Here is a 125,168-nt window from a genome sequence, read left to right on the forward strand (position 1 = left end):
TAAAACACTCAGATGAAAATAAACATGCGGATTTGTGGGCACTGAAATTAGCCTCAGATGGGCTTTGAGAGGCCCTCGTCACAGATCTGGGGTCAAGCCAGGCCCACTGCTTACTGGAAGGCTGATCTTGAGTGAGCCTCTATAAACCTTAGTTTCTTTGACTATGAAATAGGGATAAATTCTCTCTCCCTCAGAGCTGCCAAGAGCAGTCACCTCCTCCCACTGTCCCTTGATAAATGTAAAGGTGTCCTCCAGGGGACTCAGAGGCTGGGGTCCTCACCCACGGCACCAGGTGATGCTGTTGTATACTCCAAGGACTCGACTGCATGCTGTTCATGCATCCTCGAGCTCGGCAAACATTTCAGAGTCTCTTTTATGCATCAGCCTCTAAGCAAGACACTGACCAAGACAGACACGGGCCTGCCCCGTGAGGAGAACACCAGACAGGGGAGGCAAACACAGAAGGATAAGCAAGGAATTGCAATTGTGGTCAGAGTTGCGGTGTCCCTGAGTCGAAAGACTGAGTATTTCCTTCCGCAGGGTGGGAACCAGACTCCATGGAGGGTAGGAACCAGCTTCCCAAAGCTGCAGGGAAGTAGAAATCCAGACCCAAAAGGCCCCAGGGAGAGGAATCAGCAGCCTGGTCTGGGAGAAAGAATGGAAGGAGACGTGGGTCCAGGCATGTAATGACAACGTCAACGATGATGTTGAAGGTCATAGTAGCTGCCATTCTCAGGGCACCTATGCAGTGACAAGCTCCATGCTTCACTTTCATTGTTGTGAATCCTCACCACACCCTGTAACTTACAGATGAGGCATCAAGGTTCAGAAGGGTGAACTGTCACACATCTTGGAAGCAGAAGGGCCCGAATGCAAGCCCAGGACTTTCGACGTTCAGATAAGATAACAGCAGACCCCTGTCCTCAGTCTGAAACAGAGGGGTCATCTCTGGACACTGAGCAAAGTGGCATCACTCAGCAGTGTGTGGTCTGTGGGACTCGAGAAGGACCCCGCTGCTCTCCCAAAGACGGTCTTCTCAAACACCAGAGGCCTGAATTTCCACCCGTAGTGCCTGTCCCAAATCAGGGGCCTGTCCTCAGTGGGGGCCAGGTCACCCGTTCCCCACCATCATACCTGCCCATTTCCACCTCCAGGCTATTGGCTGTTTCTTCCCCCTAAATTCTCCTTCCTACTTTTTTCTATTGGAACCCTATGTTTTCTTCAAGGCCCAGCTCAAGCTCCACTTTTTCCCAGAACTTTTGGGGATTCCTCATCTCTGGGAAGGTGTCATGGGAGGAGAGAAAAAGCCTACGTTTTCATCTTAGGAAACCGCCAGCTCTGGAGTGGGGGGCTGGGGAGGGGCAGGGAGAAAGAATGGGTGAGAGGAATAATTTCCCTAAAGCAAAATCAGATTGTTGTTACCACAAGAAAAGGGGAAAGCATGCTGATAGCAAAAAAGAATAAGTGCCCCACACTGTCCACCCCCTTTGATGGACTGATATCTATATACATCCTTATTCACATACAAAATAATGCCCTCCCATCTCCTCTGCTCTTCCAAAGGGAAGACAAATCAAAGGCTTATATCATTCCTGAGTTCAGACTGGGTGACTATGCCTCTCCTTCTGTTTGGTGTGTTCCGAAGGCCCTGCAGTCTGTGGCCTGAATGATAGCCATCCCCATAGGCCTTCACCCTATCACAGCTGACGGAGAATAGAGGAACTGCAACAACAACCATACCTGCAAGAGAAAAGAAGAGAGACAACCACGGGCTTTCAGTGCACAGCACTGACCAGGTCCTGACGGACAGGAATGGCAAGGGCTCCAGATCCTGATGGAGGAACCAGTTACTTGAATGTGGCAATGAGCAGAAGAATGCTCTCCCAAAGAGGTTCATCGTCCGACCTTCAGGACTTGCAAATGTATTATACGGCAAAAGGAATTGAGATTGTAGATGAAATTAGGGTTGCTAATCAGCTGACTTTGGAATAGGGTGGTTACTGTAGATTAGCTGGATGCGTCCCCTGGAATCACAGGGCCCTTGAAAGCGGAAGAAGGAGGCTGAAAAAGAACCAGCGTCAGAGTGATGGGATGCAAGGAGGACTTTCGGCCACTGCTGGCTTTGAAGAGAGAAGAGGCCATGAGCCAAGGCAGGCAGGCAGATTCCAGACGCTGGAAACGGCAAGGCAATGCATTCTCCCCAGAGCCTCCAGAAAGGAATGCAGCCCAGCTGGGACCTTGGTTTTAGCCCAGTGAAACCTATTTTGGACGCTCAGCCTACAAAACTGTACGATAATAAATTTGTGTTGTTCTAAGCCATGATATTTGTGGTAGTTTGTTACAGCAGCCATAAAAAATGAACACAGATAGCAAAATAACAAACGCCGCTGCCGCACTGCTCCTTCTGATCCTACTGTTTGTGCCTCTGGCCATCTCGGCAGAAGGGTGTGATCATCCTGTTGTCACAGCTAGAGAAACTGAGACTCAGGTAACTGCCAGCTTGTCCAAAGCCAAGCAGCCTGTGGAAGAGGAGACCAAAGTCCGATCTCTCACCTGTCAGACCTTGCACCAGGCTCGGTTCCCCATGTGACTTCTGGCCTAGTGGCCTCTTATCTCTGTGCCTGAACTGTCCAGTGATGAGTGGCTCACCCCCTGCAAAGATGCCGTCCTGTCCCAGGCTGCCCCCTCCTTCCTGGCTTCACTCCCTGTGTGGCCCTGATGTATGAGACAGCCCAATGGATGGCAGCTAAAAGGCCAGGCTCTGGGCCAGCCCGTGGGCAGTAGATCGAGGATAAAGTTGCCTGGATAGTGGGCTGAGGATAGTGGGCTTTTCCATGGCCAGTGCAGCAGTTCTTTTCATCAAAATCTTGACCTCTGCTCTCTCCTCCTGTCTCCAGCCTCAGAGCTCCCCTACACTGAACCGAGAAGGGACCGGAATGCACCACTTGATAGTGGAGTATCAAATGGAGGAAGTGCGGAGCTTCGTCTTTCAGGATTTATTCTTCTCTCTGTTGTCACCTCTACTCTCATCTGATCCAGGAATGTCCCAGGGGTGGCCGAGGTGAGGAAGGGCAACTCCAGCTCCTCCAATTTCTCCTGACAAATGTGAAATGGGTTGGGGGCCGCAGGGGAGGTAAAAAGATTCCTAACCGTGCCTGGTGTGCAATCCGGGGCTGAGAGTAAGTTCATGAACAGATAGAGCTCCGCGGGTGCATCCCCAGGGGCTGGCGCGGCCGGCGGGGAGCCAGAAACCAGCTGCCTTTCCCCCCAACACGCCCCCTCTGGACTGTGTGGGCACAATCAAGGGCCCCACACCTCAGACCACAGAACCAAAACACAGACTCCAAACGGTCAGATGAGACCCAGGAGAGCATCTACTTTGACTTCTTCTTCATTGGCCCAGAGAAGGGAGGTGACATTCTTAAGGTCACAAAGCAAGGCCAGGGCTACTGCCTCATCAAGCCTCCGTTTCCCCAGGAGTAAAGTACAGGCCTGTGGAGAAGCTCAAATGAGGCAGAAATTGCTGAGCACCTGAATGTGAGAGAGAAATAACAGCCCACGACGGACCAGGCACACACTGGGCATCGTGCTAGAAGGGTCAATGAGCTTCGTCTCCTTTTACTATCACAGCACTCTGCAGTTGTTCACCCCTTTTTGCAGATGAGGAAACTGAGACTCAACAAGGGAATTTTCTAGGGGGATGAAAATCTGTGTCTTAATTCAGGGAGTGGTTACATACAGAAAAAGTAATTGAGATACACACTTAAGGCAGATGTACTTTATTCCGTTGGTTACACTTCGGTATTTTTTAAAATATTTTTTATTTATTGATTTTAGAGAGAGAAACAGCAATTTGTTGTTCCACTTATTCACACAGTCATTGGTTGATTCTTGCCTGTGCCCTGACTGGAGATTGAACCCACAACCTTGGCACACTGGGCCAATGTTTGAACCAACCCAGCTACCCTGCTGGGGCCACACTACAATATTTTTAAATGATGTGTTAGGGAAAAAATAGACTGAGGCTCAGGGAGGTTGAGTGGTGCTATCAAGGACGCGGAGCTGGCAAGTGACAGAGCTGGGCCTTGAACTGGCTCCATTTGACCTCGGAGCCCACAGTCACTACCCTCACTACCCAACACAGAGACCCAACCCGCACCTCAGGCCTGCGGTCCTGACTGGACTCCAGGGAATGAACGGGCAATAGTCAAAATCAGAACAAGGCGGGGCAGGGCTGCAGCTGGCCAGAAGGTGCGTCGGTGCACACCAGGACAATGTGCCCGTGGCCGGCCTGCAGCCTCACACCCAGGCCCGGGAGCATGGTAAGGACGGCAGCCCCAGGCCCCCACTGGCCCTGCACACAGTACACAACCTGGGCTCCTACACACAGCCCCAGCCAGGGTGCCTTGGGGAGGCAGAGGGGATGTCACACACAGTATGGGCTTTGGGAAGGGGGAGTCACCTTCCTGACCCACTGTCCTGTCCTTCCCGGGCATTTCTGATGACCCTCCATCTGTTTTGAGCTTGAGGGTCTCTGCTTCAGGTTCAGGCCCTAACAGGGTGCTCAGCTGCGGGGCACACATGGGGGGTGGGGAGGGTCACTCAGTCACTCAGCAAATGCTTAGAAAGGGGCCTTTCTCTGCTGGGCTCTGGGGACAGAGATAATCAGTCCCTGTCAAGTGCAGGAGATGCAGGAAGAGACAGATGACAGGAAGCAGGGAGCTGGCACCTTTGCCTCTCTCTCTGCAGCCCACACCGTCTCCTGTGCCTGCTTCTCCCCACCTGGGCTGGCAGTTTCCCACCGGGCCTCTCTGCCTCCAGTGTATAGGTAGGGGCTAGGTGAGGGGTCCCCGAGGACCCCGCCTGCCTGGGATGGTGTGGGTTCTCTGTGTGGGAGTGCGTGCAGATCTAGCCCCTGAGCCGGGGCAATGGTCCTTGAAGCTCGCAAGAGCATTCCTTTCCAATGTGACGTGACCACAGGGCTCACTTAGAGAAGGCAGGAGAAATGGGTCATGGGAGACAGCACCTTAATGGGAACCCCTTCCCTCTGCACAGTGGTTTACCCTGTGCAAAGCCTGTTTCCACACCTTGGTTCACTCAATCTGCAGAAGAATAGGGGGGGGCAAGAGAGGGTCAGAGCCCTCAGAGACTTGCCCAGGGTCGCACAGCCACGACGCAGCCCAGCTGAGCTGGAAATGCCAGCCGCCTCTTCGTCCCAGGCCTCCTTCCCATCGCCTGCCCTTCTCCGCCTCACGCGGGTGGGCTCGGGGAGGCAGGGGCTGAACGCTGGGCTGGGTCCCGCCAAGCGCACTGAGGCGTTTTAGCTCCCAGTGATGATGACGGAGCTGCCGTCTGCTGGGAGGGGGTCACGGTCTGCAGATGCCACGCTCTGTTGGCTTTGTGAGCAGGATGGACTGGGGCCCACCTGGGGCTAGACAGGCCTGGCCCAGGGCTTTTACCTTGGCTAGGTTGGGGGGCTCTCCACAGACAGGGGAGACAGCAGCGCTGCCCAGGCCCTCCTGCTTCTCTCCTGTTGAAGTTGAGGCGGCGGGGGGGGGGGGGGTTGCAAATAGCCCATGAAAGCCTCCTTTGCTGTGGCAGATGGATGGGTAGTGAGCTGAAGAAAGGTAGAGGGAGGTGGGCTGGTGACCAGGGGGACTTCAGGCCAACAGCAGCATTCCCCAGTCCCTTTGGAATACAGCACGCAAACCCAGAGTCGGTTCCAACCAGCAAGGACAGAGAAGCTAAGCTACTCTGGGCCTTCGAAGCCACACTCTTAGGTTCAAATCCCAGCTACCTTTGTATGTGACCTTGGGCCAGCCACTTCACTTTTCTGCATCTCAGCAGACATACAATGTCTTGATAGCTCAGCAGACACACAATATCTTGATAGCTGATATCAATGTTTTCCTCATAAAATTGTTATAACAATTAATGACCAACCCTTGTAATTGGGAGAGTCAAGGCCAGGGCTGGATGAGGACCTAGGTGTCCCTTCAACAAAGGAACAATGTTTACATAAGAAGGGCCACCCTAGCATTACTCCCAACACCCCTTCCCTTCTCTGAGCCACAGACCTTCCATCTGCAAAGTACGTGGGTCAGCCTAGTAAGTCTCCAAGTCCCTGCTGTTTAGCCACACCAGGCCTGTGTCCCCCTTGAGCTCTGCTGGGGAGGCAGTGGCAGCTAGAGCATGCAGGTGACCAACAGGTCCAGGGCTGAGGACAGCGGACCCTCCCTAGAGGAAAGGAAGGAAGGACAACCTCTGTAAGACCACTGGAAGTGATGGCAGTGATGGAAGGGGTATTCTTGTGGGTGAGTGGGGGTCATTTCCACCATGTCACCTGCCAAGTTGACTGAGACCAAGCCCTTCCTGCCAGGGAACAGAACAGGATTGGGGCACCCCATGCTGCTCCCTAAATCTTTCCTTTCAAAAACAAACACATGGCAGTCTTCCTCTCTGGGTGCGACGGACAAGGATTGCAATATAGTTTGGGCCAGACACATGGGGGTTCCTACCACCTCTTCCACTAAATGCTGTGTGAACTGGGACGAGACACTCAAACTCTCTGTGCCTCCATTTCCCCATGTGTAAAATGGGAATAGTGACCCCTCTCTCACAGGCAGGCATACACAGGAGCACTCCCCAACCAGGACTGGTGTTAGGAAGACAGTGGTTCTTTCTCCTCCTCTCATGATTCAATCCACCACCTTAACGCCACCTAAAATGAGCTGGACCCACACAGACCAGCCTTGGGCCCTGTGTTCTGTGAGCTCGAGGGTCCTCAAAGTCGACGCTGCGGCCAATTTATTGAGGTGAGCGAAGGCTTCGTGCTGGGGGTGGAGGTGACTGGATGTTTATTCATGTTGTTGAAGCTGTGGAGTTTATTATACTACATAATTTTGTGTATGTTTTAAATTTTCCACCATTAAAGTTTAAAATTTTTTTATGAACTGCCTAAAATGCTGTCAACCATGAGCTATATGCAACAACCTTCACGAAAAGCCAGCCAAGTGCACCGAGGCGTTTAGCTCCCGTGATGAAGGTGATCTCTCTTCCCCTATTCACTGCTATTACCCTTCCATCCTGAGGTTGCTGGTCTACAGCCCTGAGCCAAATCCTGCCTGCTGCCTGTTTTTGTAAATAAAGTTTTATTGGGACACAGCCAGACCCGTTCATTTACAAGTTGAGGGTGGCTGCTCTTGCCCTACCAGAAGAGTATTGTAGTTGCAATCCAGACCTTAAGGACCACAAACTCTGAAACGTTTCCTCTTCGCCCTGTAGAGAGACATTTGCTGACCCTGCACTAATCCCCGAACCGTCCTCCATCACTTGCCAGCAGCTTTGCTGTGACGACTGCAGTCCTCCTCTCGAGCCCGAGCCCCGGGGGACCCGGGTGAGGTCTGGACCACGTGGATGACTCCCCATCAGCATTCACTCCCACCGTCTCATCTCAGACCCTGCCCCACCCAGAAGGCTCCACCGTCAAAATCACTGATTCCCACCCCAGCTCTGCCTGCAAACACTTCCTTCCAGTTGGTCTGGAGGACTAGTCCCACTGGTCAATGGTTCTCTGGCTTCAGTAGGACTTTCTTTCCACCTTCTCCCAGTCTGTGAGTTTTCTTCTCTTACTGTCTCCCTCCTTATCCATAGTCGATCATTTCCATTACACTCTTGCTGATTTTTTTCTTTGTACCAAATCTTAAAAAAGATATATATCCCACACTGGATGAACCTAACTATGCACTTTTCAATGCCTAGACCCAAGCAGACAAGCTCTGTTGAAGAAAGCAAGCCACAGAGCAGGACAGACTGTTCCACTCCAGCCTCACACCACAAAGGGATAGTCAGCATTAACCACAACTTCAAATACACTGACCTAATTACTCATTTCCCTTCTCGCCACAGCAGCTACTTCAAACTTTCTCCAGTCTCTGGTGATGGGATTTCGACAGGCTGAGATGAAGTAGAAAAGGCGTTGCAAGTGAAGGGAGCAAGGAGAGCGAGGACCAGAAGAAGGACCCTATGAAGAAGGAGCTGTACGTGGCCGGAGAGCTGTGGGACTGAGGCTAGAAACAGAGGCCAGGCCCTGGAGACAGCTGCGTCCTATAGATTTAAAAGAATGCTGTGGGCCCTGGGGAGCCACAGAAGGCTTTGGCTCCTGCTCTTTGCTTCAGCAGGAGCAGCACTGGGGAATCAGAGAAGGGGTGTGGGGAAGGTGTGCTCCTCTATCTCCCGCCCTGTATCCACCTGACAGGTTAAAGCTTCCTTCCCAGGACAGAGTGCACCTGGAGGCACCCCCAGGCCCGACACCATGCCCATTCCCAGAGAGGCCCAGCCCATCTGCAGCACACAGCTTCCAGGTCCTTCCCTGGGGGAGCACCGAGAACAGATCGCCAAGCCTCTCTGAGTGTTGAAAAGCAGAAACAATAACATCTTCATGCATCCAGCTTTGCTGTGGGGTGAAGGAGAACTGACATTTCCAGAGCACCTACTGTGTGCTGAGCCCAATCTCATCTGCTGCCCTACAGTGTTGGAAGTAAGCAAGAATGTGACTGAGTTACAATCAGGAAACAGGTCCCATAGGGCAGGGGATCTATGTCAGATCCCACAGCCAGAGATGGCGCCAGCCCTGGAGCCCATCTGTCACACTCCCCGCCCAGAGCCCTTTCCTGACACCCAGCTGCCCCCTGGGACTCAGCAACCATGGAGATTCTATGCCCTGAGGCAGGAATTTACATTCGTGGCCTTGCATACCTTCCATGGAGGGAGCTCACCCTTCCAGGGCAGCCCCGTTCCTGCTGTGGGCCGGCTGTAGCTGGGAGAGAGTTGTTTCTCACGGTTCATCCCGAGACACCTGGCAGTGGAGGCCTTCCAACTTCCTACCCTCACCTTGAAGTCTGCCCTTCCCCAGGCAGGCGCCCCACTGCTCAGCCAGACTTCACAGGATGCACTTGAGGACCTATCCCACTTTGCTTGTCTCCTCCAGACCAGTGTCTGCTTGTCTGTGGAGCCCTGAGGGGACAGTTCTCCAAAGCAGGACATCCCCTCCGTGGTCCTGGCCCCTGCCCCTCTCAGTGATGAACCAGAGATGACATTGGCATCCTCTGTAGTCTCTTGCCCTTGGATCAAGACCACTCTCCCTCTGCTCCTGTCCTGGGTGGCCTGCAGGTGGGCTGAACCCCAGGTGGCAAATATTTGCTGACCAAGGGAATGCATTGTCACCGAAGACCACTCAGCAGGTGTCTGCACACTCAGAGGTGAAAAAGGGGGCAGTGGCTGGGGAAGGAATTGCCTGAAGCTTCACACCTGCGGGGAGGCCCAGACTGTGGGTGACCCAGCGGCAACCCTAGTCAAGTACAAAGGCTGAGGGTAAAGACCGGAGCCAGATGGGACACCTAAATACAATGAGGCACAAGTGAAGTTGTCGTCAAAGGCCAAAATGACAGCTCGCAGCTGCGTCGTAGTGGGAATGGGCGGGACATGAGAAGACAGCTCGAGAACAAGGCGAGAGAAGGGTGCCAGCAGCTTCCAGGAAAGCCTGTGTATCCTGAGAGACCCCAGGGGGTAGTGGTGAGCCTGAGGGGCTGCAGGGAGTGGGGGATACCAGGGTCATCCTGGGGAAGGGGTGTGGCTCTCCCCCCATCTGTGCAGCCACAGCTGGACATGCCCCCACTCTGAAGTCCCCCTCCTGCTCCTGCAAACAGGAAACCGTGCCAATCCCACGAGTGTAGAGCAGAGGTGATGAGGGACGGATATGCAAGGGGTCCTCAGTGAGAGGAACTCACCCCTGTCTCTAAATCAGGCGAGATCCCAGAGCCCTGACAGAGCGTCAGGGTGGCCCAGAGACTAGGTGCCTGACCCTCTGGGCGGGGCCTTGCTGACCCAGGGCCTCCCGCCACAGGGCAGCAATGGGGAGGGGGACCAGTGTTCAGTAGCCTAGGCACGTGCGGCCCACTGCAGCCTTGGGGGTGCAGTCCGCAGTCTAGGAGAGCCCGAGTGGGCGGGGCCTGGGGCAGAATAGCCACCACCACCCTGAGTGGGCAGCATGCAACCTCTCTCAGCCAGAGGCTTCTTGTCTCCCCGACACTGGGCTGAGGGCTTCTGCCTCAGCTGGAGGCCGACACGCCCATCTCCCCTCTGACAGCCAGTAAACGCTGTTTCTCCTGCCCCGAAGCTCCTGCCCACCAGCGCGCCTCCTCCCCGAGCTCCTGTGTGCTCCTCTCTGTGCTTCAGGACCCCGTCCATGCCACCTCTCCCAGGCGGCCTCCCTCACGCCTTCCCCACACACAGTTCCTGGGCCCCTAGCTCCGATCATGCTGTACTGGCAACATCTGAGTCTGGGCCCTTCACCCTGTGCTCCTGGAGTCACCTGAGGTCTGGGACCCCTGGGTGGGGCCAGATCAGGGTGTGTGTCCCCCACATGCACAGTGACTACAGCAATCCATGCCGCAGAGCGCAGTTTCTCAGTGTGTAAGCAGTGAGATGGTCAGCACCGGGCCTGTCCCACAGGTTGCCAGGGCCCTGCAGTGCCAGTAGGGGTGGGATATTGGGGGGGTCCTAAACATCCTGCATAAAGAGGGCACCCACAGGGCCCGGGAGAACAGAGGCTGCTCCTTGTCTGTGGTTACATCTGCACCACCTGTACCCCGAAGGCTTCGCCCAGCCCCAGCCCTGCCCTGCCTGTTCCAAAAGCCCCTTCCCAGGCTCTCAGAGCCCTTCCTCCTGGGACCACCTCCCAGCCTGGAGCTGTGGAGACAATGAGCATTCCAAGGATTCCGAAGCTCTCAGCCTCTTACAAGGAAGCCACGGGGACCCGGGGTCCTCCCTGCTCTACCAGCTGAGCACCTCTGAAGTTCTTCCAGTTCGCCCAGAGGTGGAGGGGACAGCTAGGGAGGCCTGACCAGAGCGGTTGGAGCTCAACCGAGGCCTGAGGCCAGAAACTTCCTCAAAAATGCTGGGCGGCCCCAGTCAAGCCACCCAGGGTGGCTTGTCTTCTTGGGAACCTCTAAAAAGTGGGGCAGAGACAGCAGCAGGGTGTGATGGTCATGAGCCTGGAGTCAGACTCCTGGGCCCTGATCCCTGGCATTGACCTTCGAAGCTCATCAGGCCTCTACATGCCTCAGTTTTCTCCTCTGTCAGAGGGGGATGGTACGAGCACCTGCCTCAGAGGGAGCTGTGTGGTCTGGGTGAGCTATGGAGATGACACCCCAAGCTCAGTGCCCGGCTGTGGTGACCTCAAAGGGGAAGAGCCATTTCTAAGGGGTCTTCCAAATGTACCCCTCCTCCAAATGGGTCACCTCCTGTGTTCGCACCCCATAACTGTCCATCCATGCAGTCCTGTGCCCTGCTATTCCCCTTGCTGTCCCCCTGCTTAGCCCACCTCCCCACTCTCTGTCATAGCATTTGCCTCCCAGGAGACTGGCTGGGCCAGCGCAGCCCACACTGACCTTTTTCACCTACCTCTGAGCACCCTAGCGTCTCACTTTCCTGTCTACCAGCCAGTCTCCCTGCCCCATACCAGGTCTGGGGCTCCACCTCCAAGCCCCCCACTCCCAGCGGGGCCCTCAGTTGGGTGGATGGAAGGATGGATGAATGGAGAGAGTGAAGGAACACTCCGCTCTCCGAGTGGCCTCCAGCCAGTCCTCCAGCCCCTGTGACGCCCCTGCTCCAGCCTCCCAGGGGGGACAGCAGTGGGCCTCGCCCTCCCCTTGCTGGCCCTGATTTGTGGGGTCCTAGAGGTGCTGAAAGGAATCTGGGCCCCCTTCCCCTCCCAGCTCGGCCCACGTGTGCTTCTTCCAGTGGAGCCAAGTCTCCACAGTGGAAAATCCCCTCTGGTGAGACATCTCTCAACAGTGTCAGAAAGGGACAGGCCAGCTCATTTGTCAGTCTGATGGCCAAGGCCAGCCCGCCCTTTGGGGGGAGGAGCTGGCTCTGGCCTCAGCCCCCCACCTTACCCCACTCCATCCCATGGCTCATTTCCCCTGGAGCCATCTCCCAGAGCTATCTGCTCCCAATGAGCGCTCATTGCCTTCTGAAAATATAGACCACTTCGTGGCTTTGAAGAGGACTGGGGGGCAGGGGAATGGGCGGTGGTCTCCATAAAGTCTGTGCACCCACTTCTACCACCCTCTCCTCCAACCCCTCCTCCCACTTGCACACCACGCTGCAGGCACACGCACTCAGCTCATCCACGGGCTTGATCCCTGTCCGGACCGTCCCACGCAGAGAACTAGGGCAGGTGCGTGATGTTCTCTTATCCAGTTGGCTTCCACCAGGCATCTTCTCCTGCTGGGGCCTGAGCTGGGCCCCGGTGAGCACGCCCTGGCCCTACCCTAAGATTTTGCCAGTCTGGATGGAGAAAAGCCAGATCCTGTAACCCCCAACCTGGCCTGGCATCCCAGCTTGGCCACTCGCAGGCCTGTGTGGCCCTGGGCAAACCCCCTGTACAGGCCTCAATTAATAAGCAGGCAAAAAATATTCAGTGCTAAGTGAACAGTTCACTCTGGGAAGGGCCAGAGGGGGTGGCATTGCCCAGAGCCCCCAGAGGCAGGAGCCTGGAGGCCTGCCTCTCACTACCTCCATGAGGTCCTCCAGCCCAGGTATCCCATTGTACAGAAGGTGACACTGAGACCAGAGAGGGGCAGGACCTTGTCCTGGGGCCTACGCTGAGTCAGAGTGGCGCAAGGTGGCTGGGCCAGAATGGGGTACAAAACCTAGGTTCACTGTGAGTATCCACATAACTGAGATGAAGAGGAAGGGGAAGACAAGGAAGGAGGGAGAAACGCAGGGATCAGGTCACGGGGGGGGGGGGCACCGCTGTGGAGTCTGGGTATTGATAAAGCATCTAACCCTTCTCTCTGCCGCCACCAAGTGCACTCTCCCACCATCTGCACCGTCCACAGTGTCCCCCTAACCTCCGGAAGCCCCGACAGAGCCCGGACGCTCCCCAACCATGCCCCCTCTCCTCCCTGCCCCCCATGAACCTGTCCGCAGGGCGGCAACCCCACCTCATGAAAACCGCCCCATGGAGAAGAGGCAGAGCGTCTGTGCCCCCACACACTGCAGGAGGGGGGCCAGCTGGCACTGGCACTTTGGAAAACCATGGGCAGCTGAAGCTGACTGTGTCCTGTGATCCAGCATCCACTCCAAGGGGTACAGCCCGTGGTGGGCTGGTAGGCGTTGACGGAGCATTTCTAAAAAACAAGCATTGGCAGTTTCTGTGCCGTAAATAACCCCACCGTGGAGCAGACCTACCGACGCGATGTCACTGAACGCAGAGCAGGGAGGAGAGGTGTGCACACTCACTCCTCTATCACCAACGCAGGCTGTGTCCTCCACACCGCTGGGTGTGTCCTGCACAGATGGGCCGGAATGGCCATAGGTGCACTATGCCTCATTGCCCCAAACCGGGTGCCACTCAAAGGCCCACTAGCAGAAGGAAGTCGGCAAGCTCCGCCCATCCACACAGCAGACTACCACTCGGTGAAGGCGGGAGCGGGCCACGGCTGCTGCAGGAAACGCCTCAAATGACGCGTGCGTGTTGTGTGCTAAACCAAAGAAGCTGGACACAGAGGGGCACACACTGCCAAAAACAGCAGGCAAACCAGTCTGCAGTGACAGAAGCAGGTCATGGCTGGGTAGAACACAAGGCGCTGTTCTGTCCCTGACCTACGGGGTGGCTATTCCAGCAAGTCTACTTTCAACCATTTATTGAGCTGTGTATTTATGGCGTGGGCGCTTTTCTGTGTCCTGTAACACTGCAGTTAACACATTTTCATTAAGGGAAACAGAACAAAACGCCGAAGCCCCTTGGCTGCCCCAAACCTCTCGTTCTCCAGCTACGTCACACCCGTTCCTTCCCACAGCGTATCCCCAGTCACAGCTTGTATTCATTTCCTTATACTGAGATACAATTGACATAGAACGTTACATTAGTTTCAGGCATATGATTCAATATCTGTGTATATTGTGAAGTGATCACACAATAGGTCCATTTTACATCCATCACCGCACATAGTTATAGTTTTTTTTTTCTTGTGGTGAGAACTTGAAAGATCGACTTTCTTAGCAACTTTCAAATATACGATACAGTATTATTAACAACAGTAAGGCCAAACTTCTTGACATTCCTTTACTTATTCATTCATTCAAAAGATACTCCCTGAGTGTTTACTATACACCATATGTTACCCTCTAAAAGGACTGTCATTTTGCATGTGCTATTATTCCCTCTGCCTTAGGGGCCTTCCCACAGCCCAGCTGCCGATAACCTCATCCTCAAAAGTCAGGGCAGGCCTCACCTCTCCCTCCTCCCAGGGACCTCCCTGACCCTCTTGACCCGAGGCTGTGTTAGGGACCCCTGCTCAGGGTTTCCACAGCCCCTGAGCTTCCCTTTGCCCCGGTACCGAGCATAGCGGTTTGTCATTGTCATTGCCTGTGTCCACACCTGTCTCCCCACCAGACTGTGATCTCATTCTGGACAAAGGCCAGGTCTGATTCATCTCGGGGTCCCCGGCCTCAGCTCGGGGCCCGAAGGGGAGATGGCATCACAAATGGTGTGTGGAGGGAGTGGAGGAGTCAGGTAATAAATGAGCAAAGAGAGAGGAACCCAGGAGTTTTCTAGGCTGTTCTGATTTCACACTCTCTCTCCTGTTGCTCCCATAAGAACCCAGCTATTCTCAGACCACGTGTCTCAACTGGTGGATTGAAAAGCACCCTCCCCAGGGCACAGGGCCTGCCTGGGCCAGTGGTGGTGGTGCACCGTGGGCTGTGTGGTTGGGGTGAGGGTTGGAGCGCTGGCTCTGCCTCAGTGGGCCCCTGTTCCTTCCCTTCCCCAGGCCTCAGCCCCCAGTCTGTGAATGGAATCTGCAAGTGTCCCAGGGCCTTGCCGTGCGGTCACTTCAGCCCTGGTTGTGTCTTCTGCAAGCTGCCCTTGGGCCTCACGCTCCGGCGCCTGCAGCTCTGGGAGGCGAGACTGACAGCAGCAGAGGTGGAACCCCCAGTGCATTAATGGGGCTCGTGTTTACTCAGGCCGGGCCCATAAAATGCCTCAAGCGAAACTGAGCTGGCTTGGAGCAATCTGGCATTGTCCGTTCCGGCTCCTGAACCTTGGAATGGACCACCTGCGTGGGCCTCTCATTCTCTAGACACCTTGGGAAACCCCAGAGGGGAGCTTGGCTCAAAAGCAAAGGAGAGAACGAGAATGAGTTTGCAGGGTGTGGGGGCCTGAGAGGTCAACTTGTCCAGCCCCCAGCCCCATGCAAGGATCCCCTGTGGGCTGCATTGTGGCCTGAAGGGAGAGAGACTCGGACTTTCTTGAGCGCTGTCTCTCAGCGGAACCCTGCACAGGTTCCCAGTGGGCACAGCTCTCTGACAATCACCTCTGCCCACTCTGTGGTTTTTTCCACATACTGTTGCTGAGCTCCTGACAGCAGGGACTTGAGCCAACTCATCCCTCTGTCCCCATCCAAGCCCTTTTCTAAGTTCACCCTCTGGGCCCTGTCCTACACTGAGTTCTAAAGACAAGGGAAGCACCAGACTCAATCTTGACTTTGGGGAGTTTATGTCTAGCAGGGAAAACATCTGGGTATTGAGTGTGTCAGATGATATGGAAGGAATCCATCCATCCTTCCATCCATCCATCCTGCCCTCCCTCCCTCCCTCCACCCCTTCCCTCCATCCATTTCTTGACAACAGTCCTATGAGCTTCGGGAGAGCAAAGTTATCAGAGCAGGCTCTGGAGTCATGTGGTTCCAGGTTCAAGATTGTCCACCATTGCAGAAACTTTGGCTTCTCTCTCCATTTCTCTGGGCCTCAGTTTCCTCACCACACACACACATACACACACACACACACACACACACACACTCCTTCACATGGTAGTTATGAGATTCCCTGAGATAAGACATATGCAGACTGAGGAAAACATTGTCAGCACCAAGGCGAATTCACCTGGAAGAAAGTGTGCGTCTCTGAGCCCTCTGTCTCCACACTAGTCCCATCTCCGAGAAATACTCCCAAAGCGTGTCCCGGCGGCCCTGTATTTTTGTAAAACCCTGTAGAAAACAAGATATTTTAGCCACAAAGGGTTGATAGCTCTGTTTCTTTCCACCCTGAAAAGCCTGCCTTCTTCCTGTCCTGTCAAGCGGTGTTGAGTGGCTGAGGCATTCTGGGGATCTAACTGCAGGGCAGCTGAGTGGAGGGAACATTTATAGTGACTTGGGATGAGTGCTGTATATGCATGTGCTTTGCCATCACTGATGGGGGTGGTTATTGCTAGCCCCCCTGGGGCAGGAACAACTTCCAGAATAAAGACCCCTGCTGCCTGCCGTGCCGACCCCCGTGGCTTCAGCACTGGAAGCGGCCCCCGGAGTTCGAGGCTGGCTAGTGGACGAGAAACAAGGCTGAAATGCCTGGAGCTGGAAGTGCGTCTGTGAAATATCCTTTCAAGCATCCATGTGCCAGCGTGTGGGCAAAGAACTGGCCCTGATCGGAACGGGGGCTCTCCCCTGTGGGTACTGTCACTGATAATGAAGTCACTATAATTCACAATTATGAATACATCTTTTTTTTCTGGATGAGAATGATGTGAAATAGAACTTACCACAAGGTCTGTATTTGTGGGGCACAGTCTTAGCAGTACTACAAACAGAAAGTACATTTCTGTCGAAAGTTGCATATTCTACGTATCTCAACTATCAGTAATGATAATAAACTGGTTTCAGTCCATCATATAAGAGGAAAGACTGAATTATCTTTCTATTCTTTCCACAGAAAGTGTTACAAAAGTTACTGTAATATGAGGAGGCAAGTAAAGAGTATGTAGTCCAAAATTATAAGAAAAATTTGTTATATAATTATTTCTGCCACTTAAAAAATACATTATTCTCCTGATTTTGGTGATGTTTATGATATTACTCTGCTTTAACATTTTTTCAGTGATTGTGATCAATTTTCTCATTCTAAATAAATATTCACTTTTGTACTTAATTTTGTATTTCTTTGTATTTTTCTTTCTTAAAGAAATTATACAAGTTTCGGGGCCTGCCCCCTAACTGGATCGGACCTTCCCTGGCATGTGGTCAGTGCTCGGGCATTGGACATTCCTGCCTTGTCCTCTGGCTCTGGCCAGGGCTCCAGTCAGGGTCTCCCCGCTCCCTCCATGGAAGTCAGTGTTTCCACCCATTTTACACTTACAAACAGGGACATGGAGGCAGACCCGGGGTAGATGCAAGGTCCATGCTGGCTCAGCCCCCCAGTGTCCCTGTCACACATCTGTCCCTCCCACTAGAGGGGAGGCACCCGGGCCAGGATGCGTCTGACGCATGTGCATCCCGGTTCCCAGCATGAGCCTGGCATGGAGGAAGGGCTTCCAACCCACAAGAGCAATCTGTCTTGGGCTCAGTGCCAGCCCCAGCTGGGTCCCCCTAGCTACCTTCGCTTTTCATATGACAGACAAAGAGGGGCGTAGCTTGATGGTGTTAACTGAGCCCCCTGGATCCTGAGAGGGGCCCCACGAGGGGCCAAGAGGGTCGAGGGAAGGCTGAGCCATTAAGCTTCCAAGTTCCCCTCACCTCCCTTCAACCAGCACACTTTCCCTTTTATTGGAGACATTCACTGGGGTTCTGCACGAGAGTTGTCTGGAAAATGTCATGTAACGCGAAAAGCGAGGTGAGAAACCACTGGAACCGTGGGTGTGTTTGCTGCCTTGTACGCATCCTAGGACGCCCAGAGCTCCTCTGACACTCGTGTTTGGTGAGTAGAGAGACCCTCCCAGGGGCCAGCTTGTGGTTGACCTCATCCTTTGCATCCTTGTATTTTTTTCTGCCCTTATTGTCCCTTCTTTCTTTAAACACTGGTGAACTCCATACGTATCTGCAGGCCACCTCCCTTTGGGAATGAAGTGGGCTAGAAACAAATTAACCTAAAGGTTTAACAAAAGTGTGTTGAATGAAGGATCCTCCAAACACATGTCCTCTAACCTAGCCCAGTCCTCCACATGCTCCGCCCTCCCCCATGGAATATTGACCAGCTGCCTGCTTTTCCCACTGGATGAGGAACTCCTCCAGGGCAGGGGCCTTAGGGACCCACCCAGTCCCCTTCCCAGACAGCACAGTTCTCACTGCATGATGACAGCCGGAGGGAGCCAGGGAGGGAAGGACATCCTCATGCTGGTACAGTGTTAGGAGCAAGCTCGCGTTCTGGAATCACACAACCAGCTTCGAATCCTGACTCTGCAGCCTGCCAACTCTGTAACCTTGGGCAAGTCCCTTCCCTCCACTGAGCCTTGTCTCTATAATAAGAAAAAACAAAACTATATCTTGTAGGTTAGTGACAAATCAGTGAGAGAACATGTGCGAAGCCCCCACCAGGGCCAGACACATATTAGGGGCTTGGGAAAGGGCTAAAGAATGAACTGAACGGCTTGGAAAGGGAGGGGTGCTCCATGTGAAGCACCTGTCCCAAGCTGGGGCCTCCCCTCTCCCACGAACTCCTCAGCCCGGGGGGCTCCAAGTCCAGTGGGACAGAACCTCTTAACTGGGCCAAGCCTGGAGGGTGGGTGGAGGCAGTCAAGCCTGTCCGCCCTTGGCGATTGGTCTGGGTCCCCTGAGCCTGCCTGTGTGGGTGCCAGGCTTCCAACAACTGGGCGTCACAAGGCCTGTCTCCCACCACCGGCCAGCCGCTGGCCGCACAGCCTACTTGGCCCCACCCTGTGGAGACTCTGAGGCTTGCTGTGCACGGGTAGGAGCCCGAAGTGACAGAGGGGGCACGGAGTGGGTCCCCAGCCAATGCCGGGTGAGGTGAACAATCACATTCTATGGGCTATGGGCATGTCCTCATAGAATACACCACGCCTTTGTAAAATGTAAAAACCTCTGGGGCTGCAGAGGGAAAATGAAATACAACACCAACCACTTTTCCAGTGCCTATAATAATGAGACAGTTTTATTCTCTCTTTCTCTCCCCCTCTCCCATTTCACAGGTGGAGAAATGGAGGTTCAGGGAGGGTAAAACTTGCTCAGGGCCACAGAGAGAAGGCCTGTGCTGTGTGGTCAGGGTTCTAGCACTACCACCCAGCACAGGAGCGTGGTCTGTCACCCTACCCAGGGCCACCAGCTCCCAGTTCACCCTCATGTGAGCTGAAGTCTTCTCTGCCCCGCCTGACGGTGGGGCTGGGGGTGCAGGTGAACTGCCGGGCCTGCCAGGGCAGGTTAGAGCAGAGGGAATGGCAGACACGGGCTCTGCCCAGGCTGGGTTCGAAAACATTTGCTGAAGAATGAATGAATGAATGAATGAATGAGGTCTCAATGGGCAAAGCCAATAGAAAGTTGGCTCAGGGAGATAAACATTTGAACCAGCGCCTGCAAGAACCTTCTCCCAAGCAGAACAGCCCCACGCAAAGGTGCTGCCCTGGGAGGCGTGAGCTTCCCATCGGGGTAGTGGGGGGAAGGGCACTTTCTGCAGGACACTGTCCAGCACTGCAGACTTCCCTCCTGAGGACCTGGTGTCTCTGGTCCTGAGACTCTTTCCCCAGAGCTGCTGGGGACACAACCTGTTCCCATCTGGGGGAGGAAAGTGGTTGCTGGCCAGAGATCCAGCCAGAGAAAAGGGGACCCCTCATGTGGTCCAGGGGAGGCGGGGCCTGCCGAGGGCTCAAGGCCTCCACACCAGAGGCCTCGTTGCCTGAACTGCCCAGGCCAGCCTTCCAGCTGCTCACCAGGTGGCCTCTTGTAGGGCCTGTCCCCTCAGTGCCCTCACGGGCCCATCTGCCTGACTCTGCAGCCTGAAATCATGTTTACATTATTCCTTGTATATCCGGTGGAGGAAAAGCCCACCTCGGCTTTGGCTATAGTCCCTTAGGTACAAGCATCTCCCCTATAGTTGGAGGTGGGGTGACCCCCCAGAACAAGCTCATTCTCATCCTCATCTTCCTCAGGGCCACCTTGTCCTTCAAGTCCTCTTCCTTCTCTGAGCGTTGATTTCATCTATTACAAAATGAGAGTGTAAGGCTGTTTTACAAAACCAAAACAAATAAAAAAACGTTCTTAAAAAACAGGTGGCCCACCTGCCAGGGGACTTGAGAACTGATAAGATGCCTGGAAGGCGCCTGCACTGGACCCGGCTCCCGTGGACGCCCGGCCCGCGCCCTGGGGCAGGCGCCAGTGTGGGGAGCTGCCTCACCAAGTGCGGCTTCCTGAGTCTTTTCGCTCCCCTCACTTTGGCCCTGGGCCGGGGAGACATGGAAACTCTGAGGGTTTCAGACTTAAGATGTGTTTTATGGGCCCTGCGAACACGGCCGCCCCGTAAAGTCAGTACACACAGCCTACAAGCCCTGAGACCGCCCAGCATCCTCTGACCTGGGACCCCTGAGCTCACCAAGGAGCAACCAGGCCCAAAACCAAAGGACAAGCTGCCAGGTTCCCAAAACCAATGGAACTAGGCCACTGAGCTAAATCCCCCAGCCTGCCTTGCTGCCTCGGGGCCTGAGAGACTCAAGGACTGGCTTTCATCCCAGGCAGGTCCAACCAGAAGGCACTGTGAGACTGGTGACCTGCGTGCTGAGTGAGCTGAAGGGTCTCACCCCCGGACCCAGCTGACTCCTGTGTGGTTCTCAGAGAGGAGTAATGGGGGGTCCAGAAGCCCTCCCTCTGCTTCCCCCTGTGGGGGAGCTGCAGTCAGAGGCGCAGGCCTTGCCGTCAGCCCGGGTTCCATGCTGCTTCTGTCACTAGCCCTGCGACCTTCAGCAAGGCGGTTCAGCAGCCAGCTCCCAGTGTCCTCATTTCTATACTGAGAGTAATCACAGCAGCTGGTTCTCCCTCACGTGGTGGTTATGAGGATCAAGCAAGACCAAGGTGCCCGGCAGGTGCTACTCTTCTATCCCCGCTGGCCCGCTGGGCAAGACGGTGCCAACCACTGACCCAATGGATGGCACATCCTGCTGTCCCCAAGGCCACTTCTCTCTGGGGCTGACTCCAGTCCTGCTGACGGTCTCCTTGCTCCAGTGGAAATCTCGGCTCCTTGTCCTCTGCCCACACACAGCAGCCCCCCTCACTCTCCCTCACCTGATTTCCAAGGCCCTCCTCCACCTGGCCCATGTAGACCAGGGCCCAGTGTGTTTCACTACGTGCACAACACCACCACCACTGTGAATATGAACAATAACAATAAGAACAACCTGCATATCACCAAGTTCCGTATACCAGCTCAGCTCCACATGCCGTCTCAAGTCACAGGCACCAGCCCTCTCTGGTCGGTGCCCAGGTCAGCCCATGTTACAGATGGGCACACTGAGGCATGGGGAGAAGAAACTTGCCCACAGGTCACACAACTAAGAAGCAGCAGAACTGGGCTTCCAGCTTGTGCAGTCTGGCTGCAGAGCCCCAAGTGACCATTTGTGGCACGTGCTCTCTGGACCACCTCCCTGAACCAGAAGATACCAGGTGCTGAGAAAATGTGGAGTCCTGGGCCCCCATTCCTGACCAGAATCTCTGGGGATTGAGCTTAAAGGCAAGAAGAGATGTGGGACTAGAAAGTTCTGCCCAGGCCCTTTCTGCCCGAAGCTCAGTGGATTGCAAACCAGAGGATGGCAGTTTGATCCCCAGTCAGGGCACATGCCTGGGTTGCAGGCCAGTTCCCAGCAGGGGACGCACGAGAGGCAACCATACATCGATATTTCTCTCCCTCTCTCCTTCCCTTCCTCTCTAAAAATAAATTTTAAAAATCTTAAAAAAAGAAAGTGCTGCCCAGACCTTGGAATCCATTCAAGCCTGAACCAAGGACCCCTGGGCCAGTCATTGGATATCTCTGAATGTCCATTTTCTCACCTGTAATTTGGAAATGATAAAACTGACCCTTGCAAATGGCTGAGAGTCAATGACACAATTGACTGTATGTATGTATACTGTATGTATGTATGTATGTATACTGTATGACTGTATGTATGTGTATGTATGACTGTCATGTGGGACAGCTGGATTCTGTGGTGCACATGCAAAAACATTTAAATTTTTCTCTACGTCTGTCAAACCTGCTCCGTTGGCCCTTCCTCTCCAGGCCGGAAAGGGACCCAGAGTAGACCTCAGTCTTCCCACTCTGCAGGGGTCTGGCACAAAGAACGCCCCTTTTTATTACAAAATCTTTCATTACAAAGTCATAAGCATGTAAGTGTGTAACAGAACAATATCATATTCGAGCACACCATATGACATTTTAGGTGAAAAGTTCAGATAAAACTAGAGATGATCACACCCATGTTCTTACCCCCCAACCACACTCAAGCAGGCGTTACTTCTGCCAGACCCCGCACATTCGCTGTTAAGGGACAGTCTCATTTTCAGGAAGTACCCACTGCACCTGAGTAGGTCACTTCCACACACGATTCAAAGTTCCTCCTCCCTCAGCTTGGGCCCATTTCCAGAGTTAGCCCCCGGGAAGAGGAAGGGTGTTCGTGGGTTTCCTCCACTGGGGCAGCCTTGCCTTCAGAATTGCATCCGGAATGGACAGAGGGGGAAGAGGAGACATAAAATGAGGACATCAGGACTCACCCGGGACTGCCAGAATCTGGCACGGGGTGCTCTCACCATGGCAATGTCTAAAACCCCGCTTTCTCTCTATGGGGGCGCTGCGGATTTTTCAGTGATCCTCTCTCCTGGCAAAGAAACAATTTGCGGACACGGATGATGCCCCCTCTTCCAGCTGCCTTCTCCCACTCCCCCTCAACCCCTGGCAGACATTGTTGGGGTCACCCGACCACGGCAGGCAGCAGCCCTCGCACTAGCGCTGGCTGAGTGATCGGCCCCATTCCGTCCAGAGCACCCACGCGGGCGGGCGCACGGGAAGCTCGGTTCTCCCTCTGCCTGCCGCACTCGGGCAGGGCAGCGTGGACCCTCGCTCCAGACCCCAGGCTTCAGGCAGTGTTTCAGGGGAGAATCCGACACACCTCCTTCTGCCCCCAAACTCTGGGACTGGCCACAAAGTGGGAGCACAGTCCTTGCACCCCAAGCCTGTCCTGCCACCCCTCTTTCCTGTGCTGCTTGGATGGCTTCCAACGTGGAGGACTGGGCATCTGTGGTAGGCCATAGGAGCCTCCCCACCTGACTCAGAGAATAGTCAGGCTCAGAGTCTGTAAAGAATGCCAGACACTTCTCTTTCTAAAACCAGGGGAGCTGGGGATTCCAGGGAGGACACGGAGAGCAGAGAGCTGGGCCAGCACCAGCAGAGCGGAACCTCTGCAGGCTCCCAGAGACGCACGTAAACCCGGGGACTGGGAGGGATTCGTTTTTAATTAAAAAGCAATCAAGGCCCAGATATAAAGTATTATGACACTAATGGTCCAGGAAATCTGGACCCTTAAATCACATCAATTTCTCCCTGGAGGGCAGGCCTAGGACCCAAGCATTAGACGGGGGGCTTGGCGTGTGCCTAGGCAGGAAATGCTGCAGGTGAGGGCAGATTCCCCCTGTAAAAGCACGCAGATGAACGGCAGGTGAGGGCTCAGAGGCCTCGAGTCCAGTTCGGCACCGTCATTTCTCAGAGAGGAAAACTGAGGCTCAGCAGAGGGGATGGGACCTGCTTAGGGTCACAGGGAACAGGGGCAAAGCCCAACCTGGAAGTTGAACTGGAGGCCTTCCCCCCGCACCGGGCTTGTGATCCAACCCAGCACAGGCTTTCCCATGGTCCCCTGCCAGTGAGGTCTGAGGTCTGGGACTCTGCCAGGGTCTCTGAACTCAGAGACTTTTGGGGTTTCTGCAGGGCTTGTGGGTATTGGTGGAAGGGGTTAACCGGGAGACCTTGCAAATAGGGTGAGCAAGCTGTGCCACCAGGACCAGGGGCCATCCATACTTACGTCATCCAACATGTTCCTCACTACCTGCCTGCATTGCCTTCCATCCCGGACTCCCTGGGTGACTCTGGGAAACTTTGCTGGCCTTTCTCTACTCTGGCCTTAGTTGAACTGGACCTCTGTAGAGACCCCTCAGTGCTGACAGCCTGCAATTCTATGAGTCTATTCCACCCTCCACAGAGGTGTACTGTGAAGACAGAAAGCAGCCAGCAGGGTGGGGTGATGATGAATGGGGAGACAGGAAGTATTCTGAGCTCCCTAGGAAAAACTGCAACACAGCCCCCAGCTGTGAAGATCCCTTTGCGCCCTCTAATTCTCCGGATTTCCATTCTCAGGGTTGGCCTGAGCCAAAAGTCAGACACTTCATTCATTTACTCTACAAGGATTTATTGTTTTTTTTCTGGAATGCTCTGTGCTAAAAATCTTGAGATGTCTGAGAACATTTAGCCAAGTGGGTGGGTCTCCCTGCTGCAGCGAAATGGAAGGCGGGCAGCCAAACAACCACTGACATCTTTGGTCACATCAATAGAGATATTGTGCCCAAATCAAGGGAGGTGATTTTCTCAGTCTACTTCATATTGACTAGATTCCTAGGGAGTGGTGACCAGTGTGGGAGTGAAACTTTGAGGCCAGAGGAAGTGACCAGGAAGGTGAGAGTTCTGACACCCAGCACGTTTGGAGAAGGTAGAAGTTTCTGGGCCGGGCCAGCCTGGAGCAGAAAAAACTCAGGGGACAAGGATGCTAGTTTCAAACCTCTACAAGGATGGCTTGGGACAGATGGCCATATGTGCTTGGTGGAATTATAACCGGAGAGCTAGAAGATCTCAGAGGTTTCTGGTTCAAACTCTCCCCCTATAGCTACCCTGACTGATAAAGCTAATCCATCCAGCTTGCACACCTCCTGCGATAGGGAACTTACTCCCCACCTAGGAGTTGCTTCTATAGTAAGATTCTGGCTGATAGGAAAGTCTGCTGATTTGTAGTGGCCCCCACTGGTTACACCTGCTGACCTCTGCCAGACGCTGGGCTGGGTGCTGTGCCCACCTTCTTTTATCTAATTCTCACAACCCAGGGAGTAAAAATTTTATCACATTTTCTACAAACTCAGAGAAGTCAAACAACTTCCACGAAGTCCCACAGCCAGGAAGAGCAGAGCTGGGACAGATATCGGGTCTCTCTGGTTCCAAAGCCATTCACTCCAGGAAGCATTCACCACTCCCCCTCCTCCACCACAGGTAAGGTCATGTCCCTCTCCGAAGCCGAGATGCTCTTTCAAGAGCCACCTCCTTCCCTAGTGCTCCTTCTGCTTGGAATGCCTTCCCTCCAGGTCCGATGTCTTTCTTCCTTCTTGTTTCACACGTGTGACACCCCCAACATCCAGTACATTTTCTGACACATAGTAGGCTCCGGTGTTTGTCCAATCAATACAGGAATGTGCCAGTAATTCCAGTTCTCAGTCCAGTCTCACCCTTGCGGGCGGTCTTCCTGCTTCAGCAGAAGTGAGCTCATGCTGGGTTTCCTGGATTTCACCCTCTGGCCCCCACCCTCCCCACCACCACCCACACCCACTCACCCCCACACACCAGCAGGTCCCTGGCATCTCTCTTGACCCTGGCATTGGCACAGAGGAGGGGCCCAGAAAAGAATATGGAATTCAGTAGAACATTAGACCCCCAGTGAAACTTAAAGATAACATTAATGCCCTGCTGTTACAAAAGAGGAAACTGAGGCCCAAAGAAGGCAGAACTGGGAGAATGGGATTCCCGGCTCTAAGCCCCCACCCATTAGATGTCTTGACCAAAGAAAGATGAACGCGGGGTCTGTGGTGGGGCGGGGCCTGAGCGGCCCAGGATCCCCCCGCAAGGCAGCCATTTCCACAGCTCAGCTAGCAAGGCCTGTCTCTGGGGCCCAGAGGGGTGAGCTGGGGGTCAGGGGGAGTTACCCAGGTCTTGCCCCGACTCCATGAAGGCCTTTCATTTTCTGGCCATGGGCCTGCTCCTCCGGCTGGCTGGAGGAAAGGCCCTGGGTGGGTGCTGAGTGTGAGGCTGAGGTTCAAAGGCTGCCTGCAGCAGACGCCAGCCCTCAGCTTCCGCAATAAATTTACAACCCCAAAAAGGCCCTGCCTCCTCAAGGATGGGGTGCATGGTGGGGAGGTTTTTCCACAGTTGGCCCCACACTGCCCTACAGAGTCAACGACTTGTTGGAAAGTCTGAGGGAGACAAAGTGGTTCTTCCACGCAGGGAAAGAGATGGGCCTGCCCCGGGGATGCCGGGGCAGCGTGGAGGCGTCTCAGGACAGGCTTACTGCCTGCAGCCCTGTCCGACCAGGCCATTCCTGCTTTGCCTGGACCCCCACGTTTCTTGGTGGAGTTCAAGCCCCTTAATCTGGATTCAAAGCACAGGTGGGGGTTGGGGGTCAGAGGAGAACGGAGGTTGACTCCTAACCCCCAGGACCCTTGAGGGGTTCTCTGGGGCTCAGAGCCATGCAGGCCTGGCAGACGTCCCCAGTCCTGCAGATGGCAGCTGGAACCCCAAAGTAGAGTATCTTGGGCAGAAGTGGAGTTGGGGCCTGAGCACACTGAGCACTTGATGAACATCAGTGGGATGAGCCCCACCCACCCAGGAGAAGGCAGCTCCAGGGAAATCCCTGCTGTAGCCTGCAGGCTGGCCCTCAACTCAGAGAGCCCGCCTCTGCCATCCCCAGCTCAGGGCCTCGGCGCTGGCCTCTGCTGGAATCCCGAGCACCAGATGCGGGACCGCAAGCCCCACTTTTTGCAGAATGGAAAACTGAAACTGAAGGAAAGGAAGTCACTTGTCACAGGCCACTGGCCGAGCCACACAAATGAGGCACCATGCTCTTCACCCAGTGCAACCCACACAGCAGGGCCATCAGCCTGAACTGGGCTAGAGACCATAACAGGGTCACAGCATTAGCGCTGCAGGTGACCCTCCAGATTATCTAACCTCTCCCGATGCAGCCCCTGTGCCAGGCCCTCTGGTCCCCGGGCAACAAGGGTGATCAGATCTGCCCTCCAGAAGACCATTTCTGGGCAAGACAGGCCCTGAGACAGCCCGCCACATTGGAACGTTAAGGGTGGGGATAGAGAAAGGTTAGCGCTCTCTAGAGAAAGCAGGGGAAATGGACGTCCCGGGCCAGGAAACAGCCAGGGCAAAGGCCCAGGAAGGTGGGCAGGGGCAGCAAAGCACACCAGCCAAGAAACCGCAGGGTGGGATTCAGGTGGAAGGAAGGAAGAGGGCCAGGAGATGAGGCAGACAAGGCCAGCAGGGGCTGGGTCATGAGGGCTTTCTGAGCCTAGGAGGGAGGGCTTCATCCTAAACCCAGACGGGTTCAAGTACATCCTTCACCCAGCAAGATGCTGGCAGAGCCTAGTCTGTAGCCCAGGTGCCCAGCCTCCTGCCCACCCACTCACCACAGAGCTACGTGTCCCCTCACCTCAGGGAGTGAGGGGCAGAGGTCTGGGCACGGGAGGAGGACCCCCCAAATGACCTCTTCCGGGTCTCTTCCTAGGACCTTGGGCGTCTGTCCTCAGCCAGACCCGCCAGCCCTCACCTTGTCTAACCAGGAATTCACTTCCTGCAGTCTGTTTAATTAGGGTAATTTTCTCTAACCTGCACATCAGACTGAAAAAAATTAAAAAAACAAAACAGCAATCCTGGCCTCTCCCTCCATAGTGGCACCCATACCATCTCCCCCAGCGCTTTCCAGAACTGTCAGCGTGGGCTGGGCCCAGGGGCCGGGGAGCGGTGGGTCAGGCCTGCCCCACCACCAAGGGAGGGGCCCAGATCATAGAGTCCATATAAATTAATTTAATTGGGCCCTATTATCACTTTGCTTGAAGCCTGCAAGTCTAATCTAGCGTTGAAGTAATTCATTGGGTGTGAATGTTCTGGAGCCAAGACTTCCCTCTGCTCTCGGAACAAACCTCTCCATGCTTGGCCCCAGCCCCGGGCCACTGCAGCCTGGCTCAGCAGAGGGGCTGTGTGGGGAGCAGGGCGGGCAGGGGAGGGCTTAAAATAGCTCTTTGCCTTGGCTGCTTCCCCTGACTTTCCCAGAATGAGGCCGCAGTCCACACCCCCAATACATACACACTCAGCTGTACAGTCTCATGTGGGGGTGACCCTCAGACCCTCACAGACCCAGAATGGCTGGAGAGTTCCAGGGCAGCTCGGTGAACCCCAAATTACTATGAAGCATTGGACAGATCTTTTAAAAAAAAAAAAAAAAAAAACTTTCTGTGCCTCAGTTTCTCTTCCTGCAGAATTTCCCAACTTCTCACTTCAGTAGCTGTGTGATGTAAGGCAAGTTATTAAACCTCTCTGAGACTCTCTTCCCTCATCTGTGAAGCAGAGGAGCCAGTAACGGTTCTCTCACAGGGTTATTGGGAGAATTCGGCGACTTAACACAGGTAGAATGACCAGAGCGATGCCTGGCGTACTGTGAGGAGTCCACAGCTGTTCCCTCATTACTACTGTGAGACTCGGGTGGAGGCAGGAAGGAGCCGTGCGTGCAACTGTAATCGCTGAGGCCATGGTACACGCAGCAGTTAGAATTTCCGAAAGACACAGGGGGCTGGGCTGCAGTTCCCACAAAAGCTTTGTCCCTGGATCAGGGCACCTGAGAGCTGAGAGAATGCAAGTTGCCCAGCATAGTGCTGTTGTGATTATATTTACATACTTTATGGTGCAGTTATTCACACCCTGGTGCCAAGCTCATTAAGCAATCAGGCACCATGAACAGAAAAGCCGGGGTTGAGCCCTCATCTGAAGGAAAGGCATGGTCTTGCGGCCCGTGGGGACCCTGGTCCAAGGGCAGAAGCAGCACGAGCATGCATGGATGCAAGTGTGCATACCACACACCCACAGCAGCACCCACATGCTGCTGAGGACCTTGTCAGGAAGAGGCAAGGGGTGCAGGTGCTAAAGGAGGCAGGGAGGCTGAGGATTCAGTGGTCCGCCTGCCCCTTCCCTTTGCCATCCTGAAATACCAACCAATCTTGGCAGGGCCCCTCCTGGGCTCCAGGCCCTGGGCGTGCTCTAACAACATGTGAGCCATACCATATCCTGCCAGGCAGACTGTCTTTATTAGCACTACTCCTGGTACTAATACCCATTCCATGAATGGGGAAAGTGAGGGCTAGTGGGCCAACCAAAATCTCTCTCTCAAAAAACACAATCTCTTCAAAAAGCATGAAAGCCGAACCAGAGGCTCTCGCCCACTGACACTTGCTCCCTGGCTCAGAGATTGTAAGAGAGGGACGTTATCTTTTGGAGAAGGAGCTAGGAAAATGCCAGAGAACCCTGGATTGGGAGCTAGCAGATCAGAGTGAGTCCCTTCGCCTCTCTGCACTTTGATCCCCCCATCAGATCAATGAGAGTGACCATTTCTCTCCCCCTGGGCTGCTGTGCTGATTGGATGAGCCCATCGATGCACCAGCTCCCACGGGGGCCAGCACACAGTAGGTGCACCTGAGATAAAACAGCATCTGAACTCAGTCCTGGAGCTGCCAAGCCAGGACCACACCCACACTGGCTCCTAAGTCCCAACCATGGTGAAAGGAGACTTCCTGATAATAAATCCCCTCCCTGCACCCAGCCCTAGAAGGAGACTCTCCACATAGGAGATCAGTCCCCAGCCTCGTTATCCAAGGTGGAATGTCCCCTGCTCTGTAGCCAGTGGCCATGCTACATGATTGGGGGCAGGGGCTCTACTCCCCCACATGCTCTTCCCTAAACTCCCAGGGCTCAAGGGAAGCTGGGCTGGCATGTTCAGACAAGTCTCACTTTGAATTCTGGCTGAGGCAGCTTTCACCTGCCCACCTCCAAGTGTGGACTAGAGGTGACCTGGCCAGGCCTGGGCTAGGTGGGCTTCCCCTCCAGCCTCCCCGAGTGCTGCCAGGGCTCTGGGAAAGTGGTGGCGGCTCCAGTCAGGGGCTGTCCAGGCTCCCACTCCCACCCTCCACTTTGAACTCTTCCTCCTATCTAGGTCCCACCCTTTGTTAACTGGACACCACTTGTGCGAGTCACTGGAGCTATCCAAGCCTCAGTGTCTTCATCTTTAAAATGGGCTGTGGGTTGTAACTCCTCACAGAGCCGGGAGAACTCCTCACGGGACACACTGAGCACAAGTGACGCACTCGATAAACATTTCCAGATGGCTGAGGAGTTGGGTGTTCTGTTTTGTTCTGTTTTGCTGTTTAGCCTATCTCTCCCACGATCCTGGGAACGGCAGGGACCAGCTCTGGCTCACCTGTCTTTGCTCTGAAACGTATTACTTGCATCACCTGCTGGCTGTCAGCCAGAACCCAGGCTTGGCCTCTGCAGGGTATGCAAAAGGGGGGCGGGGCAGAGATGCCACCAAGGGGCAAGCGAGGACCGTTCTGAGGCTGCGAAACACCAGAAGGAGGCCTGAGAGTCCCCTTCCTCTTGTGTCCCCCATAGGCAGCTTCTGCCACTCCCCTCCAAACATGAGGTGAGGCCACCCGGCGGAGGAGCCCACCCACACGCAGCAGCCTCCACGGGTCCCCAAGGCAAAGCAGTTGCAGGGGGCAGAGAAAAAGTTGGGGAGTAGATAGATAAGCTGAGGCCAAGAAGCCACACAACCATGAGAAAATCTCCAAATGTCTGTGAGCCTCAGTTTCCCCACATGTCACGTGCGGGTGATGACACGCATCTCATCCGTGCTGGGCCCCCTTCGGGAGGGATGTGCGGGGCTGCTGCCGGGAGACCGCCCACGGGGGCCCTGCGCTGCTGGGGGGACCTGCTCTCGCCCAGGCTGTCCCAGCCAGTCCTGGGGCTGCCCGTATCCACTGACCCACTGGTGGGGAGAGGCCTGGCCAGCCCTCACCCAGGTGGGGACAACTCCGAGCCCCGTCCCAGTCCCAGCACTCCCCACAGGGCCAGCTGAGGCCTCCAGGGGACCGTGTCCCAGCCGCCTCTCCCTCCGCCCGTCCTGTTCCTGCTTCCCTTCCACAGCTGGGGACTCCCAGGGCACGCGCAGCGCACTTTGTCCTTCTCCGTCTCAGAGGCCATTTCCCAAGGAGGCCGGTGCGACAGGTGCCACGTGAGGAGGGACAAATGCTCGTCCGGATTTGTCCTTATTTATCAGGTGTTTCTTTGTTTAATGAAGGCTCCCTCATTACACTCCAAGTCCGTGTTTATCCTTGTTCCTCACTGTATTTCTGTGTATGCCTGGCACACAGCAGGTACTTAATAAATACTGGCAGAGAGAAGGATGGGGGAAATGGAGAAGACGGGATGGTCCTCAGGGAGGGAGGGAGGCGGTCAGGGGCACACAGGGGGACCTAACCCGACTCGGGGGTCAGCCAGCACAGCTCCAGAAAGCTGTTTACACTGAGGGCTCAGGCAGGAGGGAAACTGGACCGCAGGGAACACCAGGAGGTGAAGGAGGGGGCTCAAAGTATACTCTTCAGGGCAAAGACAACGCAGGCAAAGGCTCTGAGGGGCTGCAGGAAGTCTGGGTGTGAAGGGCAGGGGGGCTCGGGTGGTAGGGGGGAGGCTGGAAAGGCGGGAGTGGCCGGACATGGACGCAGAGAGCACGGCTTTAGTCTGCAGGCCACGGGGAGCCCGGGGGAGATTTCAGCAGAGAGACATGGTCAGGTGTGCTTTGGAAAGACACCTGCTGTCATGTGGAGGAGGGTGACAGAGACCTGCTGGGTAGCAGGCACCCTCCAGGTAAGCCGAGTGACGAGGGTTCAGTGAGCACAGGGGCCGTGGCGATGGGGGGAACTGGGAATGGCAGGAGCTGGTTTGGAGGTCATATCCTCAGAGTTCGCTGGTTGCTTGTTTGCAGGTCAGAGGTGAGTGAGAGGCAGAGGGTATTCCAGAAACATGCGGAGATTCGAGGGCTCATTTACTGACCTGGGGAAAACTGGAAAGAAAAGAGGCTGGGTGTGGGGGATGGTGCTCAAGGGTTCCAGTCTGAGGAGACACCCAAGGGGTGAGCCTGGGACATCTGTAATCATCAGTCAGAATGTGGACGGGGAGGAAATGCACAGGCTGGGACTGGGATGTGGGGGCAGCCGGCGGCTTGGGGATCCGCTGTTGGGGTCTGCTTCGAAGTCTCGGCATAGCCTAGGACTGGGACAGGGACGCTGCTGGGTAAACATTTGCTGGGTGGGTGGGTGGATGGGCGGATGGACTGACAGACAGATACATTTTCCCCTGGAGAAACTCAGCCCCCTGAGGATGGGCACTGAACTGCCTCTTGATGCACACAGCCCAGCCCAGGCCTGAAAAGTAACACAGGACGTTGCTGTGGCCACCACCTTGCTGTGAGGCTGATGGAGAGAGAGTGAGGAGAAGGGCACAAAACAGAACCAGGGCCCCTCCTTGCACAGATGGGTTGCCAAGCAGCCCCTCCATCTCTCCAGCCACCTTCAGGAGCACCGGGGAACAGTTAGCTTCCTGAAACAGATAAAGAAATGAGGCCCAGAGAAAATCGCCCCCTTGCCCAGATCCACACCTCAGGCAGCACTGGAAATTAAAATAAGTCAGTTTGGAGTTTAAGGCTTGATTTCAGACTTCCAGGGGAGCCACTGGGCACTGAGTGGTCAGTCCAGTCCCTCCTTCCGTGGGTCACACTTTCCTTGGTGACGAAGTGAAGTTGGAGAGCCCGACTGCCTGGGGTGTGGGGACATGGCAGGCAGTGAAGGAGGCTTGCTAACCTGCAGAGCATTGCAGACACTGTCTGACCCTGAGGGTGGAATGTGGGGCCCACCCCCAGCAAGCCTGGCTGATGTCAGTGGGACTGCTGGCCAAGCAGTTTCACTTCGGCGCAGATCAGAGCTGAGATGGAGTGTCTCTGCGATGACGTGATGGGAAGCTTCGTGGGGCTAAAGCAACTTGACAGGCCCTTCCCCCCACCCTCTCTTGGTGGCACTTAGGGCTGAGTGGACAGGGCCAGAGGGGTAGCTACATGCTGAGCACCTGCCTGTGCATTGACCCCACTGTCACTCCCAGGTTCTGACGGACAGCTGGAGGGTCCCATAACCCCAGGAGACAAATGGGACATTTGAAACCAGAGTGGAACAGGGCTTTGCCCACGTCACCAAACTAGCTGATGGCAAAATGGAGCCTCGAGGCTTGCGAAACGGGGGTATTTGTGCTGCCTGTGTCTTTCATGCGCTTGTTTGATCGTGCACTCATCCACTTGTTCAACAACCTTCCTTCCTGCTGTGTCTGGGGCTCAGGGAGAGCTCAAACAAGCCCTGCCCTCAGGGAGCACAGGGACTGATGGGGAAACAGCCACATATCTAGTCGATGACAACACGGAACTATGTGATGACAATTCACTGGAGTGGGGGCGCCCAGAGCCAGGCCCAGTCCAGGCTCAGGGGTAAGGAGGCGTCCTGGACCCTATCAAAGAGGGACTCCCAGGGCTGTGTCCCCCGCAGAACAGGGAGCACTGAGGATTGAGAGTCTCCAGGGCAGATAGGACCTTCCCCAGGAGGGACACCCCACAGTTAATTCAGTGCCACCCAAATGCTGATTGTCTTCCCCACATCAGACCCGCCTGCCTACCTCTCGCTGGTGGGGGTGAGGACAAGGAAATGCCACCCCAGCCCCGTGCAAGGAGCCAGGGCAGCTCCGCCCTCAGGTCCCTGGTTGGGGGGGGGGCGCTCCTCTCTGGGCTGGGGTGGAATGACAGTAAGGGTGGATCCTCCCATCCGGCCCCCCAGCCCCTGAGAACTAGCTCACTTCCTCATTCATTCAATGAATATTTATTGAGCCCCTACTACATGCTACCAGAAATCTATAGTTATTCTCACCAGTTACCATCACTCTAAGAAAAAAAAAAAACAGTGAATGGCCTTTCCCTATCCAGCAGTGGAGACAGCCTGGGAAAGGAGCGAATCTGGATTCAGAAAGACATCCATTCATGTCCTGGTTCCCGCACTTCATGGCTTGGCAGTTTGGGGGTCTCAGCTAGTCGCTGGGGATGGTGACACCCACACCGCCTGGAGTGACACAGGAGACATTTACACTGAGCACCAGCAAAAGCTCATCTTTGTCCCTTCTTGCCCTGACCAGCGGGGTGCACCCTCCGCGTGCCCTTCCTGGGGAGGGCGGGTGTTTCAGAGATGAGGCAGGGCCTGCAGCAGGGGCTCAGGGCCCCGCCAAGACTCACCCGATTTCCCACTTGGGGTGGGATGATACTTTATCCCTCTTGTCCCCCGAGGCAAGCTGGGGGCCCTACCCCAGGGGCTGATCTGACTTTCCCCACCAGGAAACCAGCAGGGACTTCCCCACATCCCTGAGCTGGGGGGCGGGGGCCAGAGCTGGGTGGTTGGAAGAGGCGCCCACTCTATGACCCTGAGACGGCCAACCCAGGGGAAGAGCTGCCTTCCAAACGTGGCAGGACCCCTTGCTGGGGGAGGACCTGACTAGGACCCATGGGAGCCCCTGGGAGCGAGCCTCCCAGGGAAGGATGACCTCACCAACTGATGGGATGCTGGTGGGCGGGCAGGCAGCACCACGCTGAGCCTCACCAGCAACTCCTCGTAATGCCCTGCCCCCCAACACACCCCCCAGGCAGGATGGCTGCAGCTGGGGAGAGCGAGGAAGACTCGAGGAAGTTACCCAGCACTGCCTGGGTGGGATTTAGACCAGGAAGGCTCTGTGAACACCCCCTCCTGTGGGGTGGGGATTGGGGGGTTGCCTAGCCACAGGGGCTACACCACACGACCCCAGAGTGTTTGCCTGAAGAATGAGCACAAGTGTTGGAGGATCAGGAGGGAATGTGCTTCGAGTCACCGAATTAGACGGAATCAGGAGACCAGGGCTCCGGGCCGGCATGTAGGGCCGGGCAGGTTCAGTTCTTCTCCGGGCCTCTGTTTCCCCCTCAGATAATGAAAGGCCCAGGCTTAGGCACTGAGCGTCCTTCTAGCCTGGACTTCTGTGCAGGTTTGAGACTGGGCTCCTGGAAACAGAGGCCCCTTGGGGAACTCCAGGCTAGAATTTTCCTTCTTGGTGCCTAGACACAGAGCTGGCATCATTGATCCTGTGACCCAGAAGCCTGAGACACTCTGTGGGCCCCTTTTTCTGCCCACCCCCAGCCCTAGGTTTCTCTGCAGCAAGTGTTTGCAGCTCATTACCACGTCCTGCCCGCCTGTCTCATGTGGGCAGTCTTACCTCTGGCTCCCCCACATTCAGCCTGCTGACCACAGGGCTCCTTGGAAAGTCTTTGGTCTTTTGGGCCTGCCTGACCCCACACCAGGAGCCACCTGCCCGCTGGGCCTCGCCTATCCCCGGATCACCAAGTCAGCTGCTTTTCTGGCCTGTGGCTGCTGTCTCTGCCTCACGGTCACCAAAGGAACACCCTGGCACTCAGGCGCAGGTCCCTGCCTGGCTCAGAACAGCTGGGGGCTCCCCAATCCCAAGACGGGAAGGGAGCTTTGCTTCTTGAGGGCCTCTGCTCCAGGCACCCCAAACAGCCTCTTGATAGCCCCCACTAGTCTTACTAGACCCTTGGGTACGTGCGGCTCCCACTCCCTGGCAGCCCCCCTCAGCTGTGGCCTTGCTGTGCCTGCAGCCTGGTGGGCTAGGTCCCACTCACTCACTCACTGGCCATGGACCTGCAGTTCTGTCCCCTCTTCCACAAAGCAAGGGTGATAATTGCAGTCTCCCACCCGTCCAGGTTTCGGTGAGGATCAAGAGGCTGTGCATGTGCAAAAGTGCCTAGCACGCTGCTGGGCCCACGGCAGTGTGGAATGATCTCCCAGAGGGTACTTATTCTTCCGTCATTCGCCCAGAAAGGCTGTTCTGAGCTCCGACCGGTGGCTAAGCATTACACTAGGGTTCCTAGCCAGCAGAGGAGATGGGCACAGGGGTGCCCAGTAACACAGTGTAGTCACAGCTATGGGAGCCCAGGAGGGTGACCTGAACCCCCATGTCTCAGGGGACACACTGAGTCACAGAGGATGAGTTACGAGTTTGACAGTACGGCAGGGAAGGGAGGATCAGTGTGGGCAAAGGCACGAGGTGCCCAGAGCGAATCGGCACGGCTGGGGCCTATGAGTGGGACCGGGGTCTTGTTCTGAGGGTCTGGACTGCCAGGCGGGGGAGCCACAGGGGGTGACGGCCAGGGAAGGGCTTCATCAGGGGAGGAGAACGACTGGATCTGTGTGTGAGAAAACAGGTGGGGGCTGGGTGGGGTGGGGAGAGGTGCAGGCAGGCATGGCAGAGGCCCACAGTGCAGGGACGGGTGAGGAGCCTGGGACAATGGTCCAGGCCAGGTCGAGAACTGAGTGGGGAAAGGGCGGTGGGGTTGGCAAGGAGGAAGAGAGATGGGGAGCAACTTTGGGGAGGAAGGGACAGGAAGATATCTGGCACGCAGGAAGGACTCCTGAGTTACTAATCCACTTGGTGACTCAGGCAAGCCCCTCCCTCTCTAGGCCTTAGATTCGTGGGAGGTGTAATGGGCCAGAGAGCCCTCAGGCACTCCCTGCTCACACATCCTGTGGCTCTGTCAAGCACAGCAAGTGGCCTTCCTGGCTCCTGGAGGAGGGGGAGCATAGCCCACCCCACCCCATTCCTTCCTGGAGCCTCATCAGAGATAGGGCCTCAGCACCAAGGCCAAGCAGGACTTGGGGTCTTACCCACCCAGGTAAGAGGCAGGTAGCCCCGCCCCTGAGGCTGGATGCACAGAGCTGCAGCGCCACCTACTGTCCACCTGGGAAGAGGCTTCCAGTCCCTGGAGCCCTGCTCTGACCTACCATGTCCCAGTGGACTGAGGCACTGGGACAGTGCTTCAATTCATATAGCAAGGGGTCCCTCCTGGACAGTCTCCCCTGGTTTCCCCTCCCCCCGTGTCTCTCCAGATGGCCTACTGAACACAGGAATGCCTCTGCGTCCATCCCTTGCTCTTTCTAGGCCCTGAGGTCCTTGAGAAACAGATGGTGTGTGACCCACTGCTTCCCAGCTTAGGATGTGACAATGTTACATTAACTAGCATTTGTTAAGCATCTACTATGTGGCATTGGACTAGATGCTTTCTCATGCCTTTCCTCAATGCGGTGACTCAGTTTGCCTGCGACAAACACAGGAGCCTTGCCCACTTTGCTCTGGCTCATCCTGTCAGCCCAAATTCCCTGCCAGTAGCAGGTTACATGATTTTCACCTGAGCCAAGAGAAGGGTGCGATCAGCTGGGACCTACTCAAATCCCATAGCCCTGCTCACACATCTCACTCTACTGTTCCCAAGATGCTCGCCTCTCATTCCCTGATACCTGATGCCCCTCCTCCAAGCCAGGTCCTTGCCAGTCTGTTACCTTAGCTCTGCTTCTCTGGACTTGTCTTCCAGGTGCCTCTGCCTCCAGACCCAACCCCACTGGACTCCAAGTCTTACTGGAAGACGGGCCCCAGGTCTGGTCTCTGGAAGTCTGTAGAAAGGCGATACTCTTGCTCTCCTTTAGGGTGGCCCCAGGAGGAAGCCAGACTCAGTGGCTGAAGGGAGGAGGCTGTGGTAGCCTGGATATAGTAGGCACTGCTCCCCCCACAGTGTTCAGGGCTTTCTGGGAGCTGTGGCATGCTACTGGGAACCGGATGGCTGACAGGCAGCCAGGGGAACTTGAAGGGCCATTCTGCCCACTCCCTTTCTCCAAAGTGGACGAGGGTTCCTAACTTGCCTGAAGTCACATAGGAAGTCCACAGTGGGCCCTGCCTTCTAATCCCTGACCTTAAAATCTTTGTTTCCCCACTGTATAGTTCTATCCAAAAGCCCCGGAGAAGTTTCAGGAGACACTCTAGAGGCCCTTGTTTGATTTCCAGGCTGACCAAATGTCGTGGGGGTGGGGGAAGCTCACTCACTGAGCACACATCATATGCCAAGGGAGAAGTTATTATCCCCATTGTACAGATGACAAATTGAGGCCCTGAGTGATGAATAACTTTCCCAAGTCACAGACCAAGCCTGTGGTAGAACCAGGATTCTATACATGATCTTAGCCACCATGCTGGGCTCCCTTGAAGACTGACACACACAGATGAACTCTAGAACAGTACAAGATAGCAGATATACAATATAAGCTTCAACATTTAAGATCATAAGGGAGCCAGGAAGGCTTCCTAGAGAGGGTAGGGTGGGGCACTGTGTGAAACTCGGATCCCAGCTGGAAGGATGGGGAAGGAGGATTTCCCAGAATGGACATATAGTAGGAGGAAGCTGGTGCTTCATTTGAGAAAGGCGGGACCCCCCCCCCATTGCCACATCCAGTCTCCCATGGAGCCCTGTCCATTTCACTGGCAATCTCCAGTGCGTCCACTTTCCTCCGTTCCCCTGGCGGGCACCTCGCCCAGGCACCATGACCTCTGTGCACAGACACCTCGCCACATCCCCGCAAAGCCTCTATTACTCCAACGCCAAGCCGGAGTGCTCGTTCTTAAAAGCAAATGCATCAAACCTCGGTTCTGGAACATCTGGAAATTAAATATATGATAGCGGAAAATGAAAAACTCAAAAAAAATTTGGAATATAAATTTCAGAAAGAGAGCAAGAAGGCTAGAGAAACAGAAAACGGAAAAGAAAAGATAATTAGAGGGCCAATCAAAGGAACCTAACGTGTCAATAACAGGAGTTCTAGAAAGCGGAACTAGAGAAGATGTCCTACAGCCGACACACTTGACTTTCATATGGAAATGACCCACTGAGGACTCTGCACAATGGGCAGAAGTAGACTGATACCACGACACCAACGTCTCAGAACCCTAAGAACAAAGCGATCACAAAAGCTTCCAGACAGAAGAAAAAAGAAGCAGGCTTCACGGAAAGGATGAAGAATCGCACTGGTATTGGATTCATCAACAGCAAGATGGAAACTAGGAGACAATGGCAAAGAGCCCTTTGAATCCCAAAGGGCATTATTTCCATCCCAGAATTCTATACCCGGCCAAGCGATTACCAAGGGTGAAGATAGAATAAAGGCATATTTAGTCATGTAAGGTCTCTTGGCACGCTTTCTCAGGAAGCTTCTGGAGGATGTGCTTCAGCAGAAACCAGTGAGTGGACCAAGAAAGAGGAGACGTGGCATCTGAGGAAGAGCAGGTACCACAAAGGAGGGCAGAGGACTCCCTGGGCCAGTGTTCGGCAGCAGAAAGCGACTAATCCTGATGGGACAGGATGGGAGGCTCCAGCAGCAATTCTTTCAGGAAGACGAAATTAATAGACCATCCAATGCATTTAAATGTATTAAAGAGGAGATTACATAACTGTAATTGTTGTGCAGGAAAGCAAAAGTAATCACAGACTGTTACATGGCTCACTGCGAATAGCATTTGTATGGACTAATAATGCAAACGGTAAATGCTGTTCCAACCAAACTTTTGATGTAATTAAACTGGGAAGATGTTGGGGGACACAAAATGGACATATGGGTATGAAAAGAATGAGGGGGAGAGAGAGAGAGAAAGACAGATCTAAAATTAAAAAAATCAAGAAGTAGCACTATAAGCAAATAATTTAGAGTTGAAAGCAGTTGCCTCTGTAGAGTGGTTGTGTATGCATGTGTATTCCTCCCATTACAAGCCTCAAAAACTTTTTAAAGTATGCATGTACAACTAAAGTTTTTTTTCTAAAAAAATTAAGTAATGACAAGCCCCGAAGCCAGGGCCACTAGTGGCAGGCGGACATTTTTAGCAGAAGGCTTAGCCTAACACTGACCAAATCTAAAACGTTAGCAGGAGAGGAAGATTCTCATGACTCTGGGGAGCTCAGCTGAATAAGGGGAATGCAGTTCATCTTTTGAAGGCAGATTAAAATGCCATGCCTTGCAGCAGCCTCCCATGGTCTCTGCAACCTCACGTGATGCTTCCTCGCCCCTCCCCTTCATCCCACTCTTCATCGCGGTGATCACTGGCTAACTTCAACTGTAGATACCTGACCTCACCTCTCCCACCCAGCTGTGAACTCAGCCACACAGCACAGACAGCCTGCTCAAGAAGTCTTTGTTGAATGCATTCATGGTTACTGCCTAGTGAGGGCTGGCCACATCGCTTACATCCTTATCCGACAGAAGGGATCTTCTTCCTTAGAATCAGCCTCACCTCTGTTTCTGGTACAAAGCGAGTCTTGGATAAATGTGCATGGCCTTGGTGGGGTGGAGGTGGCCTCCTGGACTCCCAGCCTACTGTGTGGTTTTAAACAAATTTCTTAACCCTTCAGAAAGGTGCCAAGATTTCTTCATTTATCAGTAAAGAAAATGAGCTCCTGGGTCTGGGAGGCATGACCTGGAAATTGAGTGAAAGGAGAGGGGTAGGGATGATGGTACATGAAAGACGCCCCAAGAATTTGTAGGTATCCAGGAGGGTGGGTTGGTGGGTGGAAGAGCGAGTAATGGCTAATGAAAAGCAGCTGAAGAGAGGCCTGGGTGAGAGGAACGACTCATCCTTGGCATCTCTCTCCCAAAGTCACGCCTCCTCACTTTCCCTTGGCCCTGGCTTCCGGTGGCCAGAGCTGCTGAGCTGAGTCCTGCATCTGTAGGGACATTTGCCCAGATTCCCCGTCCCCTGGGATTAGGTGGGTGGCCAGACCTGCTTCCTTCCGGCCAGTGTCACCAAAGACACCAGTTCCCAGGTCTCTGCAGAACTGCAGGGTGCTCACACTTACACAGGACATCAGGTCATCTAGCCCTGAAGCTCACCCCCAGTTTTAGGTTTTATAGATGAGTAGATTTTAATTGAAGATGGGGGCAGACAAACGAAAAGTTGCCAACTTTTTTTTTTATCCTCACCTGACGACATACTCATTGATTTTAGAGAGAGGGGAGGGGGAGGAGAGAGAGAAAGAGAGACATGGATGCAAGAGAGAAATATCAATCACTTGTCTCCTGTACGTGCCCCAACTGAGTCCGAACCTACAACCCAGGCATGTGCCCTGACCAGGAATCGAATGGGTGAACTTTTGGTTTACAGAACAATGCTCCAACCAACTGAGCCACACCAGCCAAGGCAAAAATTGCCAACTTTCTATTTTGCTCCGAAAAGAACATTAAAAAAAGAACCATCACCCTGGCTGGAGTGGCTCAATGGATGGGGCCCCGGCCTGTGAACTGAAGGGGTGGTTGGTTTGGCTGCTGGTTGGGGCACACGCCTGGGTTGCGGGCCAGTTTCCCAGATGGGGTGTGCAAGAAGCAACCGGTCAATGTTTCTCTCCCTCTCTCTCTCTCCCTAAAAAAATTGAATAAATAACATCTTTTTTTAAAAAAGGACCATCATGATGTTCTATTTCTTGACCTGTGTGGTCCAGTGCGTTCACTGAGCGGAAAGGCAGCAGACGGACCCGCGAAAGCACGACTGCTCCGCCTCCGTGCTGCACTTTGTAGGAAACCCGCTCTCAGAACTACCACGCATGCCCCACTTCGACGTTAAGAAAGACATTTTAATGCTACAAAATGGGAAAGGCGCAGTTTCAGCAAAGGACAATCCACAGACACTAACATCGGGAAGGTGCGCGCTCCGGCTGGGACGGGAGATGGGACAGGGGATGGGACTGCGCTCCGACAACGCTCGCCCATTAGACGGCACCGCGCTCGGCTCGGATGCAGCTGTGGGAGAGCGAGGCCTCCGCTGACGCGTTCGTGGTAGACCGTGTAACAAATGTTAAAGGGGGGGGGGCGTGCTGACTTTACAACGGCATACTTCACGTGTATAATAGTAAAAAAATAATAATTCCGGGGGAGAAATCAAAGCTTTATTTCACAGTATCATTCACACGCTGGTTTTGTCAGGGCAGGGATTCAGAGGTGACAAGGAGTTCTATTTGCAGCCAGTTCTTAAGCTTTGTCACGGTTGCGGAGGAAGAACCTGTTTCACTGGGTCATCTTGAGGAAAATGGAAGCCATGGAATCGGAACGTTCCACGGGAGCTAGGGAGGCTGAGGATGAAGATGAAGTCAACAGCTCCTGCTCCTGCTCCTGCTCCTGGCTGGACGCCGAGCCAGCACGCACCCTGGCCGCCCAGCAGAGGAGTCAGACCTTTACCTGAAAGGGATGCTTCGTACCAAGGGGACTCTTGTCAGAGACCCTGGCCAGTCAATCCATCCACAAGCTCTTAGGACCCACCCCTCTGTCAGACTCATCTGTGAAAACTGAGGACCAAACAGAGGAGGTGACTTACCCAAAGTCACACAGCAGGTCAGCGAGGACTTGGGGCTGGAGCCTGGGTCTCTCGCCACCCACCCTGGCTCTGGGACTCCTGGCTGCTGCCTCTTCCCAACCTGAAAGCTGCTCGCAAGTGCTGCCGAGTCACCATGAAGCCATTAGGGCTCCCAGGCTGAGGCCAGAGCTGGGCTGGTGCTCGGCTGGACGGCGGAGGATCGAGTTACCTGCCTGGAGAGGGTCCCCCTCAGGAGCCAGCCACCCTCCAGCTTGGCAGGAAGACAACTCGGCAAGACTGGCCTCACGGAAGATGCCAGAGCTTCTACAATGGAGGGCTTCAGCCACCTAACACCTCCTTCAGGGCTGGGTCACCAAACCCAGGCTGACACCCTGGCTCTGGGCAGGAGGTGGGGGCGGGCAAAGGGCGGGGGCAGGCAGAGGGGGGCTGTTGCCTGGAAGGCTCTGCCAGGCAGCAGGGGAGAGGGTGGGGCTTGGCCTCCGAGACAGGCTCCTTTCCCACCTGCGGGGCTGTGCTCAGGCCGCCCTCCTCCCTGCTGCTCTCTCATCAGAAACGTGCCCAGTCTCTTCAGATTCCACAAAACCTCTTTGATGAATGACCCCACAGAGAGATGGCTTTTGGTAACCATGGCCTGGTCTGCTCTTCGGGACTCTGCCACCTAACCTGTGAAATGGCCAGTTGTACATGAGTATCTCTAAGGCCCGTGTCAGCACAGACGCTAAGCCCTTCGGGGGAGCCCTGTGGGGGCCGGCCTCCCCGGGAGGCAGTGGGCCCCTGGCAGCCCAGGTGGCCGATTCCTTCCCTGAGCAGAGGGCTAGGGACCCCAAATTTCTCTACCACACGTCAGGGTGCCACAAAGCAGGAAGAAAATCCAGTTGACCTTACATTCTAGGCACCTGGAAGGTCTCACAAATATTTGTTGAATGGGTAAAAGACCATTAAGGTTCAAGTTTAAGATAATTTTAAAGAAAGATGCCAGTGCTTAGAAAGAAATTCAAAGACCCGGTCTGGCGGACCTCGTCTGACAGAAGAGGAAATAGGCTCAACAAAGGCCCTTTCTTGCTAAAGGTCACATGTGGCGCGCGCCTGGCCAGGCAGGCCGGAGCCCAGCCTGTGAGAGCCGCTCTTCTGATGGGTGAGAGGCCACTGGAAGGTCAGGGCTGAGTACTCCAGGACCACCCTCGACTCAGCCCTCAGATCTGTACCTTCCAGGGATACTCCCGATCTTCAGTCCAGCACCCCGGGCTTCTTGAAAATTCCGGTCGTTCCTTGGGCTAGCTCCGTCCGGGACGCCCCAACCTATCCCATCTAGTGCTGTAGGCTGTGTGACCCTGGGAAAGTTGTTCAGCTTCTCTGGGCTTCCATGATTAAAGTGAGAGGGACATTACTGACCCTCAGGGGTTGCTCTGAGGGTCATAAGCTCTAGCACAGAAAGTGCATATGATAAGGTCAGCATTTATGAGACCGCCCACCCCCACCCAGCGGACTCTGCCGGACACGCGTAAGACACCAGGTCATTTTCCACACAGAGCAGTATAGAGGCTAAGCAGAAATCAGCTTCTTAGGCAGGGCTGAGCTGGGTTAGAATTCTGGCGCTGCCACTGAGTCGCTACATGACCCTGGGCAAGTCGCTTGGCCTTTCCAGGACTCCCTTTTCCCACCTGTAAAATGGAGATGATGATACCTACCTGCTGGGAGGGTTAAATGTGAAGCCTGTAGACGCCCAGTGCTTAGCTCCCACGCATTTCTTTCTCCCCAAAGTGCCCTCTGGGCCAGTCCTGCGGCTCCCTGCTGGTCCTCAGGGGAGCACTAGCCCTTGGGATCTGGTAAGTCTTTAGTTGGAGACTGTGGAATCCTACTGGGGTCTAACCGGGAGCACCAAAACAACGAGGAATGAGGCCCTAGGATGGGAAGCGTGGAGCAGGGTGCTGGGCTGGGCTGGCAGCCAGCAGGCCTGGCCCTGAGCCCCAGCAGCCACCTTCCTAAATCAGATCCTTCCCTCCAGGCAAGCAAGCAAGCAGGCCCTGGAGGAGGCTTGGCCAAGCATAGCGGAATCTTTGTGAGTACTTGGCTTTCAGCACCACTCCCCCATCATCCTTGCCGTTGCATGTGAGCAGCTCTGGGGGTAGGGCTTCAGGCCGGGAAGCAGCTCCCAGGCTCCTGGCCCCCATCACCTCCAGCAATCTCTGGCAGCCTTAGCCTGACACCCAAGGCCCAAGGTTTGGTCTCAGTTCCTCTTTCCCGGCACATCTCCTTCCAGCCCCCTCCTCCCCTCCTAGGCTGCCACCTTCTTTACACTTTTGGTTCTCTGTCCCTTTGACACTCTGGAGAGGTGTGAAGAGGGCCAGGACCAGGGAAGGGCTGGGAGAGGCCTTCACTCCAGGAGGGGTCAAGCTGTCCTCCCACCCTCTCCAGCTGTTAGAGTGACACTTCAAGGCCACCCTGGCCAGCCCAAACCACTCAGACTCCTAAGTGTCCACGGCCTGCTGGCTTCACCCCTGAGAGTGACTTTCTTCCTGTTTCAAGAGACAAATTCCCTGCCTCGGGAAGGCCCTAATAGAGCAGCTTTCTTTCTCATCGGGGGCTAAAGGAGACTCCTTGGACTCTGTCCTTGCCCTGCTGTCCCCTGACACGTCCATGCCAGGTATGTCGTGGCCACCCAGGACAGCTTGGGCTCCAGGAACCGGAACTCTGAAACCTCCATCTCTCTGAGGCTCAGCCTTGCACAAGTCACTGCTCAGAACTCTGTCCCTGCAGCCCGGACCCCTGGGTCGTCCCCTTCATTCCTCAAGTCCATCGGGGGGAGGTGGCCCTGTGACATTCTCACTGAGCACTGCTCCCCTCGTTCATCACTGGTACCCTGGCAGCATCTCTGCCTCTCTCGTTTGTTGACCACCAGGTTCCCAGTGCTCGCCCAGGGCCTGGTAGGGGCCTGAAAACAAAACCGGGCCTGGGTTCCCCTACCCTCTCTCCTGTCGGTGCCTGAACCCACCTTCACCTGACTAGGAAGTGAGTATTTCTGCATCAAAATAGGAAACAATAAACAAAGTCAGACAAATGACAAAGGGAGGCAACACATATACAAGTCAGACAAAGTGTGAATTCCTTTAATATCTTTATAAAGCAATAAAATACCTTTGTTCATCTTCTTTACCCACTTGGGGAAAAAAATGAAATTTACAAAAAAGGGCAAAACATTTTTACACCTGTGAAAAGACGCTTAACCTCACTCAAAACTGGAGAGATCAACTAAAATAACAGTGAAGTGTACTTTTTTGAGCTATGGCCCTCAGATTGGCTTAGATCAAACAGGATGATATTTATGAGAGATCCACCACACGTGTTTGCGATAATGGGTGGGGATTGTCACTGCAGCACTATTTAGAGTTGTAAGGGTCCAGAGAGTAACTATTTTAAGCCTGAAGACCATACGAGCTCATTACTACAAAAACAGGCAGTGGGCTGGATGGACATAGACAGCAGGCCACCGTTTGCCAGCCGCTGCTTTAGATGAAGAAAAGACAAGAACCATCTCCATACCCATCACTAGAGGAACCACCAGACACATAGGCCCTGTCCCCAGGATGGAGCACACATGCACAAGAGACGCACTGACCAGCTGCATCCATCTGCATTTTGAAAAGTGAGCACACACAGGCGTCCTGTGGAGCCTAGAATCCCCGGGAGGGCACAGGAGTTGACTGTGGGAGAAGGGACGGGCCTCAGGGCATCAAGGGCAGGAGGGAAACTTGACACACATACCTCCATTACCCTGTTTGAAATGTATGCATAACATAAACACAGGCTAACTTGAAAAATATTCATCCCCTAGGCCCCTAAATAAAGATGTTCCCTGAAACAAAAGACCTGTGGTGAAATGAGTTTGGTCCATGCAGGGTTAAGCAAAGTTAAAGTGCCTTGGTTGCAGGATTTTGGGACTTTAATATGCTGCTGTGCCTCATGAATCCCCAGTAGGACACTGTACATGGTGCTTCCCACACTGATTGAGGGACCGTGTTCCCCCAGAGCTCCTCTGGGGGCTTGCATTCTGGAAAAACCACCTCTAGAAACAAGTGCAAATGTCTTCCCCCTCATATTCCAGCCACACACACCACACTGCAGCATTTCCTGAAGTATCTTCCTCAGGCCACTGATTCCTCGAGATGCTCGGTGTCAAATATTCTTGGGAGACACTGTCCTGCCAATGACAAGTTATTGATCACACTTCTCCCAGATTTTACAGCTTCTTTGCCTTTGCTCACACCATTCCTTCCATCTGGACTGGTCTTTGTTTTAACACATTTCTGCCGGCCCGAGTTCTAATTCATCTGTCAAGGCTTGGGCCGCATGCTTTCTGGACCACGATAAAGTCTTCTTATATGCTGGCAAAATTCTAGAGATGCCTGGCAAGTGCCCCCAGACACTTGTTGAAAGGAAGAAGATATCCCTGGCTGCAGCAGAGGGATGACAGACGGAGGGAGGAGGGAGGGCGAGAGAGACAGTTGGGCAGAGGATCAGATTAACCAAGATTAGTGGGGATGCAAAGGGGGGTGCAATTTCCCCCCTTCACTCCCCTCCACTTTACATGCCCCCTCCCACCCACATTCCCCCCTTTAGTTCATGTCCATGTGACATACTTATAAATTCTTTAGCTTCTACATTTCCCATACTATTCTCACCCTCCCCCTGTGTATTTTCTACCTACCGTCTATGCTACTTATTCTCTGTACCTTCTCCCCACCTCTCCTCCCACTCCCCTGTTGCTAACCCTCCATGTGATCTCCATTTCTGTGGTTCTGTTCCAGTTCTAGTTATTTGCTTATTTTGTTTTTGTTTTAGGTGTGGTTGTTAATAACTGTGAGTTTGTTGTCATTTTACTGTACATGCTTTTTATCTTTTTCTTAGATAAGACCCTTTAACATTTCATATAATAAGGGCTTGGTGATGATGAACTCCTTTAACTTGACCTTATCTGAGAAGCACTTTATCTGCCCTTCCATTCTAAATGAGAGCTTTGCTGGATAGAGCAATCTTGGATGTAGGTCCTTGCCTTTCATGACTTGGAATACTTCACAGCCCTTCTTGCCTATAACGTCTCTTTTGAGAAATCAGCTAACAGTCTGATGGGAACTCATTTGTAGGTAACTGTCTCCTTTTCTCTTGCTGCTTTTAAGCTTCTCTCCTTATCTTTTATCTTGGGTAATGAAACTATGATGTGCCTTGGTGTGTTCCTCTTTGGGTCCAACTTCTTTGGGACTTTCTGAGCTTCCTGGACTTCCTGGAAGTCTATTTCCTTTGCCAGATTAGGGAATTTCTCCTTTATTATTTGTTCAAATAAGTTTTCCACTTGTTGCTCTTTCTCTTCTCCTTCTGGTACCCCTATAATTCAGATGTTGGAACGTTTAAAGATGTCCTGGAGGTTCCTTAGCCTCTCCTCATTTTCTTGAATTCTTTTAATTTTTTTATTGATTATGCTGTTACAGTTGTTCTATTCCCACCCTTCATTCCCCTCCACCCTACCCCCCGTCTCCACCATTACCCCCCTTTAGTTTATGACCATGTGTCTCAAGTCCTTTAGATTCTCTATTTCCCATGCTATTCTTGACCCCCCTTCTATTTTCTATCTACTGTCTATGCTACTTATTTTCTGTACCTTCTCCCCCCTTCTCCTCCTCCCACTCCCCTGTTGCTAACCCTCCTTGAGATCTTCATTTCTATGTTTCCACTCCTGATCTAGCTGTCCTGTTAGTTTGCTTTTGTTTTAGGTGTGGTTGTTAATAACTGTGAGTTTGTTGTCCTTTCACTGTTCATGTTTCTTTAACTTCTTTTTCTTAGGTAAGTCCCTTTAACATTTCATATAATAAGGGCTTGGTGATGATGAACTCCTTGAATTTGGTCTTATCTGAGAAGCACTTTATCTGTCCTTCCATTCTAAATGAAAGTTTTGCTGGATAGAGCAATCTTGGTTGTAGGTCTTTGGATTTCATGACTTGGAATACCTCTTTCCAGCCCCTTCTTGCCTGTAAGGTCTCTTTTGAGAAATCTGCTGACAGTCTGATGGGGACTCCTTTGTAGGTGACTGTCCCCTTAGCTCTTGCTGCTTCTAGGATTCTGTCCTTCATTTTAATTTTGGCTAATGTAATGATGATGTGCCTTGGTGTGTTCCTTCTTGGGTCCAACTTCTTTGGTACTCTCTGAGCTTCCTGGATTTCCTGGAAGTCTATTTCCTTTGCCAGATTGGGGAAATTCTCCTTTATTATTTGTTCAAATAAGTTTTCCACTGGTAGCTGTGCCTTTCCCCCTTCTGGTCCCCCTATAATTCGGATGTTGGAGCGTTTAAAGATGCCCTGGAGGTTCCTAAGACTCTCCTCATTTCTTGATTCTTTTCTGTTTGGCCATTATTTGCTTTCTTCTGGTCCACTCCATTGATTTGAGTCCCAGTTTCCTTTTCATTGCTATTGGTGTCCTGTGCAATTCCATTCATTTCAATTAGTTTCGCCTTCATATATTTGTCTAATTTGTGGCTGTAATCAACCAGTTCTGTGAGGCCTGATCACCAGTGTTTTAAACTGTGCATCTGAGAGTTTTGCTATTTCTTCATCGCTTAGATTTATAGGCTCTGGGGCTTTGAGATCTTCTTGAGCCATTTTTGGTCTGTTTCCCGCCCTTCAAGTGTGAGAAGCGGCGCCTTGGACTCCCAGGTCGCTGGGTTGTGACGCTATTGTGGGGGCGTGGTCAGAGCGGGGAAATGGCGACCCCCTCTGCTGTTTCTTACAGCTGGGTGAGGAGCAGAGCCTTAGGTGGTTCACCTGGGCCGGGCCACTCAGAGTCGCTGGGATATGACGCTGTATGTGGAGGTGGGGTCAGAGCAGGGAAATGGCAGCGCCTTCCACTGCCGTTGCTGCGGGGACCCGCCAGGTTCTGGTCCAACCTCCCACTCCCTCGCCTGTCCACCCGCGCACAAATGCGCGACCACATTCAACACGCAGCAACGCTCCCCTGCTGTCTCCCCCGAGGTCGCTCGCCTGGTCACTCGCTCGGTCGCTCACTAGGTCCAACCCTGCGCCTGGATTCCGTGCACTTGAGTCCGTCTGACTGAGTTTTCCTGTGCAACCTTGCTTCACCAGCCGCTGGTTTTGCCCCTTACAGGTCAGGCTGAAGAATTTGTTGTTAACGGACTTCCGAAAAGTTCAATTTTCCGTGTGCTGGCTTTGTTTTCTGTTGCTAATATTTAGTTGTCTCTAAACTTGGTTGTGTGAGAAGGCACAGCATTTCCACCTATGCCTCCATCTTGGTGGAAGTCCCGGATGTTGGAATGTTTAAAGATGTCCTGGAGGCTCCTTAGCCTCTCCTCATTTTCTTGAATTCTTTTTTTTTAATTTTTTTTTATTGATTATGCTGTTACAGTTGTTCTATTCCCACCCTTCATTCCCCTCCACCCTACCCCCCATCTCCACCATTACCCCCCCTTTAGTTTATGACCATGTGTCTCAAGTCCTTTAGATTCTATATTCCCCATGCTATTCTTGCCCCCCATCTATTTTCTATCTACCGTCTATGCTACTTATTTTCTGTACCTTCTCCCCCCTTCTCCTCCTCCCACTCCCCTGTTGCTAACCCTCCTTGAGATCTTCATTTTTATGTTTCCACTCCTGATCCAGCTGTCCTTTTAGTTTGCTTTTGTTTTAGGTGTGGTTATTAATAACTGTGAGTTTGTTGTCCTTTCACTGTTCATGTTTCTTTAACTTCTTTTTTTTCGGTAAGTCCTTCTAACATTTCATATAATAAGGGCTTGGTGATGATGAACTCCTTGAATTTGGTCTTATCTGAGAAGCACTTTATCTGTCCTTCCATTCTAAATGAAAGTTTTGCTGGATAGAGCAATCTTGGTTGTAGGTCTTTGGATTTCATGACTTGGAATACCTCTTTCCAGCCCCTTCTTGCCTGTAAGGTCTCTTTTGAGAAATCTGCTGACAGTCTGATGGGGACTCCTTTGTAGGTGACTGTCCCCTTAGCTCTTGCTGCTTCTAGGATTCTGTCCTTCATTTTAATTTTGGCTAATGTAATGATGATGTGCCTTGGTGTGTTCCTTCTTAGGTCCAACTTCTTTGGTACTCTCTGAGCTTCCTGGATTTCCTGGAAGTCTATTTCCTTTGCCAGATTGGGGAAATTCACCATTATTATTTGTTCAAATAAGTTTTCCACTGGTAGCTGTGCCTTTCCCCCTTCTGGTCCCCCTATAATTCGGATGTTGGAGCGTTTAAAGATGCCCTGGAGGTTCCTAAGACTCTCCTCATCCTTTCTTCTTGACTCTTTTCTGTTTGGCCATTATTTGCTTTCTTCTGGTCCACTCCATTGATTTGAGTCCCAGTTTCCTTTTCATTGCTATTGGTGTCCTGTGCAATTCCATTCATTCCAATTAGTTTCGCCTTCATATGTTTGTCTAATTTGTGGCTATAATCAACAGTTCTGTGAGGATCCTGATCACCAGTGTTTTTAAACTGTGCATCTGAGAGTTTTGCTATTTCTTCATCGCTTAGATTTATAGGCTCTGGGGCTTTGAGGTCTTCTTGAGCCATTTTTGGTCTGTTCGTGCCCTTTAAGTGTGAGGAGCGGCGCCTTGGACTCCCAGGTCGCTGGGTTGTGACGCTATTGTGGGGGTGTGGTCAGAGCGGGGAAATGGCAACCCCCTCTGCTGTTTCTTACAGCTGGGTGAGGAGCAGAGCCTTAGGTGGTTCACCTGGGCCAGGCCACTCAGAGTCACCGGGTTATGACGCTGTATGTGGAGGTGGGGTCAGAGCAGGGAAATGGCGACGCCCTCCCTGCCGCTTGCTGTGGGGACCCGCTGGGTTCTGGTCCAATCGCCCACTCCCTCGCTTGTCTATCCGCACACAAATGCGCGACCACAGTCAACTGCAGCCCTACTCCCTCGCTGTTTCCCCCGAGGTCGCTCGCTCAGTCGCTCGCTTGGTCGCTCACTAGGTCCAACCCTGCGCCTGGATTCCGCACGCCTGAATCTGTCTGACCGAGTTTTCCTGTGCAACCCCGCTCCACCAGCCGCTGGTTTCGCCCCTCTTACCAGTCAGGCTGAAGAATTTGTTGTTAACGGACTTCCGAAAAGTTCAATTTTCCGTGTTCTGGCTATGTTTTCTGTTGCTAATATTTAGTTGTCTCTAAACTTGGTTGTGTGAGAAGGCACAACATTTCCACCTATGCCTCCATCTTGGCGGAAGTCCCCATTTTCTTGAATTCTTGTTTCTTCATTCTTTTCTGTTTGGTTGTTTCTTTCTTCCTTCTGGTCCACTCCATTGATTTGAGTTCCAGTTTCCTTCCCATCACTATTGGTTCCCTGTATATTTTCCTTTATTTCACTTAATGTAGTCTTCACTTTTTCATCTAATTTGCAACCAAATATCAACCAGTTCTGTGAGCATCCTGATCACCAGTGTTTTGAACTGTGCATCTGATAGGTTGGCTATCTCTTCATTGCTTAATTGTATTTGTTGGAGCTTTGATCTGTTCTTTCATTTGGGCCATTTTTTTTTTTGGTCTCAGCGTGCCTGTTACATAGTGAGGGAAAGAGCCTTAGGTGTTCACCAGGACGTGGCAACCCAGTCTCTGGGTTGTGAAGCTATATGTGGGGGCGGGGTCAGAGAGGAAACAATGGTGCTTGCTCCACTCTCTGTCGGATTTCAGTCCCTTCTGCCACTTTCCCCAAGCAAACTGGGCCTTTCTGGTGCTGATTCCCATGTGAGTGGGTTTGTGTACATTTTAGGACCCTGTGGTTCTCTCTAATGAACTCTCCTGTGAGGCTGGGAGTCTTTCCTGGCACTTCAACCCCCCACAGGTATTCTCAATTGGTGTTTTGAGGCTTTATTTCCCTTCACTGGAGGCCTGGGTTGTGCAGTCTGTCTCGCTCCCCAGTTTTGCCTGGTTTATCTGCATGCGAATGTGGCACCGCCCACTCCGCCAACCATCTTGTGCACTGAGCCCCTCCACAATCCACTGCCTCACTGGGTCCACCCGCTGCTGCCTTGTACACTTGGGGTCTACCAGCCACCAGTTTGCCCCAAGCACTCTCCACCTGGCCATCCAACTCCACTCCTCCTACTGGTCTGGATGAATGTGTCTACTTTAATTCCTTTGTTGGTGGACTTCCATGCAGTTCAATTTTCTGTTGGTACTGGTTGTTTGTTGTTTCTAAATTGTTGTTGTCCTTATTTTGGTTTTGCAAGGAGGCACAGTGTATCTATCTATGTCTTCATCTTGGTCAGGAGTCACGCACCCTTAGTTTTCTGTTGTGTGGAGTCAGGACACTGAACAAAGGACACATCAGGATGGATGGGAAAAGGCAGCTGTGGCCCATCTATGCCAAATGCAGGTATGCAAATCTCAAAAGCAGCCCCACCCACAGAGAAGGCTCCCCTAAGTCTTCAAAGGTTGCTTTTTAATTTTTTTTTTACTTTTTAAAATTAATTTTAGAGAGGGGAAGGGAAGGAAAAAGGGAGAAACTGATCAACCGCCTTCTGTACTTGATCCGGGGCTGAACCTGCAAACTGGGCATGTGCCCTGACCAACTGAGCCAAACCGGCCAGGGCAAAGGTTACACTTATCATTGCCAGTGAGCTAGCTGGTGTTCTTGGCAGCTTCTCCTCTCACTGCCCTGCCCCACCTCCCACAGATGTGGGCCCACCTCCGATCAGGTGCTAGAGATGACTCAGTTCTGTGTCCTCAACCCCTCCTCAGGCCTTGGCAGAGCAGGCTCCCCAGATGTAATAGTGGGAAATGCTGGTCTCTGCAGCTGTCACTGAATGGCCCTTAAAACAGTTTCACTTGCTGCTAAGAGGGTGCTGAGCTGTTGGCAAGAGTGAGCTGGCACTGGGAGTCCAGACCAAGAGAAGGGATGAAGCGGTGAGAGACATGGGTAGGCAGAGCTGGAGGAGGGGCAAGCTACTTTGTGATTTGCCCTTGGGCATTCACTCACTAAACCCAATGAACAAATATTAACTGCCTAGTGTTTGCCAGGCTCTTCTCATTCTGGCTTGCAGTAATGCAGTGTGCTGGTCAAGTGACGTGGGTCTGGCTCTGTGCATTCTTGGGCAAGTTACTTAACATCTCTGAGCCTCGGTGATCTTATCAGCAACATGGGCAAAATACTCAAAGTTTCACAAGGTTGTTCTGAGAATTACACAAGCTTATTTATGTAACTTGCTTGACACAATCCTTCTAGATAACTGTTCCCTAACATAATTGTTAAAGATAATAATATTCCTCACTCATTCCTGTGTGGTTAAAGCTAGGGCTCTAGCCAGCCTTGGAATCCCAACCAGCAATTCACATTTTCTACCTGAAAGCTAAGAAGACTGGGGCCAGAGAAGACAGAAGTAGAGCAGGACACTCTTTTTCCTTCTAAGCTGTTGTTTTTCCCCGAGGTTAGAGCCTGCCGAGCAGGCGAGTACGCTGATCAGCCAAGTGCTCCTCCAGGGGAAGTGGTATGTGAGGCTGGGCGCAGTTTGCACATAACAGCGCACTAAAGACAACTTCCTGGACTCACAGCTGAGGATGTACTTAAGGCAAAACCCACTGCTGGGCCTACAGCACGCAGCTCTGAGCACTGCCTCTCTCCCTAGCTGTCCCTGCAGCTGAGCCATAGCCTGGCCCAGGGGAATTGACTGCTTCGCCCCAGATCATTCTCTTACTACTGTCTGAGGCAATGATCATGATTCGAGTGTGTTTGTAAGATTTCCTACCGTTCCCTTGATTTCATTTGATCTCCACAATGTATTTTTGTGGAGGCACGAGAAACTGAGGCACAAAGGATTAAGTAATTTTTCTGAGTTCCTGGTACCAGTCATCAGTGATTTTCACAAAGTCTAGTGCTCTGTCAATGACTGAAAATCTGACACTTAACTGGGCACCTCCTGGAAGTCAGTCTCCATGGGAAATGCTCTGCACACATTAAGTTCTAGCTACCCCCACAGCCACCCTATGTGGTGGAAACTTTATATTATCCCCGTCTCAGATGACAGAGGTCAAGTAATTGATCCAAGGATACACAGCTAGGGCTCGGAACCAGAGAACTGGGCTCTACAACCAGTGCTCCTAGTTTCTGTCAGGGTTTCTTAGCCTCAAGTTGTAAACATTTGGGGCCAGAGAAGCCTTTGTTCTGGGGGCTGCCCCATACATTGCAGTAGCTTCCCCTCCCCACACCCCGGCCGAGGAGTTGTAACCACCAAAAAGGCCTCCAAACACTGCCAAATGTCATGTGGGTGCCCCAGGCTGAGCCGTGGGCAGTGTGGCCCAGTTGGCTGGGCGTCTTCCTGCCAACCGAGAGGGAAAGGTCGGGGCTTGATTCCCAGGAGGGGCACAGGCTGCACTGAGGGTTCTTCCCCAGTCGGGCACATGTGAAAGGCAACCAGTTGATGTTTTTCTCACACACTGATGTTCCGCTCTCGCTCTTTCTCCCTCCCTTCCCCTCTCTCTAAAAGCAATAAAAAATGTCCTCGGGTAATAAAAAATAGTTGCCCTTGGTTGAGAATCACTGCTCTGTGTCATATGATCCTAAAATGACAATATATAGGGTTTTAAAAACCTATGGCAACCTCTAATTTTAGACAAAATGTATTCTGTAGGTCTCTTTCCAAAATGAATCAACATTCAGATTCAAACAATCTTAACTGCTCACCTTCTATGTCCGGGCACTTCCTGGACCATTTAGAAAAGGCACCGATGCTCAGGGAAGCCGAGTGAACGCCCGGAACGACAGAACTGGCGTGCAGGAGGACAGGGACAGGAACGCCCGTCTCACGTCGCGGTCCACAAGGAGCACTTGTAGTATTCATTCTGAAGTGACACGTGTATTTTCCCAACTCTGAGATACACTTTTGCCCCACAATTTAATAATTTTGAAACTGAGATGCAACTTAACACAATTGTGTGCTGACAGTAGCAATGTCTTTTATTCTCCTAAAGGCTGCTATTCAATAGCTAATTGAGGGCCACAGTTCTGACTGAGGGAGATGCTGATAGAGTCAGATGTGCAGGAAAGAGAGAAGCTGCCCTCCCCATTCTGGGAGGGTGCCCGGGCCTCTACCCCAGCCTAATGCCCGAACTCTGCACCCTTCCCCAGTGCTGACCCCTCTCCCACCTTCCTGACCTAGCTCATACCACACTCCTCTAAGAAGCCTTGCCAGTTCCTTGGGTGTGAAGTTCATCCTTCTCTAACTTCATCTAGAAGCTTTTTCCTATCAGAGCATTTCAGCAACATGGTAGAATATAGAGCCGACTAAACACTCTGCCAACAATTGTGGGCGACATTGGCATCCTTGCTTTACAGACAAGAAGACTGAGGCCCAGAGAGAGGTAACAACTGACCTAACCTCTCTCTCAAGCACAGGAAAGAGAAGTGAGTCTCCAGGTTCTTTACATCAGTGCTGCTGCTTGTCTGGGAGAATCGACCACGTCCATAGCCTTGGAGAAACTGGCATTCTGCGCTGTGGTGAGGTCTGACATGGTTGCACAATGCGCAGTGACATCGGAGCTCAGAGAGGTGAAGCGCTTCACCCAGGGCCCCACAGCCCCCACATGACGGAGCTCAGATGGGGCCTCCTCATAGCAGACCTCTGCTCTTCCCCTGCTCCTTGCTGTTGGCAGGTCCAACCCTGCACCTTCTCTCTGATGCTTCCAGGTCCAGCCAGGCCTGCCTCCACTCTCGCCAGCAGGAAGGGGACAGCAGCCTCTTCCAAGCTCCCCGAGAGGAAGAGCACCCACGTCCCTGCTCTCATTGATGTCACAGGGGTTGTGATCTGGCCCCCCAGGATAGCCCACCATTGTTCTAACTCTTCTAGAGCTGGACTCAAATCCCTCATCTACACGTGATGCGTGATGTACACAGGTCCCTGACCCAAGCACCAGACTCTGACTCAGAGCCACAGAGCTGCAGGAATGTTGAGTTCCAGTGGTGCGGCATTTTGGCAAGCCAGCGGGGGATGACACCACCAATCTCACGGCTTATTGTGAAGACTGAAATGACGTAATGTCTGTGAAGACCCTCGGTGCTGCAGAGAGGGTGAGGCTGGCCGTGCGGGGTAGTGCAAAGACACAGCTCTGGCAGGTAATTTCTCAGAAACTCAGCTCTCTCCTGGAAATAATGTATCAATCTCATCCCAATGAGTCTTAAATGAGATTATACACATAATCACACAGTGTCTGCACAGAGGAGGCACTCAGTAAGTATTCAATTCCTTTCCAAGTATAAGCATCGCTATACTAAGCATAATAGAAATCAGTATCTTAGTCTATTGCTCAAGCTATGGGTAGGGACTTCCATGTCACGTGAGCACCGGGGTCACTAATGATTCAAAGCACCAGCAGTCACCTTTGTGTCCCATCACTTACCTTCCAGGGAGCCCGCACAGCCGGGAAAGGAACTGCAGTCCAGGGGAAATGCCGCTGTGCCGGAGGTGCGCACGTTCTCAGGGACGGTGGAAATGAGCATCCCTGCCTCCACGCAGGTTCAACATCTGCTCCTCTTCTCTATAAAAAGGCTGGAGCTGAGAAACAAGCAGTTTCTAAAGAGGGCAATGAAAATTATATGGGTTGTGGTTTGAGAAAGGAAGAGAAGAAAAAGAAAACGACAGAATTACTTGACTTGGAAAGAAAGAGGTAAAACGGTGATAAAAAGGAGGGCGTTACATGGCAGGGGAGGGTGGTGAGTCACCTGCCAAGGTTATTACCGTGGCAGGACCTGGGGGGACCAAAGGAATCACGTCTCAAGACTTGAAATACTTCAGAATAAGGACTATACAAATCGCAGTGTTATTAGTTATAATTAACAGTGACCGATGTGGGTTTCGCTTTTTAGTTCAACCATGTTCTCATTTTCTAAATATGCCTGGAAACTTCGGCTGGACTTTGCCATACACATCACCCTATGAAGAGCAAAGAGCTCTGCTCCTATGGCCAGTTCACTCAGGCCAAGGCTCAGCATCTCTTGGAGCAGCCCCCCAACTGCAAGTGGTGGCCAGCTCCTGAGCAGGAATTTCGAGGGTTTCCTTGGGCTGGCCCCCTAAATACCTTTCCATCCTCATCTCTAGTTGCTTTCCCCTCCTCTCAATCCGCCTGTCACTCTGAATTTCCCATTACCCTCGAACACATCATTTGTCCATTCACCCAACAAAGATGGAGCACCTACTGCACGGTAGGCATCGTTAAAGGCTGCGGGACACAACCTCAGGGAGCACAACAAGGTCCAGCCTTTGCAGAAGAACTTGTGCACTAGCGCAGAGGGACAAGTCGTTTCTGGTAAAGGCAGTGAGAGGCTAGTTTTAAAAGGGTAGTCAGAGAAGCTTCCCTGTGGATATAGTAGTTAAGCAAAGATCTCAGTGATACAAAAAATGAGTTAGGAGCTGCGCGGGTTAACATCTTTCAAGGCACATCAAGTGTAAAGGTCTTGAACAAGGTTCTGTGGAAGAGCTTGGTGAGTGGAAGAAACTAAACGACCATAACGACTGGTTGGAGAGAACAAGACCACAGCAGACGAGGCCAGAGGCTGGCATGGACCAGATCCCACAGGGCATAAGAGTCACAGTTGGAACCTGGATTCTGGTCTAATACCCCTGAGTGGGTCTGAAAGGAGGTCAGTGCTCACTCTGCCTATATGGTGGAAAATAAACTTGGCGAGAAACATAAAGTAAGAAATGGCAGTGGTTTGAACTAGGCTGGCAACAGAGGTGGTGAGAAATAACTGAGGCGAGAGATGGGGGTGCACTGGTGAAAGACACTTGAGCTGGGCTTGAAGAATCAGCAACCTAATCATTTGCCATCAGGGTCAATGGCTTATCTCTGTAGTCCCAAGACCCGGGATAATGCCTGGCATGATGTGTTAAGTGGAATGGGCAAAAGTAACAAATATTCTGGAAGAGAAATATTTTCATGCAACTAATCTTGAATTTTTTTAATTTCAGAATGTTATCCTTTCCAAGATGGAAAGAATATCTACACTATAGAAAATATGGACAACATAAATGTCAAAGGAAAATTGATAACTTCTCATTCTCCCACCACTTAGACAAAAATTGGCATTTTGGTGTACTTTCTCCCGTTTTTTCATACGCATCATTTAAAAGGTAGGTATTTCCACTCCTGACCTACTGGGATCAATTGGTCAGGGTTTGAATCCCACTCCATCCCTGAATGGCCTAGAACAAATCACTTTTGGACCTATACAATGAGGACAGCCACACCTACTGTGTCAGGCAATTGTGAGCTTAAGTAAAATGATTCATACAAAGTACCTAATGTGACACTTGGCACTTAGTAAGTACTCAACATATAGTAGTTGCTATTAATAAAAGGAAGTCTAAATCCCACAAGATGCGATTATATGGAAAGCTTTCAACATCTCATTTTTTAGGAAAACAGCTTTGCAAATCCACAATCTAACCGCATGTACTCTTCCAAAGAAAAATAATCACACCAAGACTAGGAATTCACCAAATAAGATGTAAGCAATACCAAATATTTTTAAAACCAAAATGTTACGGTAACTCAAAACAGAAACGTGCCAAGAACCCCAGACCCTGGCCTGTTTAATAAATCTCTCTCCTATAAAGCTGACATAGTTATGGGATTACCGTTTACATTAATAAGTTTTAAGGGTGAACACCACTCACTTGCCAAGAAATGATTCTTTCAGGCTTTCCATCTGCAGCTACATCTGTGAGGGAAAGACAGCAACTGGCGGGACACTTCTGCTCTCCCTGGCCACCGCCACCACCGAGTGGTGTAGTCGCAAGCAAGCTGTCCTGTCCAGCCCTCTCCAATGAGGACCTACCTACGTAAATCTACTGCTCTAAAATTCCAGTTCCCTGCAGATTTTAGTTTAACATACGTAACACTGGTTTGAAAAGGAAGTACTATGTTGAATGCTGTAATAACCATCTGGTCTTTTGCTGGGAGGAAATGAATCACATTATTCGGATATATTTCTAATACTAAGATAACAGCCACATTCTCATTGAGAAGTGAGAGACTTACTTTAAAACGTATGGGATCATGAAATTCACATACCATTTTAAAGGTGTCAACTTCTCAGCAGCTTCAAAACTATCCCACTAGACCTCTCACTGGCAATGCTGGGGGTGAACTGTATCATTCATTCACTGAGTTAATATATATGAATACAAATATTGTTTTCTAGGTCTCTGCAAAGGCTGCCACCTACCCTTTGACTTCTTATATTCAACACTGACCATTTCAGCTACCAGCTGGGAGATGTCTCAGAATCACACAGGTTGTCATGGAGCTCACCTCTAGCGGAGGAGTGAGGCAAACTTGGGAGTATATGGAAGACCATTCAACTCAGATTTCAGCAACAGGGACGCAACAGGTGTCCCCCAGAGAACGGGACACCTAGGCTGAGGTGTGATGTAAGGGAAGGAGAACACGTCTCACTTCACAACCCTGGGTGCAGCCGGGGCACCACCTCCATAGTCAGGTAGGGCTCTCTCCTCCATGCCCCCTTCACACCTTGGGCCCCCTCTAGCTGTAAGTTCTGGTTTATATGTTGTTCTGGCACAACCACCTGCCTCCTTACACTCTCAAAGTTCTCTGGTTGAGACAATCAATTACCTGATTACCGTACCTTTACTCCTGCCCCTGGCAGACCCTGCTGCATGTCTCGCTCCCCACCGTGACTCAGTTCACTGAGGTGTGGGCTATCTCACCTTTGCATCCCCACACGGGCTTCATCTCATCCATCTTTGTATCTGTGACACCACCCCATGCCTGCGGCTGAATTTCAATTGAGCACCAGAGGTGTTCAATGCAGTATTTGAAATCAGAATGAAAAGCAAATGAGACAAGAAACTAGACTTGAAAATCTTTACACCACATTAGAATCAAGGTTCCCCCTTTCACTGGCTGTGTGACCTGATTCTTAAGGTTTTTACATGAGAAAACAGGGATCTTAGTATGTTTCTCACAGGGTGAAGAAGTTTAAATGAGTGCACTCTGTAAGTTAGCAGCTACTCCACAGTGATGACCATTCCTGCTGCCGTAACCCTGCTTTGCTGAAAGAAAATTAAGCAACTACCTAACAAGTATTCAGTAGGGACTCAATAAGTGCCTACTACATGAATGCTCGGTCTCACGCCAGATGCTGGCTGCAGACCAGATTCTTGGATTACAAATGCATTAATCAAAATTACAATTTAGAAGTCAAGGTTTGACTCCTCTAAGTCTAGTTTTAATAAGTTTTTTAAAAAGCCTACCTTATATTCTTAAAAAAGCACAGAACAAAGAACACAAGAGCACTATCTGATAGCATCCTAGATGTGTTAGTTAACAGCATTTAAACCTCATCCATTATAATGGTGGCCTCTTTTAAAAGCTACCCTTCTATAAGCGTGCCAACGTAGATATCTGGGCCCATCTCTTCTCTTTTTGAACTGTCAGCCTCTTAAGTTTTATATGATTAATGTATAGAGAGAAAATTAGAAAGGCTTCAGATTGAGTCAACGGTAGTTCTCTTGATCCTGCAATTACAATATCCTCTTTGCGGTATATCCTTGTTGCACATTTGGAATGAATTAAGACTTTAAACTTCCAGATGTTTAAACTCCTACTGTAAATTCAAACTCATTAAAGAGGGCAGATTTACTACCTCTCTTTAGTTTTGAAGTCTGTTGTTCACCCTGTCTAAATAATTTATGAAACCAAATACAGTGGCAGGTAGTGTATTCTATTTATATGGTATTCATGGTGAGAAATAAGGGGCATTTCAAAAAGAAATGAACTGCCATTTTAGCCAACCTGCAGATCACCCTTATTGTTTCTAAGCTAGTAATTGTTTCCTGAAACTGATCTAGTAGAGATTTTTATGCTCATCTGTACTAAAAATTACTTTGCTTTTTCTGGCCACAAAAAGCTGGCTACGGAGCATTCGATTGGAGCGAGACAGCTGCACCCACTCTCATGAAAGAAATGGACCTGGAAGTACACTCCTTTGTGGTGGTGCCTTGGCAGCCAAACAAAGGTGGCAGCATCACTATGCCCAGTTTGTAAAGTCTTAGAAGTTTCAGGCTTCAGTCTTACTTTTTTTTTTTAAAGAACCCAAGTGGACTATAATGAACACGTTTCAGAGATGCTGTGCTGAAAGCTGGCAATGGATAAAGCAAGAACATAAAAGGAGCCTATCTCTTTTACAAACTTAAGAATGAAGTGGCTTTCACAATCGATTTTTAAGATTGAAGGATTGAAGTACCTGGCTCTGGCACTTATTAGCTGTATAATTTGGGGCAGTTCATTTACCTCTGTGAGTCTGATTTCTCAACTGAAAAATGCGGATACTTGCCTGAGTTTCTCTGAGAACTTGAATGACACATTCACTTTGCAGGCTCTCAACTATAACTATTAGTAAACACTGCAAGTCCAATTTTCCTGTTCTATGAATTTCTCACTTTAAATACTGCTTAAAAAGTGGCTGCCCCTACTATGATACAAAAACCAGATCCAAATGTTACCGCAAGGCAACTGCCTCAAGGAAGGTCTCCTTCAACTCAATCTACTATTTACCTTACAGGGTTATTGTGAAGAATAACAAATACATAAAAAAATTAATAAAGCATTTAAAGTTCTCATTTATTTTACAAGCAACAAATTCTACGTTAGACTTCAACTGTGCAACTTTGTTTTCCCAGAAATGAGTGGATATGTCAAAATCAGATTCTTTTTATTAGATATGCTAAATCTTGAATATATTTCCTAGTATATTTTGCTGTTTAGGTATAAAATTTTTAAACTGCACAATGTTTTTATGGATACCTACATGGTATTTTCTCTTCATTTAATATCAATAATCTGATTCACTTAACTTTATCTAGTGTGTGTGTAGTTACAAATAACAATCATAGTCCCAACTCTGTGAGTATCAGGAAGTACATCTGTCATTGCCAGCACTTAACCAAGAGGCTTGGCACACAGTAATAAGCGTGCAACTAAAACTTGTGAAATAAACGGTCACTATACACCTATGACATTCTAATGTTGCAAAAATGACAGCCTCTGTTTCATCTGTGGGGAGACTATCACTGGCTCAATCAACCTTCCAAGGTCAGAGCTTGTGAACATGCCTCTTAACAAATTAGGGTTTTTAAGCTTTTAAAAAACATACAGGGATCATAAAGAGAAATTATGTGCCCCTTAAAATGTACTTGCTAACCAATAACTGTTGCATAAATGTTTCGGGTACATTATTACTGAAAATGGGGCTGTGTTTTGCAGCTCCTCCAATCAAGATGAGCAGTCCGTTTCCTCATGCTTTAAATCTGGACCAGCCTTGTGACTTGCTTTGACCAAAAGAACGTGGTGAAAGCAATGTTCTGTCAGTCCTTGCGCAGAGGCTTTGATACTACTGCCTCCGCCTCCTCAGCACTGAGACCGTCAGGCCAGAAGCCCAAGATAAAGGACCATGTGGAGAGGGCCAGCTGTTCCACCCAGCCCCAGCCAATCTGCTGGCTGAATGAGGAGAGCCCAGATGAACCACTGAACCAAGCTGCAAAACTGTGAGAAATGGTAAACTGTTTTTCAAAGTCACTAAACTTTAGAATGTTGTTAAGCAGTAACAAGTAACTAATGAAAAAGGCCAGCTGTGTCTCCTCCACTGTCATCCTGCTATCATAAACCTGATCAGTTCTTTCTGCCAATGACAGAGATACCCCTCAGAGCTCTGGCTACAAGATAAACTCTGACATCTTTATGACCTGCACTGGTAATGTGTCCTCATTTGACATATCTGCCAGGCTTGTCAATGACAGGGAAATGTACCGCTAGGTATTAAGATGCAGCACTCAACAAATGCACCCCATTCTGTTTTCTGAAACTCTGTTATCCCAACATAAAAGAACTCAGTGACAAATCTGCCATCACATTCATTCATTCCCATTTCAGCCAGCAACAACTGCACAAACCCCGACAATTTGTATCAGGGGTCATATAGCATATTATATATGTATATATATATATAATATTTTAAAATAAGTTAGAGAAACCTTATTTAATAATTTCTTAATTAAAATGTCCCCAATAATCCATAAACCAAAAAGTAAATAAATAAACCTATCTTATTGTGAAGGTAATATTTTTAAAAAGGGAATTTACCAGAAGAATCTATTTTGTCCCCACCAAAAATAAAATACTTGAACTTTAAACAAAATTCACATTTTATTTATGGTGAAATAAACTATACAAAATTGATTTTCTTCACCAAAAATAACAGCAATATTTTCTCTATTATTCCTAGATAACCACAAAACACAATTTTGTAGGTTTTCCAGGTTTTCCTTATAAATCAAGACAAGGCAGTAGATATAGTCATGGAAACAGAATAAAACAGACAAATCATGTCAGTCCCCATGGCCTCCAATCTTGTCTTGACCGTAAAACAGAAGTGTTCAGCATATTTCTGCTAAAAAGCTTATGAAGACATAGGCTCAACGAAGGAATGTAAACAGCAACAACCAGATGTGGAACAACGATGGCAGGCTCTTCCGTTCAATCTTTAACTGTATCTCGTCTCTTTTTAGATCATTGAATAACGTCAAGATCTACACTGAAATCCTTGTTTGGCAAGCTCATTTTTCTTTCACTCTCTGGTAATTCCCTTAACTGTCCATTACGGTTTTTAATAGCATACTTAAAACTACTGCTCTTCAAATGTTAGTTGTGAGATTCACTGTAAGATTTCATAAAATGTACTCCTTCCTTCCACACTTCCTCAAAATTTATTTCTTCAAAGAACTGATAACTCACTCCCAGTCAACTGGATCCACAGTGATAATAAATGTTGTCTAAGTGACTTAATGAAAACAATTGCAAAGTGCCGCAAGCAGAGACTTGCAGATCTGTCACATGGCACTTTCAATGCGATCTTCTAGAAGAACAGTTAGTTCTCCAAAGCATGAGACTTCAAACGGGGGCCATTTAAATAGACTAATGTACTCAAGATATTCAGTGATTAAGTAGCCTACATACACCTTATAGTGTTTGTATAAGATGTTTTCAAATTTCTTAGATTTTTTTCAATATCAAGTATAAGAGAAAACCTGGTTTTTAAAGTCTCTCAGGTATTTTCGATGGTTTCTGAATTATCTGTAGGAAGCTCTGATTTGGTTGTATATAGTTTGATGTATGTGTCCACCATTAAGTCTAAATCATGTTTTATATCAAAATTTATGTTAAGCAGAGCTAAGTTACTCGACCTTTGGTCTGTCAGAGTGTTCCTCAGGTACGCTTTGAGACGCTTCCGCCCATTTTCATAGCGCTCATTCTCAACCTTCATCACAGGAAGAATACACAGGACCTTCAGCAATGCATAAACATTAGGAAAAAACTTGATGTCTGGCAGGTGGAGGGCTTCATAGATGGTGGATGGAAGCTCTATATCTTTTCCTCTGTGTTTCCACTTGATTCTCCAACAGTGCAGCTCAGCTGAGAGTGTATCAGGATTGGGTAAGTCGCTTCTGTACATGTCAGCATGGTGCTCCTCCGAAGTATTGAATTTGAGCTGTCCCATGACAGAGGGTACCAGAGATAAGCATTTAAGAGCTTTGAGATGCTGTTCTGAGAATATATCTTTCAGTTCCTGAATAATGTGTTCCACTGTTGGAACACTTAGAGCTTCTTTATAGTAACTCTCAGATGTCAGCTGAGATTCCAGGTTCCCTTGATGAGCTCTGCGGAATTTCCCAGGGAGCTTCATCTGAATATCAAGTTTGGTTGCCAAATTGGTGGCTTCTTCAAACCAAAATTCATGATAAACTTCAATATTTTCCATCACTTCATTTAGGGAATGCAGCACGGCCGTCAAGCTACTGGCTGCAAAGAAGACATCAGAAGTTTGCCCCTGGAGATTTTTCCCAAAGGCTCTTGTAAAAGATAGAACATTTTTAAGAACAACAATAGTAACAATGAAATCAAAGTCCGTCACCGCACTACAGAGTACAAATGCTCGGCCTGCTATACAGTTATTCCATCGCACATTTGTGTCACTGTTTATTCCATCTAAACATAAAACAAGTGCTTGCAGGAGGTCTACTAATATTTCAAAAGCATCATGCCTGCCTGTCCACTGAGAATGGCAAATTTCCTTTAGTTCTTTACCCCTTTCTTCATTGTTCTGAAAGAGGACAGAAATGACACTGTCAAGCTCTAAAAGCAGTTGTGGCGATCGATGGAAAAAAGAACAAACTTCCTCAATTGTTCCTAATGCAACAGACACCCCCGTAACAGGGACCGATTTTGCCAACCACATATTTAAGGCACAGGAAGAGCAGAGTGTATAGACAGCCTGGGGATATTTCTCTAAAAGTCTAGAAGCAACAACTTTCATCTTGGAAGAAAATCCACTCGACACAATGTAAGCCTGGCCGCGACAATACTCCATGTTTAACCCCCACTTCTCAGTTATCGTAGTGTGAAATTTCATCGCCAAAATTTCGGCATCGGCTTCGTACGGCAGGAAGCCCACAAATTCCTCTCTCAGGTTATGAGCGTCGTCCACAAACCTCACCAACACAGGCAGGTGCTCTTCCCCTGCTATGTCCACTACGTCATCAGTGATAATCGAAAAGAAGTGCGAGTCTCTCACTTCCCTGAGGGTTTCCTCCCGAATGCAGCTCTCGCAGATCTCCAGCATCTGTCTCTGCTGTGTTTTTGAACAGAACAGCGTGTTGACTGCTGTGGCCTCAAAGCGCTTCCTCAGAACCTCTTCGCCAGAATTTATCCGGCACTCCAGCAGGGCCTGGAAGTTATCGGGAGTGAAGAGACCTTCTGGGACCGCATCAGCCTCGTGTCCATCCAGAGGTATGTTTTGTTTTCCCATAAGAATCAAAATTTCAAATAAAGATTTTAAATATTCTTTGTTTTCCTTCTCTTCAAGGGTTAGAGGTAAAATATCTTCATCGTGTTCTTCAGCCCCTTCTTCTGCACTGGGATTCTGAGCATTGCTGTTGTTTATTTCTTTATGTTTTTGTTCTTGTTCAGAAGTTTCCTCAACTGGAAAACAAAGAATTAATTTTATAAACAGGCTTATAAGGAACTATACAAACAAAAACATTCATTCTTGATTGGTTAAATATTTAAAATCTACAAACTAATTTAATATTCAGAGCACCAACTAGCCCACAGACTAGTAACAGAGATTAAAATAAGACATGTCAATGCTGTAACAGAAGAACACTTTCTTACAAACGTAACAAGGCACATCACACACAGAGTATAAGACAGTCCCTGCCCCCAGAAAAAGAGACAGGAAGAGAATCAGTATGTATGAGGTACTGTGTTGCCCTTCTCTGTGTATCCCATTACCCCCTCTACAGAAAGGTGGTACCAACCCCATTTGACAAATAACTGCTCAAGGTCACAGATGCAGTTGGAAAGATGAAGGTGAAATCTTGTCTGGCTCCAAGGCCCATGCTGATGCTGTTTCTATAAAATCATTAAGCTGTATTTTTATATGGAAGATGAGATACCCTTTAAAAACAAATATAGTATCAGGTATATTCATACATTTTTTTCAGAAATCTTAGCCTCATCTCTTCCATTCGGATGGGAAAACTGAGGTCCTGAAGTTAAGTGTCCTGCCCACAGTCGTGCACACAACCCTGCAAGTCCTGCCTCTGCGGCCCCCTCTGGGTCCATTCCTAACAATCATGAGTTATTAAAGGCTCCGAAAAAACAAAATGAATGTAGTTCCTCAAACCTGGCACCCTGTTTCAACCCACTCACTTCTGCACAGGACACCCTTCCCTCCTTTCTTTGCCTGAGTCCATGTCTCCTCAACTATAAAGGGGAAAAATCATAGTACTTACTTCAGGGCTATTGTGAGAATTAAATGAATTGATATAAGTAAGGCAATTAGAATCATGACTTGGTACACAGTAAGCACTCAATAAAAAGTTATGTTAGTGATACTAGGAGGACTAGGAGGTAGAGGAGGAGGAGTAATAGTAATAACTGATAAGAACAAAGACAACTTCTAGTCCTCAGCCTTTAGTGACACAGCTTGGGCATCAGTACCTGCAGAAAGGCTACTGGACTCTTCCCCTCTATAAGGCTAAGTGTCCCCACAGCATTTATTCCTTAAACAATTACCAAGAACTACTATGCACTACACATCATAAGGACAGAGGTTCTGCTTCTGTCCTGACTGCTGCCTTTCCTTCCCTATCCTGGGACACTGTGAGCCTGCCCCCCGCACCCCCCGAAAGCACCTAGTGTGCCAAGTGCACGGCGCAGTGGCACTCGATCAAGACAAACTGAACTAAGGGTTTAGTTGCACAGACAATTCCAAACCGCAGAACAATGCCTACCACAATCCTACATCTTTCTCACAGTAGGTTTGGAACACAAAACATATTTATTTGTCCTTACCAGGTCAAGGCCTTTTTAAAAGGCATTTAGAAGTTGAGTCATTAGTACTAGTACTTACTTTTTCTCTGTTTCAGTGTCCTGATTTCATCTTCACTCTAAATGACAAGTAAAAAGAAAAAACATTTTTAAGAAAACTAAACTCTAGTATATCATGTAGACTCACAAGTAAAAAGCAAACTTGGAGTCAAATTCAGTTCTGTCAAAAGCAAAATTTTTTTTATAACAAAACATTCTTTAAACAGATAGATGATGGGAAAACCAGAACAATTAATTTGCTTAATGACTCCAAATTTATAATAAAATAACAGAGAAAAAAGAATACATCATTTAACTTACTTTATACCTAAATCATCTTAAGTTTGGATTATAAGTGTTTACTGGCTAACAAGAGGCATGAATTATACCACGGCACTTGAGACCAAATTTAAAGGGACAAATCATGCACCCCACTCCCTGCCCCATTCTAATACAGGGAGATGACATATGAGAGGGAATTGCTGGATTCCAGAACATAACACAATCGCTACAAGAAATCCCTGGGAAGCAGAGAGTGACACAGTGCCAGACACACGGAAAAGAAGTGAATGCATACAGCACAGACAGCCAAGCACATGAGGGTTAGAATGAGGAAGACTTTCTAGTTGTGTCCTTTCCTCTCCCTCTCACTCCATTACAATGATTAGATCACAACACACCCCATTACTATGCCAGGGGAGAAAAGCAGCATTATCAGTGACAGCTGGAAACAGCAGGGTACCTGCTGGGCAGCATGGGACATGATATGATACGAAGAAATATTTCAGCAGGCTGGCCAACCCGAAACTATCCCTCCTTATCCTATGGGCTGCAGAGTGACAAGGACGGCAGATCTGGAACAGTGTGCCTCCTGTAAGGTGTGTGAGGTTCCCTGGGGGGCGGAGCACAGAGAAATAGCAGCTGCAGGAAGGGACGCGTTGCGCTCCTCGCCGCTGGTACGCAGGACTAAGAAAACCGAGAGGATTGCTGTGTAGTGTCAGCATTCGTCTACGAGAAGTCCCAGAAAAACAAACGGAGGTACAGAGATGTAGCAAGAAGTAAAAACTGAGGACTTCTCAGAACTTAAAAATGTTCAAGTCTGAATAAGAAAAAACCCTCATATCTAGAACTAGTTTAGCAAAACTTAAAATGTTAAATATTAAAAAAATACTAAAGGTTCTAAGGAAGAAAAGGCAAGTCACCTAAAAATGAACAAGAATCAGGCTAGCAACAGATTTCAACAGCAATAATAAACGCAAAAAAACAAAAAAAAAACCCTAGAAAAATCAACATCACATACACTGTATATATCCTCTATGTATCACCTAATAACATTTGAAATAAAAAATACAAAATGATTTTAAAAAACATACTCATGCCTGGGAACTAAAAACAAGAATTATGCTATGTTAGCCCCAGCTGGTATGGCTCAGTGGATTGAGTGCCGGCCTGTGAACCAAAGGGTCATGGGTTCGATTCCCAGTCAGGGCATGTGCCCAGGCTGCGGGCCAGGTCCCCAGAAGGAGGCACTCGAGAGGCAACCACACACTGATGTTTCTCTCCCCCTTTCTCCCTCCTATCCCTTCTCTTTAAAAATAAATAAACAAAATCTTTAAAAAATTATCCTGTTAAAGAAATATGGGGAATTACAAAATAACTCACAGCTAGCTGACCAATGAACACAGTACATGTCTAAAATTGTGAGATATAGCAAAAACATACTTATAGACATTTATAACTTTGATGTATATAAATGTCAGCTAAATTTTCAAGAAGCTGGAAAAAAGAGCCAAAAAGTAAATCCCTCAACTCAAAGAAGAAACCAATAAAATAGCTAACAAGTACCGCATTTGCTGATCAAACTAAGCACTGTTTCTTTGAAAAGACTATTAAAATAATTTTAGGAGCAGAGAAAGGTAATCATTCCAAACCCTAAAGTTCATAAACGTTTGGAAACACAAAAAAAACACAGAAGAAAGAGAAAACCAGTAAATAAACCGAAATGGCAATCAACATATCTCCCACCCGCATAAGCCCTCTGATGGTTTTACAACATTCGATCTAATTTTCAAAAGCAGACAGTATCTACCTTATACAAGTTTTACTAGAAAAATTAAGAGATTTTAAAAAAAGGAAAGCTATTCAACTCATAAGTCTAACAGAACCTTGATATTGTAACTGGATAAATGGAGTGCATAAAAAAACTATAGGCCAACATTTCATGGGAATATTAAGATGGTCCAACATTAAAAAACCCATCAGTGCTATTCACCCCATTAAAGAATGAAAAAAATCGTAAACTTTTCTACGCAACAGATGCAATGAAAAGTTCACTGAAATGAGTTGACCTCATCTCAATGAGGCCAACAAGTTATGACAAAAACTCTGACTATAAAGTTATGACTATAAACTCTGACCACAAGTTTGAAAAAGGAGAGTTAAGAAATAACCCTATCTGCAAGTAAGATAGGTTATAAAGTCATAGCTATAAAATCAGTGTGGTACAGCTGCAAACAACCGTTCCGACAGGACAGAACGGAGCCCCCAGAAACGGCCCCGCATATGTGTAAACTTGTATACGACAGAGGTGGAATGTTATACCAGCGGAAGAAAGGATGGAGTAACAGGCCATGTTGGGAAAACTGATTCTCTCTATAAAAAGAAAAGTAAAATTCTATCTCTATTGGACACCATACATAAAACTCCAAAAGGATTAAAGCTCTAAATATGAAAGGTAAACAGAGGAAAATCACATAAATGTTAACTGAAAAAAGCACGTAACAGGAAGAGTGAAATAACTTACATTAAAAGACACTAGCATAGATACTAACAGGGAGGGGAGGAATGGTACAGAAACAGAGTAAGGGCCCTACTGGCGGTAATGATAAGAGAAAGCCATGGACTGAGCAGTCTGAGTAATTTAATTTTGTTGGCCTAAGGTCAACAAAAGGCAGACAGGTTTCAAAGATCAGAACTAAAGGATATCAAGGGAATATAAAAACATGCATAACTGATGCCATGTACAGAGATTTAAAAGCTTTTTCTAAACCTTGTCAGTACTTAACAGGTAAAATTACCCATGTCTTTACTTTTATATTTTCCCTCTCTGTATCCATTTGTACTGAATTCTGGAAACATACCTCAGTTCCACTTTACTTACTATAAAAGAAAAAGTAGTATTTTGCGTCTTGTTTTTGTTTTCTTCCCAAGAAGGGATGAGCTAGTGGCCTGTAATTAACAGCACACTTTTGCCTAAGTCAATGAGTATCAATTGGGTAAATTTGAGAGAGCTTCCAATTTAAATAGTAACACAAACTAATCACTTTACATGCCAGCTACTTCAACAAGAGCCATAGCATTCACCTCCCACATTAGTACCTTTGAATAGAGAATAACTTGGTGCAATTTTAACATGAATACATCTATACTTGATTTCATAGCATAACGGGGAGTGGGAAAGCTGAATGCACATTGACGTACCAATTCTTTTATTCGTTTTCTGTGTCTACTATGTGGATTGTTCAAATGACTGGTAAGATCGAATATTGTTGGTATTGCATTATCTCGAAGAACTGTCCTATAAGGACTCTGAAAAAGAAAAATGTGTTAATCCAGAGCTAGTCTTTAAGAATGTATTACACATAAGTAAAATTCTACGTTAATGATTTCCCCAGTACTCCTTCAATCTAGCTCTACCGTGTAGAGACAGACTCGAAGAACTGAGGATGTCAATCCAGATCAGCTTATTATTTATAACTCTTTTTGTATTTGCTCTTTTAGCAATATTACTATTATAAATTAAGAAACTGAACTAATGATAGGCATAAAAACAAAATGTATTTTCATTCTGCACATATATTTTTAATTCAGACTCCCAGCTGTTTTATCTATTTTGCCCTTCCATGAGCCCGCCAAATCTATGGCAGGCACAAGTTTCTCAATCAATCTAGCCTCTTGCGTTTTCTATAGTAATTCTTCCCTCCTTTACCTGCTGTTCAGTCCACATTTGCCACTATTTTTGAGAAGCACCAGGACACAATGAAATAATATTGGAATGGGACCCATGAGACTTAGAAACTAGTCCAAACTATATCAGTGACTCACTGTAAGACCCTGGTCAAATAATTTCCCTTTTGGACCTCAGTTCCTCTTCTGAATAAAATTCAGGTATTAAACTAACACAGCAATTTTCAATCTTTTACTTCTTATGGCACACACAAGCTAATTGCTAAAATTTTACAGCACACCCCAAAATATATTACATTTTTTTGTTGGTCTGACAAAAAAAATAGGTATAACTTTGACTCATTCACACCAGATGGCTACTGTTGTGTTGGCTGTTGTTTTATTTTATTTTAGAATGTAAGGGAAAAAGAGGTCCTTGCCCCCGACTACAGAGTCAGGTATTGCCTGTTTTATAAAAATTCTTGCGGCACAAACACCGGCTGAACGCCGCTGAACCAGACCCGCATTTCCTAACGATCGCCAGGCTCACCGTCTCAGTTATGTCATCTGCACTTTTACATGACCCACTCACTTCTTTAGCTGCCATTGTCTTAAGCAAGAAAAACTAAAAATGATGGTTTGATGGGCTGGTTATATATTTAACACATATTACAAAACTTGTAAAGTAAAAATTGATTCGGGTGCCACCTGAAATCACTCATAGCGAAAGTGATATACATAATCACACTTGTATAAACACTGAACTAGGAATCTTCCTAAATCCCCTTCTAATTCTAATATTCTTATCATTGAAGGATGATTATATGCTCTATCCTAATTCCTGTTAATGCAATCCAACCTGGCTAAAAGGTCATGCATACTTAGTGACAGTTTGGCCGAGGGCCTCAGTTGTTGGCTTTGTCCCATACATCAAAAGGCTGCGGGTTCAATTCCTGGTCAAGGCACATGCCTAGGTTGTGTGTTCAATCTCCTAGCTAATAAACATACCCTTGGGTGAGGATTTAAAAAAAAAGAGGTGGAGGAGCAGATGAATAACAGCTACTACATTCCTCCCTTCCCCACCACCTAGCTCATCCAAAGTAGCAGTGCTGTTCATTTCTTCCCGAATTTGTACTGATAAAGACAAAACATACTTCATTTTTTAAAGCTTTCTTGGGAGCACTGATTGTGTGAAAGCTGACTATTAAAGCCTGGTCAAAATATATGCCAAAGAAAAATAACGACTTCCATATTTTTTCACCCAGGGAAGGAAGGTTCAGAAGATATGAAGGAAGATACAGTTTATCCTTGAACATCACAGTGAACTGCACAGGTACACTTACATGTGGATTTTTTTCAATAAATTCTGTAAATGAATTTTTGCTTCCTTATGATTTTCTTTGGAAAATTTTTTCTCTAGTTTACTTTATTGTAAGAATACAGTATATATATGCCACAAACTATGTGTTAATTGTTTACATTATCAGAAAGGATTCTGGTCAACAGTAGGCTACTAGTAGTTAAGTTTCTGGAGAGTCAAAGTTATATGCAGATTTTCTGACTGCAAGGGGTAACAGCACCTTAACCTCTGTGTTGTTCAAGCGTCAACTCTATAAAACTAAAGGAAACACACTACCTTAAGTTTTAAACAAAGAGCTGTTAAATATATTGGGGAAGAATTTCTATTCAGATTCAGTACTTTCTAGTTCAATCCAAAGCCTCATAGAAAACAAAAGAAAAATACCTATTTCTTAATGATACCCAACTTATAACGCTGGGCCAATTACTCTGACTCTACTAGGGAGTTTGAATCAAGGACTGATTCAGGACACAATCACCGAAGAGAGCAAAACTGTGTCATACCCACAAAGTGTCCTATCTTTCCCACTTACAATCATCTCAAAAAAGCAAACTCACAAACATACACAGTCAACTCTTGGTATCCTACCGATTATTAAATAAGGAGGTGAAGGATAAAGCATTCTAATGAATTTTTAAATTAAAATTCATTTTTAATTTTCTATTAAAAATATTACAGACCAGAAAACAGAATATATGAATGGAAAACATGCAATGTTAAAAAAATATTTCTTTATAAGTATGCATGCCAAAAAGGGCTATATTCAATTCATGTGCATGATAATTTTAACTCAGTATCAAGATTTAATCTTTAACTGCTGAACTAAGGTTTGAGAGTAAAGCAGTGATCCTATACACTCTAGCATTAAAGATAACATGTGGTTTGGGCCGAACTAACCACGAATGTTTACTGATGAGATTTTTATCAGGTAATCCTGCTTTTAATAGCCTACCTTCTATATGAATAGAAAAAACATTTTCTCACATTTGCATTAATTTATTCAAGATTGAAGAATCACGTGGAAATTTAAAAAGCAAAAATAACTCATCATCCTTTTCTATGCTCTGACTAAATAAGAATATGAGTGAACTATATTTTAAATTTCTCGTATTAACTTTACTGGAATTATCTAATTAAGAAACCATATTTATTACTAACATAAAGATATAAAATGGACATGGCTTATGTATTTAAAATAATAATTTGGGATATTTTTACTTATTGTCAAAACAAAGTAATCTGCCTTTTAACATAAGAAACCTCTTATGATGGTTGATCATTATTCCCCTCTGAACAAAGCAAGGCAAAATTATCCCTCAAATAGTTGTGATTAAACTGTTGAACCGGAATTGGCTCACCTCCCAATGACTTCACAAGTATCTGCTTCAATTAATTTTGAGAAATAAAATAACCCAATCATTCTTTAGTTTTCTGATGCCTCTGCAAAATGTATCTGAAAAAAATATCAAAATAAATTGCTGCATAACAATATACAGTGTACCTTCACATCAATTTTATGTCTATTCTAATATCTGGGATGATACAGTAGTTATACCTAAACAATCTTGTTCAACAAAACTGTCTTCCTAACTAGTTTCTAGTGTTTCGAGTCTGCTCCATTTCAACCAATTCTGCTGCATGTGTGCCTTTCATGAATCCTAGCAATAACAAAACAAAGATGGTTAAAAACTTAGACGTTAGTAATGACGATGTCTGATTTCATTAGAAATTGGGGCCTAAGAGGGGAAGTGACTCGGCTAAATTCAGTTAACAGTCGTAAGAGACATCCAGTTCTTGATATGAAATTTCAAATTATTGATGGAAATATTTCCTTACGTTAATTATGTGATCTGCTTCCCATTGTACCTAGCACATAAAAAGTAAGAGTTGGTTCTAACGGTTACACATAAAATAAAAACATGAAAACAAAGAGCTCCATTCCTAGATGAAGATTTCACTCATAAAAAAGCTCTAGAGAAGCTGCACCAAAGAAAAACATCAACTTTACCTTAAACAAATATATACTTTTATAATAGTGTAAAATTTTCTGAAGGCTATACAGGTTTAAAAGTGGCTACCTCAGACCTGGCTGGTGTGGCTCAGCGGATTAAGCGCCAGCCTGTGAAGTGAAAGGTCCCTGGTGCAATTCCAGTCAGGACACATGTCTGGGTTGCGGGCCAGGTCCCCTGTTGGGGACATGCAGAAGGCAACCAATGGATGTTTCTCTCCCTCTCTTCCTCTCTCCCCTTTCTCTGAAAATATATAAGTGAAACCTTAAAAAAAAAAAAGTGGCTACCTCTGGTGAGTAGGAATGGGGCATGAGAAACGGGGGTTAAAAAAAAGAAAGAAAACACCAACAGCTTTTTAAGAAAATAGATACTATTCAGCTCCAAATTCGTCTTCAATTAAAAAAAAGTGCCAGGGTATAAAGATATAAAGATACTCTATGACATTAACAGAGAAAGGTTCACAGGTCCAATCAAATACTGAGTGAGAAAACAAAAAACCCAAGCCCTCCTCTTACTTACAGTTCTACAGATCATAGAGGTCTCAAAGTGCTTGGCACACAATCGGTAATGTTTATTTAGTTGATCGGGTGTTTTATCTTCTAAGTCTGCTCTCCTACAATTTTCCACCCACTTCTGGCATCTATAAATAAAACCAAAATACAATATGGAATATGAGTTCAACGTTTAAAATTCAGCATTCAGTTTCAAAGCAGTGGATTCCTGCTTCCTACTACCCACAGAACATAATTCAGTGAAGTTGACTACTAACAAAATGAGAGCTGGAAGATACCTTAGATATCATTTAGTGCATTCAATTACAGGCAAGATTAAGAAGTAACTTGCTCAGTCATGTACAAAATCAGCAGCAAAATTAGAACTTAAACCTGAGTCTTTCAACTCCCCAGACTCCAAGCCTCAGAGGAGACTCCGTCACCAGCAGTACAAGGAAAAAGCTGCACGCCCATGAGGCCAATCAGTGGCCTCACTCTCCCCGCAGGATTTCAACTTAAACAAGAATATAAAGCAGCACTGTCACTGTAGGGAATTATTAAGTAGGTGTTCTATGAATTAACTAGTTTCTTATGGAAGCATGACAGTCTTACTACACACGTGATTTAGTGTTTACAGTGACATGTACAGACTAGATTTCAAGCTCCATGAATGCAGTGATTGGTGCCTACACAATCTAGGTGAACACTGAACAAGACAAGATCCATGTCCTCTTGGTGCTTAAATATCAGCAGAAAAACAAACAATAAGCACTGATGATGAGCCAGGCACTATTCTAAGCCCTTTCCAAAGGGGTTACTACTCTTATCCCCTTTGTGCAGATGAAGAAATGAAAGCACAAAACTGTTAAGTAATTTGCTAAAGGTTTTAACTAGATCTTTCTCTCACTCCTCACATTTCTAAGAATAAAATTCTGCCATGAGTAAGTGCCACAAATTTGAAAACATTTATCTTATAGTTATTTATTTTGTATTTTCTTATGTCTCAACACTACATGTCACCCCTCCACACTCTCTCTAACACTGATTCCCTCCACCCCACTATGTAACATAAAACCATGGTGAAATGTTATCTAACCTAAACTAAAACCACACCTACATTGTACAGCATTTCATTCGGCCAAGAAGCACTGCTACATACAGTAAAGATGCCTAAAGTGTCTGCATTCTAATCATATATTTACATGGTTGTGCAATTACCATATATGTCTTTCACAGTTCAACACCTAAATATTTGGTATAAAAACTGTCTCACACAGGTTGGTACACTGAATTCTAAAGATATCAATTCTCCCCAAACTGATTTACTCATTCAATACAATCACAATCCCAACAAGCTCCTTTTTGCAGTTTTGTATGTGTGCATGTGTGTGTGTCAGAGAGAGAAATGACAAGATGATTCTAAAACTTTTTAAGACAGAAATTCAAAGGACCAAAAACAATCCTGAAAAAGAAAACATTGAAAGACTTCTACTACCAAACCTTAAGCTGTATTATACAGCTTATTAATGAGAGAGTGTGGTATTAGCATAGGATTAAACAATGGAACAAAATGCAGAGGTATGGACACTTAAGATAAAGATGCCATTCCATAGCAATAAAGACAATGTTTTATAGTGCTCAGTCGAGTTAGATATTAATATGAAAAAGAGAATCTTGACTCCAATTTTTTTAAACCCTCATCTAAGGACATTTTTTCACTGCTTTTATAGAGAGAGGGAGAGAGAGAGAGAAACATCAATGTGAGAGAGAAACACTGACTGGCTGCCTTGCCCCCTTATGCACCTGGACTAAGGATCAAACCTGCAACCCATCGGTTATGGGACGATGCCCCAACCAATGGAGCCACACTGGCTGGGGCTCTTGCCCCCTATTTTTACACCATATATACAAAAATAAATTTCAAATGCACTGTAGATATAAATATGAAAGGTAAGACAATAATGCTTCTAAAAGACAACCTTGAAACAGACAAAGATCTCTTAAAGGTGACAGCGTACACACAGCTCAAGAGGAAAAGGTGAATTAATTAGGCTACTTTAAAGTTAGTAACTTTTATTTATTAAAAGAAGCCATTTAAGAATGAAATGGCAATCCACAAAATAGAAGAAGGTACCTGAAACACATATATCCAACAATGGGCTCATTCAAAATATATATGAAGAAACCCTACAAAAAAACCAGACAACCCAATGCAAAAATGAGCAAGAGACTTGAATAGCCATTTTGCAATTACTCAGATGGCCAATACACATTTAAAAATGCTCAAAAAACTTAAGAAAAAAAAATCTCATTAGGCATTAGGGAAATATTAATTAAAACTATAACAAAATATTACTACATACTCGGAAGAATGACTGCAATATAAAAGTGATAATATCAAATGTTGAAGAGAAATGGGACAACTCTGCCTATCAACAGTAGAAGGAATTAACTGTGGTGTACTATTCTATACAGAATATTTGGCAATGGGAATGAAGGAATTTTGTGGTTCTCACAAACATAATGATGAGAAAACAAGCCAGGCATGGACACTATGTGATTCCTTTTTCATTAAATTCAAAATAGGCAAAATTAATCAATGGTGACTGCGCAGAGAGTTAACAGAGCAGGCCTGTGATTACTACCCTTAGAAAGACTTATTTATAAGATTGGCCTTTTGGTTGGTGTCTGGCAACTTGTCTAGTAAATAATTTCTTATGCTGACATAAAACTTGCCCTAGCTGATAAGGTGGCTCACTGTGCCTAGACTGTGCAAACAATATGATTTATACAGAACACCTGCCATCCTTCCAAGAGTCTGAAATTTTAGTATATGCTAGGCAGGAACGCTATGTGATCAGACTCCCAACAAAATGGTAAGGTGCTGCGTCTCTAATGGAGTTCTCCAGGAAAAACATGGCACACATGTCGCTGCATTTTCACTACTGAGGAAAGTGAGCTCTGGGTGACCCCTCGCCCCTGCCCATGAGAGGGGGAGAACATAAGGCAGCCTACAGACGGATGCCTCCATACTTTACCTGTGTTTTCTCCCCTTATGATCTAATGTGTGTTCTTAATACACTGCTGTAATAAATCTTAGCTGTCAATCTTCTAGTCAATCTTTGAATATGGGGATGGCCTTGGAGACGTCCAACACAGTGATGATAGAATAGTGGACACATTTGGGGAGGGGTAACAAGTAGGTGTGGACACAGAAAAGGCTTCTAAGGTGCTGGTAATGTTCCATATCTTGAACATTACCTGGATATGTTCATTCTATAAAAAGTCATCAAGTTCTAGACTATCATTTTTGAACTTTTCTCCATGTATGTCATATAACAATAAAGTAGCTTCCCCTCACCCTTCCCCTTCTCCTCAATAACCAACTAATCTAATGTGTGTGAAGTCTGACAATGAAGTCAGAGAACTGGGGAGATAAGAGTTAGGATGTTAATAATATTCTTCATTTTTTAAATCTAGGCATTCGTTTCATGGACATGTCAATCTGAAAATCCAACAAATCATGCACTTATAATTTATGATCTTCTGTGTATATGTTTTTTATAGTAATAGTTATAAAAATTATATATATGACCACAGTGTCTTTTTGATGTGAGGTCTGTCCAGAAAAGTCCAGCCATTGATAATATAGTGAGAATGGTTTGTGCAAAATCAATACAACCTAGCAGCCATGAAAAGTGGACTGGAATGTGCATGGGTGAACAATGATGACTTCACTGGACTAGTCAGTGGGGATGGTAGATGGAATTGAATGAGCATGTGTACTGTGTGGCTATCATATAAAGAATGACTGAGCAAGTAGAGCAACGAATCTGTGTCAAATTTTGCACTAAGCTTGAACAACATTCCTCCATGGAAACTATTCAGATGATTCGGAAAGCCACAGCTATGAGCAACTGGTGATTGGCAGCTTCATTACGACAATGGGCCTGCTCATGCATCACAGCATGTGCAGAGTTTTTTTGGCAAAACATCTAATCACCCTGGTGACGTAGCTCCCCTACGACCCAGATGTGGTGCCCTGAGACTTCTGGATTTTCCCAAAACTAAAATCACCTTTGAAAGGGAAGAGATTTCAAACTATCAGTGAGATTCAGGAAAATATGATGGGGTAGCTGATGGCAAATGGGAGAACTGTGTGAGATCGCAAGGTGCCTACTTTGAAGGGGACTGAGGTGTTGCTGTCCTATTATGTTTCTTTTTATCTTCCTCAATAAATGCCTTTGTTTTTCATAATTTGTGGCTGGATACTTTCTGGACAGTCCTCGTATATATTTATGTACACGTATATGAATACATACTTATACAATTACCTCTTTTTCTTAACCAATGTTACCCCTTTCCTAGCTCCTCCTGTCACTGTTCCTTCCTGTCCTCCAGATTCTGTAGCATTTTCCTTTAGCAGAACAGAATGACTTCCCAAATTTATCTACTTCCCAAATATCTTTTGTCCTTCTCTAACCCCTTCTCCTTGCTGCAGAGTAAACTTTTTAAAAAGCTAATTTGAGAATCTTTTCCTGCTTTGTGGTTTCTCATTACTCTTAGGATTAAAAACCAACTCCTCGTATGTCGTAGACCCTGCACAGTCTGGTCCTTATCCACCATTCCACCTTCCTATCACACCACCTTTCCCCTCCCCCGTCCTCACAGGCCTTACTTCATTTTCGTGAGTGCACTGTGATCACTTCTACTCTAGAGCTGTTCCCCATGCTGTTTATTCAGCCTAGTACCCTCCTGTACTGCTTTTTCACTTCTTTTGCACAAGAAAGCCTATGTAGAGATCAGCCTTCAGATCTTAGCTCAAATGTCAACTTGAGGGAAATGCCTGATTCAGATGTGTGTGTACCAGTATTCACACACACATCCAGGGAGGTAAGCCTCCCCCCACATTTCTCTGTATATGGTCTCTCAACATTCTACATTTATCCTACCAGTTTATTACCATCAGTATAAACATGTCCTAGTATCTCCCATCTTAAAAACTTCCTTAACCCACTCTCTACATAGCAAAACTAGTTGAGTCCATCTGACACACTGTATGTTTGTCTATTCCCCCTCCCCAGACTGTTAACTCCATGAGAACAGGGACTTTGTGAATTGTCCATCTGTACACTCCCAGTGCTCAGAACAATGCCCAACACATAGTAGGCCTTCAATAAGTATCTGTGGGACTAATAAATAGCATGTTATATGACAATCACCTGCTTATATTTAATGGACTACGAGCTTTCTGCAGGCAGCAACACTCATTCATTTGTGAATTTCCAGCATCTAACACACTTAGTAGGTGTGTTGATCTGAAATGACTAAATCAAAGAGAGGCCAAGAACCCTCAGCGTTTCAAACACAGCCCCTATGCCATCACTCTCTCTAAGAGCGTGTTAAGTTACTTCAAAGAAGGTTTCAATGCTAATTTTCATGCCTTCATGCGTACTTCCCCCACCCCTACCTCCTCCCCGCCAGCTCCGTTATCCCCACAATAACCAAGCAGATAATGAGTAACAGCCCGAGCCAGAATTTGAACCAGGAGCAAGTCCAAAGGAGACAGCAGTTGTGACGTGACTTGAGATCAAACAAGGTGGCCGGACTCCAAAAAAGAAACGAGGTCCCGGAGGTGGTGGCAAGGAGAGAAAAGAGCCCCGGTAGCCACAATCATGGACTCCAAGTCCCTCTTTTGACAGCTGGGGAAACTAATGCTCAGAGAAGAAAGTGACTTGCCCGAAGTCACGGAGTAAGCTAGCCAGGACAAGAACCCACTTATCCCTCCTGCCCGCCACCCTAGTTGCCTCTTATTTCGGGTGATGCCCTCAGCGCCGATCCTACGCCGGCGCACGTGCTGCGAGATCCCCGGGTGCCTACAAGTCAACTGCTCGCGGTCCGGTCCCCACCTGGGTCTGAGGCTGGGGTGGAAGACTGTGCCCCCCATCCACACACACCCCTCTCAGACCCGGACCCGGGCACCGCGGAGGTGGGCCCAGGTGCCAGCTGCGCGCCCGCCGCTTACCGGGCCGGATCCCGCGGGAACCTGAAGAAGGCCAGGTCCGACTGCGTGCTCTTCCGCGTGCAGTTGGGGGCCGCGCAGAAATTCGGCATCGTCGCCCGCCCGCAGGCGGGCCCACCTCTCCCCTCCCCGCCTCCTCAGGGCAGCCCGCCCGCCCGTCGGGGCAGGGGAGGGGAGCCAAGCCGGCCGGCCGGCCGGCTCGGCAAAGCCGGCGCGCTGGGGGGAGGGGCGGGCGGGCTAGAAGCCGCGAGGGGCAGGAGGGGCGCCGCGGTCCGAGGCCGAGCTGGGGATGCGGCTCCACAGTGCTGTGAGCGGCCTGGAGGATTTACCGCCGCCGCCGCTGGTGCACCTCCCGCCCGCCCGGGACGCTGCCGCCTCCTTCCCACAATGCACCCTGGCGCCCGGGGGTGCCCTCTCTTCCCTTAGTCTTCCTCCCCCGCCCCTTCCTTTCCGCCGACTTCTCAACGGGCAGGCAAGCGCAGGGAACTGCGCCTGCCCGGGTGTGGTGAGCTGGAGGCGGGGTAGGCGCGGGCTGCCACAGCGCGCCTGCGCAGCTCTACTGCGGGTGGGAGGGAATTGCATATGCAGGCGTGTCTCTTGGACTCTAGAGCTGGTGAACCCAGGGCTGCTTCGGTAGGTTTGGCGTTCGCGGGATTCTGCATATGTGGGGCGAGCTTGCACGTTACATCACTGGTGTATGTCTCCTTGCTTGTTTTAAGATATCACCACTTAGGCCTCTGTTGCAGAAATCGCCATAGACCTTTAAGCGCCGCGGAATCGGGGACAACTTTGGTTACTGATTTGTAAATTCCCGGCAGATCTGCGTGCACTGTGTTGGACGCAGAGGTGGGTTGTATGAGATTACATTTTCCCCAGCTTTGCGGCTACTCTTTAGCCCCATTAGCTTCTCAGAACGGACTTCTCTACCTGCTTCGATTGAAAGCTGAGGGCCGAAAACTCAGAAAAGCAATTACTCTTTCCTGGTGAGGCTTCCAGAGGATCAAGAATAGCGAGCGACCTGATTCCTTCCACCTGCAGTCGTATAGAGATTGGTCCCTCTATCTTCCCCGTAATTGTAGCCTGTTAACGTTCCTGTGTTAAGTGCCAAAATGAGTGACCGCTATCTAGAACAAAGGATTAGTATAAAATTTTGCGTGAAATTAAACAAGCCTGCAAGTGAGACCAACCATCTTTTAAAAGAAGCGTATGGGAATGAAGTCATGTCTAGGGCCAGAGTTTTTGACTGGCACAAAAGATTTAAAGAAGGTCGGGAAGATGTTCGAGATGATGCCCGAAGTGGCCGTCCAGTTACCCACCGGACAGATGAAAATATCCAAAAGGTCAAGGACTTGGTTTGTTCAAACAGGCAGTTAACAGTGAGGATGATGGCCGAAGAGTTAAATTTAGATAAAGAAACTGTCAGACTCATTCTGAAAGAAAACTTGAACATGAGAAAAGTTTCTGCCAAAGTTATATCTGCTATTTTGAAGGATCACCCTAAACCTCGAAAGCTGGACTTTTGTTCTGATCTTTCCAAAGAAACTAGGAAAAATAGGTTGTATGTGAAGAAAAGGGTAACAGGCTCTGAAGCATGGAGGCATCTTCAGTGTGAAGCTGGTAGGGAAACGCCTCTGCCTGTCTCCCATCCCAGAATCCACTGTGCTGCCAGCCAGCATCTGCAGGCCTCATCTTCAACAAGCCTTCCTACCAGGGCAGCTCAGGATTGGTTCACACTTTGGTGAAAGGATTGTGAGGTAGCTGAACCTGAGCTAAAAAGCCGCCTCAGTGCTAGGCACCTTCATTTGCTGCTGGTCTGTTTTCACTCATCTGTACCATCCCTCCCTCCATGCCATGGCTCTCCTAGGTTACTCTGCTGGACTGTTGGGTCGTATCTTCCTTGCTGTTCTCCACAACTTTGAAGAACCTCTGGCTGCTGACTTCTGGTTCTTGCTTGTTCTTGATTTCTTTTGCTTAACAAATTTGGATCTCTTCACTGCCCATGCCTTAGATCATTATGGCTGTCCTGTTCCTATGTTCTCAACATTCTGCCTCAGGGGATCATACCAATGAGAGGTGGGAGCAGGATCTCCTGGAGTCTGTATCTCTGTGCCCAGGGAGACATACTCTTCTGGGAGGACCTCCAGAGAAGGCCTCCAGTTCCAGCCTGCTTCACAGTCAGGGCCAGAGGTATGGTTCAGAAGGCAGTGGCATGCTGACATAATGAGCAATGCTAAGGGTCAGTCCAGCCCAAATGATTCAGTAGGTGCCCCTCAGAACTCGGGTTGGCCTACCCATACTGAGCTCACAGACCTTACCTCACAAAAGAGCTGGGTTTGTTTCATTCTAGTCCTGTGCTTTGGACCCCACCCCGACAACATGCACATGCTCATTTGGGTATCTTTGCTGGAAGAGGGGGATCTGGTCCTTGAAAATATAAACCAGGGGACTCAGACCCAGGCTGTGCTGTGTGGGGAGGGAGACCAGGTGACGCTAGACCCTGCATTAAGGGAGCCAGCTGCCTACGTGCTGACTCCTACATAGCAGCCTGATTTTAGAAACTATTGCCAACGTTGTCAGGTGCTTTTTGGATACCTGCAGTTTTTAGAACACTGCTGGTCATTGACAGTGTTATGTTATGAAACAAAATCACCAAGGGCTGGGTGGACCTCATGGATGAGGTGGTTCAGGAGCTAGATTTGTAAGGAACGATGGGACATGAAGCTAGGAAATTAGGGAAAGCTTCCCAGGCAGGTGGAACAGCATGAGGCTCTGAACCTGCAGCAGTGAGAAAATGATGGCACTTTTGTCTGGAGAGCAAGATAATGATGTTGCAGAGGATGAACAATTTGGGATCCTTTGCTTCCTCTTCTCTGCCCCCAACTCTATGCCAGTTGTTCATAAATTGTGGCTAGTTTTTTTAAAAAGATTTTTATTTATTTTTTAAAGATGAAGGGGAAGGAGAAAGGGAGAGAAACATCAATGTGTGGTTGCCTCTTTCTTGCATGCCCCCAACTGAGCCCTGGCCTGCAACCCAGGCATGTGCCCTGACTGGGAATTGTACTGGCGACCTCTTAGTTCCCAGGCCAGCACTCAACCACTGAGCCACACCAGCCAGGGAAAATTGTGGATAGGTTTATAATAACTCACTTATATGGTTATCTAAACTTCCCATCAACCTCTGCCCCTCCCCTCAAAAAAAGCAGTCTATGTAAGTTCAAACTCCTTTATGTCTTCTGCCTCTCTGCCAGGATTTATGGAATGGAACTTTCCCCAGGTGGGTTCCAAGTAATACCACATAGACTGGAAACATCTCAGAATGACTGGTGGAGGAGCAGGGAGGGGGGGTGGTTATTAACAGCATTTCACAGGATTTACCAAGGTCTATGCTTTACCCAAGGATTTTTATACATAACAGCTCCTATTATTTCTTTAGTAAGTTAGTAAACAATGTCAGTTGATAGCAGAGGCCCAACACTTACTTATTCAACAGTTATTTTTAGTTCCATTCTTTCACTGAATCCCCTCTAAAAATTACAAATTCCCCACTAATTCCTGTTAGTTTTGAGGCACCCTGAAACCTGGACATGATTACATAAATAAAAGATATTGTGCAAGAAAACTCAAACCAAGCAACAGCTTACAGACTTTTTACCTACTTAGCAATTTCTAGACATCGTCCTACATCAGATGAAACCCTGGTTCCTCACAGGCACTCCACATTGCACGCTGAAGCAAAAGTCCCTGTGGCTATCTGTTGCAACTGTGACTGACCTCATTAAAATTTTTTTTTTCATTGAATTTATTGGGGTGACATTGGTTAATGAACTTCATATTAGCTTTAGCAAGCCCAGTGGTAACTTGCAGAATTGTGTATTCCTGGGCCAGGGCCAGGATCCCTTCACAGTCATTCCCTTCAACCTGTTATGACACAGAGATCCTGAGAGGACTTATTTTTGGACTTTTCCCATCCTGTGCACAGGGTTGGAGTGACCCTTCCAAAGGTGCTGGACTAAGACCATGTTGGAGTACAGGGTACCAAGAGCAATGTTGGCCCTTACAAGGTTTGGACACCGCAATTGGAAACAGGTCATCAGGACTGAATTATGAAAGGGACTTAATTTATTATCTTAGATCCTGTCCCAAGTAAAGTCAAGTCAAATGACTACTTGAACCCAATGCAAGGTTTCCCAGAAAATATTCAATGAGATGATAACTGATGTACCTCAGATTTGGGGGAAGTAAAATTACTGCCCAAACACTCATCCAGAGCAAACCACACATGGCGGCTCAGAATCACTAAATCCCAGGCTCGAGCATGATCTAGGATGGGAGAGTTCATATTTAACAGTACCTTATGTGGCTACCGCCAAAGCTCTTTTATTGCTCACATGGATTTTGCTCTGTCTTGCACCTTGCCTAGGGCTTCTGAACCTATAGTCTCACGGATCTACTCATCATCGCGCCCCAGGCTCTTGTCCTTGGCTTTTCTCAAACATCTCTCAGTTTATTCTCTACTAGTTTGCTCTTGTTCCTCTGTTTCCCTCGTTCTGGACCACACCTCCCTCCAGTAGCTGCTTTTGGTCACTTCGGTGTGATGCTCTTGAATTGCCCTTTTGGTCATGGTTTTTCACTCAAATCACAGCTAACTCCGCTCCTCTGATTTACAGATCCCTCTTCCAGCTCCTAAGTCAGCCTGTAGCCCTCAGTAAGGAAATCGTCTGTTGCAACCCTGGCCCCAGGTTGCCTTCCTATCAGGAAGCAGGGTGGGCACTCTGGTTGGGTGGGTGGGGTTCTTGTTTTTGTTTTTGATAAGGGGCATACAGAGAAAGAGAAAAACTCCCTTTTTCATCCTTAGCCAAGGGGGGGGGGGTCCACACCCCAGCAGCAACCAGTATTACCAGTTCTTATGAAGGCAATTTGGTTACCTCATGAAAGTTTCTCTGAGATACAACATCCCAGTCCCATGCTCCTAGCAATTATATTTTCCCCGGGAAGAAAAGCTCCACCTAATGGTAGTAGATGAAACCTAGTTCTCTGTAGGATGTCAGCAGGTGAGCTGGCAGTCTGCAAGCCTTGACCATAATTCTTGAGCTCAAAACAATCTGTTAATGAATCTCTTTGGCTTTTGGGCTGATCTTCCCTCCCCCACTCTGGTTCAGAATCCACATGGGATGTTACATGCCACAGCTGGAAGTCCTAGAGGAACAGAAACCTTCCAGGGCAGATCATCCCATCACTGATTTTATTTAGTTTTTCCTGCATCCATTACCCCACCCTACCTTACTCTACCTGTCCGTCCCACTGGTAGTACTCAAATCAGAAAGAATAAATGTCCACCAATCTTTGATTTTGAAAAACACGTGGAAAGTTCTGCAGTCTTAGAAAGTCTGCCCCTGGCTTTGAATCCTCATTGAAATGTGATTGTTTGGGAAGAAGGTGCACCTGGGACCTGCTTTCCAGAGCCCTCCTTTCAGCCACTTAGTCAGCATTCACACGTGCCATTGGAAATGCCCGGAGAAATCTGGATGTTAAATGGTTTGAAGACATCTAGTAAAGAAGTGCGGCACTGCGGGGGAGTCATCTCACTGTATCACAGTGACCGCTGTTCAGCCAGCCTGCTCTTCGCAAACATAATCGCCAACAAGTCTCACTGGCCTTAGGATTGCATCTCACCAGGGTCCCGTGTGGCTCAATTAGTAAGAGCTTCCTTTGTTGGAACTATATATGGGACTCTGTGTTCTTCCGCTTTTCAGTCGAGTCAGACCTCTTAGATCTACAGGCTTTCCATCCTGTCCGAGGCAACCCTCGCGTATTTATCTTCTCTACTTTCTACCTTTTTACATCCTTGCAAATAACTGTCCCAAATGCGTCACCCTTCTACTACTGATATTCAGAACCCCCCCCCCCAAAAAAAAAAAACAAACTCTGTAGTGGGAAACCAGTACTTCCAAGGACCCACTTGGGTCTGATGAAGGGGTCATAAAGGAAACGTCTTAGGATTTGCGGGCCATGCAGTCTCTATTACAACGACTCACCATTTTATTGCAGAAGCAGACATCTAACAGGGAAACGGATGAGCATGGCTGTGTTCTGAAAAAAACTTTACGGACATTGGAATTTGAATTTCATACAATTTTTACATGTCACAAAATATTATTTTTATTTTTTCAGCCATTTAAAAAGCTAAAAAAAATTGTTCTTACATTTCTTAGCTTGTACACTGTAGAAAAACAGATGGCGGGCCAGGTTTGGCCCGTGGACCATAATTTGCTGACTCTTGGTCCAGTGTTTATAAAGTGTATATATAAAATGACAGTGATTGATTCTTTTCCATCATTAACTTGTTAATGCTAAGCTGATCTGGTGGTGTCTGACAATTTACTGTATAGAAATTGTGGGATATTAAAGGGAATCTTTATGGTGCCAGGAACGTGAACTAGAGTTGAATGACTGTTTTACCTTGACCCTATTCTGGTTCACAAAATGAGTTTTGTGTTCTGTTTGACTCAAAATGATATTACATGAACTACTACCTATATATGCCCTGTAATATCTCAAAAACAATTTCATCAGTATTATAACCGGTGATAATAGAATGAACTGAAATTGGTTCCAAAATCGCCTTGACCTCTGGCAGCATTTGAACAAGTTTGTCACTTATGAAGTGACTATTATGGAGGTGACAAAAGTCACTGAATTATATTTTTTGCATGCTTCTTAAAGTGTATATGTATATATTTGCAATTGATGCCAAGGTATGTCCTTTTAGATGTGCGTGCTTGTTTTTTCCCCTAACGAGGGCTGTATTGGGTCACCTTCATTTAAACCAATTTTCCAAAGTTGAGATAGACTGTCAGGCCTGAACAGACCTTTACGAGGGTAACCCAGCTGGTCATGTTTTCCTTGCATCGAGGAGCGACTAAATTCTACAGTTGCTGAAAAGCTGCATCTCCAAAGAAGACTCTGTGTTAATTTAACACATTGTTGCTGAGTGACTGTATGTGCCAGGCACTGCCCGGTGTGCAGGGTGGCACGACAATGCACAAAACGGATGCAGTCTTCAGATCAGTCAGCCCAAAATCTCATTATATTGCTCCGCTTCTGCGAAACTTGTTCCATGAGCTCACACTAACTCATGGTTAATTGCATACCTGAAATAGGAATGACCTTTGCCATAGGCCGCTGTATGTTCCACTTAAATTTTATTATCCTTTAGACAGGTCCGCGTTGGTAGAAAAACACACTGGCAATGTTGAAAGTGTAAATTGGCAACAGCTTTCCGAAAAGCAATTTGGCAGTATCTTTCAGGAGCTTTAAAAATGTTTATATCTTCTGATCCTGTAATTCCAATTCTGGGAGTCTGTCCTAAAGAAATAGTCTAAAATGTGGGTGGAATTTATGCTTAACAATTCAGAAGTCCAACAGTAGAAAATTGGTTGAACAAATTAGAGTATGACTCTACAATAGACTATAATGCCGTCATTAGAGTTAATGTTTATGAAGAATTAACACTGCATGGAAAAATGTTTATCATGTTAAAGGAGTGATATAAAAAAATTACATGTATAAATCCAAAAATGTTTTTTAAATGACTAACATTGTTGGAGTATGAGTATTTTCTAAAATTTTGTATTTCTTTTAAAAACATTTCTGAAGTATTATTACTTTTATTATTAGAATAAAACAATAGCACCAAAAGTTGGCAATGGAGAAAGTGAAGCCAAATCACTAGTTTGCTCCATGAACAATAAACTGGCTTCATTGACACAGGCTGTACGATAACTGTGTCGGGAGCCGGAGTGGGACAGAAGGGAAAAGGCCTGCCCCAGAGGAGAAGTGAACGTGACCAGGATCCCTAGAGAAAACTAAGGCGGTATGAGAAGACATTGCAAGTGGTGTGCTCCTGTTATGTAGCCCTGGGTAGGTAAAGAAGCGTGTAGGGCTCAAGTATATTCTGACAAATGGAAAAGGATACAAAATACTCCCCTGGGTGAAATTCTCCTTGGCTGGATTTCGTTCTTACATTCTCTCACATAAAGGAAATATTCTTGAGATGGATTTTGTTACAGCTGACTCACTAAGAATCCTTGAGCCTTCCATACAATTTCTTGAGGATGGGAATGGCTTTTAGTGTACCTCCTCCCATACCTGGACACTCGAGCAACTCGGGTGCACCCCTGAATGCTTGGCATTCCACACTGAGAATTCTACACGCGTATCATGTTGTAATTTACAAAACTCTAAGGTTTGCAAATGTTATTTTGTCCATATCCAGAATGACTGTGCTTCTTATGGATGTCTGAAGAGTTATCATGTTATGGGACTTTAAAATGAGAAGTGATATAGACCATGCCTATCCATAGATGGCATTGTTATGTGGGGAAAATGTGTCCTTTGTTGTTGCTTTAGCAAAATATCATTAAAGTGCCAACTGTATCTCCTTGGTGAAATTTCAGACTTTCAAATGAACACACAAGGTAAATACAGGTTTATAGGCATAGAGATTATGACTTTGTCAAGCTGAAAGAGTTCTTCAATATTTAAGTCTAAGTCTAATTACAACCTATGGTCAAAAAAGAACAAGAACAAAAGCGTGAGACTGGGGTTTTAGCCCTGCTCCTTAACAAGGCCTGTGGTGTTGGGCGTTTCACTTGCACCCTTGGATCACTTGCTTATTCCCCTGAAAGGAGAGTGACAACACCTGTCTCATGGAGCTGTTCAGTTTGTTTATTCAACAAGTATTTAGAGTGCTTATATGTGTCTGCCACTGTCCTGGACACTGAGTGATAAGTGATAAAAAAAGTTCCTCATGAGCATACATTTAAGGGGGCGGAGGCAGACAGAAAATAAGAGAAGTTAGTCAAAATATAGTATGTTAAATAGTGACTATCGGATGTGAGGCTCACATTAAATAATGTGGGTGACGGCCCAGCACAAGACCCGGCATGCAGTGAGCACCCAGTAGATAGTAATTTCCTTTGCTGCTTTGGTCTTCCTGAATTATTCTACAAGGTGGTAGTAAATTGGCAAAAAGCCTGACCCATTGCCTTCTATCTCTTGCCAGTTAATAAGGCCTAAACCTGTTTTTGCTTAAGAAGACAAAGGAATTCTTACAGTGTGTTTTGTACTTCCTGGATGGCGGATTAATCAAGGTGGCGCCTAAACACCATTGGTAAATGGCCTTTCCCGCAGCCAGTTGGCAGGGGTCCTTGCCTGAAGCTGGATTGCAGGTGTTAGGTCCACAAAGGCAAATGCAGAGTATCGTTGCTGTTTAAGCAAAACAGAGTAGGAGACTGTAATTGCTGTTTCCTTTAAAGAAAAGATGTGTGCCCTGTGTCCTGTTCCAAGCATTGGAGAACCGGGAAAAGATTGTATTATTTATGAGAGACCAGGGCATTGACAAAAAGCCAGGAAAAGGAGAGTTTAATGCTTGTGGTATGTTTATGTTTCTGCCCATTGTAAAAAATTTGGAAAGTTCAGAAATGTTTAAAGCAGCTGCCAAAAGTTCACCCCTAGGGTTCAGGTATCTCAGCAGACCCACCTCTCTACCTCAGCTTCCTCCTTCAGTGAACTGTCATTTGCTGAATTCCTTCTCTGCCCCTGGGCTTGTACCAGGCACAGGGTACGGTCCTTGCCCTTTGGCAGTGCCCTGTCTTATGGAATAGGTACAGGACCAGAGGTGGAAAGATCACCAAGAATGGGTTTTTACTCTGAACTGTCAATTTTTCCCAGAGGACAACTCTAAAGAACAAGCTTTTTGTCAAGAATTTGGAACAAAAAATGGGAATGATCGCACTTAGGGTGATTGTGGGAATGACAAAGTGGGTAACAAAGGTGCAGAACACAGAATGGTAACTGGCCTGCTGGCTGTACCAACCCGAGCTCCTCTCATGTAAAAGGGCCCTGAGCTCTGTCCACTGGCTTCAGTGTGCAGCTTTACCTCCCAGAAGACATTAGGCTGCGGGCCAGTACCCCTGCACCTTGCTTTAAGAAACTAATAAGTGAAAATTCAGAATTACAACCCAGATTAGATGAGGAAATTGGCCCAGGGAGGTTGACTGACTTTTCTTGAATCACACATTCAGTTGGCAGAGCCAGGATAATAATGAAGGACCTTGAATTTCACTCAGTCCGGTGAGATTTTTCCATTGCTCCACTGGTAATAATTTCCCCTACTGAAATGTACATTCTTAAGATATCTTTAGAATAGCGGTCACCATTACATTTGATAAATATGATTTACCAACAGTTGATTTACATGCAATTTTAGGGAATATATTTATGGCACAGAAGGTGCTACAAAGGTTTTTCCAAGTTTCCAAGGGGTGTCCCAGCTCCCCCCAGCCCCCAGTCCTTCTTCCAGAGGTGTGTATTCACAAGTAAATGTTGGCATTCTGTTGTTCATTTTTTCCAGATGTTCTTCCCAACTAGTGTGTTATGTTTTGTGTTTTTAATATTTCTCATATACTCAGAATCTGGGCACATAAATCCTAACAAAGTTCTCAACTATCTCCTCTATGCTGTCTAAAATTTCCGGGTGTGTTTATATTTATAACACAGTGTCTGAAGGCATGAGCACTATCACATCATTAGGGCTTATATTCCTAAACCCTAGACTTGTGTTTCGAGATGTTCTGAAAATTCTTTACACCTCACTTGTAAATGCCACTTTACTGTGCCATGGCATTTCCATAGTAACAGATACTTCAAACAGGAAAACAGAGGAAGCCCAAGGAAAAGAGAAGTGGTTTTCAAATGCGAAAAAATTATATATATTAAAAATAGGAGAGTACATAGAAGGGGGGTGTTCATTCTAGTTCGATGTCCCCTGAGTACAGAATGTCCTGCAGGCCCACCATAGGGACAGGCAATAACCACTCCCGACCAGGTGGCCCAATCTTGGAGTCACACTTTCTTTGAGCCTCATGTCCCATCAGGTCTTTGCCATCCCCCTTTGCATTTCTTAGCGTCCCTTCTGCAGCCAGACAGGGGTGGGTGGTCATCTACTTGCCACCTCATTGTCTTGAAGTCCATCCTCTACACTGCTGAACACGTGCTATTTGGTTTGGGGTTTGCTGAGAGCCAGGAGCTAGCTTTCTGACATCAGTTTTTGAGCTGGTTCGGGTCACACCTTCTGCCTGAAACTTCCCGCTGCCATCCGCCAAGCAAACTCCTGCTCGTCACTCAAGACTCAGCCTCGCCGTTGCTGTTCTCCACGCCCAATCCCTCTGAAAAGCAGCCACCACAGTGTATGGTACACATTCAAGGAAACTATAACACTTAACTGAATGTGTTTGTAGGATGATTTTCCTCCCCTCCCAACCCAGAGAATCCTCCAAGGCCAAGACCATACCTGATAAGTCTCTGTATTCCCTGCATCCAGAATAAACTTGTCGGGAACTGCTCAATACATATTTGATAGATGAATGAAAGAATAGACTTTTATAGTAATTGCTTTTTTTTATTGCAGTGAAATTCACCATCTTAACCATTTTAAAGCATGCATTTCCATGACACTACATTCACAGTGTCATGTAGCCATTACCACTGTCTAGTTCCAGAACATTTTCTTCATCCCAAAAAGAAAACTTGTATCCATGAAGCAGTCACTCCCCATTCTCCTTCTACTCCTGGACCCTGGACACCACTAGTCAACTTTCCGTCTGTATGGATCTGCCTGTTACGGAAGTTTCGTGCACATGGAATCATGCAATCAGGCCTTTTGTGTCTGGCTTCTTACTTAGCATACTGTTTTCCAGATTCATCCACATTGTAGCAGGTATCTTCATTCCTTTTTATGGCTAAACAGTATTCCATTGTATTGCTATGTTGCGTTTTGTGTATTCATTCCTCCACTGTTGGACATTTGTCTTTCCTCATTTGACTATTGTGAATGGTGCTGCTATGAATGTGTACAAACAAGTTTTGTTTGAACACTTGTTTTTAATTCTTTCATATGTATATGGACAAGTGGAATTGCTGGGTCCTATAGTAATTCTGTTTAACCTATCGAAGAACCACCAAACTGTTCCCACAGTGATTGCACAATTTACATTCCCTCCAGCAGTGCATGAAGTGAGGGTTCCAACTTCTGCAGATTCTCACCAACACTTATTTTCCCTTCAAATTTTGTAAAAGTTATATCCATCCTGCTGAGTATTAAATGGTATGTCATTGTGGTTTTGATTTGCATTTCCCTACTAACCAATAATGTTGAACATCTTTCCATGTTCTTTTTGGCCCTGTGCATACTTTCTTTGTAGAAATATGTCTGTTCAAGTCCTTTGCCCATTTTTTTATTTGGGTTGCTTGTCTCTTTGTTGATGAGTGGTAAGAGTTCTTTATATATTCTGGATACTAGACCCTTATCAGATATATTAGTTGCAAATATTTTCTGCCATTTTGTGGGTTATCTTTTCACTTTCTTGATAGTGTCTTTTGATGCACAAAAGTTTTGCATTTTGATGAAATTTATCTGAAATTTATCTTTGGGTGGTTGTGCTAAGAGACGATTGTCAAACCCAAAGTCATAAAGATTTACCCCTCTGTTTTCTTCAAAGGGTTTTATAGTTTTAATGATTATATTTAGGTCTTTGACTCATTTTGAGTTTGTTTTTCTATATGGTGTGAAGTGTCCCACTTTTTTTTTGTGGCTATCCCGTTGTCTCTTCACTATTTGTTTAAAAGACTATTCTTTCCTCATTATCACATATGCTTTTTTTAACATTTTTAAAAAGATTTATTTATTATTTTTAGAGACAAGGGAATGGAGGGAGAAAAAGAGACAGAAACTTCACTCAGTTGCCTCGCACATGTGCCACAGCCAGTCCCTGGTCTACAGCCCAGGCCTGAGCCCAGACTTGGAATTGAACTGGTGACCTTTCACTTTGCTAGATGACACACTTTATTTATTTATTTTTAGAGAGAGGGGATGGGAAGGAGAAAGAGAGGGAGAGAAACATCAGTGTGTGGTTGCCTCTCACATGCCCCCAACTGGGGACCTGGCCTGCAACCCAGGCATGTGCCCTGACTGGGAATCAAACTGGCAACCCTTTGGTTCACAGCCCATGCTCAATCCACTGAGCTATACCAGCCAGGGCTTGGTCAAAGCTTTTGAAATATGTTTTTAAATTATAAGCTGATAATTCTTTTTTTTATATTTTTATTTATTTATATTTAGAGAGAGGGGAAGGGAAAGAGAAAGAGGGGGAGAGAAACATCAATGTGTGGTTGCCTCTCATGTGTCCCCTACTGGGACCTGGCCTGCAACGCAGGCATGTGCCCTGACTGGGAATCGAACCGTCAACCCTTTGCTTCACAGGCCCATGATCAATCCACTGAGCTACACCAATCAGGGCTATAAGTTGCTAATTCCTTTCTTTCTTTTTCTACATTAAATACTTTGCTCCACCATCTTCTGTCTTACATTTTTTCTGATTGAAAGTCTGTTATAATTCCTGTCTTTGTACCTCTGTATGTGCTGTTTCCTCTCTTGATGCTCTTAAGACTTTTTCTTTATCACTGACTTTAGCAATTTGATTAAGAAATGCCTTGGTATCGTTTTCTTCATGTTTCTTGTACTTGAGGTTCATTGACTTTCTTGGATTTGTGCGCCTAAAGTTTTCATCCAATTTGGGAAACTTCTGGCCATCATTTCTTCAAGAATTTTTTGACCCTTCTTCCTTTAGGACTGCAGTTACACTCGTATATGAGGCCTCTGGAAGCTGTCCTGCAGCTCATTGTGGATCCAAGTTTTTCTGTCTTTTTTTCCTCTCTTTGTGTCTTTTTGTTTAGTTTCTATTGCTGTGTCTCTAAATTCACTAATCTTTTCATCTGAAATCTCTAATCTATTTTTATACCATTTTGTATATATTTTTTGTCTCCAATATTATAATCCCCATCTCTAGAAGTTCAGTTCAGTTTTTTAAAATAGGTTTTTATTTTGGAATAATTTTATGTTTTTAAAGATTTTATTTATTTGTTTTTTGGAAGAGGGGAAGGGAGGGGCAAAGAGAGGGAGAGACACAGTGATGTGAGAGGGAAACATCGTTGGTTGCCTTTCACACGTGCTCCAGCCGGACACTGGGTCTGCAACCCCGGCAAGTGCCCTGACTGGGAATCAAACTGGTGACCTTTTGCTCTGCAGGATGACACCTGACCAACTGAGCCACACCAGTCAGGGTGAAATAACTTTATATCTACAGAAAATTTTCAAAGATAGTACAGAGCGTTCCCATATGCTCCTCATCCAGTTTCAGTTTCCACTAATGTCATCATCTTACGTTACTGTAACATACTTATGAAAACTAAGATACCAACACTGGTATGTTACTATTAGCCAAACACCACACTTTCTTCAGATTTCAACAATTTTTCCATTAATGTCTTTTTGTTGTTGTTCCAGGAACCAATGAAGGACATCCCGTTTCATTTAGTTGTGATGTCTCTTGAGTCTCTTCCGACCCATGACAATTTCTCAGTCTTTTTCTTATGTTTCATGGCCTTGAAAGTTTTGATGAGTACTGGTCGTGTGTTTCACAGAATACCCCTTAATTTGGGGTTTGTTTGATGTTCTCATGATTCTTAGCCTAGAGTTAGGAGTTTTGGAAAAGGATGGCATAGAGGTAGAATGTCCTTCTTATTACATCAAATTAGAGGGCACATGATATCATTGGTGATGTAAACTTTAGTCACTTGGTTAAGGTAGTTTTGCTAGATCTTCCTACTGTGAAGCTACTATGTTTCCCTTTTTATACTGTTTTTGGAATCAAGTCATTAAGTTTAGCCCATACTCAGAGCATGGGGAGTGGTTAAGTTCTATCTGCTAGAGAGGGGGGAGTATCTACCTATATTATTTAGAAGTCTTCTGTGTGCAAGAGTTATTTTTTCTCCCTTTTTATTTATTTATGTATTTATTTATTTATTTATTTAATCACTTAATACCAATTTGAATGCATGTATATTTATTTTATATTTTGGGTTATAATATGATACTATGTTTTTATTTTGTTGCTCACATAGCTCTGCATCTGGCCGTTAAATGCTCTGTGTGGTTGACTTCTGCATCTCTTTGACATGCTCCCTCCCATCCTTTATTTTTTTAAGCATTCGTTTACTTTTTTTTTTTTAAGTTACTTTCTGGTACTACAGTATGCTCTAGGATCATCTTGTATTTTCCCTTCTCCTTATCTGAAACCAGCCATTCCTCTAAAGATCTATGATTTCTTTTATTGGAAAATGGTATTTAGAACCCAAGATATGGACAATGAGTATGTTTGCTGTTTCTGGGATTTTGGGTCTTTTTTATACTTCCGTTCTTTACTGAACAAGCTCAGTCTTTTCCCTTGCATCTTGATCACACAGAAAACAGTTATAACTGTTTAAATATCATTATCTATCCGCTATACTTATCTTCATTAGCTTCAGTTGGCTGATTTTTCTTCTCATGTGGGTCCTTCTATACGGGTCCTTTAGCTTTTTGGAAATAGTTTTTGGCTATTACTTTTAGCTTTGTTAGACGGGACCAGAATAACATTAGTCTAGGGCTAATTTGGCCCCACTATTAGGGCAAAGCTCATGATGCCTTGTGAAATATGCCTTGTCACTCTGGATGTTGGGAATAGAAACTAGACCTATGTGATTCCCCAAGAAGTGCTCCTTCTAGTCCTTTTAGATGGTTCTCTCTCTGGCCTCACATAACTTCCTCATATGCATCTGAAGACTCGGGGACCCTCAGCAGATAACCAGAGGCTTCTTCCTGTGCAGCACTCTTTGGTGTTCTCCCCTCTGAACTCCTGCCACCTTGACCTCCCCAGGTTCCTAACTCCCTCGCCTCAACCCAGGGAAATGACTGGGTTCTGCCTGGGTTTACTCCCTCAGCCCCACAGCCTAGAAACTCTCTCCAGGATGGAAGCAGGGACGATTGGAGGGCTTACTTCATTTGTTTTTTTGTGTCTTAGGGATCACTGTCCTTAGCTGTTTAATATTCAATGTCTTAAAAAACTGTGTTTCATATATTATGTCCAGATTTTTAGTTGCTTCAGTGAGAAGGCAAATCAAGTCCCTATTTATACATTTTGTCCAGAAGTGACAAGATAAGCATAGGAAATTTATAAAGCCAGAGGCTAGGATTAGCACACAGGCATGCACGTCCTAAAGTTTAAAGAGGTAATGTCTATAGTGATTAAGAGTAGGGGCTGTGGAACCAGGCTGCCGGAGTTCAAATTTTTCCCCTCCCTTTTACTAGCTGAGGACACTGTGCCAGTTATGTGACCTTTCTGGGCCTCAATTTCCTCATCTTAAAATGGGGATCGTAATGGTCCTATTGAGATGAGATGAGCGTCAAATAGATTAATACATGAAAAGCATTTGGAACAGTGCTTGCTTCATAGCAAGCATTCATTAGCCATTATTATTATTGTTATTATTAAATATTAGCTATTATTATTCTACATACGATTTAAGTGGCCAGTAAATTTGGCTGAGTTTTCTAGTGACCCTCGCAAAGTAGAAGTAGCAGTACATGATTTGTTGTCCATAAAATGTATACAAACCGGTTGTACAGGAGAAGTCCAGATTTCAGGGTATTGGTTCCCCAACATTCCTCATAAAGACGATGCTGTATGTGCCTGAAATAATAATATACCAGCCCAGAGAGTTTCCCAGGATTTTGTCTCTACCATCCCTGAAGGTAGCCAATGTCTTCCCACCAGAGCTCAGTTCAGTAAAAGTGACTCCACAGTGACTGAAATATGGCAGTACCTTAGGTCTGGCTTAATCCAAAAATAAAATTCATAACATCACAGTGAAACTACGGAACCACATGCCCTTTGAGTGATTCTCTATAATATAGGGGGGTCAATTAGGAGATAATTACGGTGGTTCCGGCAAGGGGCAACTAATAACCCAAAGAACCAGCTACAGGATGAAAGTGTCTTGGCGTGGAACCAACCCACTGTGCTGTGAGAATTCACAAGGCTTTGCAACTGACCCAGTGTGTAGCAACAGGGAGGAAGAACTTTCGAAGCCTAAGAACCTAAGTATGGAAAGACGGAAAGGAAAAAAAGCTTGGTTATTGTATTTGTGTTGTTCAAATCTTATATAGTCTTACAAGTATTTTGTCAATCTATCAACTACTGAAGAAGATGTCTTAAAATCTCCCACTGTGACAGGAGAGGCCATCTGGCCAAATCCCCTCATTTTACAGATGAGTCTATATTTGCTATGCCTTTGCTCAGAGATCTCGAATGACTTATGTGTGACCTTTGCCTTGCGTCACCGTGCCCTTGAGATGAGGGGCAGTTCACGTCCTTTTAGTGCCAAATCTCCTTTAATGAAACACAGTCCTGGACTGGGACGGTCATCTAGTTTTTTATACCCAAAACGAATTTTGTGTTTGTTATTAAGCAGCGTTTCAAATAAAAACAAAAGGGAGCAAGGAAGGGGGTCAGGGAAGGGGCGTTTGCTTCGGCCCCTCTGTTCTTTGGCCTGCCCAGGACCCTGCGCCTTCGCCTTTGGTGAGAGCCTTTCCGTTATTCTGGGCGACTGCTCTTGGGAAGGTAAAACCGGAATCATTATGTACATATAATGTATAGAATTCTAGTCAACATATTTTATATTTTAGCTTTCTTAATATTTAAGTATTAACCAAGAAAGAACATTAAATTTTGTTTATTCCTGCTTTAAAAAAACTCCCACTGTGTATAGTTGTCCATTTCTCCTTATAATTTTGTCTTACATTATTTGGAGGCATTGTTTCCAGTTGATTCAAAGATGTTCTGGATCATAGTATCTTTCTGATGAACTGTCCCTTTTATCGTTCAAGTATATGATTCTCTTCCTAATAATACTTTTTGCTTTAAAATAGATTATCACTGTATTATTTTGTTTAGAATTTGCCTAGCATGTTTTCTCCCATCCTTTTAACATTTCTGTGTCAATACCTTATGAATTTATTCTTGTAATTGACACACAGCTGGATTTTTAAAAATCCAATCGGAGCATCTTTGTCTTTTCTTAGGCATGTTTATATTTCTTATTCAGCTGATATGCTGGGCCTTTTTTCCCCCATCATTTTGCTTTATCTATATGCCGTGTTTTCTTTTCCTGCCACCTTTTGAGCTGGTTGTTTTCTTTACTCCCTTTTTATTCTCACTTGTGCTTTGAAAGGTATATATACTAATTTTATTGTCTTAGTGGGAATTCTTACATTATTAATGTGCATATTTGCCTTACCATTGTTAATAACCTTCTCTAGTCATTGTGAAGATTTTAGGAGCCTTAGAATTCTTTAATTTTGATCTCCACCCTCTTCTATCTTTAAACTAATTTGGTTTTTAGTATTTTAGTTCCAACCTAGTTTTAATCACTAGCCCTTTCTTTAGATGTTTTAACAGCCCATATTTATTTAGATTTACAAACCTGTATACCAATTTATTTGCCTTTCTTTTTATTAAAATATAATTCATATACAATTAAATTCACCCTTTCAAAGTGTACAATTAAGTCATTTTGGGTAGGTTCACAAAATTATACCACTATCACCACTAATTTTAGAACATTTGTATCAGCTTGAAAGAAATCCCATACCCATTACCTCTTCATTTCCCCTACCCCCCAGCCCCGGGCAACCACTACTCTATTTTTTGTCTCTATGGTTTTGCCTATTTTGGACATTTCATTTATTTTTTTAAAGATTTTGTTTATTTATTTTTAGAGAGGGGAAGGGAGAGAGAAAGAGAAGGGAGAGAGAAACATCAATGTGCAGTTGCCTCTCTCATGCCCCCCCTACTGGGGACCTGGCCCCCAACCCAGGCATGTGCCCTGACTGGGAATCGAACCTGTGACCCTTCGGTTTGCAGGCTGACACTCAATCCACCGAACCACACTAACCAGGGCTGTACATTTCATTTAAATGAAATCTTACAATATGTGGTCTTTTCTGTCTGGTTTCTTTCACTTTGCATAACGTTTATGTTTCATCCATGTTGGAGCAAGTATCAGTACTTCATTCCTTTTTTATGTCCGAAAACTACAACATTGTATGGATATAGCAATTTATGTATCTACTTATATAGATAAATGATGCGGACACTGACCTGCAGTGTCTGTATCATTACGGATGAAATGAGACATTCACACAGACTACTGAGTCCGGTGGAGGAAAAGGGACAGCTTTTCTCTTGAGGGGAGCAAAAACCTTGGCCCTTGCCATGACCAGCCTTTATTGGGTTTCTCCACGCATTACAAGATGGTCCTCATTTACTTTGCACAGGTTTCTTTAGGTGGTTACCTTTTACAGAAAACAAAGGAGCCAATGCCTCTAATCCCATCACAGAAGAAGGAAATTTGCAGATGAAAAAAGAAAAGTGGTTGGACCGGTTACACTGGTCCTAGGAAGGTTTAGCATGGATTTTAGGAAGTTACTTTGCAGTAAATGTTTGCCACTGGGGGCTGGGCTCACCCCATGCAGAATGGTCTCCTACAGATAAATATCTACTTATTTATCTATCTAGGTAAATAATTATTAGTTTATAGGCATTTGGGTTGTGTCCATCTTTTAGCTATCATGCGTAATGCTGTTATGAACACTCATTACAAGTGTCTTTGGTGGACATATGTTTTCAGTTCTCTTGGATGTATACCCATAGTGAAAACCAATTTCTTGTATTCAGTGGTGTGTTGATAAGTGTTTAACAATCAGCTTTCATGTGGTAGGGGGTAGTAGAGGTCTGATTTGCAGCATTTGTTGGTCTCTGGGATCTAAATACTCAAGTTACCGAGGTGCCATGGCCGAATGCAGGGGTGGGAGGAGGTGCAGAGTGGCACACCATTGTCCAGTAGCTCTACAGTCCAGACACAGCAGATGTGAGTGACCTCAAGGCCACAAATGACAGCAAAATTATAGTAAAATAGGTAAGAGGTAATGCATGGTAAGGGTTTTTTACTTTTATTTTTTAAAGGATTCATTTAATTGTAAGTGTATATAATTTAATTTCTTATAATGACCATGTTTAACAATTAGTTTGTAAAATTCCTGGAATTTTAATAGCTCTTTGGACTGATGTGAGCTGGCTATCTGTTTTTCCAGCAAGATTTATACGAGGTTAAACTCATTGTCTTTGCTTTTCTGAAAATGTCTGAAAGTTGAGCTCTCACTCATAAGTGTAACTGTGTACAGAATTATGGTCTGAGGTTTCTTTTCTTTCCACACTGTGAAGATGGCACCCTCCTGCCTTTTGGCTCCCCTGCTGCCGATGAGAAGGCTGCTGTTGCCGTCGTTATCATCTCTTTTGGGAATCTGTCCCTTTTCACTGGAACCTTTTGTATTTTTCTCTTGACCTGTGATTTTGCAGTTTCATTGAGGCATGACTAGTTATGAAATTGTTTATTGACCATCTTGGTATGTTTCTTCAATTCCAGAAAATTATCAACCTGTGTGATGTTTGATTTTAGGCATCAGCCTGGCTGGGCCATGGGGTGTCCAGATATTTGGTCAAACATTAACTTGTGTGTGTGTCTGTGAAGATGTTTTTGGATGAGATTCACATCTGAATCATAGAGCTTAGCATATTGCCCTCCATAACATGGGTGGACTTCATCTAATCAGGCCTAAACAGAGCAAAAATGTTGACCCTCCCAGGAATAAGAAGGAACTCCTCGTACCTGGCTATTTGAGCTGGACATTGGGCTTTTCCTGCTTCCAGACTCAAAGTGGAACATCATTTCCTCCTGGGTCTTGAGCCTGCTGGCTTCCAGCTGCAGGCTTAGACCACGGGCTCTCCTGGCTGTCGGCCCTTTACGCTCAGACTAGAAGTACACCGTTGGGCTCCGGGGGCTTCGGCTTGCCAGCTACAAGTCTTAGAACTTGTTGGCTCCTGTAATTGTGTGAGCCAATTCTTTATAATCAATAAATATATGTATAAATGTATATACATATATATGGTATAGATATTAGATTTTTCTCATACGCATGCGTGGGTTCTGTTTCTCTGGAGAACCCTGACGAATACAGCTATAATATTTAAAAAAATGATTTCCCACCATTCCCCCTATTAAATCTTTCTGGAACTCCTATCAGACACATGCTTGACTTGCTCATTTTATCCTTCATATCTTTTTTAAATTTAATCTTTATTGTATTTTTTTCTCATTACCATTTGGTCCCCTTATACACTCCTCCCCCCAGCAATCACCACACTGTCGTCCATGTCCACGAGTCCTCTGTCCTTTTTGCTCAGTCCCTCCTCCTTCATATCTTTTAAATTCTTGTTAAGATTTTTTTTATTTCTTTCTGTTTCTTTACTCCATTTTGATTGATTTCTTCCAGTGTCTTTCATAATTCCCTCTTCAGTTAGATCTAATATGTAGTTTAACTCATCCTTTGAGTTTTTAATTTCAGTGACTATGATTTCATTTCTGGAAGCTCTGTATGACTCTTTTTAAAAATCTCCCAGTTCTTTTCCCCTCATACTATTGTATTCTTTTATTATGGCTCTCATTACTTTCTTATCTTTCTAATTTAATCATCCTACTTCATAGTTTCTTTCATATGTTTCTATTTTTATCCTTCTTTTCTCTAGCTGGTTGTGTTTGTTGACCCTTCATCTTGATCATTTCTTTCCTCATGTGATTTGTTACTTTTTGTGAGCATCTTTATCAGGGATTGCTATTTCTGCCAGTCCTGGATTGTTAAGTATCCCTACAGAGCAATTTCAAATTTGTTGCAGCCCTAACCTAAGAATTTTAATAGGTCTTACTTCAGCCCTAACCCAGGAATTTTAATGGTCTGGACCAATTTTTATGTTATCTCAGTAGGTGCCTACACATACAGGTAGAGAACACTTAAACCTACATATGCATTCGGCAGAAATTGAGGTTTCCATGTCTCATGAGTGCCGTTCCCCCCACTCCCCACCCAAGGCCTTCAGACAGCAAGATTCCTTGCAACTTTTCTAACCCTGGGGTATAGTTTTTCCAGTCTCCTTTTCACAGAAGGGGGCAGAGCTTCCAATGTCAGGGCTTTATGCCGGGGCTCAGCTCAAGCTTCCTCACCCGGCTGGGGCTTCAGCCCCGCATCCTCCTCCTCAGTGTGCAGTGGAGCCTGGCCTGCAGCTTTCAGGATCTATAGGCAATTTGAATCCCCTGCATGCTGCTAAGGCTCATCACCTGCACCCTTTTTCATTTCTGACATCTGGGAACTTCTCTTTATAGTTTTCGAATTTGACAATAGAATGTAACTTTTCTGGTATGGTTCATGCGGCATCTCTATGTGTCTGTAGCAGGGGGTGGGATGGGGGAATCATCTATACTAGAATAATGGTCATGTTTCTGGAAGTGGCCAGATTGGGAATAATAATATTGTGAGAAAAACATTTATCGTCTCCATTTTATCGATAAGAAAACTGAAGCTCAGAATGTTTGTCTAAATTGCCACAGCCATAAAAACTTTAAACAGGGAAATGGGTTTTGTTTTCAGTCTGTTTGTCTACAAAATCCCACGCAAGATATGTTGGTATCTTAAAGGTAGCTCAGTACCTCTGGGTCCTCTCCATTGTTAGCCTTCATGGACAAATTACGCATGGCATTTGGCTAAAATAAATACTCTGGAGAGGACTCCTCCTACTACTAGGCAAGGCTGTTTGGAGAAAAGGGGCGGGGGCTGAAAGTAAACTGGGAGCCTGAACCTGAGAGCTGCTGGTAGGAGCATTTGTCTGGGAGCAGGTGGAAACCAACAGGCATTTCTGCCACCGTCCGGAAGCATCCCCCCCTTGTGCAGTGGTCAGTGAACAGGGCATACCAAGGGTCCAGCCCATTGTTTTCGGCTTGCCTCTGGAAGGAGGAGGAAGCCCAGGTTACGGCAGGATTTACCTGTAAATTCTGTGGGGTTTAGAGATGTCTCAGTAGAAACTGGTATATGTGTGTGTGTGTAGTTATCTGTGTTCTCCATGTCTCCTAACAACCCTGTGAAGTAGGATGCTCTCAAATGAGGCCTGATACACAGCTGGAAATAGGGCCAGACTTCAGACCCAGTTCTTTCTGACTTCAGTCCGAGGGCTCTTTCCATTGCTACATATGCCCTGCCCCGCCCCTAAACTGGCCCTCCTGAGCCTCAGTCTTGGAATCGCATCAGGCCCAAGTGGGCTTGATGAAAAGAGAAGGTGGAAAGGGATCAGCTCCGAAATAAGTTGACGTCTGTCCCTGGGGCTATACATGGAGTAACGATGCAGTCCTGAGAAGAGTTTCCGTAATTACGCGAGCTAGACTTGTGCGGCCACCGGAGTGTAGTTGCTTTGGAACGGTCGTGCTGGAAGGCTCGGCACTCGCTCTGATGATACCACTACTGCCCAAACTCCTGTGGGACTTTCCCTTTTTAAGTCATGAGAAGACTTCAGTCCCATTACTGCAAAATTACACCTCATTTCTGATTCCAAACCCAGCTGCAGCTCCACATCTGACTGACTGTGAGTTCCAAATGGCTTTTGGCTGTTGCCAAAAATAAAAAATCAGTCCCTGGAGATGGAATTGTATTATAATTTAGATGCAAAAGAATGGGTTGAATGCTCTGCAGACAATTTTCAAATCAAGATTATAGAAATATTTAAAGTAGCAGAAGCACTGTTGAAATAAATATATCCTCCCAGGCTGATATCTTAGAAGAAGACAACTATAAGTTTTATTGTATAATTTCTGCTGTTTAAGAAAGATTGCTCACTTTGAGGGGCACTGTGAAAATAACACTGGCCAAAGTCAAGACGTCAATGGGATAATACTGAATGCAGGCTGGGGCACTATGAGATGGGCCTACTCAGCGTGGTGGAATTATAAGTTGGTACCACTTTGTCAGAGCAATTCAGCAGTAAACACCAAGAACCTTTACAGAGTTTAAATCAATTGACCTAAAAATTCCACTCCTAGGAATCTTTCTTAGAAAAATAGGCAGAGATATGGACAAAGATTTATGTATACAGCTATTCATTTTATTTGCAAAATAGTAAAAAAAAAAGTGAATAATCCCACAATGGGGAGATTGTCGGGTAACTTTCGTTGTACTCACTAAGTGAAATAATGCATCCATTCAAAATGATGTTTTTGAAGAATTTTCAGTGTTTGAAGATGTTCATGATAGAGTAGGTGATAAAATAAGAGTATAAAACTACATACATTATAGCCCCATTTTTATATTCTATACGCTAAAAAGAAGTCTCAAGATAGACTCAAAATGTTACCAGCAGTTTTATCTGGGTAATGAAATTACAGGTGACTTTAAATTTTCTTCACTATACATTTGTATAAATAATTTTGATCATCACAACTACAAATGGTACTTTTATAATTAAAATTATGTATAATGGAAATTACTTTTAAAGAAAGAAATAAACATGTTTTACTGGAAGAGAAGAGATCTGCCCCCAAGAAGCTGATGGCTTAATGGAGGAAGTGAGACACATACACAAGTAAATTTATTAAGAGATAGTAAGGACTATAATGGAGCATTTACTAAGTATAGAGGGAAAGATTAGCTCTTTCTGGGAGGGATGAGAGTCGGTGAAAACCCGTAACATTTAAACAGGGTCTTGAAGGATGAATAGGAGTTCTCTAGGGCTCTGTAAATTGTCAAGTGCTATAGAAGTATAAGTTACCTTAGGGCCTTTATTATTACTGTCAAAGTTTACCTCATATAAAGCTCCCTTTCTTGTCTCTTTCCCATGCTTCCTAAAACCCAGGATCCCTGGGACAGGAAGCAGCAGCAGTTAAACAGTCACACATCAGTGCTCTAGCAAGTGAACTGAGGTGCATCCAACTAAGGAGCAGATCCAGGACCAGAGGACATAAAATTATCCGGGAGCAGGGCCAGGAAGGTGCTGGTGGGTAAACAATTCCCCTTTATTTGCCACCCTGTGAAAAGGCTGGCTTTGCTTGGGGCCTCCTCCCTGAGTTATGGGGCCATCTCCACCTGGGAGGTGGTAAAAACCGAGAACGAGCATCACACATCAGGTCCTGATTTACATTGGCAGGAAATGGTGTGTCAGATGTCCTTACGGCCTCCAGACAGGGTGGAGTGGAAAGGAGGGGCGTGAGTGAGAGGACCAGGAAGGGTCGCAAGAGATGATTTGTTTGGGAGAAATTGTTAGAAGCTCAGGGTTGGAAGGGACTTACAACTTACGTGCTTTAACCCTCCCGACCCCCTCCCCAACACCCTTATCACGTTGCCATCCTCCGCTTTCAGGGCGCAGCTCGAGCCTGCCTCTTCTATCACCTCCCACCCCAATTCTTATGCTTCGGGCATTCCTCATGGTTCGATTTCATGAGAAAAATAACAAGTATGCCCTTCTGTGCCTCCTGTTGCCAATCTGTTTATTCAAGCAGAAAATATGTGTTTAATACCCACACTATGCCTGCAGTGTTCTAGAATCTAGATGCTGTAAAAGAGTGAAGAAAAAGACAGCCCAGGTCTCTTGTCCCCACAGACCTAACATTTGATCCATGGTTCTCATAGACCATTCTTTGTAGTGGGGAAGACATACAATAAACAAAGGAACAGGTAAAAATACCAGGCTATGAATGTCAAGGAGTCAGCTTTAGGAAAATGTAGGGAAAGAACTTCCCATACAAGGAGAGCAGCTCCGGGGAGATAAACTTTGTCTGCTCTGGGAACAAAAATAAGGAAACTGGCATTGTGCACAGAATACACTTTCTTGCTTAATATGCAAATAAAAATCTTTTCCTGTTTTTGGACTTGATGTAAGCATTGCCTCTGCAGGCTGATTTCCTGATTTCCCCAGGTAGAAGTGACCACTGTCTCCTTTCCTCACTTACTGTTGACTCTGAGTGGGCTTCTGCAGATAAACTTGTTAACAGTCTGCCTCTCTTACCATAGCAGAGCATCACTACTCCCTGGTGGACCTCAAGGCGGAGCTTCCTAACTCAATCCCTAATGCCCAGCACAAAGTCTGTGATCTATGCATTTGTTCCTTGAGTATGTGAACTCTCACTATTCACTCTATCAGAATCTCCTTATTGACACTTATCCAGAATTAGCAACCATTTATTGATCAGAGCCAGTCCCTATGTTAGGTACTTTCAACTCTGCTAACTCTTACAAGGCTCATGACCACCACGGTGCAGTGTTGTTATTCTATTCTGCAGTTAAAACTCAGAACCAAAGTGAATTCTGAGGTGGCTCAGTAATAAGAATCAGAGCTGAGATTCGAACGCAGGTTCTCTTGGCACCAGATTCCAACGCTCCATCTTCTTTATGATGCACTTGTCATGCACTGCTCTCCGGAGCCAACATCTCTTTTCTCCTAGATAGCCATTTCCCTGAAGGAAGGGTCTGCACTTGACTTCACACTGTGTGCCGCATGATACCCAAACAGTGCTTTGTATTTGAACACATTCAGTACGTGTGTCTTAAACACCCAAGGAGTGGAAAAGAAAGTATGAATGTGTAAATGAATGCTCCACCCAAAGTGAACCAGCTTCTGATATCAGTTCATAGGATGGTGGTGGGCTGGGGCGAGAAATGTTTTGGAGAGGAGGGGCCTTCCCAGAGACCTCCGCGCCCATCTGGGAGACTGAGCGTGCTGTCTCCGTAGGAAAGCCCTAGTTTCTTAGAAATCACACCTTTTGCTCAGTTGTACATCTCAGCAGGCAGGCAGGGGCACAGAGGGGAACATGCATGGCTTCCAATGAGTTGGGAAAATGAGGTTAGGTTTCGATTCAGATAGTTATTTGTGTTTTCTGGGTCTGCACGGTCGATAAATTTTCAACGAGCAGTGATTCTGTTCCTCATCTTTCATGCTTTATGGGACTTCGGGGAATGAAAGCATAACATCCTGCTTTCCCATAAGTTCTCTGGCCGCTACCCTGGCACCAATTAAAGACATGTCTATGCAATTAATCAAAACCAATTTGGAAGCACTCCGGCGCTGCTCCTCTGATGTGCTGCCTGCTTCGCGTACAGTAGTTCCTCAGCTGCAGCCGTGGAGCCAGGCACATAGGAGCTTTTGATGAACTGGCTGAGCCGGCCCCAAGTGTTAACTATGTCATCTGACATGACTAATGAGGCTCCCAACTTGATTCGCGTGAGCGGAGCAGCCCTGCTGTCTGGAGGAGGCTCAGTTTCTGCAGCCAGCCTTGGAAGAGGCTGCAACGTGCGTGGTACACACTCCATCATGTCAGCTGGAGTCCTGGAGGCCTCTAGTGTTAGAGCTCGGAGTCGTCCTCCGGGAGGGTGGCGGAAACTGTGGGCCAGGCTCTGAGCTGGGCGCTGGAGGGAATGTGACCCCACTGAAACTCGTAGCTCAGCCTCCTCATTTTAAAGACACAAAACAAGACCCAGCAGAATTGTGGGGTTTGCTAGACACCGGAACTTTGCAGATAGAAATAAAGAGAAGGGATGGTTGCTATCCTTGAAGAGTTAAAGAGTTAAACCCCTTAAGGAGCAAATAAATAAATGCTCTCAGGAGTAACTGGGGCCTGATACAAGTACGTCTTATCAAGGGTTAAATCATGGGTTTCCTTCCTTTATTCTGCAAACAAGGTAAGGGGAGAGTGTGTGTTCTTGTCACCTTTGCAATCCCCAAAGCATGGGATATGGAGTCAACAGATTGAGGTTTGCGTCCCAGGTCTACTTGGAGTTGATGTAATCTTGAACAAATCACTTCATTTTTCTGAGCCTTGGTTTCCTCACTTGAAACACTGAGACAAGCCAATTACTTCTGCCCACCCAGCCTACTTCCTAGAGTCCTGGTGAGACCCAGCAGAGTTAATGTGTGTGAAAGTGGAAGTGAGAGTCTCTGCACATGGTAGTTATTATTCATATTATTACAGCCTTTAGAAACCCTTGGCTGAAATCTCTGAAATAAGGATCCACAGCTAGATTTAACTCTCTTTCTCTTCCTGCCTCTTCCAAATGCACAGGAAAGAAATGGATATAAAACCAGTTGGTTATCTGCCTACAATTTTAACAGCTTCCCCAGAGAGTCCATGACACAGAAAGGAGAAGTACTCAGCCATTGTAATTTAATGTCATTCCACACATTGATCGAGCACCTACCATATGCCAGACATTCGTCACGCTGTGTGGGGAATCAGAGTTGGATAAGACATGTCCCTCGACCACCTTGAGAAGCTCACCAGTTAGTGGGAGAAACAGACATGGACGTGAATAACTGTAACTCACTGCAGAAAATACAATTGCCATTGGAAAGATGCAAATCAAGTGCTGTGGGAGCCAGAGGAGCCTGGGAAATGCTTCCTCAAGGCAGCATTCCTGGAGGATGGGCAGGTTCAGCTGTCAGGAAGCAGGAGAACCGGTGCTCCAGACTGAGGGAACAGCACAGGCAAGTGCATGGAGTCCTGCAAGGAAGGGTCAGAATAAAGTTCATCGATGTGTGGGGTGTGAGTGTGAACAAAGGAAAAGTCGCTGGGCCCCGGCTCTGAAACCCAGGCTTGGTGCTGCTGTTTCACGCTTCTCTTTGCTGCCGGGTCCCTTTGGCCTCTGTCCCTCAGTCACAGAGAATCCCTTACGGGCCCTGACTCCAGCATGGCTGAACCCAAGCCCCAGGCAGAAGAGCCAACAGTGAGGGGACAGCAAAATCTTAAAAGCAGAGCAGCCAGGGCTGGGAAATGCCAGTCACAGCCACACCTCCCTGACCCAGGTGAGAGCTTCACATGAATCCAGCAATGACACTGTCTGGAAGCATGATGACAAAGGCCTAGAGCCTCTTGGCATGTGTCCCATGCTACATTTCTCTCCTTCCCTGCTTTGTCTAGAAGAAGCCAACTGTTTTTGTGAGCACTGCCGTCAGAACAGCTTTGGAAGGCCGGGAGCTGCAGCTGGACTCAAGGCCCGGCCATGGGCCACCCCAGGGGCTCCTATTTTCTCAGCCTTCCCATTTTTCATTGTAAATCATGTTTTATTGTGCAAATAATACAGCGAAAAGGACATCAACCCTGAAAATAAGAGACAGGAAAGAGAATGCCTACTCGTACATTATCTGTTTCCTTTTATCCTTGCTCTTTCCTTCCTGTTGACTGTGAGCATAACTTTTTTTGTCTGCTTTCATCACTGACACAATTATATATTCTATTTTTATCACTGACAAGCGTATCATACAGCTTTTTGCATTTAGCTACTGCCAACCACTGGTCTCCACACAGGCCTGGCCCTGCTTCCGACTGGAGAAAGAAGACTGAGAAGGCTGTAGAAAGAAGCGAGGGCTGTCCCCCCCCCCCACAGAGGACATGGGTGCCACCGATAGTTGGCATCAGGAAGGCTGCCAAGGAAAACCACTGACTGCTCTGCCATCACGTAGGCTTGGGTTGGTATCTCAGCTCCTCTACTCTGAAGCTACATGGCCCTGAGCCAGTCACTCTCTCTTTGCCCCTCTGGGCTTTGTCTGTGAAGTGATTAGGGTTCGGTATCAGTGCCATCCTCGTGGACTTGCTGTGAGGATTACATCAGAGACGAAAGAGGAAATGCCCAATACAGAAAGTGGCGGCTCCCCTTCCCGTGCCCTTGCTGGGCCAGCCCAGGGTGCACTCTGCCTCTGCCCTTCCTTTCCTGCCCATGTTGGACCGTCTCCCCTCCCCGGGGCCCAGCAGGCCTCCTGGGTCAGCCCAGCTAAATTCTGATAGGCACACCAATGTGTATATTTATGATTATTGGATGAGTGCACTCTCTTTTACTTAATTATTCTCCTCTGATGGAATATTGGTTTTTTTCCCCAATTTTTCACTATTTCTAATAATGATGCAATAAATCTTAATGCATATCACTCATTTCATCCTTTGAAAAACATATTTTCTTAAAAACAATCCCCAAGAATAGAATTACTAGGACAGAGGTTAGAAACATCTTAATGGCTTCTGATGAGTATGTCCCAGCAGTTTTTCAGAAGTTTGTGCCTGTTGTTCTGCCACCAGTGGGAGGGAAGGGCCACTTGGGCTACATTATAGACTCCTGGGCTCTGGCCACAAACTCCCCTCTTATTTTGTTTCCCACCATTCTCTCCCCCAACAGGCCTCCCCCATTGCAGTCACACGGGATGACTCACTATTTTCCCCTAAAATGATGCTCCCACACTTTTGTGCCTGTGTACTTCTTACTATTCTCCATCACCCGCACATAAGAATATCCTTACATCCTTCCCCTAACACACCCTCTCACCTCAGCACTCACCCTTTGTGAAACTGGGAACTTCTATACTCTTCAAGACCCAGCTCAGTTACCCGTTTGCTGTGAACTAGTTCCAGTGAGGGGGGGGAGAGAGAGAGAGGGAGGGAGAAGGGGAGGGAGAAAGAGAAACATCAACACAAGAGAGAAATATCAGTTGGTTGCCTCTCAGATGCACCCTGTCTGGGGACTGCACCTGCGGCCCAGGCATAAGTGGAATCAAACCACTGACCTATTGACTTGCAGGATGATGTCCAACCAACGGAGCCACACTGGTCAGGGTGAAGAATGAGTCACTCTTGCTACATGTGATGCCTGGAGGAACCCTTAACATCCAAGTGGTCCCCCGAAACTATTATCCCCCTAACCTGAGCTACACGCCCAAATCTGCATGATTCTCCTCCCTCTTCCCCTCCCTCGCCCTTTGCACAAGGCAATTACCAAGTTACACCAATTCATAGCCCGAGTATTCTTGGATCTATTTATCTCCATCTCACTGCCATCACTATTGGCCATCACTTCTCATCAGGGTTCCAGCAGTAGTCTCCTAAAAAAGAAAAAAAGTAATATGTACATGGTTCAAAAGTCAAATTTTTCTTGAAGGCTTTTAGTAAATGACAGTAGGTTCCTGTTCCACGTGTCCCACACCATGCCCTGCTCCTCAGAGACAACTAGCCACTTTCAAGTCTCTGGGCTGTTTCTTTTGGTATTTACTTGTCTTTTCCAAATAATGTACCTATACTGTTCTTGATTTTCAAGTTTAGAAATTATCTACTGACTTTGAACAATGGAAGATTTCTCTAACACCACTTCCCTGCCCTGTCCTTCAGGGTAACTGTATCATAATGTTTGGTTAAATTGTTGTGTGGTATTTACATATTATGACTAGGAGTACCATTATAAATATTTGCCCTTTGAGTTGCCAGCATCTCCTCTAAGACCTTCCTGGTGAGGCCTGCAGAGGGTGGGACACTGGGGGCAGGAACTATTGCAGGGGGCATGGGGCAGGCTGGCCATTGGCTGGCAGGTGGTGGGCACCAGAATAGTCTCTGAATGGTTCCCATGCAGGGCTCTCTGGGCCTAGGTAGGTAAAGCAAACAAGGCTGAGGTAAGCCTTCGGAGAGAGCCAAAGGCACTGCCGAGGAGGGGCTCGAGGCTGCTGATTGGCACAGGCACTGACTGAGCCAAGTGGGCGCTGCCTTTTCTAACAGGGTTCTGGAGACATTGGCTGTGCCAGGGCTTCTCTCTTCAGATGATGGACCCTGGGAAGGTTCGGGAAGTTGTAAGATGGGCAGCTGGGGTAGCTGAAACAATGATGCTCAGGGAGCTTCAGGGTAGCTACTATTTACTAACCACTGTAGAGGAATTTCAACACTAACGACTAGTACAATCTAACAGAATGAATACAGTCCTGTTGACTCTGATTATGACTATGTAAACATTCACAGTGAAACGTGTAGGGCTTTGCGATTATGTTTACATTCTTGGTCAGATTTTAGTTTTCCCTAGAATTAGTAGTTGCCTTGTTGTTTTCTTTGGCTTACTTTCTCTATACCCATCACTAAATTTTCTTCAGAGTCTTAGATAGAACAATATCATAGCCAAGTCAGGTAATTTCTCACTTCTGGCTACATACTAGGCACTGTGCTGAGCACCGGGGACTCAACTGTGAACAAGGTAAATATGTCCTTGCTTGCATTAAGTTTACAAGTTAGTAAGGGATCAGACACAAAATAATTACAGTTGTTTTAAGTGTTACAAATGAGAGTAGTATGGCTTCTATGGGGAAACAGCAGAAATACCTCTCCCGGCTAGAGAGACAGGAAAGATTTCAGACTGGAAGGATGGATAGAAACTGTTCAATGGGACAAAATACATTTACTGATTGTCTGCTACTTAATGGGCACTGTTCTAAATGCCGAAAACGTAGTACTGGACTGTGGTGGACTCTGGCCAGCAGAGTGAGCCTGTCGTGACTGAAGATGAGAATAAATGCACAGGTGACAGCAATCCTGTGGAGAAAAAGGGGACAGCATGGCTACTCTCTCAAGGGGAGAGCGCCTAGACCCTTGCCTAGACAGGCTTTTATTGTTTTTCTTGGGTCTTACATCAGAGAAAGATTTATCATCTATTACATAGAATATTAATGTCTACATTTTGGGTACAATCAAGGAAATGAAAATAACATGCAGAGGGGAATGGCAATGAGCTGATTAGCTCTGTCCTTGGAAAAATTCATACAGGCTTTGGAAGTTACCTTGAAGATACACAATACACATTCATTGTTTTGGATCAGGGTGATGGAGTTTTAGCAAGAGCAAGCCATAGCAATCTGTATGCATTTTCTAGGCCTGAGTCCCATGGGAAAACTTGGTTTGAGGGTCTGGCTCCTGCCCACCACCTTGCTTCTGTAGGTTTTCCACACAGAGCTGAGTCACATTTGCCAGACCAAAACAAACCGGTCCCCTACACTGGACAGCCTAGGCGAGGCCTCTGCCTTCCTGGGGCTTAGGTTCCAATGAGGAGAGGCAGATAATTAACACAGAAGATAATATTCAGTAGAAACAAAATAAACCAGGTGGCATAATGGGGAATGGCCGGGGCAGGCGGTGGGGTGGGGCGAGGCTATTTTAGGTAGCTTGTCAAGGTCACAGAAGAGGTGACCTCTGACTTGATATCTGAAGGATGAGAATAGTCGATCAACTATGTGAAGATTAAAGAAAAGAGGGTTCCAAGCAGAGGGATCGTTCAGTGCCAGATCCAAGGAGGAGCAAGATCATGAGCCTTTAGTGCAGAACTGGAAAGCAGTTCCATAAGGCTGGAGCATGAAGGGTAGAGGGCAGTAGCTGAGATAAGGGAGCTGCTGTTACAGAGTGGGGGCCCTGGCACCTCCTAATAATACCATTCCTAATAAAATTCCAACCCTGCAGTTATGTTGTAAGATACACTCCCAGTCTGTTCTTCCTCTCTTTAGTATTACGGGAAGTATGGAAACTTGCAAGTTCCATTTTGGTAGACTCCCTTGCCAGGTGGATGGTGACTAAAAGGCATGTGGAGGGAAGAATCCGCTGTTTCATCTGGCTTTTTGGTGGGAGCTCAAGCAGCAGCAGTGGCAGCAGCAGCCCTGATAGATCAGTACCTGCCGTGGGCTGGCCTCACCCAGTGGTGACCGCACCTTCCTGATTTTCCTTTTTTTCTTCTAACCCTTCCAGCCCTTTCCTCCTTAGGCAACTCCCCTGTGCCCAACATCTCTGTAAACTGTCTCCTGCTTTAAATTTCTGTTTGACATGGTCTGGAGTAGTGCCATCGCATAGAATGCTCTGCAATGATAGAAATGGCCTGACCGTGCTGACCAATGCAGCATCTACCCATCGGATGTGACTTCTGAGCTCTTGAAATGTGACTGTGATAGAGGAACTGAATTTTTAATTTCGTTTCATTTCAATAATTTAAATGTAAATAAGCCATGTGTGGTTAATGACAACTGCACTGGACAGCACAGATCTAGGACGATTTGTTTTGCTGACACGACCCTGGCTGATGTGGTCGCTGATACAAAAAGTGGTCATGGAAAACTGACTCTCAGAGATGGGACTGTGGGGTTGTTACATGACCTGACCGGGCTTGAACTTAGTGATGACCTCATGGCTAGTGGAAAACGGGATACTGTGTCATGGAAGAACCCCAACCTCATGGAAGATGGCAAAGAGTAACAGGACTCCAAGTTGGCCTGCCACACTCCAGAGGTGCTGAAAGTAGACAATGAGACTCCAGATCAGAGAAAGAGAATTTATTTCTCAGCGCTGCAAACAGCAGGAGCTATAGCATGATGCAGCTGGTTTCCTTGCCCACCAGGCCCATGGGGCAATGCAGGGGGCCCAAATGGAAGCAAGGCATGCAGTAGGGCTATACTGTCACTGAGGGGCCCTGTGCCGGGGCTAAGAACCATTTACAGCAAGCAGTCAATAAGCCAATCTCCTTTCTCTGGGGTGCGATCAGTTGTACTGTAGTCACACTGTGGTCATCCTCCCTACTTAATTGCCTTTGTGACTAGCTGCAGAAATGACTCAGGGTCAAAGCATGGTTAGGCCTTGCAGTTTGGCACACTCAACAAAGATGTACAGGGACCCCTAGGGCCCCTGGTGGACTGTCTCTCCCAATAACTAGTAGTCCATGGTGAGCAACAGCAAGAGTTACTTACTTGTAAATGCCTGGGACAAAGTGCCTATTGAAGGCAAGTCTTTGGGAGACCAAACTGCTGCTAAAATGGACTTTTATGGTGGAAATTGTGATTACAAAGTTTTTGAGATGGGTTGGCTGCTTCTGGCTGCACTGGAGAGCTTATTGAAAGAAAATTACAAGCTCAGAGTTTTAAACTTGCAGTTCTACACACATTTAGAGAATTGGAGAGCTTCTACTATGGCCCTAAAATCATTTTTTTAACCTGTTATAGCTACAGGACTAATGTAATTGAAAATCCGATCCAAACTTGGATCTTGTGGCTACAGAATTATAACATTGGTAGAATTTACAGCTTCTCCGGGTTTCTTAGATGAAAGGGCATGAATGGAGGTGAACGGGACCCTGAGACTCACAATGGAGACAGCTGGTCTGATGCAGACAAATAGGAGACTCTGGAGTGCCTAAATCTCCCTGAACTCAGGAAAAAAACTTTTTAAAGAAGTATATGGGTCTCTTCTCTATCTACTTTCTTTCCTGGGGAAGCATGAGAGTGTGGCCAGGTTTTTTTTTAATTAATCTTTAGCCCTGGCTGGTGTGGCTCAGCAAATTGAGCACCAGCCTGCAAACTGAAGGGTCACCAGTTCAATTCCCAGTCAGGGCACATGTCTGGGTTGCAGGTCACATCAAGCCCCTAGTAGGAGGTGAGCGAGAAGCAACCACACATTGATGTTTCTCTCCTCTTTCTCCTTCCCTTCCCCATCTCTAAAAATAAATAAATAAGTTTTTAAAAAAAATCAGTCTTCACATACAGTAGTGTGTGTGCATGTGTGTGTGTGTGTGAGAGAGAGACAGACAGACAGACAGAGACTGAGAGAGCAGAGAGAGAGCACATGTGTGCATAAAGGCACCTGTTCCCCCAACACCATTCAGGACCCTGTTGTTTGAAGACAGAAAATAAATATTCAAACCTCTTTCCAAGTCAAATGAGTCTAGATCTCCTAGCATCTCCAAAACACTTTGACTCTATGTCCAGTCCTCCTGTTAGCACACTGGAGGCAGGCATGGTCCGTGTGGAAATAGAAAATTCCTAAACATAAATCTGTCCACCTTGGAAGCATTCGCAGCCCCTTGCCAACTCCAATTCCTGTTCTCCTCTTGGGGGCCTGTATTTCCCTCCCCCACTTCTCAGACGAAAAGAGAATGCCTGCAACCCAGCTTCCTATCCACTGAGCCACACCAGCCAGGGCTGCATGCTATTTTTATTTGTTTATTGAAGTACTCCAGTTGCTGGAAGTCTCCCAAGGAAGTCAGTCATCATGCTATGGTCTGTGGGGCTGTTTGGGGCTCCACACAACACCCATCGCAGATGTGTATTTGTTGCCATTGTAACTTCATTGTAAATTGCAGGGGTCCCTTCACTGATAAGATTTCAATGCAGTAATAATGCTTCAATACTCTACTCATCTGAGGATGGAACAATGAATAATGTGGGGAACCCTGACCTCAACTCATGGTCTTACAATGTAATGAATGGTAAAGACAGGGAAGGAAAAGATAGTTACAATCCAGGGAGATCAATGCAATGATAGAAAGAAGTATAAGGTGCTTCGGGATCACTTGAGCTGTGGGTAGGAGGTGGAGACAGAGAAGACACTTTCCTAAACCACGCCTGGAAGGATGAGGAGGGATTTTCCAGGCAAGGGTGGGAGTGGGGTTGGCAGAGAGCCTGGCACAAGAAAGTAGCACGTGAAAAGGCTTGGAGGGTAGAGACAGATGGTCTGTTCAAGAACAGCAGCTCATTCATCCCCAGTGAACAGAATTTTGAGGGGAAGGTGATGAAAGATGAAGCTGCACAGGTGAGGACAGCCACCTGTTCCGGAAGAGTTTTGAGCACATGAGTGACATGATTAGTTTTCTCAGTCAGCAACGTCATTCTGGAGAATGACATGGGAGCAGACAGAGTAGTTAAGAGGCTGCTGCATTACTCCAGACAGGAGACGTTGGAGGCCTGAAACAGGGAGGTGAGTGGGCAGAAAAAGCATGTAACAATTTGAGGGTTATTTAAAAGGTAGCATTGATAGATGTTAGTAACTGATTAGACAGGAGGAGTGTGGGAGAGGGAAGGATCAAGGGTGAGCCTAGGCTTCCGGTCTGGCTAGCTGGAAGTACTCAAAAGTGTGAACCAATGAGAACTTTAAGTAAGTGTTCTAGGAACTCAGAGGCTAGCGAGACCACAGTGCAGGGACATGGAAGGTGAAGTCAGTGAGCAGCTCTGTGTTTAGAGGGGAGGCTAAGCCAGTAGATTAAGGAAGAAAATGGGTCAGAGGAAGTTCGAGGCTTTGGCATCACAGATACATGAGTCCAAATCTCTGCTCTTCCACTAACTTGCTGTGTAGCTCAGACCAAACTCTTATTCTCTGAGCTTTAGCATCATCATGTGCAAAATTAAGATAAAGCTGATTTCTATTATCTCTCCAGAGAAAACTTAGTTTCTAAAAGTGTAAGTACTGGACCCATGTTAATTATCACTGTCTTCATGTGCTTCAATTGTGTATGTGCAAGGATTCACCCGCTGTAATTATCCCCAATACTTATTGAGTGCTTGCAAGAACTCGGACACTGCTTATCAAGACTCACTCAATTTAACAAGCATTATGTATAGCCACCATCTAATTTAATCTTTACCATAACTCTGTAAGATGGATATCATATTATCGTCCCTGTTTTACAGGGAAGGGAAATGATACGGAAGAGAGGTACAGAGCTTTGCCTGAGGTCATGCTGCTGGGAGGCCCATCAGTGTGAGTGGCAGAGCTGGTGTGGGAACCTGGATCCGGCACAGCTATAGTTCTGGGAGCTGCGGAGGAGCAAATGAGACAAGAGATGGTTCCTGCCCCTCAAGCTCCCATTCTGAGCTGAGGACTCAAAGGCCAAGAAATGACGTCAAGTCATCATGGTGGATGGGTTGTTGGTATTACGCCATCTGATCCTTTAGTAAGAAAGGTGGTCCCTGGATGGTGTAGCTCAGTGGATTGAGCGCGGGCCTGGGAACCAAGCAACCACGGTTTGATTCCCAGTCAGGGCACATGCCTGGGTTGCAGGCCAGTTCCCATCAGGGGACTCACAAGGGGCAACCATACATTGATATTTCTCTCCCTCTCTCCTTCCCTTCCCCTCTAAAGATAAGTAAATAAAATCTTAAAAAAAAAAAAAAAAGAAAGGTGGGATTGCCTCTAATTCATCTAGGGACAAGAGCACAAGGGCAGTGGGCTACCTCGAAGGAATCATTTTCTTACTGGGTCTCCTGACACAAAGGAAAACCTGCTGGGCATGGGCAGCTATTCCTGTAGGATTAGGGTCTGGCAAGTTAATCTCATACAATCGCAACTACAGAACATTAAGTATGAACTATTTTTTGTGCTCACGCTTTTGAGCCTTTCAGGCTGAGCTCAAGCCCAGGAACCTTTGTTAGAGACATCAGCCTGCTGCCCAAGTACTCTGGCAATAATTGTGTACAACTACAATAAGTAGTTATCATTTACTAAGCACCAAAGACTTTACATATGTCATCTCACTTAATTTTATAACCGTCCAGCAAACTGATATTCGTATTCCCATTTTACAGATGAAGAAATTGGTGCTTTTAGAGTGATGTGACTTGGAAAGGTCACAAAGTTAGTAAGAGTTAAAAATGATAGCTAACATGTATTTAATGCTTACCATGTGCCAGAGTCATTCTGCCCCTTTTCTTCTCACAGAATCCTACTTTTGTTCAGATATCCATCCCTCAGGAAGGAGGACTCTATATCCAGTATGACTGGCCAAGCCAGTCACAGTGATGCTACTCCTTTTTGTAAGTGATTAGTTTAATGGCAGGTTTGTGACCCAGCTCAGGCCAAAGACATGGGAGGGGGAAGTCAGTGATGGAGTTGCATATTCAGAGGCGTTGAGAAGAGAGATTGTGTGTTCTGTGAGAACACCTGGGGAAGGTTTTCTTACTCTCACAAAACAAAAAAGGTGACCCTCTTCTGCTGCTGCACAAGGTGGTATCTGGATGTGATGCCTGGAGCTGTGGGAGCCATTGTGTGATCGGGAGGAAAGCCAGCCGAGGAAAGCCTATAGTTGGAAGTTGGAAGAGCGTGAGGGTGGACAGAACTTGGAAGCTTGATGAACTAATTAATCAATCCTGAAACTTCCCTATTTCTAGACTTCTTGTTATATGAGATATTAAATTTTCCTTATTGTTTCATCCATTTTGAGTTTTTATTGGTTACTTGTAGCTAAAGACATTCTAACTGGTACACATGTACTTTCTCATTTAATTGTCATCAGCAATCAATGAGAATGGTGTTATTGTCCCTATTTTACATATTAGAAAGTGAAGGCTCGGAGAAATTAGGTAATTTGCCTGACGTTGCAGAGATAGGAAATGGCAGAAGAGTATTGGAACCTAATTCTGCCTAACTCCGAACCAGCGTTCTTATCCACAGCACACTAAGCAAGATCATGAGAATTGAATTTGGTTTGGCTGGCTCCAAGACCACTTTCTTTCTTCTATATTTTGCTGCCTTCCAATTTGTGGAATTAAATTCCCAGGGACTTGAGTCCATGATGTTTGGTACTTAACATCTGATGGCCCCTGTTAAGATGAGGAGGATGCAGGGCAGAATGACTGCAGGTGACAGGGAGCCAGATACATAAGTTGGCTTGGCCTTGGTACGCTATTACTAGCAGAGCGGCCCTTCCTGCTCCCAGGGCTTGGGAACATCTGTTGAAAGGGAGAACCTGGTGTCCAATGAAACACAACTGAAATAACTCTCATTCCTTTGTACGTGAAATTCCTGTCTTGCCCAGGTATTTAGTCCCACTTTTCCAACTACCTCAGTGGGACATTACTCAGCATTGTCCCCTGTTAGGGGTGTCAGGAAGACAGATTCCTATTATCAGAGGCAGGATTGGACAAAGTCACAACTAAGATCCATTTCTTTGCTACACAGTCTAGGATTACATGAGAGGTACGAGGAGACATTTTTTCTGAATCTACCAAAAAAATTCACAGTAACAAAGAATACGATCAGCTCAAATGTTTCTGATCAACTTGTTCTCACTAGACCCTATCTGGGACATGGTGATACGAATGAACATACATGACCCCTGTTGTCTAAGCTCAGCCTAGCAAGGAGGCTGAGGCATGGGGCAACATAATTAAAATGAGGAGACTATGCCCAGGGTTTAACAAGGAAAACAAAACGTGTGGCAGGAACCTCAAACAAGAAGTGACCTGTGACTGAAGCCAGTCAGGACATTGAAGATAGCCTTGAGATGCAATTTGCGGAATGGGCGGGCTTTGAAGAGGTGAGAATAAGCAGGGAGAAATGCAGTACCAAGGCAAGAAAACTCCCTATCTGCAGAGAATGGCAAGTATCCTTCTGGCTGAAGTATTTGGTGTTTATAGTGGGAGACAAGCCTAGAAGAGACATTTGGGCTTGTCCTTGGAAAGGTCCAACATACAAGGGCAGATGACTTGGTTTGAATTTGGTAGGAAATGAGGAGCCAATGAGACTTGCAATGTGAAACATAACACCTTTAGCATTATGCTTTACTGTGTGTGTTAATTCAGTAAGTACCCACAGAATTGATGTGGGAAAAGAAGCAGAGCAGGGAGATGAATTTAAAGACTTAGGGAATCCCTTCTCCCTGACCACCTAGCGAAGGCACTGCTTTCCAACCAGTGGAGCCCAAGGATCTGGCATACTTCAGAAAGGCAGCTTCAAGGGCCTGGGGAGAAATGCACACCTCACTCCGAGAGTTCCTGCCCGGCTCAAGGCTCCTGCACATCATGATGCACACCACAGAGGTGCTGACAGAGTCAGAGGACTGGATCAGTTACACAGGGAGGAGAGATAAGACTGCCAAGGACAAGTGCAGAGAATCTTCATTGAAGAAAGAAGGCCCCAAAGGAGCCCGGGCAGCTCCTTCTCAGCCAGCAGCGAGTTGCTCAGAGCAGGAGTTCCGGGCTTTGCAAAGGCTGGTGGCCTTAGGTACTTGGAAGTACAGTGTAGTCTCAGGAAGTTCCTACAGGATCCAGTAACCCTCTTACTGAGAAACTGAGCCAGTTTTGCATGATTTCTGGGAGGAGCTCTGTCTTTTGGGCCTGGATCTAGAAGTGGGGGGTTGCTCTGGATTTCCTCCAGGCTGTCACTGGCTGCAGAGAACTCCTGCCATTAGCTGCCTTTTGGCCACAAACAAGCCCTGTTCTGAGTCCTCTCAATTACTTTGTACTCGGTTCATCCCTCTGTGAGGCTCTGACAGTCAGTGTTGGCTCCTGTCTGACAAGCTTTGGCCAGACACCTACGTGTTTCTTTCCTACACCTTCTTTAAGACCAGCATTCCCAGCACACTCCTTCTTGGTCTGAGTACATTGCTATTAGGTTTTATGCAAACTAAGGCGGCCCCATGAAGTCATCACTCTTTGCAAAGCAAACCCTGCAGGTAAGTCAAACAAGGGAAGGGATAGGTTTAAGAGGAAGTTATAGCTCTCCAACAGATACACTCCTTTCTTCACTTTCACAAAGAAATATGCTATTCCCCATTTTTCGGGATGCCTGGCTCTCATGGGCTAACCTCCATTTCCCAGGTTTCCACAGAAACATGAGTACTAAGAACTATTCTCCATAAGAATGCAAGTGTGGGGAGCACTGAGGGGTGGGCTGGGATGGGAGTATAAGACAGAAAACTGTACTTGAACAATAATTAAATAAATTTTTTAAAAGAGAGAGAAAAAAAGAATGCAAGTGTAATGGCAAAAGGGTGTGGTGGAGATGAGCAATTTACAAAACACATGTGGCATCCGAGAAGGATAAACAACACTAAGCTCATGTGGGAACAAGAGCCAAGAGTGGCTAGATCTTCCGATCTTTCAGCAAAAGCTGGAGCTCCAGAGTTTTATGTGAAATTTTTCAGTTTTAAAATGTTGGTATACAATTTAATTTTTTTTGAGATGACTAAGGAGATGTGCTTATTTTATTTTTTAAAAAATTAATAATTTTATCTCTATTTTTAAATCATATTTTATTGATTAGGCTATTAAAGTTGTCCTCATTTTTTCCCCTTTGCCCCCCTCCATTCAGCACCCCTGACTCCCTCAGGCAATCTACACACCATTGTTCACGTCCAGGGTCATGTGTATAAGCTCTGTGGCTGCTCTACTTCCTATACTGTACTTCACATCCCCATGGATATTCTGTAACTACCTATTTGTACTTTTTAAACTCCTTACCTCTTTACCTATTCCTCCATGCACCCCTACCATCTGATAACCCTCCAAATGATTTCTGTATCTATGATTCTGTTCCTGATCTTCTTTTTTGCTTAGTTTGTTTTTTAGATCCAATTGTTGATAGATATGTATTTATTGCCATTTTATTGTTCACAGTTTTGATCTTTTTTTTCTTAAATAAGTCCCTTCAACATTTCATATAATAATGGTTAGGTGATGATGAACTCCTTTAGTTTTTTTCTTGTTTGGGAAGCTCTTTATCTGCCCTTCAATTCTAAATGATAGCTTTGCTGGATAGAGTGATCTTGGCTATAGGTCTCTGCTTTTCATAACTTTGAATATTTCTTGCCAGTCCCTTCAAGGCTGCAAAGCTTCTTTTGAGAAATCAGCTGACAGTCTTATGGAAAATCCCCTGTAGGTAACTTCTTTTCTCTTGATACTTTTAAGATTTTCTCTTTGCCTTTAACCTTTGACATTTTAATTATGATGTGTCTTGGGCCTCTTTGTATTGGGATTCTCTGTGCTCCCTGGACTTGCATGTCTATTTTCTTCACCAAATTAGGGAAGTTTTCTTTCGTTATTTTTTCAAATAGAGTTTCAATTTCTTGCTCTGTCTCTTCTCCTTCTGGCACCCTTATAATGTGAATGCTAGAACACGTGAAGTTATCCCAGAGGCTGCTTACACTATCCTCATATTTTTGGATTCTTTTTTCTTGTTATTCTGATTTGTTGTTTTTGCTAATGTTCCAAATCATTGACTTGATTCTCAGCTTCATCCACTGCACTGTTGTTTCCCTGTAAATTGTTCGTTATTTCAATTAGTGTATCCTTCATTTCTGACTGGATGTTTTTTATGCTGTTGAGGTCCTCACTAAATTCCTTGAGCATCCTTATAATCAGTGTTTGGAACTCTGCATCTGATAGATTGCTTATGTATGTTTTGTTTAGCTCTTTTTCTGGAGTTTTGATCTGTTCTTTCATTTGAGCCATGTTAGTCTTCTTGCCTTGGCAGCCTCCCCGTGTTTTTTTCTATGTATCAGGTAGAGCTGCTTTGACTCCATGTCTTCGTAGTGTGGCCTAATGTAGTAGGTATCCTGTAGGGTCCAGTGGCACATCCTCCGATATCCCTCAAGCTGGGTACTTGAGGTGCGCCCTTTGTGTGAGCTGAGTACACCCTCGTCTTGTAGTTGTGCTTTCATTGCTGTTGGCAGATCAATAAAAGGGATTTACCCAGGCCAGACAGCTGCAAAGATTGGCTGTGACCACTGACCACCAACCTCTGCCCTTTGTGGAGGATCAGCTGTGCAGGAGCAGGGTGGTGGTGCTCTGATGGGGTCTATAGGTGTTCACTTGGTGCAGAGGCTCTAGGGTTTTCTGGGTGGTGCAGGCCAAGGTCAGCCCCCACCTATGTTTTTGCCAGGGGCCACCCTGCCTGAGCTCTAAAGCAATGTGAGATGGCTGCTACTTGCACTGGGCTTGGAGATTCCCAAAGAAAGCACATCTCTGGGCCAAATCATCCTAACAATTTATCACTTCTGTCCTACAGAATCAGGTCTAAGCTCCTTAACTTGGGCCTTTTGCTCACTTCCCAACTGTGCTTTTTTTTTTTGCTCTTCCAACCATGCCAACCACATGCAGCCCCAGCCCCAGATCTCCTGTCTTCACACCTCTGCGTTGCTGGTCTCTGTCTGCAATGCACATCCTCCTTTCTCTGCCTAGGAATATCTTAAGCAATTTCTCAAGATTTAGATCAAACTAAAATACCTCCTGAAAACTACCTTTTTCTTTATAAGTTTTGATGCTCTTCCTTTTTTCTATGCTCCCACAGTACCCTGAACATATTCAAGCAGACCTCCTACCACCCTGTCCTGGAATCTGTGGTTTCCTTTTCTATTGTGCATGAGCCAGAGAACTAACTCCCTGAGAGTAGGACTTTCACAGTCTCTGACTGAGGACTTGAGTAGGAGAGTGAAGAATACACAAAGAAAGTAAAAGTAGTTTAATCACAGGAAAAAAAGAAAATTAAAATAAGATAGCCAGAGGCCTGAACATTTCAAGTAATATGTCCAAGGGGTGATAGCAGGTAATAAACAGAAGACAAACCCAGGACTCAGAAACCAAGATGATTAAAACAGGTGGGGAAGTGTAATGATTTAAGGTAGAAGGTATGGATGAGATAAGGGTATATGGAGCCTGTTTTTACAGGCTGCTGAGATGAGATAGGGACACAGATGGGTCTCACTGCCTTCATGTCTTAGT

At 47.1% G+C, this 125,168-nt stretch overlaps 2 protein-coding genes across 2 annotated transcripts; one reads left to right on the forward strand and one right to left on the reverse strand.

Moving 5' to 3' along the window:
* Positions 1-63,197: 63,197 nt before the first annotated feature.
* Positions 63,198-81,649, reverse strand: THAP12 (THAP domain containing 12). Its single transcript, XM_037131517.2, has 5 exons — positions 81,271-81,649; positions 75,274-75,394; positions 70,921-71,028; positions 67,484-67,520; positions 63,198-66,048 (listed from the first exon to the last, which is right to left on the reverse strand). The coding sequence occupies exons 1-5, from the start codon at positions 81,357-81,359 to the stop codon at positions 64,115-64,117; spliced, it is 2,289 nt and encodes a 762-aa protein (XP_036987412.1). The 5' UTR covers positions 81,360-81,649; the 3' UTR covers positions 63,198-64,114.
* A 195-nt stretch (positions 81,650-81,844) lies between these two features.
* Positions 81,845-109,926, forward strand: GVQW3 (GVQW motif containing 3). The gene is made up of 2 exons (XM_037131549.2): positions 81,845-89,187; positions 109,192-109,926. The coding sequence occupies exon 1, from the start codon at positions 82,377-82,379 to the stop codon at positions 83,007-83,009; it is 633 nt and encodes a 210-aa protein (XP_036987444.2). The 5' UTR covers positions 81,845-82,376; the 3' UTR covers positions 83,010-89,187; positions 109,192-109,926.
* Positions 109,927-125,168: the final 15,242 nt, after the last annotated feature.

This window comes from Artibeus jamaicensis, unplaced genomic scaffold (assembly GCF_021234435.1).
Source record: "Artibeus jamaicensis isolate MK-2021 breed Jamaican fruit bat unplaced genomic scaffold, CSHL_Jam_final contig_64, whole genome shotgun sequence".
Classification (NCBI taxonomy): domain Eukaryota; kingdom Metazoa; phylum Chordata; class Mammalia; order Chiroptera; family Phyllostomidae; genus Artibeus; species Artibeus jamaicensis.

Coding starts and splice junctions, on each gene's coding strand:
- THAP12 (XM_037131517.2), bottom strand. CDS start 81,359: ATGCCGAATTTCTGCGCGGCCCCCAACTGCACGCGGAAGAGCACGCAG. Junction 71,029..75,273: donor CCTCTATGATCTGTAGAACT/GTAAGTAAGAGG, acceptor TTTCTTTTTCAG/AGTCCTTATAGGACAGTTCT. Junction 67,521..70,920: donor GAAAACGAATAAAAGAATTG/GTACGTCAATGT, acceptor CTTGTCATTTAG/AGTGAAGATGAAATCAGGAC.
- GVQW3 (XM_037131549.2), top strand. CDS start 82,377: ATGAGTGACCGCTATCTAGAACAAAGGATTAGTATAAAATTTTGCGTG.